General features: G+C 38.2%; 2 protein-coding genes across 4 annotated transcripts; one reads left to right on the plus strand and one right to left on the minus strand.

The window, feature by feature from the left end:
- Positions 1–11634: 11634 nt before the first annotated feature.
- On the plus strand, positions 11635–22720 carry GALNT3 (polypeptide N-acetylgalactosaminyltransferase 3). Of its 2 annotated transcripts, XM_049816435.1 has the most exons (10): positions 11635–12146; positions 13488–13660; positions 14899–15048; positions 15309–15543; positions 16317–16434; positions 16821–17021; positions 18125–18256; positions 19201–19302; positions 21925–22077; positions 22579–22720. In XM_049816435.1, the coding sequence occupies exons 1-10, from the start codon at positions 11635–11637 to the stop codon at positions 22699–22701; spliced, it is 1899 nt and encodes a 632-aa protein (XP_049672392.1). In that variant the 3' UTR covers positions 22702–22720. The 2 variants fall into 2 exon arrangements, with proteins under 2 accessions (XP_049672392.1, XP_049672401.1); XM_049816444.1 differs by lacking the exons at positions 21925–22077; positions 22579–22720 and adding an exon at positions 19674–19890.
- A 20387-nt stretch (positions 22721–43107) lies between these two features.
- CSRNP3 (cysteine and serine rich nuclear protein 3) lies at positions 43108–114741 on the minus strand. Of its 2 annotated transcripts, none has more exons than XM_049816411.1 (5): positions 114573–114741; positions 68977–69147; positions 53295–53554; positions 46117–46413; positions 43108–44593 (listed from the first exon to the last, which is right to left on the minus strand). In XM_049816411.1, the coding sequence occupies exons 1-5, from the start codon at positions 114718–114720 to the stop codon at positions 43550–43552; spliced, it is 1920 nt and encodes a 639-aa protein (XP_049672368.1). In that variant the 5' UTR covers positions 114721–114741; the 3' UTR covers positions 43108–43549. The 2 variants fall into 2 exon arrangements, with proteins under 2 accessions (XP_049672368.1, XP_049672378.1); XM_049816421.1 differs by lacking the exon at positions 114573–114741 and adding an exon at positions 101050–101130.
- Positions 114742–115842: the final 1101 nt, after the last annotated feature.

Below are 115842 nucleotides of genomic sequence, written 5' to 3' on the forward strand. Positions count from 1 at the left end.
GATAATTATTAGTATAATTAGCTAAAATAACTAAACTAGCAAGACTCTTATAGAAGAATAGAGCAGAAGTAATTTGCAGTTTCTTCCCATTTTTTACTAGGTTTGACTATAGCAAGTCATTTCTCAAATGTGGCTACAGCAATTTTTCGAAAGGCTCATAAATCAAGCAACTCTGGTTTAGTAACCTAAACCTTAATCTTGTTACCCATTAGATGGGTGAGTAGCTTTATAAACATAATAGTTTAAACAGAGTTTATAGTGTTAGAGGATTTGTTGAAATTTTTCTGAACAAATTATCTTTAAAAGTGGTCCAGGACACATTTCAGGGAAGTCTCGATAGTGGGGGTGGATTCCGGCGCTTCAGAAGTTGGTCATAAAGAAGTCATTAGTGTGTTCCCTATGCAATGCTGAACAGGAAGAAATAGGAAAAGAAATTAAGGAAAAATTTCACTAGCAAGTACTATTCCATCAGCTTGTAACTATGCCACTTTTAAAAATAAGATCACTATTTTGTCAGTTTGGGCTCCTTACAGCTGTGATTTTGATTTCTGGCTTCATTCACTCTGGTTTTATCTCTTGCTTCATCTTGCAATGAAATCAGAATTTATTTTTTTAAAAAAAATTGTCTGGCCTTGAAATGTTTAGAATTGGACCGTTACTGCAAAAATCACATGCTTTTATCTTTGCTAAAACTTGGTTTGGTAATTATGTGACATGGTGCTTGCTAAAAGAGCTAAGTGAATGGTCTAAATCTTGTTCTGAAGTATTTTTATTTTTTTTAAAGGAGCCAGTATGTCTGTTAATGCCGGTTTTATTCTGGAAAACAGCGGCTTTTTTAAGTGTTCACACTAGAATTTGGCTTTCTTGAATTTTGTGCTACAAAAAGTTGAATGTTGGCTACGCATATCGCATTGGATGTAGTACTTGTTCAGGCCTCAACTTTCAAAGGCATAAGGAAGGATTTTAACATGCTAGAAATACCAGAACATGCTAATTGTGATTAATTCTGGTCTAAATCTTCATTAAGTGTTCCTGGGGAAGACGAATTCAATTATGAAATACTAACGTTTTTGTCACTGCTGTACAATCAGTGTAACTGCTGCCAACTCGCCATGTATTTGCTGAGCACGTTTAGCTACCTGCAGTTCAGCGAGCTGAAAGAAATTGGCTTTGAAATGCTGAGACGGTAATTGTGCTACTTCTTATTTGAAAGTAGGAAGAAAGGGAGACTACGCTATGTTAAGGGAAGTCAGGAGTAAGCTGTGTGCGATTATTACTTTTTGTTGTTGTTCTCCTCCCCAAAAGTTTTTCTACAAAAGTGATTTTACATCTATCCCTCTGGGAAACTTCACCCTGTGAAGGAAGGGAGCTCAATGTGCGATCCTCTCCTTTCTCTCAAACTCCGATCTCACCTCTAAGGGATTTTGTGTTCTGTTTCCCAGCAACGCGAGCGGGGAGCGCTCGGTCAACCCCATCTTGCAGAACAGAACACTTAGGTGACTGAAGAAGAAAACCCCCAGCACCCTGCCGTGATGCTCAAAATGCACGCTGTAGTTTGGATGTTAAAGCACGCATCGATCGTCCTGCCCTGCTGCGGCGCGCGTTATGTAATTGTCTAAAAATTACGTTTTCCTTGGGCTACAGAAGTCGAAGAGGGGCGAGTGAAGTGTTCCAGCTCCCCACGCCCGCGTGCTCTTCAGGTCCCTCGGCAGCAGCCTGCAGCCGCTCCTGCGGCCCGGGGCCCGCGTCCCCTTGTCCGTCCGTCCGTCCGTCCCCGCCGAGGGTCTCTCCCCTCCCCCGGGCCAGGCCTCGTTCCCCAGCGCGGAGTCCCGGGGGGCGCGCGCGGCCCCCGCAGCCCGCCGGCGGCAGCTGCCTCGCGCACCTGGGCGCCAGGTGAGGGCGGGGCAGCGCGCAAGCGCAGGGCCGGCAGCCCGCCCGCCCGCCCGCGCGCACCTGGCGGCCGCTGAGCGGAAGCCGTAGCAGCCCGCCCGGCTTCAGGCTCCTGGCGCCGTGGGCGGCCTCCCGGCCGGGGCGGGGGCGGCGGAGGGCGCCGCGTTCTCCCTTTGCCCGCGGCCGCTCGCGCGGACAGCGCCTTCGTCGTCCTGCCGCCGGACGAGGTGAGTGGGGGAGCCGCGGTGGGGGGGGGTGGGGGGTAAGCCTGCTGGCTCCGGGAGCCACCCCGCGCGGCCCCGCTCCTCCGTGGCGAGGGGCCGTGGCCGGCGGCGGGGCAGCGCGCGGTGCCGCTTCTCCTCCCTTCCCCGCCAACCGCCCGGATGCGCCCGGCGCGGCGCGGGGGCACAACAGGCGGGAGGGTAGTCGCGACACGAGGGAGAGAGAGGTCCTGTGGCGGGCGCGGGGCCGGGGCCGGGGCGGAGGATCCCCCTCAGGCACCCCTGCACGCGCACTGCCCCCCCACCCCCCCAGCCGCGCGCGTCCTCGCGCGCACACGCCCCACGCGCAGCCCCCTCCAGTCCCGCCGCCGCCGCCAGCCCCAGCGGCCTTCCAGGGGGCCGGGGCCTGGGCCGGGCCGGGCCGGCCCTGCGTGCCCCGCGCTGGGCAAACGTGAGACGGGGCGAGGAGCTCAGGCTGCGAAGAAGGGCGCTGCTGCCTCGCAGCTGGGCAAACGGGTCTCCGGGAAGCGCCGTCCGCCAGCCGGACGCACTGTCCAAACCGGAGGTATTGACCGAAGGAGGTGTCTCTTGCCACGTACTGATCCCGCCCAAGTATTTGTCCGTAGTACCGCGCTGATTTAATAACGGCGGGGTGATGGTTTCATGGTGTGCGTTGCCAGCTTCCTCTGGTATATTTCATCCTGTGTGAAGTGCTTTTAAGTTACCGGATTGTTTGGTAGTCTTACTTCTGTGTGGCAGGTGACAGTACTCAAGAATACTTTCTTGGCTCTGGAGAATTGACAGGAAATGTGCATTGTAACATGGATAACCTTAGCGTCAGGCACGCAATATTTTTTAACTTCATGAAAATATGCCTGTACCAAGAAGTATCTATTAAGAAGGGGTTTTATTCATCAAGTAAAAAGTCTCTTACTGGAAATACACATTTTACATATGCACCTCAGTAGCGTTTTACCTGTTCGTCTTCTGTTACAAAGCAACATCTTTTGTTCAAAAAAATATAAATTATACTGCTCTATTCAGTCTTGACTAAAGCTGGTGTCGTGCTGCCGAGCTGAGCAACAAAGTTAAAGATGGAGACGGAGCAGCCAACTTATGGCTTTTGGTTTCTTTTTTTAGCTAGGTTTGCTCAGTGGCCTGGTCAGTTTGGCATCTGCTACTATCATCTCGAGGCTTCTCAAGAACATAGCAAAGTAAAAATTAAGTTAGTTACAGACAGCCCAAACTACTATTTTTGTTGCGCTGTGGGAAGGAACAGAAGACCAGTTTTCCTCCTCCTCATAACTGCTCTTGCCATTTAACTTTGCCCTTTTTGGGGGTGGGGCAATACCAGCGGCAGCCTGGATATCTTGACTTCTGCCAAAATAGGAACAAGATATAATTGACCTCTCTGTGACATTTCCCCAAAGTCTGTGGTTCTAGGTGACAAACTGCATTGCTTTGAGACATTCCTTTTTGCTTTGCATAAATCTGTTGCCTGGTCTCTCTGTTCTGAGAGCTGATTATCTAGTGCAGGGCTCCCCGTTTTTTTGGAATCAATGTAGAGAATCACATTCGTAATATGAATTGCTGATCAGGTACCTACAAGCACTGATGAGTTTTTCCTCCTAATTTGCTCACGTATGTGCTAATCTTCTAGAAGATTTGAAAGTGCCTCAAATTTGTAGACCATGAAGTGCTAGATTTTTGTCTGCTTGCGTAAAGCATGATTTTATTCACTTGCTGTCTGTCTTACCATTGTCTGATTTTTCCTAAGATTCACTGATACTGTGCCACAGGAAATAGCTCTGCTTACAAACAGAGAAATCATGTTGGAAAATTACCGACAGCAACTTGGTAATTAAATTCTATAGTCAAATGACTATTTGTTGTTAGGTAAGATTATTCAGCAGTGAAATGTAGCTGGAAAAGAACCAGTTGAGTGGGGAGAGGAGGAAAGCAAAGACACCTTTGGGAGACTCTGACAAAGATTAGTTTAGCAGTCGCCGACCCAATAAACCTCAGTAAATCTTGAAAAATCCATGAGGAGACTTACTTTGCTTTACACTTACCATTTAAACAACTTAAAAGTTTAAGGCCAATTAGAGTGTAAAACTGTGATTTCAAGCCCTGTACTTAATACTCAGATGCTTTTATTATCTTAGAAACATACTACTATCGGGAAAACAAACAAACAAAAAAATTCCCTTGGTTACGATTCAGAGATTATTTTCTGGTGCTTAAGTGAAAATTGGACCCTAATCCTTCTAAGTTAAAACAGCACTTTACAGCTGCTATGGTGCTCAGTTGTCATCATGGCATTTTTAGGGACAGTCTAAAATGATTTTAAGAGGCCCAAGCCAATCTGGTCAAGAAAAAAAGGAAGCTACAGAGTTGAGTGAAATTTAAATTTGAGTTCAGTGCATGTTTATAGTCCCAGGACTGTAGAAATAAGCTGTAAATATTTTTTTGTAATATATGATTACTGTATACTTTTAATATGCTATCTGTTGTCAGAGGGAACTATCTCTGCCTACCATGTCCAGTGCTTAGCTGTAGAAAAATAGTAGTAGTGCTCATTGTGAAAGAGTTTTTGAAAGCACTTCCATTAAAATACATAGAAGGAGGGGACTGGGTGGGGGTGGGGGTGGGGTGGGGTGGTGTTATTTTTTTAATCTCAAAGAAACTGCTGAAGAAGATAGTTTACAAAGTTGTATTCCAGCTAGGTGTTCTGGGCTGCTGCTGCTGCTCTGAATTTCTTTAGCCTATTGTGTTATCGTCCAGTTAGAGCTTCTGATTTTTCTGTAATAATCACTGGGGCAGATTATGTCCAGTCTTTGCTAGAATAATCTGTGCCCTTAATATTTCTAAAACTAAGACTCAGGAACTGAATACATTCAGCATTTCTCTTAAAACTTACTTTTTTTCAGGAGTAGAACCACATTTCTACTGGCTGAACTTCAAAGAATGTACCTGGAGGAACAGTATCTGGGTTTGTGAATCTATTTCTTTTAGGTATGTGTGCCTGATCCAGGACTGTTTTCAGTAGGAATTCTTAGTGGAGCAGAGAGGCAAGTATCTTTTGTGGCAAGTGTAGAGATAGAAACTGGCCAGCTGATTCTGTTTCTCCTTTTCATGTGAAGTCTTAATCTTTAACTTCAGTACACTTCATTTTATAATTTGTTCCTTTATTTAAGCCAAGGGCTTGTAAAATTCTTGTAAACAGTAGCATAGTTTGGTAAACTTCAATAATTGTGTTCATTTTCTCCAAATTCTGAAGTGCTTTTGAATGTTTTTGATTGTATGGAGAGCCTTTGTATTCTATATTCAGCTAAACCTGTATGAAAAGTTCACTCCAAATTGGATGTTTCCTAGTCTGTCACAAGAGGTGGTAGTGTAAGTGCATGTTCTGGGATGTACTCCTAGGAAGTGGAAACAGTTTTATTCAGTGATTTATTTATAATTTTTTTTGCTGGTAGAAAAAATGCTATTTCCATGGTGGTAGAAGATGAGAATATCACTTTACCAAACTGATTATTTCAGTAGCTAATGTTTTAGTAGCATCTACATTGGTATTCATGCAAAGAAAACAAAAAGCCCTGTCTAGAATTTTAGTTTCAGAAATACCAGTGGTGAAAGTAGCACTTCTTACAGGTAAAGTATCCCAATGTATGTAATCGTACATCTCTGGCAGCCTCTTGCTAATTTGGTAAGAACAATTAATCACGAGTGTCAGGTCTTTTTTTTCTAACGAATTTGTTCAGTGTTTCCACTCACACACCCACTTTCTGATTAAGGGGGCATTAAGGTCTTGATGAAAGGATTGTATACTTATATAATACGAAAAAATAGACAAGCTTTTTAATGAGACTGCTTCTGGAGTCACAGAAGAAATTAGATTAAGCGTGAAGCAAACTTGTGTAGTTAAGTAGTTGTGATTAGAATAATTCTGAAGGGGCTTTTTTCCTATTTTTCTCTTTTTTAAGTTATTTTTTTCTAAAGCATGTTTTTTTTAGTATTTTTTACTTAGTATTTTATGTTGTTAATTTTTTATGTTCCATAAGCAGCATTCTCAGGAAATATTAGAACACTATTTAACAGTCAGATAAAAGTAGATCTTAAAACAGTTTTATTAAAAAAAAATGGAGGTCAAGTATATTGTTGATACTAACCCCAATGAATTTCTCCTCACTGACCTGGTCTGAAAGAATTTCTGCTGATTTGGGTTATTCTGACATATTAATTTTTTTAAAAAAGATGATTGCCTACAGTGTTGTTCAGACCAAACTAACAAAAAGTCAGAGTTGTGTACATGTTGGCTACTGTAGTGAGGCTTGCTTGTAAGCCAGAGCTTTTGCAGACAGTCTGACATCAGAGTTAGTGGGTGGCATAATGTAACATAGGCTATGTATTGAATTCACACACTACCCACGTGATGTGGTTTGAAGTAGTGTAGCAGCTGCTTTTTGGCACTTTTAGAAGACTTTTGTAGTACATAATAGTTTTCTGCTTATTTTCGTCTTAAAAAAAAAAAAAGAAAAAAGAGAGAGGAAAAAAAACCCCTAAAATCCAACTTTTGATGTTTAGGGCTAATTATTTCAAAGTACTGTAAGAATCCAGACTACTATTAGTGAAAATAACACTAATGAATAGAAGATGAAACACTTTGCTGAACAGTCACCTCGGGGAGTTTAATCATGCCACGTATTTCTTCAGCATGTCCTGGAGGATGGAACAGTAGCTTGGTCTGTGCTCACTGACATTGCTATGCTATAAAAATGTGTGAGGCATTTGTGGGGAATAAAGATTGTATTTCTGACAATAAAATTATCCTGGTAAAAACCCTGAAGAAGATACAGCTTTCATGGCAGAAGTTCTTTGGACAATGTAGTCTGTGTTCTGGAAGCTGCTACTCTTCTGTGTGACAAAGAGCTCTTGTCTTATTGTAAGCAATAACCCTATCGGATATTTTGTCAATAAAACTATACTCAGCATTTGTCTATATCAAAGAGTTTGCTGTATGTTTGTGGTAAACAAGCCCATGTTTGTCCACCTCTGCTGCACATACTATCCCAAGGCTATCACTTGATCCTTTCTCTAAAAAAGAAACGCCACTTGCACTTGTTTCTTGCACAGCATGCTGCCATGTATGCTACTGTAGCATACTAATCCACATTGAAAGGGTTAACTTGTGTTGCTCAGTTGCAACAACTTAACTCAGGTGAGTTGTCTTTTAATTTCTAGGGACAGACACATTTCACCTGTGTGTTATGGTAGCCTGCTGTGGTTAGATAGACCTGAGCAGCCAAGACGGGTGTATCCAATACAAGGAAATATGTTGTCAAAGATAAGTCAGTGTATGCCGATAAAAGTGAATATAGTTACATAAGAAAACAAATGCTGAATAAATTACTCTATATTCTTGGTTGCTCATTAGGTCTGCTCATTATAGTCTTTAATGACTTATTTGTCTGAGACGTACACAAAACACAGGTAGTGCAAGAAATGTTCTGGATGCATTTAGATTTTGATTTACAGGTATCTTGAACATTGTGTTGTACTGATCTTGAGTATTCTAAGGATTTGTATATGCTCAATTTGTGTAGGAAATAATCCCAAATAAAAAATAACAGTAATTTAGTTTAAGTTTTTGCTAAAACGTACATATGTACTTTTGATGTTTTGTGAAGAATCAGTTAGTGTGTTAGCATCAAAGCAGCAGCAGCAAAAGTCTGAAGTATGTGCTAAAAATCTACGGAAGAAATCTTTGGTATTTTCTAGTCCATTTTTCCTTTTTGTTGCTGGAGGCAATGATGTCAAAGTTCCTGCAGTAAACATAAAACTAGGAGGAAAAAAAAAAAAATATGACATAAAGTAGCATAAGTAAATATTGCTGCATTAATTGCAATGCTGAAGATATACAATGGAAATCTGACAACTGAAACTTCAACTCTCTAAGGTAATTGTTAAATTAGTTAAAAGATTTCTCTGGTACAAAGGCAGATAACAGATATGTAGCCATACCATGTAATTTTTCTACCCTTTGAGTAGTCTCATGTCAGCTTGTTAAAACAAAAAGACAATAGTCATAAATATTTGACTGAAATACTGATTAAGTTCTCAGATTTAAGCATAATTTCAGTGTAAAATAGTGTTTCTATACAGAATTAACTTTAACCTCTCTTCTCTCGACATACCTTACACCATCACGTTCATTAAAGCTTAACCTTTCCCTCGTCACAGACAAGTTTTAGTCTCTTTACCACGAGGAAGAGGCCTAGAGGAAAGTGCAACATTGTTGCATGTTTAGTGTTATAAAAGAAATTTGAGGGCAACAATGTTTGGAAACAAACCAACCAGCCAACCGATGCTAATGCCTTGCTCCCAGGGTGTTTGCCTGATTGACTGTGCCTAATGACTGCTTGCGAGATAAAGAAGTTGCCAGGCCTCTCGTATAATATTAAGTACTTCAAATATAAAAATGTGTTTTCTTTTTTATATTTGAGGAAGATCTATTTATATTACTTATTGATTCCCAAGCTTTAAGATTTACTAATATCGTATGTGCTTGTGCATGGTGCACTGAGAAACAGTAATGTGATTTTCTTTTTTATGGTGTTATGTAAACATTCCTGGTTAACAGGTTGCAGAGGCTGTAGACTCAGGCAGAGCCATTGCAGATTTAGCAATGGTAGTTTTACAAGTTACAGTCTTCTTGCTCCGTGCTGATCTGTACTTATGCTTAGTGGCTTACATAGTGTATTGCATTTACATGGCAAGGTTGAGAGGTGGGGATGACTGCAGGGGTGGCTTCTGTGAGAAGAGACCAGGGGCTGCCCCAGTACTGGATACAGCTGGTTCCAGCCAGCTCTAAAATGGACGCACTGCTAGCCAAAGCTGAGCCACCCAGTGTAGCAGGTAGTGCCTCTGTAATAAGGTATTTCAGAAAGGCTAAAAAATGCTGCACAGCAGCTGTGAGAGAGAGGAGTGAGGAAAATGTGAGAGAAAAAACCCTGCAGATACCAAGGTCAGTGAAGAAGGAAGGGAGGAGGTGTTCCAGGCACCAGAGCAGATGTTCCCCTGCAGCCCATGGAGAAGTCGATGGTGAAGCAGGTTGTCCGGCTGCAGCCCATGGAGAAGACCGTGGTGAAGAAGATACTTCTCTGCTGCAGCCCATGAAGGACCATGCTAGAGCAGATATCCATACTGCAGCCCATGCAGAACCCCATGCTGTAGCAGGTAGATATGCCTTGAAGGAAGATGCAGCCCATGGAGAGCCCATGCAGGAGCAATATCCTGGCAGGAACTGCGACCTGTGGATGACCCATGCTGGAGCAGTTTTTGCTGAAGTACTGTACCCTGTGGAAAGAACCCTTGTCGAAACCGGGGTAAAGTGTGAAAAGGAAGGAGTGGCAGAGATGAAATGTTAAGAGCTGACCCCAACTCTCATTCTCCATCCCTTCTACACCACTTGGGAGAAAGGAGATAGAAGAGTTGGGAATGAAGGAATGAAGTTGAACCTGGGGAGGTAGATTTAATTTTGTCTTTGTTTCTCACTATCCTACTCAAATTTAATTTATTGCCAATTAAAAATAATCATCCTCAAGTCTCTTTTCCCTGTGACAGTAATGGGTAGGTGATCACACTGTCCTTATCTCAACCCATGTGCTTTTCCATCTTATTTTCTCCCCGCTGTCATGTTGAGGAGGGGGAGTGAAAGAGTGGCTGTGTGGGTGTGTAGCAGACAGCCAAGATCAACCCACCAGACATTGTGAGAAAACAAGGCATTTTTAATGGGGCACTTTGGTAAATTGGTTGCAATCCTTTAATCAGGAAAGAAAGTTTTTAGTCGTAGTCTTGCAGTGTATAGGTATCAGTGTTGTAGTACAAATTTTTCAGCACTAAATTAAAATGGGAAAATGATGTGTGAGACAGAAGTGGACTGGATGTTTTTAATGGGTTTTCTTGGAAATTTTGTGAGCCTTGTGAAGCACATTTTTGGTACCTTTTAGTATCTATGTGGCAATGCTGTAAGGAGCTTACCCTCTGCATTCTTATAACAACAGCTCTATGGTAATACTGTGGTTTGAATGTATGGGCTTATTAAAAAAGCTGACATAAGCTTTGAAATAAACTATAATGTGAACAAATCCAAATGCTTAACTTATCCTGCAAATTCTTCAAGGACACCGGATGAGGTTTTTTTCTGTTTTCTATATCTCTTCCTGAGTATATGTTAATGGCAATTAAGAAATGCAGAATCTATTTGTATTTCAATGGATGAAATAGAAGAGCAATTTTTTGCAATTCTGTGGTCAGTAGTTATTAAGTGGGGATTAACTGTGGCTTATATCTAGATGCTGCTTATTTCTTTTCTCAGTTCATATATATACAACTTACACAAAAATAAAGCTGTGTTTTGAATTCAGGCTGGTTTTTATTTTTCCCCTTCTTGTAAACTGCCAATTTTGCAGAGAGAATTTAATTCAAATCACTTGCATTCTGGTAGCCCTCAATTGTTTTTCATAGTTCCCCATCTTTGAAAGCTGCTGAATAATTACTTGTCTGTGAAAAAAACAGTGGCAGAGTTCCTGAAAGAGGAGAGCTCTTTGACATGCTCTCTTGATGAGTTGCAGCAGCACATGCCAGAAAATGCAGTACAAGTGAATGAAGAAATATACAGAATGATTACTTGTTCCTCAGGCTAAATTAACATACTCCAAATTACCTGTAGTAAGTCTGCATTGAACATGTATACTACATAACTAAATTAATATAAAAATTTCCCACTTGAAGTCTGATTACTTAAGTGTGATCTTGAAATGGATTTTATTTTTTTAACATTGGAAATTCCCAAATTGCTGAAATAAGTTGATTGAGAAGTCCTTCCTGTCTTTACAGTTCACTTTTTATGTGGCTATTTCTTACATGCAACTTGAACTTACTGTATTGATTCCATCTGTTTTTCTTCTATCCCATCATTGACCTAAAATTCCCTGCTTCTGGTAGACTTAAAACAACACTTTCCTCTTATTTTAAACAACTTAATTTTCAGGATTTGGGAGAAAATTAATGTGAAGTACTGGCATTGTGTAGAAATAGTGTTTTGTTCTTAGTGGTATGCCTGCATTCTGGTTCTTCTATTTGAAGTGTATTAAAAAAAAAAAAAACCAACAAAAAAAACAAACAAACAAACAAAAAAAAACCAAACAAAAAAACCCCCAAAACAAAAAAACCACACCACAACCACCCCCAAACCAAAACAGGGAAAGTGCTTTTTAGGTATCTTACAGATAGTTTTGATGTATCTTTAAGTGATGGACACAAAATGTTTGACAGTTGGGGTGGTGAAAAAATTCTGCCTATTAATTTCTTGTGGTTTTATATTGTTGAATATACTAGACGTCTAAATTAATACTTTTTGTTTTAATTTACAGGTGTTATAATTTCAAGAAATGCTGTGACCTATTTGAAGAACATAATCCACAAAACTTTTGTCTTGTGATAATTTTTTAAAACTAGAATGGCTTTGAAAAAAACACCTAAACTATTCAAGAAATTATTTTTTCACTGGAAACTTTGGAAGTTTAGCATTATTGTGTTTGTCTTTCTGGTATTTTTATTTTTATTACAAAAAGAAGTGGGTGTTCAAGATTTTAAAGATGAAGCAGGGATTGAGCCAGTTGTTGGGAAGAAAAGTCATGTATTAGGTCTCATGTTAAATGCTATGAACAATATCAAAGGTGCAAAGCCAAAAATGCAGATAAAAGCACCTGTTAGGCAAACTAAGATTACTGGAGAGAGACGCTGTTTGCCAGGTCACTATACTGCAGTGGAACTAAAACCCTTTCTAGATCGACCCCTTCAAGATCCTAATGCTCCTGGAGCTTCTGGTAAAGCATTTAAACCTATCAACTTAAGTTCAGAAGAACAGAAAGAAAAACAGCGTGGAGAAGAAAAACACTGTTTTAATGCATTTGCAAGTGATAGGATTTCTTTACACCGAGATCTTGGACCAGACACTCGACCTCCTGAGTATGTTGAAATGTGTATGTCCTGATAGTTGAAAAACTTGTCAGAAATGCACACGGCAAAGTGGTTTGAGTTCAGCATTAGGTGATAGTTTAAGAAAGTCTCCTAGCTATACATAATGGTTGGCTGTACAAAATGATCCACAGTGCCAAAGCCAAGAATGTTTAGAATGGCTCACTTCTTTCATGGTTTTGCATTCCAAATAAACATATTTAAATAAGGTTTTCTGCTATTGCCTTTAAGATACAATTTTTGAGTGACTTTCTGGAAGCCTGCTGAGTTTTACTTAGAAGAGAACTAAAAATGTAGTTTAAACTTTTTCCCAGTTTAAACACCATTTCCCTCTGCCTTTTTTTTTTTTTTAGTATTCAGTGTTAATAAAACCACCAGCATAATTAGGAATTGTAAACTGTTTAAGAAGGCAATAGAACATCTCAGCAGTCTTGTAGTATTGAAAAAAATTATTAATGAGGACTGTAGGACTTGGGTAGAGTGGGTTTTGATTATGAGCATTCTCTGTCAGTGTCAGATTTTACATTCTCAACTGTCTGTGTCAGAAGTGACTAGCCTTACTGAGCTGCTGCTGGTAGTATGAATATCACGTTACACGTGATGCAGCTCACAATAACTTTTGCTAGAGCATAACTGGTGAGTTTTTGCCTGTGTACTTTGTGAGGCAATGGCTGTGATAATTACCTCGAGGAGTCTTCCAGTCTCTAAAGTTGACAGGCAATAAACAGTAAGTGTGCAGCTTATGAATACAGAAGTGTTGTCTTGTCATCTTGACTTGCAATTGGATTTAAATTTATGTTCAGAATACATCAATCTTGAAAAACCGTGGGTTTAAAATTGTTTCTCTTGAATGGGATATGCTGCCCTATGAGTTATATGGTTTCTACAAAATTTTGAAGTTCTGAATTAGATCTGTTCTGGTTTTCCTTGCAAACTCTGCATTCTTCTAACAAATATTCTTCTTTGTATTTGGGGGTTTCAACAGTAATGCTGACTTGAAGTCTGATTTTGCAGCTCAATATGATAACATTTCTTTTTGAAGACCTGGATGCTATATGAAATATCCTCAAATGTTTGTGAGACAGAAGCAGAATTGAGTCAGTTGTTCAAGTGGCAATCTTATTCATCATATTTTTTTAAAATATTTTATACAGCTTCTCCAGTTGGAGCTCCTGCCTTTGTGCTCCAAAACTGGGATGGAAAGCTGTGAAGCTGAAATATTTAATGTCCATACATATAAAGCTTTGTACTAGAAAGAGAACGGTTTCTTTTAAGAGTTTGAGTGAAAACTCTTTGTCCATTTTGTAACATTTGACACTTTCTAATCTGTAGGTGTATTGAACAAAAGTTCAAGCGTTGCCCGCCATTGCCAACCACAAGTATTATAATAGTTTTCCATAATGAAGCATGGTCTACTCTACTCAGAACCGTTCACAGTGTGATGTACACATCTCCTGCCATACTACTAAAGGAGATTATTTTGGTGGATGATGCCAGTGTAGATGGTAAGAAGTCTTTCTATTTTCTCTTGATTTTTTTTTTTTTTAATTTAAGACATGTTAGGATTGCAGATAAATTGGTTAAAAGAAGATATCTCTTAACCACCATTAACATGTAAAATGGTATTCTAAGTGGTTTTGTTCCTTTCTTTTTCTATAAAATAGTTCTCCCCCATCTTTTTTTCATAAGGTAGTCAAATACGAAATTATTGTCCTCTAAAAGGTTTTAAAATCCCATTTCTGATTATTCCAATTCTAGTGCTGCTTAAACTGCATAACTAGTTGCATGACAAGTACCTTTGTAATTTGTGCTTCAAACCAATTATAATTTATAGAACAAAGTATCCAAGGATAAATCATCCAATGCTTGTAGCAATTTGCATTTTATCATAGTGATTGTCTTTATGCAAATTAATTACATTAATATGAAGGGCAATGTCTTTCCTAGAAAGTAAAATTATTTAGTGGAAGAATAATCTTCAACACTCAAGCTGACTGCCAAAAATAATTGAACGTATACTAAGTGTGATCACAAATGAAAGTTCAAAAAAATTTATGTGCTTAACTTCAGATTAACATGTCTATACATATATGCTTATATTAATGTATTTACACTTTTTGCAAGTCTGCATTTAGTATATTGACTGTCCTGGGTTCTGATACTGCCACACTCGGATGTGAAGTGTGTTCAGTAATACAGATTAATAATAAGGATGGACAGAGGAAGGAAGATGATGTGGAATGTTTAATGAGGGATGTGGGGTTGTTTCTCAAATTTTGCACATTTAAAGACCTTCTTATGTAGCTTCTGTTGGTGTTGTAAATATTGTAGCCTTTGAAAACTGTGTGTAAAATGTGCCATCATTAAAGAAAAAATTTGCATGTTCTGTAGATAACTCGAGTAAGTAGGTACATGATCCATTTGCTCTGAAAATGGATTTTGCATTGATACTTAAACTGTTAATACTGCAGAAGAGATGTACTAGCACATGTGCCTTCTCTTTTAGAATATTTTTTGTGTTCCACCTCCTGTTGTCTGCCAGTCACCTCTTCCTACGCCCCCACCCCCAACAAAATGCAGCCTCTAAAATAACATTCCATAGTCAGGAATTGTTTACTGCTTTGGTGTTGAGGTCATTCTTGGGATTAGTCTGAATTGTTTATCCTGTTAGTTTAATAATGTAAAATTTTAGGCAGTGGCACGTATATACACTCAATATCCTGAAACTGATTTGTCGTTCTAGAATACTTGCATGATAAACTAGATGAATATGTGAAACAATTTCAAATAGTTAAAGTAGTCCGTCAAAAGGAAAGAAAGGGTCTAATCACTGCACGGTTGTTGGGAGCTTCAGCAGCAACAGGAGAGACCCTCACCTTTCTGGATGCTCACTGTAAGTGTAACCTGTAACTGTGCCAGGTCTGTTTATAATGCTGTTCTCCTCTTTGATTTAATGATGCAGATTTTTTTATCAATTATGAACATTAGCAATGTATCATCTTTCCTATTGCTATTTTATACTATTGAAAATATGATTAGCAATGTTTTTTAAAAGCAGTGCATATTGGCTTGCTGTGGGCATGTTAAAATATTCCCTGTGTACTACTTTATAGTGAAGTAAAAATTCAGTTCTTGTTCCCATTTTCTCCATAGGTGAATGCTTTTATGGCTGGCTAGAGCCATTATTGGCAAGAATAGCTGAGAACCCTGTTGCTGTTGTAAGCCCTGATATTGCTTCTATAGATCTCAATACTTTTGAATTCAGTAAACCATCTCCTTATGGGCACAGCCACAACAGAGGAAATTTTGACTGGAGTTTGTCATTTGGATGGGAGTCTCTTCCTAAACATGAAAATAAAAGAAGAAAAGATGAAACCTATCCAATTCGGTAAACATAATTTGAATAATATTTTAAATCCTTTAGTTTTCATGTTTTTTTGTTATGAACAGCAGTTTGTAAATGAACACGTTCTTCTGATGATTCTGATCAGAAGTCTTAGCATCTTAAATGGTTTTTGTAATACTTTCTTTAAGAACCACATTGTAAATTTTAAAGCTTTCATGAAAATATAGCTTCTTTAAGACAGTAATTGCTCTGCTTTCCCTTTTTTCTACATACAGTAGGAACATAGTAAGCAATTTCTATATATTTTTTTCATCAGGAGGGAGAGGGAAGAGGAGGATTAAAAACAGTTCTTTTCAGAGACAGTACCACAGATTCTGGCTCCTCATTCATCAACCTTGAAGGGATAATAACAAACATTCAGAGCACCAAAATACCAGACAGTTACAGTGGTGCATTTGATGATAATTTTATGTGCTTTGGACACAGACAGGTTACTGGTTTGGAGGAGTAATAACCACCTGATATCCTCCACACAGAAAAAATGTGTTATTTTTCCTGATGCTGTCTTCTATACCAGCAGTCATTAGTCTAAACTGGTTGTTAATAAATGACAATTAAACTGTCAAATGAGACTTGATGTGGGCAGATTTAATTGCCTGAAGTATTATCTATGCCAGGAAAATATATCAATGTAGTGAAACACTGACAAATGCATGGAAACTTCCTAGAACAGTTATACCACGCTTTTACATCTATGTTCAAAAAAACCTACCTATTTGAATCCTGTCTTCCTCAGTAAATTTCTCTTTTTGCAGAACACCTACTTTTGCTGGAGGTCTCTTTTCAATATCAAAAGACTACTTTGAACACATTGGAAGCTATGATGAAGAAATGGAAATATGGGGAGGTGAAAATATAGAAATGTCTTTCAGAGTAAGTTTAGCTACTTAATTAACAGGGATCTCTATACTGACAGGATTTTTTAGGACAAATTAGTATTAGGTCTTGACTTGTCTGCTGACTCAGCCAACTAGGACACGGAAAATGAATTACTAATGACCTATGAAAGAAAATACAAACTGAACAGAATTTTATTTATTTATTTATTTATTTTTTTAAATGTGTTTAGGGTTGATAGCTGAAATGTACATATCCAGGGTTTACCTGATTAGGAAATTCACTTATGGTATGCCTGATATATGCACTATTTTTAGTGGTTTGGGTTTTTTTCTGGTGAACAATAACATTGTTGAATTTTTTTTTTTTCCACCCCCTTAATTTTAATTGCAGTGCACTTACACAAAAAATGTTATTATTAGGTATGGCAATGTGGTGGACAGTTGGAGATCATGCCTTGCTCTGTTGTTGGCCATGTCTTTCGCAGCAAGAGTCCCCATACTTTCCCAAAAGGTACTCAAGTGATCACACGTAATCAAGTCCGCCTTGCAGAAGTGTGGATGGATGAATATAAAGAAATTTTTTACCGAAGAAACACAGAGGCAGCAAAAATTGTGAAACAAGTAGGTGGTGGTGGTGGTGGTATTAGAAATCACACTTGCTGCGTTGAAAGTTTTGGTGAGCAAAAGTTATTTATTGACAAAGTACGTAAGGATTCTAGATATTTTAATGAAAAGACAGAGTTCAGTTTGCTTAATGGTATAGGCCCAACAAACATGAGAAAACTTAAGTGTTTGGGTGGCGATAGTGTCATTTTGTGTGGTGGGTTTTTTTGATTGGTAGGGTTTTTTTCATACATTCTCTAAAATCCTGAGTTTGCGTTGAGAAGCTACTGGAACTACCAGAAGAGCATGAGAAAAGCTACTGAGCATATAAAATGCAAACTAACTTATTTTTTGGAGTAAGAAACATAATTTCTCATTACACTCAAGTTGCTTAGTAATTTTACTTAAAAAGCAGGTTTTGTTGTTCTTTAGCTGCAGAATAAAGGTTATTCAATGATAGATATCGATCCTGTCTATCTGCTTAAAAACTTAAGTTAAATTCAGGAGGGTTGGCTGTTGTTTTCTTTATTTTTGTGAGTTTTCTGAGCTTTGGTCTTTCACCATCTGGAATCTAGAGTTTTCTTCAAGAAGCTATTTTTTTCTCCCTTCGTATGATAATCTTTGTGACTATTGTATCACTAGTAGCATTAGATTTCCTAAGCATGTTTAGCAGCTAGACAACTGAATTTTCTCTGGAACATTCTGCATTGTACTCACTACTATGCTAATTAATTAATCCAATTCATTATTTTGGCTCACTCCTTTTCATGAGATCAGTTAGCTTTATAGCTGTCATCAGAGTGGTCTTTTTTGTACTTTCCCAGTTCATGGCACTGTGTTAACTCTTGGGACTAAGGATGCTTCTCTTGTTTCCATGTTGTATTGTATTTTTCTTGCCCGTGCTTTGAAATGCTGCAGGCAGGATGTCAGTAGTGTTATGACACTGAAAAACAAACAGCAGTAACAGTAGTAGTATAGTATTTAAAAAAAAATTATCAACAAATGAAGCTTAAAATTTGTTTAATACTACAGTACAGAATATCATAGATTTATATGTACAAAATTGATACTAGTAACATTAGTATATTTCTCTTCCATCCTTACTTCCTTTCCTCTAACAGAAAACATTTGGAGACATTTCAAAAAGACTTGATTTAAGGCACCGTCTGCAGTGTAAAAATTTTACCTGGTATCTCAGTAATGTTTATCCAGAAGCATATGTGCCAGACCTGAATCCTTTGTTTTCTGGATATGTAAGTTTAATATTAATTATTCTCTACTGTCTTCCATAATCCAAGAAGTTTACTAATCTTTTGTGCTACCTTAGCCATAGTATTTACATTTTGGCTATCATTAACTGCCCTGGGGTTTTCTGTCACTACTCTGGACAAAGAATCTCTTCTGCTTACCTTGCTATTTGAGTATTTTATAGCTTTGTCAATGATGATATGAAATTTAAGCAAAGCTTCTTAATAACAAACAGTAGCCTTGCTTAATGTGATCTTACAACCTGCTAAGATAAGCAACATTCTGCCTATCACTAACAGTTTAAACAACACAAAAGTACTAAGCTGATGGTGGGAGATTTCCTGAATTATCAAGGTAAATTTAGCTTTATATAGTAAGAAGTCTGAGAAATTTTTTAGTTTGTGTTAATAAGGAAAACTGGACAGCTGTTTGCTTCTCAGAATTAGGTTTATGATGAAGAAAATGTGTGTTTATAGTTATATGTATGGGTTTTTTTAAAGACCATTGCATTTCCTCTGCCAAATAACTTCTTAGACATTGCATTGCTAAAACCAAAAAAATATTAAACAACTAATAATTCTTAGTTTGAGGTGAATGTGAAGGTTTAGCATGTGTTTACAAATAAAACTTTCCCTTCCTCCAATTTTGAATATTTTATGTGTATCTGTTCAAATCGTAATTTAAGTAACAGTAACCTTGTACACCAGTAGCCTAATAATTCACAGGGTGTGGCTGTAGACAGCCATAACATAGTTACTAGGCTTTGGGTTAGAAAAGCTTAACTGAGACAAGAATTTTTAGATTTGAGTATAGCAGAAAGTAAAAATGAACTAACAGCTGTAATTGTTGTTAAGCCAAAGGTTAGTTTTGTATACAAATGAGACAGTTTAATTTTCTGTTGTCCCCACTGAGCTTCTTTCTTTTTTTTCTGGTAACTGCCTTTCTTTAGTTAAAAAATACAGGTAACCGCATGTGTCTGGATGTTGGTGAAAATAACCATGGTGGCAAACCATTGATTATGTATTCTTGTCATGGACTTGGAGGAAATCAGGTAAGATATTTGATATCTGATTTTTATGATCTATTCAACTGTAACCTTACCATATTAAAGCTTTTAGTTTACTTTAGAGAAATGGACTAATTTTTAATATGCAATCTCTCACTTTTTTTTTTTTAAAGTGTTAATTCCTATATATATTGTTCAAGGAAAATTTCATACTGCTCTTCATGTTGTGTCCCAATTCTAACATTTTATGTTCAGCATACTGATTCAGATTTTTAACGCAATTGCACTGCTTCACTTGATCTCTCCTTTCTGTGCAAAATCTTTTCATCCTACCCTTACTACTTTCTTGTAAGTGTTGTCTTCTTAATTCTTCCTTTCCTTATGCTTCCTCCTATTGCTTCTTTCTCTGCCACCAGGACTCGCACTGTCAAGGAAGATGGTGGGAATCCGGCCAATGACAGACCAAGTGGTCAGGACTGAGCCACCTTCCCTATCATGCTTGCAGCCTCATAATGTGAGGTCAAAGTGGTCTATCCTGTACTGGCTAATGCAAGTGAATAATATGATTGAATTTGTCCAAGAGGAGCTCTCTTTGATGCATAGCTCTTGGAGGCTGCAACGGTGCTCTGTTTGTTCTACAGTATGACTTGCAATAGATGTCAGATATTGAATCCTTCAGGCACTGCTGTAATACTAATAAAAGTAACATCTCCTTCCCTGCCCAGAAATGAACACTTCTCTGTTGCCTTAAATAGTTATTTGGTGAATAAAATTTATCAACTGTAAACTAAAGGTCAACAAAGGTTTAAAACTTTTTTTTTTAGAATATAGTTGTAATTTTTCTTTTTTTTAAATAAAATCTTTAATCTTAAAAGCCATCCATTGATGGCACTGTGAAAACTCAGACACATGATCCTAGTTAGTTAATGCTTTCCTAATCAATTTTTGTGGGAGATGCAAAACTGTCTAGGTTAAAAACTACGCTGTTATGTTAGCTTCTTACAGTACTGAACTTTTTTTTTATTCTGTTGTGGATTAATACTATATTAGCCTTTTCACATTGTCGGAGTCATTAATGCAGGAACACTGTACCAAGACATTGTATTAAGAGATCTGCTGTATGCTTCTATTGTCATCTCTCTTTAAGTTATCTTGGACTGTACTAAAACTATGCTTTCAAGTGTTGTGGGTTTTGTTTTTCCTCCTGCCATAAAATAATAGTCTGAATCCCTTTAAATGCCAGCCTTCAGAGAATTTTAATATAGGTTTTGTTGGCAAAGCGCAAAAGGTGTGCATATTTGCTTACTTAACCCTTCCCATTACAATACCCTATTTTCAGTTTTATGTTCTTTACCAGACTTTACCAGTGTAGGCTGACATTTTCTGTGCTACCTGTTGTCTTCATCCATATATTTGAGGTAGGAGAATGGAGTGGAAGAGAGAACCTAGTTTTCAGACTTGTACATCAACTGTTTATCATTTTTTCTTTTTAGAATATTCTGGGGCTGGGAACATGTCCATCTCAATATCCAATATTAAACCTAGCTTTCAAGTCATATTTTCAGGGCTTGCAGAGATGTTGGAGTTCAAAAGACAAATCAGAACAGATTAAGTCAGAGTAACAGATTTAGAGTAAATTACTATGTCTGAGAGCTAAGTAACTAAGTAGGTCACTCCTATCAGTACCTGTTTCAGGGAGTTGGGCACAGAGACTTAAGAGTGAGATGCGTGTCTGTTCCTCAGTGCTATTCCCATTGATGCCAAGGCAGTGAGGAGGCAGAAGCTGACCAATTGGACAGACAGTTGAAAGCAACAGGGAGCTAACTGAGCCTAGTCTTAATAGTCAAAGGAAAGATATGGTGAAGAAGGCTGACATGTGGAGGCAAGAAACAGTGGTAGTGGGATGTAATGGTAGGAACTCTGCTATTTTATGAGGGAGAAAAGGAAGAGACCAGGATGGTAGGGTAGGACTAGAGTATAAAAGGACAGCTGTGTCTGAAACTGTTAGAATTAAATCCCTTTTAAGATTGGAATTATAGCCTAGAATTCCTGAGCCTTAAGAGTACTCTGCTGTCAGGAAAAACTGGTAAAATTCACTCACAAAATACATGCTTCCATTACTTTTTGAATGGTTAGCTCATAAGAGAACATAACAGCATCCTATTGTTAGCATTACGGTTTAGATCAAGCAGCAAAAGTTGATGTACAGCAATCAGTATTGTTCGATGTGACAAATGATTTTTTGTTGCTGCTCTAAGGAAAAACAAAATCCAGCAACAAAAATTGAAAAAAAAGATTTTTAAAGTTAAGAAATGCCAAATTTTAAGTTATCCATGCAACTGTCTCCACTCTTCAGTTTGTTTCCTTGAATTATATATGATTCCTGGGGGAGCAAGCAATGAGATCTTGCATCATAATACACAAGGTGTCATTTGCAATTTATACATCTAAGGACTTCTAAATATATTCCATTGCATTAGTATTAAAAAATGTCTTCAGTTTTGTAACCACTTTTAAAGCATACATGCTAAAGATCAGAGAAATTATTCTGTAGTCTCAAATTATTGAATAACAAATCTATTTGTGTTTTGGAATTTCAAAGGATAAATTTAGTTTAATACTCTTTTTGTGTTTCTTTACTGAACTTTTTAAAACTTATTTAAATAGTACTTTGAATATTCTGCACACCATGAAATTCGACATAACATTCAGAAGGAACTTTGTCTGCATGCTTCTAAAGGACCTGTGCATCTTCGTGAATGTAACTACAAAGGCCAGAAAACCTTTGCTGTTGGAGAAGAGCAATGGCTGCATCAAAAGGTATTTGGACTGTGCAGTGAATCAGCATTTTTATCAGTGATTTTTTATATGAGTTAATTTTTGATTTCCAACAAAACAGAAAACCCCAATGAAACAAAACTCAAAAGCCAAAAAGGAGTAAGTTTATTCCTGGGAGGAAAATGTAGATAATTTCAGCTTTTCAGTTACCAGCTCAAAACTTGATGATTTCACTAGTTTAAATATAAAGTGGAAATGTCACTTACAAAAACAGTTGGTCCTTTAGTGTGTGTCTGAGCATCCATCTGGAAGTCAATCCAAATGTTTTGTGGTTTGTTTTTTTTTTTTAATATTTTAAAAAAAATCCTAAAAAAATAAGTTGGCACTTGCATACTACTAATGTTTGTTTGCTGGCCCCCGTCTGCACTCTGTATGGCCTTATTCTTTAACAACAATGAACTTGGGGAAAAAAAGAGTGGGGGGAAATAGCATGCTCATTGTTTTTTCACTTTCTTCTTTTTCCCTCCTTTTTACTCACTCTAGGATCAAACTCTGTACAATGCAGCACTACATATGTGCCTTACAGGAAATGGAGAGCATCCGAGTTTGGCATCCTGTAATCCTTCAGACCCCTTCCAGAAGTGGATCTTTGGCCAGAACAATTAAGATTTGATATTTATAGGCCAGAAGCATTTTTATTAAAAGAAAAGATCCATTCTAAACTGTGATCATATATGTATACTGCATTTTTAAGTGATGCATACTTCAAATGCAAAATGTTTAAAGTTTCTTTTCCCTCTTATTTAAGTTGGATGTAAAATGTGTCATCCGAGATTTCCTAGGAGTCTGTTATACCAAAGATGATTGAGATCCAAATTAAGAAAAATGTTTACAATATTTCTATGATAAGACTTTATATATTGACCACTGATTCATGGATCCTGTAGTCCTCTTTCACCTTGGGGACCATATGTATATTGTTTTTCCACATACTGTAAGTACTTCTAAAGACTAGTTTTCTCTGTAGAATTACGAGAAATTATTGTATACTGTCTAAAACCCAAGACACTTTATATGTATATTTTTATGCTCAGTTGGTTGACTAATTTTTATTTTTTTTTAATCATTTACTCACTGCACCTTTCTCAGTATTTTTTAAGTTCATTGACTTGAAAAATTAAATATTTTACCTTCAGGTTAAAGCCAAATAGGCTACCACACTGTGCTCAGCTTCTAGCAAGTCAATTCTTTTGTAGAAGAAAAAAATCATTCTTACTGAAATTTGTATGTATGATTATTTTAATGGAAAATCTGCTTATTCTGACATTAATCTCTTTTTGTTTAGCCAAAACTTTTTGTATAGTTTTTTCATATTTCGTAAAATTTAAAATTTATTATGAAGTTATATAGGAATAGATTTCCGAGCTGCTTAACATTAACACATTTTTTCAGCATTTTGTTCATTATTGATTTTAAATTACATGTTATCTACTAAACCCACTTTTTTTGGTAGCTTTTAGTGATTTATGTAATGTTTAGCTAACAGGTTCCTAATCTTATCTGTATGTAATTTCTTGTGCGAACATTTGCATGTTCTTTATTTTTCTTGTTCTTGCTATTTCCCCCTTTTTTAAAAAAAGAATTGACCTCAGTTTTATCAGTCCAAGTGAGACCTTGGCCTTCCTAACTATTCTGCTAGCCCTTTTCATGAAATATTGTATTCTTGTAAGCATCCGCAAGTATACTTCAATAGGTCATGTAGCTATGACTTCATAAATAGTCTTCCTTTGATTAAGTATTTAAAAACATACATATATATTTATTTGCTTATTTTACTGGATGGATAGTTGTTAAACACCCTCCAGTTGGTTTTCCCTTGCAAACACCAACCATGCCCATTTTCTGACTGTGATTATCTTAGGCCTTCACACAGAAATGTGCTCTTTAGGAACAGAGATATACGCTTACTTGAAAATGTCTACTTCAGGGTATGAATGTGAGCTTAATGACCATCCAACCCTTAAAGCACCTAAGATCACATAAAATTGCACTTTAATAAGGCAAAGTCTATTTCATAATAAAATTTTATATTCTGATCTGGAGAAGAGTTAATTGGTTTATGCAAATTATGGAGGTTTAAAAATAACCTTAAATTTGCATGTGTTATGATAGGGGAGGAAAATGGCTATGAAATTAAAACAATAAACTTCTAGGAAGGGAAGGAAGCAGCAGAATAAAGACAAGGAAAAGACTTACTGTTGTCTAGAAGTGCCAGTGTTATTAATTAAGGATGGGAAACATCAAAGGTAGAAAGGTACTTAGACTGTTGAAAGAATTGTGTTGAACATCTAGATTATCTATTCAAATGGAAGAAAATAGGAGATATAATAGCAACCAGCTTAAGTAATGAACTCTTTAATCATCAGAATCTCAAGAAAGGTGCACATAACCGTGGAAAGTTGAGCAATAAGATCAGGTGTAGTTAGACGCTGCTAGTAACTGTATTTTAGGAAATGCTTAGTATTTCCTTTAAGTACTGTACTCATAAGAGGAGGGTGTTTAAGGAAAATTTCATGGCTGTCAAAAGAAAATAAAATTCAAATTTTTAAAGTGAAGACAAAGAAAAATATTTGGCTGCATGATCAAATATAAAGCTGAGAATAGATTTGAAGGGGTGGGTATTAAAGATTGAATAGGACAAAATGCACTAATATTAAATTTTTCCTTTTGTCCTGGTAAATAAACAATATCATTACATATAAATACTAATTTATCTGTAGAGTCTGGTGGATGGATGGATGATGATGTAGGGTTTCTTCATTTATAACAGGGGAGGGAACATATATCTGGTTAATCTAACAGTATCTGACTAATGAATTCAGCTTCTGAAGAAAAGCAAGAAGAAATCCTTTCAGTAGTTCTAAGTCATCTAAAAGACAACAAGTGAATAAGCAAGGACCAGCAAGAATGTGTCAGAGCATTAATTTAAGCTAATTTCTTTTTCTGGCTTGATAATCATGCCTTTGAGTCATGTCTTGGCTTCTGTAAGGCTTTTGTAGATACCTGTGAGAATATCCTGTGAAGTTAAAGCCGTATGAATTAAAATAACTTGCTAGAGTGTGGACATAAACTGTTAAAAAGACTGTACTGGGAAGGGTTACTAATGCCACATGAAACTGGAAGGCTGTGTCGAATGGCATTGCAGCAAGATCTGCCTGTGCCCTCTGATAAATATTTCCATAATTCAGTAATGGAATACAAAGTATTCTTATTACTTTCACAGATCAAACCAATATTGGAAGGGCAACAAATGTTCTTGACAAACTGGAGAAGGAGTTGAGGAAAAATAGGATGCAGGTCAATGAGAAAATTGTTCAACAAATATGAATAGAGGATGGGACATTACGTAAGACAGCAGCTGTGCTGTGTTGATCCCCAGGTATGAAATGGAAACTGAGTGTTCAAGGAACCTGTTCTAGAAGACAAGGTATTTAGCATAACTGTTTAAAAGGACCTGAGTTCTTAAAGTTCCTAGTTCATGTTATACAGCAAATGTATTATATTATTTTTAATACCACTAAAGAGTAATTTCTTCATGCAGCCTGTTTCTCTTACAAACTTGTTAGATTGGAATTTGCATATATGAAACATCATTTATCTACTCATTACCCACTTTTCTTTTTAGAGGTAACATTCCAAACCCGGATAGAATTTAAACTGCAAGGAAACAAGTGTTCTGTTGAACTTGGAGTTAGGAATCTTTTCATGAGCAGTGCTAGAGGAGCTCCACTTTGTCTTTTTTGTTTTTCTAGTTGGTAATGTAAGACCATATTATAGCAGATATAGCAATATATGTACTTGTCACTTTTTTCTATGAAGATTAGGTATAGTAGGTCACCTGATTATTATATTTCATGTTCAGTTCTAGCTGTGGAAGGGAAAAAACGTATTCTGTGATTTAAAATCCTCTTTAAGATTTTCCTTTCATTTTTCGAGACTTCTTTTCTGGCCTAGCATAGGTCAATAGTCAAAAATTCATAATACACTTTAATGTAGGTTTTTTAACCATTGCTACTATTGGAAACACTCTATTTTTTTATTTATTTTTATTTTTTTAATGCTTAATGTCTGTTCTTTAAACTATGAGTGACATTTTAGTCTGTATTTTTGCAGTACTTATTACAACAGCAATTGAGTTTACTTGGACTCCCTACTACCTACCAGAAAAGAGGGAAGTAGATCTATAAACAGAGGAAGACATTAAGTGACTTTTTTTGTTCTATTCTGTTTGAACATCTGAAATTAACTTCTTTGTCTACATTGAGTATTGCACTTCCAAATATGCATATATATGTGTGTGTATACATATAGATATCATACAATTTCAGAAGATCAATAGGAGGTCTGTAAATATGATTGGAGGTTTAGGAAAGATTTTTTTTAAAAGTTAATTAGGTTTTTCAAAAGTAATAACAAAGCAGCAGTAAGAAAAATTACAAGCAGTTCAAGTATTAGTTATTGTGCATTTTCTCAGTGCTTTTCTACCATCAGCCTTCAATCTTTCCTGAAAACTAAACTATTTTACAGGGTTTTTTAGAGGGCAGAAGCACATGTTCTCCTTGGCATAACTTATTCCTCCAACATGATTCTCTTGAGTAATTATAGTATGTTCTACAGTGCAGTACTAACTTTTCTGTACTTTATGTTTTGCTGTATATAGTTCTTTAAATACGTTGAATTACTGTAACTGAGAAGTACATGAAACTGAAAGAACTTGTGGAAACTACTTTCCTCTTAAAGAATAATCTCCCACATTTTTTTACTTAGCCTGATATAATCTCATGCATCTGATCAAGATTATAATATTAGATTGAGATGTTGGGGTCTTGATTTCAGTGGCTGTCAGAACTATAGCCAGTCCTTTGAACTTCTTGTGCACAGATCTCCTTTAAGGTTGTACTTTCTATCAAATGTTCCAAGGAAGGGACATCTAATCTTTTCTGTATTTTAATATGTCTCCTGAATTCTTCAAGTAGGGACTTAATCGCTAAAACATGCTATCCAAAACTGCGCTTGTGTCAATAGCACAATAATATTTCAAGTAGTATTTTAATATTATGATGTTAAAAAAAAACAAAAACAAACCATGGATTTTTATTAAAAAGCTTTGCTGCATTAACACTTCACTTTATGTTGCCCTCTTCAAAAGTTTTTGAAAAGTATATTTTTAAAGTTAAATCTACAATATCTGATTCTGTCCTTTATAATGCAAATGTTAGCTTGACTTTATATTTTATAATGGGTAGCAATAATAACTTTAGCATGTCTTGTTCAGTTTCTATGCTGTCTGAGGGAGAAATTCATACAAGAGTACCATTTTTAAAGGAAGAGAAAAACCTTTCAAAAGTAAAGCATTATCAAAGGGTTGGAAACCAGAAGAGGAAAAGAAAATCAGACTAGGAAGGAGCTAGATGGATGGGGAAAGAGCTGTATTGGAATTATCTGTCTAGACTGGGTGCCCTTTGTTTTTTGGGGGGAATGGATACAATGATTTAAAACTGTACAGCATTCCATACAGAGACTACAATTACACACTGAAGTTCCCAGGCTCAGCAAACAAAAGTAAAATCCCCCCAAAAGTGAATGTCGTATTTCTGCCCAACCCTCTTCCTCATGAAATAGTTTTACATGATGGAGGTTCTGGTTGATTGGTTTTATGATGGGAAATTGCATTTAAAAGTTGTTTAGAATCAGATCAACATTATATTCACACACTGAAAAGCTAGGAAATGACAATTCAGCTCCTTGTGCAAAATAAAAACGAGAAATGCTGTATTTTCTGATAGGTACTGTATCTGTTTACATCGGATAGAGGAGTTTCAGGAATAAAAAAGCTTGCCGGTAAGGAATAAGAATTGTTTAATGAATAATGTTTATGTTGCTAAAGTGGCATTTACTACTACAACCAGCAACCCTACAAAAATTAATCTCAGACATAGATGTTTTAAATAGTACCCTTGTTCACTTAATATTTTAATTTTTGTAGGGTTTTTTTTTTCCTGTTCCTAATTTAATTTCTTCTTTTCTCATTTTAATCTATGGCTTGCATGTCAAATCATTATTTTTCTTCTCTCTGGGTTACAGCTCAGTGCTGTACAGCTTCGAATTTTGAAGGGGTGTTAACTGGAATTAAAACTTCAAATTGATTTTATTATTATTATTATATGAAATAACTTTATTCTCATTTTGTTTTGTTTCTGTCTGCAACTGAACTAGAAGACGGCTAATGTGATACATCAACTTTTGTTACTTTCTTACTAAAACTATAAATCCTGGCTTCCCTTTTTAGATACATATTTGATCAACTTTTCACACACTTTATTTACTACTAATAATAATACTTTATTATATTATACTTGAACAATGCACACTAAAATGGCTAGTTGTTGTGGTTTATTTTTTTTAAATTCCTGTGCCTTATCCTTGGTGTATTTCTCATGCTGCATTGTGTTAGAGTGCACAAAGCGCAAGGAAACCTTTTTGTTAAGAGTGGAGAATTTCCTAGGGATAATGACCTCAAAACAAATATGCTACCCTATAATATTATGTTCCCAGATACTGTATGTGAAATTTTATTCTCAGTTGAATTGGACTGGCTTGTCCTAAGATAAGACTGACTAATTGTGGAAGGTATCAACTGATGGCTGAGGCACTATGTTACGGCCTACCTGATTGAGGCAGGTTAGGCATCATCTTGGGAATATGAAATCCATTGTAATTTGGTGGGTTTTAAAAAGGTCCTTTCAGTGTTTCAGGTAGAGCTAATTACCAGATCAAAGTAAGAGGGTGACTGGAGAGCTGTCTCCATTAAACAGCTGAATTTTGGACTGTAATAAGTTGATTCAGCACAACTCAAAAGCAGCAATAGAAACTGCTGCTAGTAGTATGTCATTACTGTTAGACTGCTCCAAAGTACATAGAGAAGGATGAGAATCAAGTAGTTCTTCTTTTGAATGAGACTATCCCACTAGCTTTTTCTTCCTTCCTCCTGACAGTCCCTTTAACCTCCCAACTTTTAAGTGGACATCACTGTGTCTGCCTTCTCTTTACCATGAGCAATCTGAATCATCCACCTATTCCAGGGCAAAAGAAAGCCACTGCTATAACCAGGATGGTTTTCATGCTTGCCTATGTCAGTTTAAATGCAAAGATAACCTGATTTCTACATTCTCAGTATCTGTTTTCTCCTTAACTCTGTTTAGGAAGTCAGCCAGAATGTTGGTGCCACTGGACATATGCAGTAACATAATTTCAAAGGCTTAAGTGCATTTTTTTTTTTTTTTTTTTTTTTTGGCAAAAATAGGAGCCTCTGGAAGGTAAGAGAGCCAGGCAGGGTTTGGGGGACTCAACAGCCATAGGTTAATACATACTGAGGTTTTTTTTGGCTTGTTAGAATTTACTTTCTCATGACATTGCTTTTCTGAATGTCTTTCATAAAATTTCTGCTGGAAATGCCCATTTTTATTTTTGAAACAATTTTTTTGCTTAACTGGAGTCAGTCAGGTATATGCTCTGTTTCTGGTTCACCAGGATTCCTTGACCTGATTTTTGCATTTCTAGGGTGTCTGGATCTTTCAAGACCACCCACTGAAGTAGTGACGGGTACCAAGGCCTGTATCCCTAGTTAGTGTAGTTAATGGGATTGCTCTGCAGACCTTAAAAATCTTGGCTGTCTAATAAAAATATATGGTGAATTAGCAAGAAACACTGTTTCTTTCTACTGATGTTTCACTGAATGTTCTCTGAAGCCAGTACAATTTCTGTAAAAATACTTTGGTTTTAACAAATCATTATTCTTCCTCTCTCATTGTTCTTGACCAACTGTAGCTATCGTGTCGAGATAAGGCTAAATATTTTCACAGCTTCTTAATCAATCATGGTGCTTGTAGTTTTTTTTCAAGCCTACAGAATAGAATACTTTACGTACTAAGTTATAATTTTGTACCTAGTATTTCTAGAGTCTAAAGACAGCTGAAAGTAAATCCTGTCTTGCCTGTAATATCTTAAATATTGTGGATAAAGTTAGAAGGTGTTTAACTTCCAGGATGAAATATTTGATGCTTGGGTTCATGAAGGAGAAATACATATGGTAGTGTCTGGTATAAGAAGGGAATACCTGCAGTAGTATGAAGGATTGGACGACTGAAAGGTTAACAGCAAAGAGAACAGAATTTGTTCAGGAAAGAGGCTTAGGGGGAGGGCAGAAGTTAAGTGGAAGAAAACTAGGGCTTTAAAGTGGGAGCTTGGGGGGCTGTCCTCCCCAGTCTTCTGTTATCACTAGTTTTGTTTCCCTTCTTTTCTTAGCTCTTTTTTTGCCTCAAAAGAAGCAGAAAGGTGGAAGTCTCTAGCAGTCTGAAATGGAGTATGAGACAGCCCAATGTGCAATAGACCAGTATCAGCCAATAGTATGGTTGGCAATGTCTTGGCAATGCAGTTGCAAAAATGATGATCTACTTAGGTGAATATGTGGTTTGTGAAACTTAGTAGTGCTACAGCTGTATGTAGTCAAATTTCCATACAGGTTCTGTCAGTATGACTGAGGCCTGAAACCACTGCAACTAGCAGTAAGTCCTGGGGAATGTGTAGGAGATGGAGAAACTTTTCAAACTAGTAAATGACCAAAGTGAAAATAATACAGTCTTTCATCATGGAATATAAACAGTCTATGCTGTGTGCAAATGGCTGGTGAGGACAGCTGCAGCAGAAATGTAGGTTACACCTAGCAGATGTTAACTTATACATAAGGAAGAGAAAAAGGAACCTCCTGCCCATCTGATGGAAGGAAAAACTGATGGAGCCTGAAGGACAGAAGCATAACATTGAAAAGCAGTGACAAAGGCAGAAAGCTGGGTGGCTAAGTCAAGGACAGAGTGGACTTGGAAAAGTGACTATGAGAAATGCTAGGGGAAAGCAGAGATGTGGGAGGAAAAGCAAGAAAAGTAGGGGACAGGTTCCTCTAGGAGTGAGTGTGGGACAGCAGTGCAAGTGAAGGGCAGTAAGAGTTTCAGGAGAAGCTGGAAAAGTGAAGTAGCGAGGAATCTGGAATCTGTGGTGGGAAGAATATTGTCAGAAATTGCATTCACACAGGAAAAATATGTAGGCACTTTAAGGAAGAGCTCCAAGGTTAGAATCCTAAAGTGCTGCTGAGTTTTCTTACTGATGACTTGCACCAAAGTTTACCAAATTAGTGATTCTTTTGGAGTGCCTCAGTGCCTCCCAGATTATATAGGTCTGAGAAGTCTAGATGCTTTCTTCTCCACTTGGCTAAACCTTTTGTACTTCAGACATGCTGTGCTGTCAGGAAAAGGTAAGTGGTTGACAGTGGGTGTGCTATCAGAAAAATCATCACATGCCTTGTGACTGATAACTGGTCAGCTGACAGGCTGCTAGCTACTGGGTCTGTTGCCAAGGAAGATCATTATGTATGTTTTTATCACTTCCTATTGGTTAATTGTACTTCTAAAGGCCGCTTAGCAAAATAACATTGGTCTACATAGATCACCTTGCATCTAATTAAAAATCTTTATTATTAACCCTTGCTTTGATATTAAATGATTTCTATGAGATAATAAGATCTGTAATTTAACAGGGGACACCAGTTCACAATGACACAGCACAATGACACTTACCTAAAATCTTGAACTCTGCTACTATAGGACCAGGAAATATTCACTGAATATACTTGCCTGACTGTTAATCCAAGAGCTCCCATGTGTATTTTCAAAAGGGACTGGACTGTGTAACAAGAGAGGAAAAAGGAATAAGTGAAATAAAGCTAGTGAGCTCAGGGCAAATCATGGCTACTACCTCCCTGTCTAGTTAACTGGAAATTAAGAGCTGAAGGCCACCTATTGACTCATTCAAGACCTGTGGTTAAAATGTAGACTTGCAATGTTTTTGCTGGCTGTGGAACAAAAATTGGTTTCTGTGGGTTGGCTGGGCCTGCCTAAAAGCTGGGCTTCTGCTTTAGCTCTGCCATGAGCAGAGCCTAATTTTTGGTGGCAACTTTGAGCAAGAAAGATGGAGTTTGGGGGAAAATGGAGACATGCAAAGGCCAAGTGAGATGAGGGGCAGCCTGTGCCTTTGATGTGAAAGGGAAGGAAGAGGCAGAGGTATGGCCAAAAAGGTAATGTGCGGCCCCAGTGTGCATTTCCAATACTTGCTTGGGACTGGAGCCAAAAGCCCAAGGGAAATGCTAGAAGAAACAGAACTAAAAATGCTTTTTGCATGGTAATAACTGGAAGGTGTCTTCTGCAAAGGCTGGTTTCCCATAATCCACACCTTCCAGTTAACGTGGAAATGAAAATGGTTTCTGCAGTCTGCCCACATAGTGCATTTCATTGTGTGCATATAAACTAAGCCACACAAACAAAAGCTTGTGCAAACTAAATCCCATTTTAGTATCAGAAACCAAGAAATGTTTGTTACGTAATCCAAAACACCCTAGACAAATACTCTAGGGTGCTATATCACTATACCTGAGCGAGCTTAAAAATCAGTTGAATTTTCCCTTGGGCTACACTCCACTTTGTACCATGTCACCCTCCTTCCAGAACTTCTTTCTCTCTTGTTAGCAGGAAATTTCTGCTGAAATGTCTATTTGAAATATTTAGCAAATATCTTCATTTGTCCAGCAGACATTGTGGTCATAGTACAAACTCAGACATGTAAATCATAAGCCTTTACTCTCCTCCAAGCTAATCAAATTGAAGAATGTTTTGGGTTTTTTTAAATGCTAGATGACATGTCTAAAAAACAACTAAAACATCTTCAATTGCTTCATATTATCTACAGCTCTTCTGGATGTTGTTCATGTTCACATAAGTGGCATGCTGAAAATCAAGAGTTTGTTGCAGGGGGTTCTCTGGCTCTTTTACTGTCTTTTTTTTTTTTTTTTTCTTTTTTTTAATTTGAAGCACTTTCAGCAATAGTATTATGGTCTTCCCTCATGGAGGGGAAAAAAGAAATGTTACATATACAGCATGTAAAAATCCATGCATCAATCAGATGGCTATGTAAACTAAAGATTACCAGAAAAGCTAGCATCAGTGTTAACCTCCATTCCACCATGTTCTCTTACACATCCAGGGAAGTAATCACAAGTGCTGAAGAAGGCTTGATTTCAGGCAAGGACAGCTCAGTCTTACTCCCAGCAGGACAAAGCAGGTCCTAGATGTTCTGGGACTTCAGGGCCTGTAGCTCTGGGCAGCTCCTGCCTGTGAACAAGAGGCCCCATTGGTTGCTCGTGGCTGTACCTGGTTATGACACCATTAACTGCAGTGGGACTTCGCCACCTCACCATACCTGAGGATTTTGTTTCATCACCCTCAGGAGTAATTGCTGCTTTATACTAGTGTGAGTATAGAATTACGTAAGTACTATTAATAGATCAACTTACAACTGAACCTTATTTTTAAGTCTTACTTCTGCATTGGGATCCTGATGTCTTGAATTAGAACACTAGTGCTGGAAGTTGTTCTACAAAATTTTTTGTAACAGTATGGCTTAGCAAGCCCTGAAGCAGCACTGTTAACTATAGTTCATGGCAATGCAAAAAGCTGTCTGATAGTGGATGTTAACCTATTCCATTCTGTGTAACTCCTAACAAATTAAAAACAAATACTACCGTAAATGCTATGAGAACTTTTTTTTATAGTCTAGAGAACATCTGACCTTTATCAGTTTTTGTAAATACAAATAATTTAGCCGTATGCAATTTGTCATTAATGCACACTTAAGGATAACTTACCTTTTACAAATGTATGGCTCAATTTTAAGAAATATCAGCATAAAAAGATGGCAGAGACCTGTGATTGTCGACTATTTTCATAATGAAGTAATGGTGATCAGTTTTCAAAATAATTAAGCAGTTGTTCTGAAATTTAACAGTATGCTTTAAGTGCCATTGTAGCCATTGAAATTATTTGTTGTATAAAATTGCTGCAAATTGTCCACCAGAGAGAGCTGTTGCCAATTTTTTTTCCAACAGATGTTGAAAACGATTCTTTCGTAACTTACAACCAAAATTATTAAATTCACCATGATAGGTACAGATGAATCAATGTAGTTTATTACATTGGCCAAAGGAAAGTGTAGGCAGTAGTATCGTTAAAGGGCAAATGGATATACCTAAAAAGGCATTTCTGTTCACTTCTTAAATATGTATATGCTGATTAAATTAGAAAAACACCACCAACAGCAAAAAGCAAACCAAACCTGTTTCTCCTCAAGCTATCAGACTATGAGGAATGGGAGAAACGCTTGAAATTTCCCAGAGCATCTTTAGAGGCTCTGCAGGAGGCGGTGCACTACTAATTCTGGCTTTTAGATGAGAGAGGAGTGTCTAGTGAATGCACAGTAGAAATAAGATGCACAATGCACTGGCAGCCATGATGTAACGTAGAAACCTGTTTTACTTCATTGCAAACAAATGGACAATATATATTGTACAATATATAATAAAAATACAGCCGATACAAGTGCCACTAATTAACAAAAAACCTAATGTTAAGACTTAAAAATGCTCATTTCTGTAATATATACACTGCAGTAATAAGCCACAATAAATACATCAAATTCCATATCATTCATAATAAATACCGAAAATATAAATACAGAAGAATACAGTTAATTTGAATAAATTATTACAACATAAGGTCTAGGTTAAGTTCTGTTGAATATTACTGTAGCTTATATTACCCTTTGGCATCTTTGATGTTACAACTTGTTTAAAAAAAGAAAGGAAATTAAAGAAATGTGTAGTTCATGAAGCCTAAAATTATTTCCATGTACAGATTTTAAGATGAACTTTATTTCCCCTCACTTCTTCAAATAGTTTAAAAGCAGCAGTCCAATTAAATATGTTGCTTTACTGTTGAGATCTCCATAACTTTAGTATGCAAGATCATCTGTAATGGAAAATGTTAAGTAAGTACTTCACATACTAATTTTTGAGAAAAATAATTAATGTACAAATTTTAAACAAATGGCTGCAATTACACCACAATTTTACTAGTCCCATTTGAATTGATTACACATCTGAAAGACCATCAACTTAAGTGCTTTTGAATCCATGCCGTGGTGTATTATTTACCACTTGCCAACAAAAATTTCAAAAGCAATTGTATATTCTTATGGGGAAATATATATTATATACAGAAAGAGATGAACCTCCTAAAAGACAGGGCTGGATTAGACAGTGTAAATGTTATGTAGCTTGTATTTGTTAAAACAATGAAAACACATTAAACATAAAAAATGTAGTGTTGGCTTTGTGTTTTTTACAAAATTGCTATCTATTAGCTGTAGATGGAGACAAATCAAAATAACCAATTGCCATGTTTTATGTTAACAGGTATTAACCAGTACATTTGTATTAGTAACTTTATTTGTAAAAGGTTATTACACCAGAATGCAATTTAACTTAAAAGACCGACTTTACTAAGACAATATTACAGGCTGAGGCTCTTAGGAATGGATTTTTCATCTACAGATTTTGACTATTTTTGCACTGTTAAATGTCTAGCGCTTATTTTACATCAAACACTTTTTAACATGTTTCACAAACTACACTTCAGACGTATTTCCATAGAAGTGCCTACAATCAGTCAATTAAAAGAAGGGCCCAGTTGTTAAGCATTGTTTACACGGGCATTGTTATGTGAGAACTGAAGTGGTGGGATTTGTGTGAAATGGTCTGAAAAACCAGCATGCTTGCTTCTGTTTTTAAGAGAACCAGCTGCACACAATGATGCAATCTTTTCAAGAAGCTGAAAACTCTGTGTATCAGAGGCTCACAAATGGATGGCTGGTTCCTTACAGTGATCCCCCAGTACCCCAGCAAGGTTGACCTTCACCCGTAATCCAACCCAAAATTTCATTAAGAACATCTTTAAAAAGATGGAGAAACCTAAAAGAATTAGCTGACATAATGTACTAAGTCTCATTTGAAAATCCCAAGCTAAAACACTAATAAAAAGGACACCTATTTCTTATTTGCTTCTAGTGTCTCTTGTTATCTGAGAAACAGGTTATATTAGAACAAGTGCCTGGGAGCAGAGTTAACTAAAATGATACTGAACATGACTTTGCAATTGACATAGGCAAAGAAAAGACATGGTAGCAATGCTTCTAGGGTGTTGCTTTGCTTTGAAGTTTTTACCCCATGCTTTTGGATAAGTCTTTTATTTATTGTCTGCCTGTATACAGCTGGCATGGAAAAATGACATTTCCCGTTTGTACTGAGTTCATGTTAGGTTTAAAATATATTAAACAACAGTTAATATCATGATCTAACATGGCCAAGCTTGTAGTGAACATGCACATGCTTTTCCATCCTTGCTCTGGGGATATCTTAATTTCCTTTTTTCCTTCTTTTTTTTTTCCCCCCATATATAATGTTTTCTTTTGCCCTTTAGAATGTCCTCATCAATCTACCTCTTGCATTCATCCTTTTCCTCTAAATTGCCCTTTCTATCCTCACTCACTCCAGGGTGTATCCACCCATGGTTCAAGACAAAGAATTATCTTGATCCTTCTGTTAGGACAGTGGTGTTCATTTGTATCTTCCACCAGTTTTCCTGTCCCTCAAGAAAAGCTAATCCAGTCTTCATGGCTTGTTGGAAAAGTGCACAATTAGAGAAGAACATACATGTGAGGCAAACTTCTTTTGACTTAGTTCTATTTGACATTCATTCATAAAATACCCAAGTAAAACAAACGTGTCATTGCTAAGATCCAAATTAAGGTGATTGAGTAAATAAATGAAGTCTGCCTTCTGACTTTTTTTTTTTTTTCCTTTGTCCCATCTCCCCCACACCCCCGCCCTGCCTTAGACGAAGGACTAGCATCTTCTCAATTGAGATGCGGCAACACAGAGCATCACGAATACTATTCTCCAGGCAGTGGGACCTTCTGTGTACCAGGTATCCTCCTAACTATAAAGACTATACAGCAGAAAAGCAATACAAATTTTAACTTTTTCCTTTTTAAGATCTAATTCACTTCTATGTTATAAAAGGTTTGTTTTGATTTATTATTCATTACTTATATGAGAAAAAAGAAAAAAAATCATAACAGTAGTTTGAAGGAAACTTTTTCCTCCCCTAAGTGATGGTTTTCTGCTTTCCCTAATCTTGAATTTTCATCCTGTACTGGGCTGTGCTGTATAAAGAATGACACTCCTCCCCTGGATCTACATGCCTCAGGAGACAACGAGGATCCTCTACCACACTTCTGGAGCTCTCTGCAGCCTGTGGGGTAGGTTTCCTTCCTGTTCATTTGTGCGTACGGAAAGGGAGTGTCTACAGACCCCCACTGGGATCACTCCCTCATGACTCATATTCAGAGCCAATGGGAGACTTTTTCACCACAGTTCTGATCTATCTACATGCTAATGTTAAGTGAAAAATGAAATGAACTCTTGGCAAAATAAAGGACAGCTAGCACAGAGGACACTAGAGTTGCCCTTGTGCTCAATTTCAATGAAAAGCCTTACTGTACAACAGACCTTTCCCAGACCCCAAGACGAAGGGAGGAAGGAATTAAAAAGAAAAGACTAAGGCTGCAAAACAGATGTTGCATGAATTGGATGTTCTTATAAAAAGTAAAATTCTTGGTATCAGCCATTACGGTAGCAGAAAGTTCTCAAGGCTGTTGTAACTTTCCTCCTTAAGTGAAAACAATACTCTGGCACATTTATTAGCAACAAAATTAAAAGCTGCCTCTGATTTAGGAGTGGGAAGAGACAGTGAACAGGAAGCACTTATGAAGAACTCAAGCCTGTGTTCACTCAGACATCTTTACAACTAAATGGTACTTGTTCATCACTTCACAATGTTCATGCTTTGGATTTCACACTTCTTGGAGAAAATGGACAATTAATAATTTGCACATGGACAGTGATTATAGAGCACAGCAAAATTAAGGAATATTTAAAAAAAATTTGGAAACATTGAAAAGGCAAATATTGAGATTTCTCATACCAAGGAACATGTTAATGAACTAGACTCTGTTTTGAAAATAACAGTAGCTTTCTACCATTTTAAAAAAATAGTAATTGGATTTAATATTTTAGAAATAAATTCTATAGAATATATTCTCTGAGTTAATTCTAGTTTTTCTAAGTATTTTACAACAAATGTTCTGCAACCATAACAAAGTAGATGACAGAATTACTCTTCAGCCCCAGTGGGAAAGCATCTTAAGGATTTCCTGTATCATCCTCTTCTATCCCTGTTCCTGACAGCTTCAGGAAATTAAACTGGCACAATGAACATGAGTTTATACAACTCATGAGCTGTTAACATGGGAGTTTATTTAGCAAATGCCTTTTAAAACGATATCATGGGTCTCTCTTGATTTAGCTCTGAGTAAGGGCACCTGCTTCACTACAGGAGCAGCCTAGACAAGGAGTTTCAACTGAGGGAATTCAGCTGGCAGAAGACGACAACATGCAGGGGAATAAGACTGCCTGTTGCTGCCAAGTATGGTGTTGCAGGCAAACTACAACCTTGCTGCTCAAATGTTAAGCACTCAAAAGGTAAATGTTATATGTTCAACACAGCTTTTATTCTAATTTTCACTGTGAAATTTATTGTTAAACTTTTGCTTATTAATCTGGTCCACGGAAAGGAGAGCTTGCTTTTGCTGTGTTTCGCGTTAGTGATAAAATTTCTATTCACTTCTGAGCTGGATTGGGCTTTATTGGGAAAGTGACTTAGTTTGCTGTACAAAAATTTAGTTATGATGCCAAAAAAGGGTATTTTGCCTGTTCTATGGAATTAATTTTTTTTATCACAATATCTCCAAGTACCTTACAAACCAGAGCATAGAGAATGGAAGTGACACAGCAGGACAAAGGCAAAGCCAACAGAACCCAGGTCTCCTCTGTCTGAGCCCAATACTCTCTATCCAGTATATCACATTTATATCAAAGAGTCCGGAACATCTGAAATATTAAAAAAACATAATACATGTTCTGTTTTGCATACAAATGTATGTATATGATCTTTAACAAACTAGCTGTGTTTCATGAAGATATCTGCCCGATTGTTAGGCACAGAGTGCTACATCATCAGTTTGTTAGCACGTTTACTGAAATACAACACCCAGGTAAGATTAGAAACTGGATCTGGATCAGTTAGCAATCCAGTGAATAACACCATGAATACTACAGGCAATTTCTGCAGAACTTGGACAAAAGGCAGGATCCCATTATTAACTGACTCAGTTAACAGATCAGTGAGCAGGCTGAACCATATTTATAGCAAGTGATGGTTACTATGATAGTGTAATCAATGGCCTTAAAATAAATAAATGTCAACTCAAAATTATGATTCACTAGCAGGAAATTATGTAAATGAAAAACAGTAGAACTTTTACAAATCTAGAGCCTCCTGATCTAAATGGCATACAGCTCATAAAAGAATTTTTTTTTTTAAAAAAAGGAAAGAAATATTAGAAACTTCTATTGACGAGTTTTTAATTTTTTAAAGGACGTTCCAGTGGACATGAGCTATAGCTCTTAGGAGACAATTGCAATTGCTGCAACTTTGCCAGAAAAGTTCTAATTTTATGTCTTATGTCAAAGCTTTATATATAAATTTTAACAATGCATTTTTTCCAAGAGAGGCAAAGTTCACATTATAGGCAAAAAGGCATCCAGTTTTAGGTGCTGTTCCAGTGATGAACTGTGTGAACATTCTGTTTTATTTTAACAGAGGGAAATGCTTTCATTATGACTCATTTTTCTTAACTACGTGATGTAAGCATAAACTATCTACCAATTTATTACCTGGCTTCTTAGGAGTGATTATCAGTAGCCAGGTAACTTGGGAAATAAAGCTGATACAACTATCAGTAAAGTAAACATTTCCACAAATGATATATACAGAAGCAAATACTGCTGTTTATCATTTAGTAACGTAACACTTTTTATCACGCAGAAGTAAGCTTACCCAAAATGAAAGGACTGGTTATCAACTTGAATACGAACCAACTGGAAAATGGGACATATCATATATTATTATAAACTAGCCCAGAAAATAACATTAAAACATATTCCAGCCCATGATTTATTTTTCCTTATATGAAGAGTACTTTTTTCTTCCAAACAATACATAAAAGTCTAATCAAGGGGTGGGAATCTTGACTCTCACCTGATTTCTACAGCCTACTCTAGATTTCATAGTTATATTACCCTATCTGTTTGGGTCAGGGCTGTGACTTTTTTTTTTTTTTTTTCTTCACTCTAGTCAACTTCTACATACTAGAGAAGGCCTTAGCTTTGTTATTTGCTGGTATGGAATTGTTTGGGAACAGGTTTAGCCTATGTCGAAAAAAGAGGTTTCTGGTTTTTTGTTCCCTCAGTATGAGTTTATCTCTCTTAGAAGGCTTGTTGATACTACTAGTATAGCTACCAGGAAATAAATATCCATGACTTATAAACAGACTTAACTTTGTAACTTTTTACAAGAACTAAAGAAGATTTGTTTACTTTGTATTCTAAGATCAAATCTTGATCACAAAACATCAGATCAGATCAAAAGAAAGGTTATTACTATCTAAATTATCACCAGGTAGTTAAGAATATTTTTTCAACTTAAATATTTCTTCTGCATGTTCTACTTTGTGACTCCCAGGAATTAGCTACTTTAAACAAGGGAAAATAGTGTAGCGCAAGTTCTTTAGTCACTGCCTTCTCTACCCTACCTATTACAAGCTACTGCTTGTCACCCTATGCTGCAAGCTTTAGAGAATTTAGCTGTATTCACCCCGATGCCCCAACAGCATGGACTATAACATATACATCTAAGTACTCAGAAGTTCATACAGATGCTAGTATTAAGGAGGCCTGGGGTCTGAAGCCTGTGCCAATGAAAATATTAAATAACCATCATCTCAGTATTTTAAAGCTAGCTGAGATGTATTTTATAAAGTTAATCACTTACTGTGCTTGCTAATATTATTAAAGAAATTTCTCATGTGAAAGCACAGGAGCCAAGAAAATAATTTCTTATTGCTCAGTAAGGGGTGAATAATGAAACAATATTTCATTTAACTTTCCCCTGAGAGAAACACCCTGGTAAAGTGTGCGTGATCCTCCAACACACTCTGAGGTTAAAAAGCTGCTACTGATTCACAGCTGCTGTCCCAGCTCAAGTAGAAGGGATTTGTGCTTTTGGTGCTGGTGTTGAGTGAGAGTACCAGATTTAAGCCTGCTGTTAATGCAAGATGCCTATATACACAGAGACTTGTTACATTTGCCCATATAGAATATCTTGAACAGAATAATATTATTCTTATATGCAGAACTTCATGAACTAACATGTTTCTCTTTAAAACTAAAGACTGGTATTTGCTGTATGAATTGGAGAGAATACACGCACTTACCTGGCTACTCAGCCTTTAGAGAAAGAGACTAGAGTGTTCTGTGGCTAAGAGGAACAGAGCCTAAGGAACTGCTGAGCTAGATAACCAACACGACTGCATTTTCCCAGGAGATGGAATATGTTGCAAGTGTGGAATCCGGTCCCTAGAGAACTAGGGCTTTTCAATGCAGTTCATATAAAACATGTAGGACTTCTTGTGGAAACAAGTAAATAAAAAACCTTTCCAGCTACTACATGGAGTAAAAGTATTTTGCTAATTTAGCATAAAAATGAGAAATCACTTTGCCCAGATTTCGTATAAAAACAATTAAGCCAGCTTATTTTTTTTAAAAAAAGCATATTTTAAATCTGGCAGTTTTTCTACTGGAGTACTGTACATGATGTTTTAAAGAGCTTCTAACCAGAAGAGTCACTGTTACAGAGCTAAAATTTACACTGTGTTTACATGCATACTGTTAACCATCTAGACTTGATAGATAAAAACTAAGATGCGATCCTTATTTTGACAAACAAGACTGGTTTACATTTCAACCCACTTGATGTATAGTAAATAAAATTTCAGTATTAGAAGAACAAAAATGTTAAAATAGATTCTGAAATCAAAATAAGGCAGTGCAGAATTATCAGTGTAGAGAAAAGCAAGTTCCTACACCTCCTTTTCTAGAAGAAAGGAAGGTTGGTTAATAAACTAAAGGTTGAGATACAGCAGGTATTTTAATTCCCATTTCATTTAAAAACAAATGCAGTGCAAGGTAACGGATATCCATATGATGCATGTGCTATTTTGCTTGCAAACTTTAGCAGATATAAAATTTCTGAAGCTGTGTTTCCTCACTGAATCTACTGGTTCCTAATTAGACCAAATACTTTGTAAATTTGAGATAGATACCATCAGAAGTCCATAAAAGCCAGGCTCATATTTCATAAAAACTGCTAAATATTTAGGAAATCTAGACCCTTCCACATTTTTTTTCACGCTTCATTTAAACTTAGATCAGCAGGACTCTGCTTTTATAAATTACCTACTGACATATTCATAAACTGGCTTGGGAAAAACATACAGGTTTTGTTACAATGAATTTTAAGATCTTACGTACACCTCGGAGTCTGGAGCTATGGCATTTCTCCAAAATAGTTCACAGTTCCCGCAGTTAATACAGTACTGCAAAATGGCACTAAAGTGCATAAGTATCTGAACGTTTGTTGGGCTAAAAGGTGCTGTGCAAGCTTAAGCTACTGCTTTGCCATTATATACAAGATCATTTTTCTTTGGGGAGGGGGTACTAGCTCTGGAATGCCACTGATTTTAATTTTAATGGAGGATTGTCTACCTTTCACCTTTCTAGAAGATGTAAATGCCCCCTTTCTGACTCTTCTGTTTGTCAAGAACAGTAAAAGAGAAAATAGTACGCTCTAAAAATGCGTTTCAAGATAATTTACCAGAAATGGTATTGAAAAAACAAAAGGAAGAATACAAGGTACTCCAGATGAAAAGTGGACATGCTCTTTGTAACTAGCTATGGATCTTCTGTTCAAATGAACATGCTGTTCATTTTTATCAAAACATGAGTACTAAACTACCATAAATAAAATACATACAGTACAGAACAATTAAAACTTTTTTTTTGTACAGTAGTTACTTTTACATTAAACTTACCATCTTTTCAGATATGTTGAAAATTAGGACTCTAAACATGATTATTTCAAAGTATCATTTTTAACAATCTTGCACAGGCCCGACAATCAAAAACACGAAGCTTTGATTCAGATAGCTTGGCAGGTCTCACATACTTTGATAGGTAGGCTACTTTGAAATATGTTGGGTGTGTTTTTTACTTATGCGTTTTACTTTTTATCAAAAGACAGTTTGATTATTTTTATTTAAATCTTTACATGAACTAGTTTTGTGCAATACCACTGCCAGTGTAGCATACGAAAACAAAATGTGTCTGGAACATTGACTATAGTCCAAGTGTTGTCTACCTCTTAAAAAAGTAAGATTCTAGGAAATCCAATGCGAGTGCATTTTAATACAGGAAGTCAGTCCTAGAATAATTTTAATATTAAACAGGTACCGTTTCTACCACTGGTGATTTGATGCACTCTTCATGCAGTCTGCTCTTTTCTGGGAGGTTTAGTGAATTCTCAGCAGGGTGCTCTTGTACATGACTGTCGCCATTCAAAGCTGAAACAAAGCCATCTTGAGAAGGACCTTTCAAGAATGAGTGAAATTCCACTTGAGGGTGACTTGGCCTATGCTCAGCATATAAACTGTTACATGGAGCACTGCTGTCACCTTCAGAAGATGAGCAGCAAACAATCACTGAGGGGTTTGCAGAAGGGAAATGAGAGCTGCTAAAAGTTTCCTCTGATTGCCGTGTGTAGTCAACAAACTGTTCTGAAGTCATGTTGTAAGGCACCAGAGAAAGACTACCGTTCTTGACAGCATCCCTTTCTGAGTAAGTCTCACCGATCTGGTTAGCAGTGCCAGCAACGTGGTTCTCTATTTGGTAATACAGATTTGAAGAGTTAGTATAGTATGAGGCATTTTTAGAGTGGTTTTCATGCACAGCAGTTCCATCAGAGTAGCAAAGGACAGAAGGAAGAGGCACCATATCAGCATGGGAGCCCATGCTTTCTACAAAATCATCTGCTTTTTCTTCCTCATCATCTTCCTCCTCATCTTCCTCTTCCTCTTCATCATCATCTGATTCACTAGGGGCTAAACTCTGTGTGCTAGAATCTGTAACTCCACTACAAAAGCTACTCCCATCTTCCTCTTCCTCCTCTTCCCCTGGGCAGTCCAAGTCCTCGGCTGACTGAGAATGCATAACTGCAGCCGGAGGTTCGGTTTCAATCTCAAAATTTTCTGCAATTGAATATTCAACTGGATGGGGTCCTGGACTCACAGAACTAGTGTGTGCACTTATCTCACTGTGGCAGCCATTTAGTGCCGGAACTTGCTGCTCTCTATTTTTCTCCAATTCAAGTTTCATTATTGTGTGCAAAAAGTGAGTCCGTACACGGATAGGGTTAAATTCAATTCTACCTGCTGTATTGCTACACCCTTCTTTAGTGCAACCGCATGGAAAAGACATACGATCCACCTTTTAAAAAAAAGAATACAGATTAACAATATGTAGCATAAGCCTGGCGATACAACAGAACCTAGCAGCCTAGAGAAATACAATAGCGAAGTGGGATTCATCCTGAGAAGTACTTGTAAGAACAGTCAAACCTACCAATGATTCAGAGAGTTAGCCCTGGAATTTAGCACTACTGATAGGAACAGTAAGGGACCCATACATGCAACAATGTTGCAGAATAGGAAAAATATGTTTCTGTTCCATAGGTGAAAGCATTACACAGTGGAACAAAAAATGGGTAATCTCTCTATATATATGGATCTGCTACAGCTTTACTTCATGTTGTGCTCAAATCCAGGCAAAAGCATTACCAGAAAGAGTCTTAATATTTTGTAAAAATCATGGGAACTAGAAACCTAGCGAAACAAAATGAATTACATATAAACCCCTTTATAAAGCTGCCAATGGGGAAACCTGACCACAGAAGTAGGAATAAAAACTCATTTACATTTTAAAAGATAATCCAGTCAATTATAGATGCAATATTGAAGGCTCAACAGACTGTGAGCAGAATTTATATATCTAATAATAGCCAGCTTAAATTTTTTAAAATGTGACTGAATCTCCACGTCAGACAGTTCGATTAGGTAGCTTAAGGTCTGTGAGTTTCATCTACACTATAATACCTAAACATCAAATATGATGCGGAGGAGAACCATATAACACAACCTAGTACATCTTCCCCACATGTGAAAATGAAAACAGGAACAGCAAAGAGAATATATTATTTAAAATAGAGAAAGTTTAGCTTGGATTTAAGAGATGATGAAAAAAGCATTCAGGAGGAAATCAACTCAGCTGCATAACAACAACTCAGGAGAATTAGTGGAAACATCTTTTAGGGAACATTTTAGGACATTTACAGTTGTACATAGGACACTATGTAAATGTACAATACAAAATACCTTTTCAGTCTGCTGAGGAAAAACTACCTGCTATATTAGGTGGTGTATTTTTATTGCCTACATGCAAAGTTATCATGCATGCATTTTAAGTATCATGCACGTTAAATAAAGGACAATACCACAGTGTGTCATTTATTGTTTCTCATTGAGTTTGGACTGTAATTCACATTCAGACAGTATGTGAATTGTCTCTAAAATAACATGTAATATCCCTTCTGAAATCTGGAGGCTACCTATTCTTCTGTTGTCTGCATCTGCATATTTAGATAAAGGCCAAAGAAGAATATGAGGAGCAGAATATTTGTTTAAGAACAACAACAAACCCTAAACAATGTATGTGCCTACACCAATCATAAAATAAAGATGTTTAAGGAGATTGTTTGTATTGCACACTGTATACTCTTAAATCTGGGCCTTAAAAAACTGGCTTGAGATCCGCAAGTGCTATTGTCTAATAATTAACTGAATTAATTTCCAGTAGTTATAACTTTAACAACAAAAAGTACATGCATGTGCATGCACACACACCCCTCCCCTTCCCCTTGATGGTTAAATAATGACAATCATATAGACATTTACCTGACATTTTATGCCTGCAAGACTGCAAGTGCAAGTTTCTGGATCGCAGAACACACGGCAGTCACAGCCACAATCCTCTCTGGACAGGCGGATGGCCCGCAGCTCATGTTTTTCTTCCACATCAATCTTCTTCACTCCAGAAGCTCGCAGCAACGCCCTTCGCTTTTTTGTCGGCAGGGGTTGTAGAAAGAAGTACTCATCTACTTCGGTGTTGTCTAGATCAATATCGTCATCAGAAATGTCATCCAGTGTCAGTGTATTAGCTTCTTCAGATTCCACTGTACCATTCTTTGTCATCTGTTGGACAGAACAATTAACAAAGTTCTTTCTTAAACTATATGTGTCATAGATGTAAGTATGTGTGATGCATTATGAATGTGGAAAGCCATATATAAAAATGCTGCATGACTGCCAGTAAGTACCAGAATACTACAGATGGGGTGAAAAGGCAGTGCCTTCCCATTTAACATGTGAATTAAATACACATTTTTAGTTTCACCTTTGTCATGAAGCTAATCTTTTTTCTAAGTTTCTAATCTCTTACCTGTTCTTTAAGTCCTTTATCATTTGTCACTGTCTGCCAGATGTCATGCCTTTCTAAAATTCTAGTCTTTTCTATATTGTTTCATAAGATAATTTTTGAGCCCTTAATTGGTTCTAGTTCCTGTCTCTGGGCTCTTTGAAATTCTTCACTATCCCTTTTGAGATAGTAATTATACTACCAACACTGTTGCAGATTACGGTGCATCACAGATTTGTAAACCTGTGTATTTTATATACTATTCACAATCGTGGTTCCTCTTCATCTTGACAAGTTGTTTGATGTTTGTACAGCTGAGGTCACAAAGCAGCGTTTCCACTTAATCGTTTAGGCAGATGTCTATATCTGCTTCTTGAGTTCACAATTTTAAGCCTGGAAGTCATTTAATTTTGCCCCTTTCCACCTACATTACTTCATGTTTATTTACAATGTATTTCATAGTGCTGATGCATATAGCTCTTCCGAAGTTCTTTCTAGTCGTCTTTGGTCCTGAAAATAACTCATTTAGGTTTGTGGTGTCGTGGATTCTAGTACCTCACTAACCAGTCCAAAATATTCTTAGGTAGTTAATCAATTAATAACTTAGAAAAAAGGAATTAAGTTGTTAACTTCTTGTGGAGAACCTTGAGAAAAGTTAATCAGAGGATTCGTGTTCCTTTCCTAGGGATATGAATTTTTGAGCCTCTGTAGATACAAGTATCCTGGCACTATATTATTACCTATGTATAGTCTAGCTCTCAAACCTTTCAAAAACTGTTTCAAAATTAAATGGCCACAAGCATCAGGCACAAACATCCAGTGCCACCTTCATAAGATAGCACACTTCTGTACCATACTCCTGTAACTCATCTCATATAGAAAGGAGTGTATATATTCAAGGAGAAAAGAAAAAAACATTTACTGCACTGAAGGAAGGTTAATTTTCCCATCCATGGTAGAGCTCACTGGTTATATCTGCCAGATAACACAACTACAGGGTTTATAAAAGTTCTACAGAGAAAACTGCTCGAGACCCAAAAGAGTATCAAATGTTAAAACAAAGTTCAGAGGGATGATGACGTTCACTACAAAAAATATATTTTCTCAATCTCAAATTACTCAGTTTGAGCATTGTACTACATAGCAAACATGAAGCAAGTGCAGTTATGGGATATATTTTGTCATATAATAAATCCTTTTTCTTTTATTATTGTTCTATGAAATAATTTTGCTTAAAATGGAAAAGCAAACACACAAACAAAACAGATTCCCAATGTTCAACCTGCTCTAGGTGATGCTGTCAGTTGATGGTTTGCTGATTTACACTAGCTAAGCACCTGGTCTCATACTTTTGTGAAAAAAACATGGTGCAACTACGTGATCATTACACACTGGTAAGATTTCATCATGGGCATCACCATGACCACAGAAAATGGGCCTCAGTGAATGTAGTTTTGATGTTTCTTATCTACAGAAAAACAGCCATTCAAGTTCTTTCTCTGTTTTGCCTTATCTACTTGCAGAAAATTTCAGCTTGGCCTAGTATCCCCCAGTAAATTTTTAGATACCAGTTTTAAATACAGAAAAATACTTAAGTCATAACCACCATTGACTGTTTCTTGTGCATTTCAGTGTTGAGACATTTAACAATTATCACTGTAAAGGTAACTCCCCATTTTTCTGCTACTAAATCCTGTCACCTCCATCTAGGTATGCATCTTATGTTTAAGAAAGCAGTCCCGAATCTTACACATTCCGCTATTTCTGCTCTTATTATACTCCCAACTGTTTCATTTTCCCGTTTATATTAACAGTTTGTCCTTTCCACATTCTTTTGGATTGTAACTGTCATTTACGGCATTATTGAATTACTCGACGGTGAACTCCTACTGACTGCTTACTCTTTTTTGCAATTGCAGTTTTGTGTTTGTAACAACTGTGTAGGACAATCATAGAAAAAAACCCCTCATTATTCCTGACTTGTAAAGTCAGGTTAAAAGCAATACTCTCCCCTCTGAAGAAGAGTCTTATTGTCATGACTGGTAGTCCTTACATAGAGTGTTCGTGTGCACGTTACACTGCACGAAGAAAAATTCTCCTGAGATCAGTAATCATCCCTTCTTAGCAATTCAGCACTGTATTTAGTTCATGCAGAGGTGTTCTGCCACTTCCACAACTCCACTTTATAGGCATTATTGTTTCCTTCTCTTCAATGTGTTCTCAATCGTTCTCCATAACTGCAGCCTTCAGAGTTTAGTGCCTTCATTTTATTTCATGTTTCAGTTTATTTACCATGTCTGTTATCCCTATAACATTCAAATCCCTTTCTGTTCATATACTTCTAGCTCTTTCTTCATCTTAAATGCAGGCATTTTCTAAATGTCCTCTCAAACCTCCTTCAGATTGTCTTCTTACTCTATTTTGTATTATTCATTTCACTTTACAGCGGATAGGAAAAGGGAGGGCAATAGCTCCCTAATCAGTTCTGCCTGGCCTTGGGACAATGGAGAGATTATTTACACCAGGTATTTCAACATATTCGTTCAGTAAGGTAGGAAAGACAACATTAGCAGTCATCCTTTTTCTGTATAATCTACAGTGAGAGACAGGTAAATCCACAGAGTAATTAAATGTATCTTGAATGAGCTGCCTGTAGCTAGTGGGAGGGAATAGTCCACTGTATATGCAACTCAGCCTGAATATTCAAATCCAGAATGGCATCCCTGATTTTTTTTATATTCTTCAATTTTTCTTAGCTAGGTACAACTAAGTACAGTGTATTTATGTTTCTTTGTTTTCTTTTTTTTTTAATATAATTGGAGAACGACCTACCTAAGAATTCTGATTTCTCTAGTTTTAAATACACAAGGCTCAAACCACTCCTTAAGCAGATCACTGTTGTTTAACTGCCTACCAGAATTTCAGTTTGAAACTGGGGAAGGGGAAGAATACTAACTCCTGCTTCTCTAATTATTTCAGTATTTTATTCAATTACTATTTAATAAAAATTAAGTTTCAGGCACTTACCCATGAGGTGAATGCTGTAACTGCTCAGCTTACAAAGGCACCTATAGAACCATACCAAACCCGTCATGTATTTCTTCTCTTCCTCCTGCAAATCTGAACTGCTTTCCTACACAGCGGTAGAGCACTAAGGAACGGACACCAGTCACGTGCTGAATACTGTATGCATCCAGCAGGCTGTAAAGTGAAACACCTGGGCATCAAGCAGGGTTAGACAGCAGTTTGCCATTTCAGAGCGCCTTAGCTCCTGACTCCTTTGCTGGATGACTTCCTTGTTGTCTCCTCTGACTTTTTTTCTCAATTTTGTCACACAAAGAACGAATGAGTTAATGAAATGAAAGACTTGAACATTTCTCAAGCAAGTAATTGGGTAACTACAAGAGGAGGAAGATTATGAAGAACCATTGAATACATTTTCCAATACAGAACTTCAGGGCAATATTAAGTTCTCTTGATTGTCATAATATTGCTCATGTGAATTAAACTTGATATGTAGATGGGAAGAATTTCTCACATAAAGCTAAAGGTTAATGTCAGAACAACAGAACAAGGCAAGGGCCAGTGCATATGTGAAGCCTTTGGGTGAAATTCACTTCTACCTCTGCAAAATGTGAAAAATATAGGTTAAGCCCTAGCTGGAAATTATTCCTTACAGTTTCCCACAAAAGAAACCAATTGTGTCCACAGACCTGGGAGCCTCAACATCACTAGGGTCATGCTAATCATTTTCATAGATCTTAATCTGAGCAGACATTATGAGTAAGCAATAAGGGCTATTCCAGCTAATTTACTGTGCTTACTCATAATGTTTTCTTAAATGACAATGTACTAAAGTAAAGCCTACCTTGTACCTTTCATCTTGACAAGATGGCTTTCATGTCCAGATTGCCATTAGAATTTTCACACTCTGCTGCTAACAAGTGTTTATGTCACTGTCAGCAGTGTTTACACCAAAGTGCTGGTGCTAAATGGCTGAAGTGACTTGAAAATGATTTTAAAGTCTTTATCTGCTTTTAATTAAGAGAAGTTTCTTATTTTCCTCTTCACTTTTAGCAAGTAAAATAACAAACAGTACCTAAAATTATGGAGACTAAATTTTAATATATTCCTGTATTTCTATTTTTTTAACAAATTCTACAGGAGAGAATGCTTTCTATCTACAGACTTGCATATTTTAATCCAATGCAAAAAGTTTTAAAAACCCAGGGAAACAAATTGAAAACCACATTGAAAACGTTACTTTCTGTTTGCATAATGGTTTTCAAACAGAAAACCCTTTTTGAGCAAACTTTGCCCTACTTCATTTTCTCATTTCCTTCATTTTTCTGTGCAGATGTACAGTAATTTTGATGCAAATCCTGATAAGTACATTTTCATTAAAGATCATAATTACTGACATCATCACCTTGAAACGCTGCAGCACTCTCTTTCTGTGTTCATTTAGAAACCATGTGAATGACCAAGCAGCTCTTCCATCTCTATAATGGGAACGGCCCAGCTGACTTCAGCAAATAAAACATGCCCAGTGCTTTACAGTGACTCCTCACTAATTCAGTGATTCCTGGGTTTGCTTTTGGGAGGGAAAGTGGGGTTTATTTTCTTTTTTTACTGCAAGTGTATAGTCAGGGATGCAACGAAGCTGAGTTTAATGGACTAGTTCAAGAAGGAAGTTTGCTGTTCCCTATGTTTTTATACATGCTCTAGAGTAAAGAGAAATATTTTACTCTAGGAAAAGATTTACACTAGTAAGATATTACCATTTTTAAGCCACTGTCAGGATTCAGTGAAGAAAGAATCCCACCACTGCTGCATTAGGTGTAGGGGAAAGGACTTTTCTATTTGGTAGAAGGAAACAATTAAGATTAGGACACAGGGAGGAACCCAAATCAGGCTCTCCTTATTCACTGAGTACTTACGAAGAGGAACTTAACAGTCACAGTAAAGATTATCATCCACTCAAACAAGTGACTGGGGAGATGGAAGAATGTGTTGTATTTGGAAGAGAAGCAGAAAGTAGAATCTATGTCCCAAAAAAAGAGTGGGCTGAAGTAAGCTAATGAAGAAAGGAGATCCATCCCAGTCAAGAGGAGAATTATGAAAGCACGAAGAGCCATGCTCTACTCCATACAGATTAAGGCTAAAAAGCCTCGTCCAATCTTTACAGGTAAACAGGATCTGTGATTTTTCTTGAGTTACTTTCTAGCTCTAAAAAGAAAAGGAAAAGTGAAATATTTGCATGCCTTACTATCCTTTACTCCACTGGGGATTCCTCTCCCTGAGCTGATTCCTGGAAGTCAGCCAAGGGATCTACACAGAGTCATCGGTTACAATGACACAGCTCAATTCACACTTGATGCTCTGAAGATCCTGTGATGCGAGATGTTTAGAGGTATAATCTCTATCTAGTGATAAGTCACTAACACTCTAGCCTTTGGTTTCCAACCCGTCCAAATATCTGTCTTTCATTTGCCTCTGTCCTGAGTGGTTTTATGTTTGTTTGTTTTCATTATGACAGTTCAAGTTTTATGAACTATTTAAGAATCTATTTAGCTGTTCAAATAAAAAACAACTAGGAGACTGAGGAAAGTAATAGTAAGGGTCTTAGACACCTCTTCAGGAGTTCAGACATAGAACTCATGAACATAGTTCACTATATGGGAAAAGGGCTGAAAGGCATTTCTTAAACTTGGAGGGTGCCAGTTTGCTCTGGACAACTGTAGTAGTATCTGAAACAGATATAATCTCACAAAAGAAGGGGCTATGGACCACAGCAGTTCAGTTACAACTCTAAATATTGTTCACTTTTAATTACAGGATTAATCTGAAAAAAGTGCCCTGGATATACATATAACACAAGCCATTACACAGGAAGTGTTTCATCCAGTACAAAAACATAACAAAATCAGAAGTTTTGCCATCAGTTTTAAAGGGGCAGAAGGGACACTTTCAAGAGCACAATCCTCTTCTCTATTCTCCTTTACTCAAATACACAGCTTCTTTCCTCTCCTGTGCTGTATTTAAACCGACAGCTTCAAAACTCTAGCCAAGATGTGTTCTGACTAGCTAAACTGATATAGCCAGTTAATTTGTCTGACACATTTCTTCTAACACAGACATCCTTTGGTGAAATATTAAAGACACACAAACATACAAATTGGTACACAGAAAAAAGAAAACATTTTTAGTATTATTGTTTCTTACTTTTTACCAAATTTGCTCAAGTTGGCCAAGTAAATAAGCTGTTTCACTTGCTGTACTTAGGATGTTACCCTTCCCTTGTCTAACTGTGCAAGGGCTTAGAAGACTCGTTCTCTTCCTGGCACTTCCAGACTTCTGCTGGACACCCTGTTCAAGGCTAACTTCCACCACTCTCTGCCTTTGTTTTCCTCTCTGTAGAAAACAGGGAGTAAACAACAGTCTCCCTGTAAAGCATCAATAAGAGCTACAACAGCACTTGGTAATATCAGTATGTCTTCAGTAAAACAAAGAAAAAAGAAAAGTGCCATTGTTTTGATTGAAATGGAGTTGATGGAAAGGAAATGGTTTTGTTTAACAAACACATTGGGCCCATATAGCCCTGACACTGGTCATTTACTTAAATAAGGCAGGGATCAAAGACTTGAATAATTTTTACCTTTAATTTTAGAGAATTGAGTTTTTCCTCCCTTAGATGTTCTCTTAACATCTCTCGGTGAAGCCTCTCCTGCTCCATTGCAAACTCTCCGAGCGTGTATTGGCGTACACTGTTGTGGCGAGTAGACATTCCCAGTGTGCTTCCCCCTTGGCTGGGAACACTGGTGAAGCCTTGCCTTCTCGTGAAGTAATACACAGTAACACAGTTAAAATGCACATTTTTTGTTCTCTTCCGCTTCTCTCTCTTCAGGATTGAAGAAGCTAGAACAGATGCAGATTACAGTATGAATGGTAACTCGGAGTCATACAGCAAACCCATCACTTGTGTAGTTCCATTTATCTTAACAATACCCGACGATGTACACACTGAAGTTCCAAGGTGTGTAGTCTAAATGAGGAGATAACCTTAGAAATATTTACCATATATGCAAACTTGGAAGCCACTAAAAACTGCTACAATCATGAGCACTATTGTCTGCTTTAGAACAGAAATTCTTGGCCAGGACAGTTGTGTTTTCCCATAGCGGTATAAAAACGTTTTGTCCTTTTACCAAGGAAGCCAAGAAATTCCAGCAAAAGGAACTTCTTTCACCGTGTCACCTCAAAGACAGCGACTTGCTCCTCTTCAAACCCCTGCAAACAAAACAACGTTGCATGTGACAGCAGTGAGGAGAACAGTGGACCCAGTCCCTCACAGGTCTATACAAACTGTTACTATTCTGTCAGCAAGGCTTAGCTGTAGAGATCTGTAACTACAGATTTAAAGCACTGGATCACATTGGCAGAAGAGATTCCTATCTCTTATAATCTAAAATGTGAGAAATTAGTGTTAGAAAAATGATAAAGGCAATGTTTTTAGTGTTTCAGACTGTCTCAGAAATTCATACCATCATCATCACCACAGAATAATATAGGAATAATGCTGATTAACAATCAGATCCACTTCCTTTTTGTTTACCTTCATCCTTCTTTCTGCTGCCTTCCACTGAATACACGTGTGTGTGTATATAGGCTAATGTGTCAAATTTTGACAAAAAATTAAATCTAGTTTTTCTAATTCTTTTCTGATCTCGTGCTCAGTTTTTCTTATAAACACATGCAGTATCATATGAAATGGATTTGTTTAAAAACAAATGCCAAATTTTAACTGTTAAATATAGTTCTTTTTTCTACAGACATTTAGTAACGCCTTCCAAAGATACTGATGTATTGTTTCTTACCGGTAAGAGTGGTGAGCCTTCACAGAAAAAACAAAAGAGACACAAACGTTAGAGAAAGATAAGAGACACTCCTTAGGTTTTAAGATGAGCAGCCTGATTTATTTGATTTATTGCAAAATGGCAAAAGAATGTTGAGAAGGTAGATAGTAAGTCACTGCTTTGCAGTTTACAGGCAACAATTGGGCAGGTGTGAATGAGAGACCTAACTGCCAGAATTCAGGCAGTAAAATGATTTAGAAGGTGCCTGACCACCCTTGAAAGACTTGGAACAATTCTATAAAAGCAATAACAGCAACATGATGTTCACCGCTAAAGTAAAATTGCACCACCTCTAGAGGTTGGAAGCACTTGGCCTTCAGCCTTGGTTTCGTAACAGGTCTGGTTTATTGTCACAGTTAAAACATAGTTCATTCTCTAATACTATTATGTAGTGAAATGTTAATCACCACAAATGTAAAAACCCCAAACTTTTACATGAAGTGATTCAGTCCAAAAAATAGCATAAGCTACCTAACTATATGGAAACCAAGAATATTAGAAAATATAGTCCTGTAACCAAATTACAGACAGTACGCCCTACTGACATAATCATAAAACTATTTGGGACTCAGTAAAACATTGAATTTTTTTTTTTTTTCCCTAAGTACTGAGATAAGCAGCTAAAAGCATGGTTTATTATACAAGTAACACGCACTTCTACATATATGCTGCAGGTATGTTAGATTATAAATACCAAATAGGTACATAAACTCAGGCCCTATATTCATTTACATGCTCTCAGTGAAAGGTGTTCCAAAAAAGGTGTACAATGTACACAGAGGAATCAAAAGACAAATTCTGTTAAATTAGGCATGTTTAAACTTACATCCAAGTTTAAGCAAATCTCCTATCAACAAAGCCTGTCAAAAATATTTATAGCAAGCTTTCAGTGGGGGAAGATGGTTATTTTGTTAGAAGAGACTAGTTGATAGGGGTGTGTCAATTTTTGCGAGATTAATTAAATTTTGTTTTAATGTACTATTCTTTTTCATATATGCCACAGTTTCAAAACAAAATTATAATAAAAGCAAATTTTTAGAGTTTGGAAGACAGGCTAATTTTGATATTGTGACATTCTCATTCAATTTAGCATGAAAGCAAATACTCAGTCAGAACCTTCACTGCCTATATGCTCTTACACACAGGGAAGTTCATATTAAAACAATCCTGCTTCTGCTGAAGGAGGTATCTAAAGCATTCTCAGATGTATCCAATTTCTGATATAACAGTATTGATGTTATTTGGATCTCAGCTGGATCTTGGCTCTATTTCGGAAGAAATATTGACAGCTACTGAAGGGCAAGCAGCTTTTTTACCACGTAAAAGAACCAGCCACAAATGGAATGAGAGATAAAGCTGTAGTAAAATATTAAAGGAAAGGAAAAATAGAAGGTTAATCTTATTAAAAAAACCCACAAAACTTCATGAGGAAATAGAAGATAATTGTTCCTGTAAATCACACAAACTAGCAAATGCCTTTGAATCTTTACCTGTAAACTTCAGTATCTACCACATAAGGTCTACATTTATAGTAATTTGGTGCAGACCTTAGCCATGGAACTCCTGACATGGCTGCTTACTGGCAGGAATACCAAATGCTGCAATAAAAGTGCTTCCATTTTTTTAAGACTGTCAGTCTCTTCACAGAAGACATACTACTTTCATACTACTTTCTATACATAATCAACCTTAAGTTTTATTCACACACTACCCACTAACATTAATAATGTAAGACTGTAGTTGTCATGAGCTGTCTTAAAGAACCTATTAATGCATTTCTTCTTCTGCGTAAGAACTTTTCTATAGTTCTTAACACTTTTAGTAATTAAATTGTCAATGCCACACCATCAAAGTTGTGTGTTTGGGTTTTTTTAATATACCACTGACAAAAACTGTAGTAAAATAGAATTAAGTTGAACTTCAAGAAAATGCTGGCATACTGTAACTGCACCAGCACTATAAACCCAGCACTACACAACTGTATTGAAGACAGCGTGAGAGCTGACATGCATTTGTTGTAAATGCCATTAAAGTTCATGGTTTTATTTATTAACGTTATAGTTCTGAGTCAGACAAATTATATGATAATCTATATAAGTAAACAAGCATGTAAACATTCAGAGCCCTCAGATGACACTGGACTACTTTTTTCTGAAACACATCTTGCCTTTTGGGTTTGCTTCTGTCTTACCCAAGAGCTCATTAAAGGGAAGAGCTAAGGCTCCGTGAATAACTCTATAGTCACCTCTTCTATGTTACTGCTAGGAAGTAGCCAGAATATATTCATATTTATGAGAACGTTGCTTACAAGAACAGATCAGGGAGGAACTGCAAAAGATTACAGGATTTTATTTGATTACCCAAAAGCATAGATGAGAAATGTCAGTGAGGGGACTGGAGAATTGCAACCACCTCAGTAACCAAGGACACGAAAGGAAGCACAGTCAGCACCACAAAGGCACTATGTTCTTGCTCTACTATACTTTCTAAAATCTCTGAGCACAGGGCTGCCTTAATGTGACCTCAGAAAAAATTATTATTAGATATTGAATGGAAATGTTAAACATTTTCCAACATCAGGGACAAAGTGCTCTACAACTCATTCAGTCCTTTTGCTTCGAGCCAAGCAGAACTCAAGATTCTCAGATCATCTTATCAAGAGTCAGAGGCATATGTTATTTTGCATGCACTGTGCCTTAAATAGTACGTTCAAATCAGTTGTAATCACTGCTAAGGACACTGCTTAACTCAAGACAGAGCAGAAGAACATACAACATACAAATTTATTGATATATCACAAAGTATGAACATATGCCCAGACAAAATTTACTGACATTAATCAATTAGTAAGCTCCTTTCAGAGTGAGGAACACAGATTGTGCAAGGCTTGCATGCCTCTCTGGAGTCAGTTTCAAAGGTTTTGCAGGGAAGCAAAAGCTCATAACCTAAAAATTTATCCACAGAAGAGTGTAAATACCACACTTTTCCAGAAGAGATCTAGTAACGGCTTCCTTGCTTGTCCAGTCTCAAAAAAGTATTTACATGCCATCTGCCCGTGTAACAAGTGATATCAGTGGATGCCACTATCATCTGTTGTGCGCAAAAAGGGTGATACTGACTCCAGGCAGTCTGCTAGGCAGAGATGTGTTTTTTTAGCAGCTGCTGGACACACACTGTCAACAGGAACTAGAAGGTGGTTTTTGAAAATGAACACCACCATCTTGGGTCTAGCAGTTCATGGCGAGCGAGGATGCCAGAGGGAATAAATTCATCATCACCTAAAACTGCCCTGTGGATCACACGTGATCTTTAACACATTTATATACTACAAGTCTGATATATTCCATGGAAGAAAAAAAATACTCCATTCTCACGTATTTGAAAAAATAATATAATATTTAGTTCCATGTTTCAAGACTATATGGAATTAAGTATTTTTGACAGATGCATAAGTACTGTAATGCATAAAATGTATCAATTATCAGAGGGAAGGATGATACTGTTAAGCACATAATTATCGCTACAGAACTATCTCTCAGAAAAGGTCACTATATCTGAACAAGGTCTTCAGACATAGATGTCTTCCAACAGGACTGTCAGAATTCCTCCTCTGAAATAAAATCAACTGCCAAATTTTGGGCTTTGGCGTTGGACGTTTGAGTAGCTCAGTTTCTGGGTTTAGCAGAACAGAGCCCAAATTAATAACCTGCTGGCAACTGGCCTGCCTCCTCAGGGACGCAAGTCAGGACCTGTAGCCTTAGCAGCTCCTTGCCATGCAAAAGCAGCTGCTGCAGATTCAGGGCTGTATCTGGATGCAGCACAGCCCCACTCGTGCAGCTCTCAACCCGAGCTAACATCCACAGCACAGGTCATCCGCGCCACAGACTGTTTATGGCAAAACCGGCAATTGTCTGTAAACAAAATTCCTAAAGGTGAGGCCAAAAGAATTAATGGGAAACTTTGAATAGCAAAAAATTGTTTAACCCAAGCACGGTTAACCCATCCTGGAAACACAACCTGCTCTTTGTGTTTACCCTTTTGCTATTTTTTATTCATGATGTGCCCACACACATGCACCGTAGGATGCATTTATTCTTTTCCTCAGTTATTAACTTCTGTCCCTCACAGCAAATTCTGTTTATCCACAGCAGTTATAATTTATTTCATGACCACATATGATATTTCTGCCATTTCTCTTTACACACAATTCCTGGCTTATGCACCTCTCTGGCTATTGAACACACACGGAATCTCTACGGTTTCCAAAATTTAACAACGTCCGCATGGCAAGCCAGAGACCTGCAGAATAGTGCAATGCCTAAATGCTACGTATCAAGTTTTTTTAATTATAGCCCTTCAGTTTTCAATATTTCAGTAAGGTCCCTTTTCAGTCATTGACTCGTACAGAATAGAGATGATTGTTTGGCAGTCATTCAAGAAATTAAGATTTCAGCAATTTATTCATAAGGCTGCGCACTGAGATGAAACAAACTTTGTCTAATTCAAGACAACCTTTTTCTACACAACCACCCCACCCCCCCACCCCCCAACCCCTCCAAATTACACAGATTAAGGTTTGACTCTAAGGCTGTCTTACCCAACCTGTGGTTTACAAGACATGGGAAGATCAACTGTCATAATATTAAAAATAGAATAAACACACGAACATCATCCTGGGCGTTCCCATAGGTAGTAAATTATACACATAGTTGAGGACCATCTCCTACACTGGGACACTAAGTCATAACTTTTATTACCATCATTTTTATTAAAATGGTTGCAATTTAAATTGGTAACATTTTACCTATCAAAACAAAAATTACAATTTTTATTGCCCAGTGGCTAACAGTAATGGCATACAAGATGTTTATAAGACAGACAAGTGTTCCTCAGATTGCTTTCTAAGCTTATAGGTACTTGTTCAAGGGCATTAAATGGATTTTTCCGGACACGGTGCGTCCTGTATGTCTGCATGAAACAGGAGGCCCCACTAATTCATTTCTCAAAGATACTCTAAAAATAACACTTTAAAGTCAGAACTGAAGAAAGTATCAATGTAAAAAAAAAAAAAGAAGATACAGCTATCATGGAAATAACAGTAGCCTTAAAAAATAAAACTGTTCTGTAAAATAGCTCCCATGGCTGCTGTTCTTTCTTGCGTAGGCTGCTGCATCGCACAGATCTCTGTCACAATGACAATTAATGGGAGAAGGGCAAATATTACAAATAGTGGCTTGACAATAAAACCTCCCTATCAGATTTATCCTGGCTAAATTATGTTGTACAAAGCATTGATCTGTGCTGGAATTCTGTCACCAAACAAACACAGCAAGTGAGGAAATACTTTCTGGGTCTGGAGAAAGACTCCTCAATGAAGAAGGTAAGAAAAATGAGAGCCATTCAAGTCACGCGAGGTTGGAAAACAAAGAAAGGCCTTTGTTCATCAACAGTTAATAAAAGGGAATAAAGCATTTGCTATGGCAGAAAAGTTTAAACGTATGTCTAGAGGAATGTGCAACTAGAGAAGGGTGAAGAAAGATGTAGCAATACAGCTTTGTAACAAATCAGTGTCAATATTTTTGTAATGTATTTTAATGTAACTAGAACACCATGGTTAGAGACTGTCTTCTTAGCGTTGTAGCTATATGGAATTATATGGAAGAAAAGCACCAAGTCCCGCTGCTAAGTTAGGTTCAAATAACGGTTGCCATCACCTTATTCCTACCAACAGGATCATAATGATAAGAATTTTTTTGCACTTACCTTCTGTATTGCAAATAAAAGTTTGTTCTTCATTTTATGTATTATTGGGAGACTACATTTTATTACTAGCTTGTTTTCCACAGCTTATTCAAAGCTATGTATCGGCAGCTCTCTAGCTTCTGAATTTGTGCGCCTTTCTTTCCTCTCCCTACCCCCCACCAGGGTATTTTCAAAGCATGGGAGTGGAAAGCTAGAAGCAGAGGAGATTCCTACTGACCTCTGCACGCAGGGGTGAGCTGTTTATCTGCTAGCCCTTCCCACCCACGGGAACCAACCAAGCTAGGAAGACCCCAGCCCAGAGGCGCGTCGGGGGAAGACGATGGCCGATGCCACCTGCACCCAACATCCCCAGCCACTGCCTCCTCCCACAGCTGGTAGAAAGTTCAGAAGCTACTTCTGGTGCCCCTTACATCTCCACCTCAAGCTGTGTTTTCTGCTCTCTCCCCTGAGAATAACCGTATTTATCTATTTGTGAATTTGTGAAACATGAAAGATGCAAACCCTGCAACTCTTTCCGCATTTGAAAAAGTCAGGTTTTATAGTAGTTATTCATAACATATTTCTTATGTCTTGGTAACAGATGTCATCATAGGCCCATCCAACTCCCAAATCCCAAGAAAAGTACTTTTCCAAAGGGGAAAAATCAACATTTACACTAGCAGTTCAGTGTCCCCTTATGAGAATCATCCAAGTCTCATTTGTATATGAATAAATTATAACTGATGAAATAGGTAAGCAACAGTAATGATGTGCTGGCAGACTGAAACAAGGTTTTCCTGAATTACTCTCGCATACATATAATGGACTATACAGCTGCACTTTTTGATCGCCTTTGAACATCCTCATTCTCCTCTCTGGGCAGTGGAGCTACAGCACTGTGAAACCTGTGAACGACAGAGCATTTCCTTCTGCGCATTTAGCAGCCAAATCAGAATCCAACCCCCCCCCCCCCCCCCCCCCCACCTGGGAAGAGATCCTGCTGCTGCTACATTCGTCTATGAAATGCAAAGCCTGCTTCCTAATTTTACAAAATCCTGATAGGAATGACATTTGAAGCCCATCATGTTTTTCAAACATTTTTTACTGAGAAAAGTGGTAGTTCTTTGATTACGAAACATAAATTATCTCAGTTCTGGCTGAACTCCAAGACATAAGCACTCTCTTCTGCTGTCTCAGCTATTCTCCTGATGTCAAAGACACATTAAAATAAATGTGAACCATATGGCTACCCGGCAGATTACTAGCACTCTTGCATCAATGAGGGAAAAGCAATTCATTGTCACCAGCGCAGAAATATCCTAGGCACATGAAAATTTCAAAAGGCTGGAAAAAACGTGTACGAAGCAGCCTTTTGGATTAAAGCTCTATCTTAGACCAGAGGAAATGCTGCTTTTCTTATACTCTACTACCCATTTGCCTGCTATTTACATACTCTTAGTGCCACAAGAACCACTATGGCAGGAAGGATTAACACCATTATCCACCTGCTCCGTGACTTTCCCACGCAGTGTTTCATCAAGTCTAACACCACAGAACAGCAAAGCCTAATCCATCACGGTAATCCAGGTCAGAACACCCCTTATAAAAGCCTGCTCGCTTTGCAATCGTCATAGAAAACAGGAACTTGGGAAAAGATTATATTCCAGAAACTGCTTCTACCTCTGCCTCCTACCTCACTTTCTACCCCACTGCCTCCCAAAAGATATTTTTCTAGGAGTCTCCATACACTAAATTTACAAACTTTAAACTTTAATGATGAAACACTTTTCCTACATGCTGGAAATCCACACCAAGAGGAAATGCTGTGACATACAATATACCCTCCCAAAGAAACGTGAGCTTTAGGGCAGGGGGGTATTTTCTAAAATTAATTTGAACCTGCAAGTCTTAAAGGGAACTGCATACTCAGAAAGGCGTAAATTGAGTAGTGCAAATTGGACAGGACAGGGACAAAGCTGTGGAACAGCAACACCTACCTTGGTAGCATTTCACTGCTTCGTCCTTCTGGTACCTTCCTCTTGGGTAAAGCCAAAGCTAAATTCACCTCACAGGAAGGGCTCGATGGGAATGCTTGCCTAATGCTTGCCTAATGCTAGATTTATTTATGTCACATGAAAAGGTTTTTGAAAAATACTAGCTCACAGACAAATTTGACATGAATAGGAGAGGTTTTTCATTTGTACTTTAGCTAAGCATTTTACCTCACTGCCAGAGTTTTGTCTGAAATCTCACAGAAATGTTAAATTCTTGGGATGCATGCTAAAAGCTGGATTTTTACTGCTAAAATTTCAGTGAAAGCTTTAAGTTTACTTTCTCAGCACCCTCTACCTCCAGAATGCTTTTCTGTGACACTCATCATACTAGTCCAGTTTCTCCATTCTGCAAATATCATCAGCCTGCGGGAAGAAGTGGAGACAGCTAACTGCTCTCTGCCTCACCATTTACTCTAAATGCCAGCTGCTGTTTTGTAGACGATTATTTCTGACCTTGGCCCCAGCTTTGACCAGTGTGATGAGGAAAGACGCTACCACGGATCCTTGCAGGAACACCCATGCATAACAATTGTATTTGCTGAACTCTCCTAAGACACTACAGGCAATCCTTTGTCCCATCTTATGGGTGACTTCTGTGAACAGCCATTTGATACAAATACAACTACTCATTCAGCTGTCTGTGACTTTGCATTTGCAAAAATATTCTGCATATCTGTCATGAACATCTTCAACCAAAAAAAATGTTTACATGTTATCTAAGCCAACAAAACCATCATGTAAGGAAAAACCTGTGCTCTGTTTGTATAGTATATGAAATGCATTAATTTATAGGAGAGAACTTTTCAAAAATATAGAATTAGTTGCACAAATCCTTCTAAAAACCAGAGGGAGCCTGCCTCCTAACCCTTCTTTACATTTTTTTTTAAAAACTCCCTCTACAATAGTTGCTATTCCAGATGAAAGACAGCAAGCAAGATCCTGTCATGGCAAACCCTGCTCTGTCATTCTGTATGAGTATTTGAGCAAAGACATTGCACTGCATTTCACTGAATTTCTTTGCATTTCTTGGGTTTTACTGCCCAGGTGAGCCGACTTACTTTGAAATCAAAACCAAGAATCTCTCAGTCTGTTTGCATTTTGTAATGTGAGTCAACAAATAAGGGTAAGAACCTATTCCTCATTAACAAGGAAATTCCAAGCAAGCCTGGTTGCAGGCAATATAAATAACTGCAAGATACCCTGAAAAAAGAATGCCTTCATTTAGCTACACCTTCTAAGTGTTTTCCCATAATAAGCCAGCATCACCACTTCTAACTCATTTAGATTTTATCATTAACCAACAATTAAAAACGCAGCTTAAGCTCAAAGCTCAGGTAATGCCTTGTGCTATTGACCTTACACCAAATAAAATTTTATCCTTCACATAAAGGTAATTTAAGAGAAGCCAGACCTTCCTAAAGATTTGATATCTTCTTCCAAGTCCTGCATGGCCACATAGATGAGGCAATCTCAATACGTTAGCACCTCTAGAATACTCAAAAAGTACTTTAAGGGCATACTGAAAGAAGTGCAATGGCAATGTATTTTTATTTTCAAATTCGTCATTATCTTTAACGGCAAAATGAAAAGACGGCAAGAGCATTTAGACACCAAAGGGTTTTCTCAGAACCCTAACTGACCCGCCACATTTGTAATGAACCTAAGGCATCCAATACTCTTAAAGATAGTACCCTAATTAGCAGAATGACAGGACCTATGATTACGGCTGGCTGCAGGATAACCTTGCTAATGACAGTGATAATGTTAATGGCAAGATACAGATAATTGATGGAGGCTATCAGCTAGACTCTGTGATGGTTCTATCTCCTTTTGGTGAAGATCACCTTATCAGATGAGCTGGTGCTGGATATTTCACCTGCCTCTGCAATAAAGGCATTACTCTGAAAATTTCAGCTACACTACACTGAAGCTGAAATGGCAGAGGAAAGCAGCAGCTCCTCTAAGTGTGTTTCTTAAGAGATGTATCTGTGATTAATGCGGTATGGGGATATTTTATCAGCACCAATCTGCAAAAGACAGGACTTGATGAGGTCTTCCCAGGTCTTTCAATTGCATGCAATTCTGCAACTTAAATTGGGATATTTTTCTTCATCAGAAAAATAGATCAAGCATTTAGGGGCAGGTACGTCCACAAGGCAGGAAGAATCCCCCACACCCGAGCTGGAGCGTGGAACCCAGCATCCCTCAGCACCCACAATCGCAGGAACTGTCAGGGCATTTTACTGACATCCTGAATAGCAATTCCAAAGACAATTTGCTGTGGAGCTGATGAAACACAGCAGCATGGTGCCCTAGCTCAACAGGGCAATTTAAAGGAGCTGAAATGGCATTGGGTGTGCTCCTGCCCTGCATTCCATGTGCCTCTAAAGGAAGTAGGGGAACAAATGCTCTTAGTCCTGACTAATAATGTCAAGGCATGCTTGGACTGCTACTTGAAGATGAACAGCCCTCTTTCTGATATGGAGGAAGGGCCGTGAAATGGGACAGGTACATGGACTGGTTGGTAATATGCTTTGGCATCCATTAAGGTAAATCTGTGGTGTGACTAATGGCCTGCTGAATCAAACTGGAATGACCTCAATAGACTGAAAAAAAGAAAGTAAAAAAGATGGTAGGGATTCTATCTGCCAGTGGTAATGAAGGCACTCCATCACCATTTGATAAGAGATTTAAAAATGTGCAGATATATATACACACATATACCTGACCAAGAAAATACTACATTTATTTATTTTTTGGTTATGGACCTGGTAACAGTTGTCTATGCTTTATGGAGTGTAATATCATTTCCTGACTCAGGAAAAGACGTCTGTAACTTAGGCTAGGGATTTTGTTGTTGTTGTTGCTGTCTTGATTTGTTTAAATGGCTATATTGTTAAAGAAACTCTGTACTTCTCCCTGTGCAGTAGTCACAATGGATAGCACTTAGGGACGTCTCAGTCATGTATTTTATGCCATCACACTACAGGGTTAATTGCTGAGATCAAAGCTATCTTCTGGTGGTTTTGCCCCACCTGAGTGATCCACAGCAGCTGTGTGCCTCATTTAGCTGGCAGGTTAAACTGACCTTTAAGGGTAATGGAGCAGGATAGCTGAAAGGTTCTTGTTTATCTGACCCAATACATGTTGTTTCAAGGGTTGTGTAAATACTGAGATGCATCAGCTACTCTAGATAGATTTATATGCAAACTGCCTGCTTGCTGAAGCACTGAAAGAGCTGTAGCTACAAGAGATTAAAAAATAATCTCTGTCAGGTCAATTAGAAAGAAAAAATAAGACTTAGAGGGCCACATGAGGCTTTTTTTGAAAGCTCAGTTAAAGAACTAACATACAGATCTTGGTGTTGACTACAGGTCACCCACAACCCCCATATTTCCAGTCAGTAAAAGAGAGTAAATCTGAACTTCAGATTTACTTACATGAAAACAGACTAGAAGAAAGACTGTACACTGGATCTGAAAGCGTCTCACAAAAGAGAAAAGAAAATGGCACAAAGTGTCATGAAATGGCTTAGAAAGATAACCTCCACCAAGGAGGTACTCAGGCACGTAACAGAGGCAAGGAATCTGGCCAGCCTTTCTTCTGCACAGGCTCTTTTCAGTCTGTTTACTGAAAAAGTCCCACAGAACTCTTCCTTTCCACATGTCCTTAAAAGTATGGATTCAAATATTCAACATAGGAAAGCTCTTATCTTTTATTCTGTGAGATGAATGTGTTTAAAAAGTGAACAAAACACATTTCAACATACACTGTTAACAGTTTCATTATTGTACAACATATCTGCATCACTTAGCTGCGTAAGATACCTGTACTCATGAGATAGGAACATGGGCAATTTCCACATATTCTGCTTTGACAAGACAGGGCCAAGTACTTCAGTAGGATCAGTTCAGTTTTTATCACTTCTTAGAACTCAGAATATGCTTTTTCAAATAATACTGTTTAAAAAAAATCTAGACGTTTAAAAAAAAAAAGTACATACAAAGAAAAGTGCTCCTGCCCTGAAGAGCATCCAGCATCACACACACAACTGATGTCAACCAATACAAACCAAAAGGAAAACAAATCCTGTGCATATAAGAACTTCACCAATTGTCCAATTAAAACATTCTTTCCAGAATCAAAGCACATGAAGACTCAAGAAAATGTGAGAAGAATAAAACAAAATAAAAATCCAATCTCAACAAAAAAACTTTTTTCTAGAGGTAGTCATTTATCAAGTTAAAAACATCTTTCAGCATTTGTCAACTATCTTTACTCCTTTTATTTTAAATATAAACATGATTAATTCTTATTGCAAACACATATTAACTTTTACTATCATACATCATCACTAAGACTCAGCTTTTTAGTGCAGAGTTGCTCTTATATATAGCAGATACGCCTGAGACTAGCTAAGTGATTTTTCTAACACTGCTCAATTGGTAGATGTTGATTGTGTAAACATATAACTGATATGCTTTAATATTAAGAAAGAAGAAGAAAGTGCAAAACCTCACTTGCAGCATTTTAACAGTAAATTAACAAAATCTGACTTCTCCATCAGGTTTAAGATGGAGCGTCCTTGGTAAAGTTACAAAATAATGATGCACACTAGAAGAGAGTCTGGATGCAAGATGCGAGTAATTAGGTAGGGATAAAACCACCTTTCCATTCTCTGCTTCATCTGAGCATCAATATCCTCTATTTTCTTGCCAATAAAAAATTATCACCTTTATCAAGCTCCTGAAAGTACGCTGCATTACAGTAAGAGCAAAGCAGAATGTGAGACACTGAAAGATGCCACGTTCCAGTAGCACAGAAACTAGTCACCAACAGTCTTTTCCTTGAGGACCTTGAGATTTGCCTATTCAAATGTTGCCCCAAGGCCACCTGTTCAATTCTTTTCTTCCCAAACCAGCCCTATATAATACTGGGATTATTCTGAATTGATTTCTTGGAATTTAGGTCGCTGCATTTGTATTAAAGACAATACTTATTAAAAAGTAGTATCAATTCACATACAAACAATTTACTCTATTTCCAGATCGCCAACTGACATATAGATGTATTTTTTAAAAAAACGTAGTATGTACAACTTCTATGTATGTGTGTGTGTGCGAGTATGTGCACAGATAAACATTTATTACTCTGGCCACAAATATCTCAGTTATATGGATCATTAATCATAACACTGAAATGCTGTAGTTTCCCTTACAGATTTTATTCAAAACTATATTGTTTATTGTGTCATCTACAACCAAAACGTATTGTTACATGCATGTATTACAGCTTCCAAGTTTCTCCCCTGAATTACGAGCCTTCTTTGTATTATCTGTGTATTCACAATAAAATTGCTGTCTTCTATGTGGGTGGCAATGACTGATGTAAAAGGACTGCTTTCAGTCTATGATGAATAATCATCTAAGTCCTTAAACAGATGTGAAAGTTAAAAGATCAGCATGCAGATAATATTGTCACTAAGCTATTTATTAATACTACCAAAGGGATTTACTGGGTCACTTACTCCTTTGTGGCATTTCAATAAAATTGGTCCTCTATACTAGTACTGCATCTTAAACATAAAATACCAACAAGATAGTTACATGTAAACACATTGGAAAAGTTGTGCCTGTGTAAGCCTTCGCACAGGAGTGTTCCATACTAGAGCAACGAAGAAAGATTCGGACCCTCACATCCAAACCCTAGCTCAATCTGCACAGCAGCATTTGGTAGATGAATTGGTTATAAGAACATTCATATCACATGGTACCAACATGATTTCTAGCCACAACCTAAACCACATAGTTATAAGGATCACATTTTGTACAGGCAGTGATGAGGAGCCTCACCTACTCCTTGGCCCACTGTCTTAAGAAAACAGCTTTACAGCCACTAACTCCAGCGGGAAGATCTGTATGCAACAGAGTTGAAGGAGGCAAACCCATGCTTTTAAAACATGCAGTTCACTGTTAAAACAGTATAACCACCTAAACCAAATATCATAACTACAAATATAAGCTGTAAATTTGTTCTTCCTAGATATATATGCTGCACATGTAGCTTTGCTAACTTAAAACCAAATTCTTACCTGTACACAAAACCATTGCCTAGTACAGAGACACCCTCCCCTACATGAAGAACAGAAACTACTGCAATAATGTTTCCCATACAAAATGTTGCTCAATTCCAAATAAAAGAAAGCTTATTATTTCCTTTGGAGGAGAACTCTCACCAATACAATACCGCATAAATCTGACAGCTGCACTACACTTAACTAAAGAAAACAAACTTACCTAAAGCACCTTCCCTACAGTACCTGTTGGAAAAAACCTTAAGCAGAGCTCCCACGGTTAACTACGAACAGCCACATAATTCCAACAGTAAATAGGTAGGGGCTTCGAAGTGACTTCAAATTTTTACAGTGACAAATAGTTTTATATAGTTAACAAGAAGGCTAAAGGATGCAAGCTTGCTAAGTCCTTTTGACCAAGTCACAAACTGAACACCACAGACAGTCCATTTTATCATCTGTTCCATTTAAAATCATCATGTTTGTCTAACCATAAAATTTATTTTATTTTGAGGAACAGGAAGAATTCTTTAGATACACAACTTTAGTACTTACGGGTAAAATGATTAGAAGTTGATGGATTGACACTATCACCACTGTCAGCACTTTCACTGCTAGAAATGTCATCATCTGATTCCCGCACAGAGGAACAAGGTGAGGAGCCATCAACTTCTTCAAACTTCCTCTTTAAAATTCCACTCATCGCTGCAATGCTGTCACATGCACCTGTAACAGGAACGGAGGCAATGAGGCACTGAAACATCCAACTGCAGAGTATGCAGTCATAACCTCCAAAGTAATTTTTACTTAGAAGTACCAATAAGTTGTCACTTCGAGTCTTGAATAACCATTTTATATGAAATTAGATACAATTAATCAGGAGACAGTGAAGCCATAGGAAAGAAAAAAAAAACACATCAGAAGTCATACTCGACATGTAAGGAGATGGTTATTTTGCTAGAACAATGTGTAAAAGATTGCTTTTAGGGAGTATTTTCCCCATTTTGATGTCAAAAGCATCCCTGGTTTCTAGGTTATGTTGTGAAATTTCAAACAAGGGAAAAATGGGAGTTTCTCTTCAAACACCCTCACCTGGTCTCCCCCTTGGCTGCCACAGGTAGAAGGAGTATTCACAGTCAGGGATGAAATGAACCAAGAAGAAATCGTCTGGAACACTACAGTTCCCATTGCCAAATATATGGGACCTAATCAGTGTTCACATCACCCCTATAAGAAATCCATCTGGGAAATTCCAACATTATGGACAGATAAAAGACAATGAAGTCACAAAGACCATATACCAATTTAGTGCTCAATAAATGCCTGGAATTTAGAAATTCCCCACTCCAGTCAGAGACACCAAGTGCCTCCCAAAGTCTCTCCTTCCCACATTAAGAAATGAGATGCCTAATACATTCCTGAGGTTGAGTAGAAGTTTATAAAGCAAAGTATTCAAGCAGAAATTTAGCAGCAGAGGTAGAAATATACCATGAATTGCACATAATTAAGGAGAAAGTGTACCCTTAACTAACTGAGGCGAGATCAACAACAACTGGAGCCTGCTGAGAGGACATGCAGCTGCCACCACGCCACCCACAGCACTGCAGAGGCAAGCCCTGCTGATACTTATCCAGGCAAAAAGTTTGCCTAGGATTGATGACATGCTAGACTTGCTGAGGAGGACATACAACCTAGCACTACGGGCTTACCACAGGGTTCTGCCAAATCCCACTGAAAGCAAGAAATAAAAAAATTAAAAAAAAGAAATTTACATTCCTCACTGAAACAGAACTTTTTAAATCCTCACAGCTACCTTTAGGACTCATTAATTCCGAGCCAGCTACACTCTGCTCCATCCAGGAAATTGGACCAGACAACCTCCAGATCCCACTTCCAACCAAGATTTCTTCAGTTATATGTTTAAAAAACCCAATAAATCTGTCAGGAAGCTAGCATATGCTGGGCTAAATGACTACTAGTAAAGAAGACAAGGTTAAGGCAGAGACTCCAGTACTGGCCATACTGTTTAACAATTAGCACATTTCAGAGTCTTGGCCCAGGCCATCTTGTGCTCTCCTGGATAATGCAGGATGAAGCAGGTGCCAGAACCATTCCCAGCAGGCAGGCTGGATGAGGGCACCCGGATTTTGGCAGAGGGCTGGCAGCTTACCCACTGTGGACAAGAACTACACCCTGCCACTTGGCAGCAGAAGCCAGAGAACATTTCCTTAGCCTGCATTTGTTTTTATCTTTTTAATGAATATGGAGATAGTCTCGGTGATGTAGCTGTTATGTTCTGACCCTGTAAGCACAGCACTTCAGTAGATCCTCTGGTATCTTCGCTCACACTTGGTCTAGTACCAAGTAGTTTCAATGTCTCCTATGCATCCTATCACTCCATTCAAGCCCCAACACCAGTTTCCTTCCTGGAAAAAACAAAGCGACAGCATGGAGAGGTTTGCAACCAACTTTTGTCCTGATATGAAGCTAGAGCAGGATAAGGGTGGGTATAAGAAGCCAAGAGCTACAAAAAAATAAAAAAAAAAAAAAATAAAAAAAAATTGATGGGCACACCAGGTTACAGAGTCTGTAGGACTAATTCAAAATCATAATTCAGCAAACACTAGAGTCTGTCTATAGGAAATCCAGGGTCTGAGGTGGCAAGAATATAATGGTTTCATCCCAGTGCAACAGTAAGTTAGTTCTAATTATTTGTTCTGCTTTGCTCACGAAGCATTTTACATTGTCTGCCAGCTCCTAAGTGCACCAGGAAGGAGTTATGGGCAGGTTTAAACTTGCCTGCGTAAGTCAAAGCTAGAAACTGTGGAGGCATTATACAACATTTTCATGGTACTATTTAATTACAAGGACCAGAACAGAAGTTTTATAATAAGGGAGTTCATTCCCCTATTATGAAGCAAAAGCTCCGAGAAGCACATACATGATTGCACCAAGTTTAATATCTTGTCTCCAGCAGTAGTCAGTATTTAACGCTTCAGCGGAAAGCAATGGGATGAGAAATCCAGCCACAACCACTGCAGATACAAGGCTCTGCTTCCTCATCCTTGCAGTCAATTTCCCCTAAGCATAAGGCTGAAATGTTGCTATACGACATATGCAGTCTCTTATAAATTCGACTCGCTCTCCTGAGACAAGAAGTTTCGTATTAGTTTATTGGGGGGAAAAACCCACAACAGAACACATCTCCTGAAACTGTAGCCACGGACCCTTCAAAATCACAGCAGTTTCAGTCTTTATGGTATTTTGGACAGTAAACAGCAGCAGAAACACGTCAGTGTCTAGCAGCATGCTGTACTAGATAGAACTCCACACATAAAGGTACTCCCCAAAAAGTGGAAATGGCTCAAGAGAGGTCACCGAGGTCGTCTTGCTGTTTTATAGTGATATTTCCATTTCACTCGCCAATAGCGATGATATTACAAGGGAAGTGCAGTGCATCTGCTGATCCTGTACAGAATTAGGAAACGCCTTTATACTTGGAGGGGGGTGAAGGGAGGGAATGGCAGTGGAGAGGCAAATGGAACTGCAGCATGGAGTTACTCATCCCAAAGCTGAGGAGTCTGGCCGACTGCTGCAGTTGCCGGAAAGCACCCGGTACGTTAGTGCCAATGCTCTCCATCTCACAGCTGTGCAGCCCTCAACAGCCTGCCTCTGGGGAACTCGCCAAGGCAGCACAGCCTCTTGCTGACACTATTCCATTTTTGATGTGGTAACCAAATTGTTCCTCAGCCAGAACAAGGAAGAGAAAGGGAGCAAAAATCTGTGCAGGTCTGAAAACACTTGTGCACTCAGTTACTATTCAAAGAGATTCTTCCCAGTTCTGAGCTAATGATTCCCCGAACAAGACATGGATTCCCATCAGAAGGTATCCAACTCTTGAGAGTAATATACAGGGCGCACTGGTCCCTGACACAGCAGTCTTGAGTCTGCTCTGGGAACTGCTGCCAGATTCCCTAGGGCCAGAAAACAAAAGCAGTGGGAGTGATGTGCAACCCCGCCAGGTACACCTTGCCACCTCCCAATTACACCTGCTCAGCCCACCCCCTGCAAAGGCACAGGGGCATACAAATGGTTGATTACTGCCTGTCCACTGAGAAATAGCTGCTTTCCATCGAGAAACCAGTAACTTTTAAATGGCTCCAATACCCTTGTCTTTGACCAGTCCTCAGATCAAAACCCCCTTCCTCTGCCCATCTGTCACCAAACTGTCTTCTTCAAAGGCATGTGAGCTTTTTCGGGGTCTCACTCTGATGCTCCCCTAACATAAAGGCTGCTTCTGTGCGTACCCAGAAGTTACACAGATTTGAGATGCCTGAAAAACTTCATGTCCAGGTCTCCCTGGGAGCCTGAAACTTGATGTTCTTCCAAGCAAGGTGCCTAGGAGCAAAAGGAAAACAGAGTATGAGTGCAGAACACGTCGAGAAGGAACAGGCACGGAAAGGTTGGGCCAGGCCCAAACCCATGAGTGACTGTTTATGTACCCAAAGGCCGGTAAATACAGTACAGCACTTGGCATGCTACTTGTGCACGCTCCCTTTGGACTATGAATCTTGGCATTATTTTCTATACAGTGAAATGGTCTCCACCTAAGCAAAGGACTAGGATGCTCTCCACTAAGCTAGAACTTAGAGGCAGCAATTACTGAAGAACAGATTCAGCTCTCCAGCGTCCTGGTGAGTTCCTTAGCTGCTGAACTACTGTGTAAATTACAGGACACCCGTTCAGCAGCAGATCTTTGCAAGAAAGATGTTTTAAGAGGAAGAGCGACCTATGCTCTGTTCTTGAAAGGGAAGGTTTTACGCACCCGCTTTCAGGAGCAGGCACTGGACTGTGACCGTGGAGCACAGGGAGCTTTGACAGCAAACAGCTGAGCTGTGGGTCCATGCTGAAGGGTAACCGCCCAGACATTGGGGATTAAAACATTTAACTCTCAGGCACCTAAACTCTAATTGCCTTGCTTCTTATTTCATTAAGGGGACATCACTTCGGGACTAATCCTGAAACCTTACTCAGAAGCAAAAGACCTGCAGTCCTCAATGACCACAGCCTATCCTTACCACAAGAAAAAAAAAATATTTCTGCTCAAAGAGAGTCATTGGAAGGACAGGGTATTTTACAGTCATCTCAACACTGCTAGGAAACATACGGTCCTCCCTACAGTATGTTACTGGACCTCTGCACCAGTAAACAAGCTCTGCTGGCACCATAATTTTGCCTTGTCTTTAAACACAATGGGATTCCGATCAATTCTAAAACACTTGAAAAGGAAATGTTTGAAAAACAAAGCAGATATATTAAATAATAGGATCTCTGGGGTAATGATAGATTGGCCTGTTCATTTTCAGAATTCTTTTTCTGAACATTAAGCCCTCTCCCCTTCAATAAAAGGCAACTGGATTACTTTAGTTTACCTTCTGGCCACCTTAAAATCAATTCAGCTCTCTTAACACCCTCCATTACATCTTTAAAACATTAAGTTTGCATATCACAACTAATGTGATCTCAAGATTACAATTTAAATACTTACTCAGAACTGCCCTATGAGAAAATATACCTTATACTACACAAGGCTTGCTTTAACTGAGAAAGCATTAACACTTGGAATTAGAGTGACACAGTATTTAGTTGTAGCCTACACGCTTTCTTTCAAAAATATTTCCAGTCATTATGCCTTCAAATGCGGAGGAAGTGAAGTGAAAGTGTCAACAATGAGACTGCCAAGGGGATGGCCAGAAGAAATGGCTACGACAATTTAAATGGCTAAATAAATATAGGCTAAAAGTCAAGTCAAGGGTAAAGATATAAATTCATACTGCCTCTGGCAGGAATCAATTACGCTGGCTATTCTGACCTCTAAATACGTTCTTCTGGAAAGGGGAACACAAAAAGCTTGCTCTTATTTTCCCACTTTTTGCCCATTTTCTCTCATCTCCTTTGCAAGTTTCATAGGTACCTTCATATATGTTTAAACATGGCAAAAATGTTTAAAAAGTGAAAAGAGATAAACTGGTTTACCTGTGGTAAAAAACAATGATTATTAAAAAAAATCTTGCAACTACAGTGGTTGAAAAGCACTCACACTCCCAAGAATTTTAAGGGAAAGACTTGAAATCTTTAGCGGAGACATCTCTCAAATGCCAAAGATGTGCCTAAACACATGAAAATTTGCCCAAATTAGTCAGGTTTTGAGAATGACAATATGGACTGAATAACAGCACAATGGAAGAGGTAAAACTGGACAGAGGAAAACAGATGAGAAGGGTTTGAAGTAGAAGGTTATAAAAAAATTAATTTCCTACAGAAGTTGGACTCTGAGCCAAAAATACCGAGTTTCAAGTTTCCTTCACTGTTTAAGAGAAATACAAATGAAACAGCAAAGCCATGCACTGTCACCATCACTGGAGGGCAGTTATAAAGGAGAAGGTAAACAAAACAGATACAAAAAAATATGGGTGTCCTCGAAGTTGAGTGTTACCATGCAGCAGGTACTCCTCTATGCTATGTATCTGAATATACAGCTAAGGATTTGCATTAGCTCAGCTTTTGAACAAGCCAGCACAATAAGCAGAAGTAGATCAGTTGTACTAATACACCCAGCTTCTCAGCAGAACTAATTTGTGAAGCAGAATGCTGCCCTAATACAGTTAGACCATTTGCAGTACTTTTGTGAAATATATTCTTAGCTTTAACAGGCATCTCTGAAGTGTAAATATACATTGCTTTAGTTATCAAAATAAACACACAGTAAAGGGTCATATGATGCCAAAAATTATGCTATTTGCCAATTATCCATTGCTTAGCTCTGCAAATTTTGTTGCTCTTTAACATCGGCTTTCTCCTGTCATACGCTGGTAAAATTTAATTATGTATAAACGTTTAATGTAGATGTTTAATATGCCTTAACAAATATTGTTAATAAGAATTCATCGCATAGGTAGCAAGAAAAATGGTCTTGGCCTATTACGCACCAAATCCTGAGATATTAAAGAACTGCCTGTGCACAGCCAGCAGCCATTTGCGTTTTAGTATTGCTGCAGCGTTATACAATAGGCATGCTCAGCACGTTCCCTGATGGAGGCTGTTTCAACTTCCCTCTCCTTAATTCAGCATTCAAATTCCAGCTTGGCAGATGATTTTGTCCAGCCCGATGCCTTTGTCTTGTCACATCCACCCAAGAAAAGGCACAGGTGCAGGAATACCTTCTCCTATCCCTACGCAAGCGCTGGCACAGATCTAAGGAGCTCCAGGAGCCTCTACGTTTTCCGTGAGGGAGAACACGGAAACTGGTGTGGAGCCCCTGATACTACAGTAGTCAGATCATGTTCTTCCAACTTCAGTAACAAGTCATTTAAATCTTATGATATGAGCTTGGTTCTTTGCAACTGACAATCAGAAGATTTGGGGCTGATGGGTTTTTTATGTTTTCCACTTTCTTTTCTCTTTTTTTAAACACCAAAAGCACAAAAATCTCCCATACCACCTTGTTTTTATCTTTGTAATAAGTTTTAAAATTAGAAACAACATCATTAACCCAAATCTCTAACACACTCACAGGACTGTGTGCATGTTTAAGACACCAAAAAAATATCTGGCACAGCTATCAGTAGCAACTTAGTGATAGACTAGCATGCTGGTAGCCCTAAATAGGTCTTGAAGAAGTTACTCTGTAGCTTTTTAGCAGAAATATTTGAGGGAAAGTGTATGAAACAGGCCCCTGTAAGCATAAACAATTTTGGCCAGCAGAAGCTAACATTCAATTGCCACCAATAAAATGAATATAGCTCCATGTCATGGGAGTAAAATCATGGCTTCATTCAAGGCTTGGCCTCAACTGAAGCCAAAATTAGTAAAAAGATGTTTAAGTGCATCCTCCTCCCTGGAGAATAGAGTCAATAAAACTACTGGTACTGGAAAATATAAATTATTAATATCTACTGGAAGGCTGTGATGTTTTGAAACTACTATCTCAAAAATAGCTTTATGGCTGTAATAATTCAAGCTTTCTATCTAAATCAAGGACAATGCACAACCAACATATAATGTTACAATCTGCAGGTTTAATGCACACCCAAGACAGTCCTAAGTAGGCATTCAGGCCAACAAAAAATGACACTTAAAACCAAAAGATGTAAAATTAATATTTGTTTCTATTATTTGCTTTTTAACTTTTCACCATACATGGTGTATTTATTCAACCAGGAAAACCAGTACGTTTATTTAAAAAACCCTGGAGATTTTTAGCAATAATATTATTTCAACACTAAACACTGATGGGGGAAATCCCGCCCCAACCCCCCCCCCCCCCCGTAACATGCACAACAAATTACTGAATGCAGGAAATAGTGAATTTATACAACAACTGATAAGATGCCACAGACACATATGTAGAGTGTTGACAATTCACCTTCTAAGAACAGCACAAGATAATAATAAGCTACTCAGTTACCAGCTAGAAAATACAAGCAGAATTTAGTTTCAAGTTTACAAAAAAAAACCCTAAAAAAAATTCTGAGAAACCAAGAGAACTTGATTCTTTATGGATTTGCCTCTTCAGTATAGATTACCTGAGGCACAGTAGGGGGTTTGGTCCACTGACCCTCTTCCCGAGGGTCATGGTGTTTAAGCATTCCTCTATGTAGTTACTTTCACAATCAGGGATTTAGTCATAGTGCAGGTTTTTTTCACTGGTGTGAACAGTCTCTTTTCTGTCTCACCACCCATTTGCACAATACTTGAAGATCTACTACTTCTCTTTCAAGCTCAGCTGAAATGAGGTAACAGGTTCAAAAAAACTAATAAGGAAAATACGACAGACATATTGAACAATATGATGGTCATAGGGAAAGCGTAACTGCATAAGCTTAATTTCCTTAAAAAAATCAGTCAAAAAGATCACCTACACTAAGATTTCAAATTCCCCAATTTAGTGACTACAGCATCACAGAATGAGACAAAACACGCGTAACCAACAAACTAAAACATTTCTCTGTAAGCCAGTAGTCTTCTCAGTAATTTCAGTAACTGACAATGTCAAAAAGGTAGGATTTTTAAAGCGCATATTCAATTACAGGCATTCTTTCCAGTAGTAACTTCATACTTTTGGCCAGCAAAAATTACACATAGATCCTTACTCACTTGTGCATGTGTAGCTTTGTATAGTCAACACAAAGCTTTGTATAGTCAACACAAAGGGTATATGGTGTTATCACAACATGAATGTGTAAAGCTACAGACCACAGTTAGACTGACCTAAAATTAAATCCCAATTGTGTTATAAAATTGAACGTTGATTCTCTTCACTTTTTTGTAACACTAAAGGAAGTCTGCAGTTTATGGCTGTAGTGACTTGGCATCATAATAAACATGTCAAAAAAATCCCTCTCAGTTCACTTTATAATTCAAAGCTGAAAACTCTTCCAGAAGGCTGACAGAGAAGAGCTGCAGGTCTAATAAGTATGTACCCATCCAACTCCCAAGGCACTCTTGTCACCGAGACAGTGATGAATAGAAACTAAGCAGCCAGCCCATTCCCATAGCATTGCCTGACTTGTAAGCACCTTATGACCATTCACCGACATCTCAGCCGGTGGACTCTGCTGGGACAAAATTAATTATCTGCCCTACGCTCTCCTGAAAAGCACTGCTGTGAAGGTATGTGGCTTACACTTTCAGCCCGAGGGGGGGGGTGGTGGTGGTGGTGGTGTTTTATATATTTTATGGTATTTTGCTTTATCAAATCTCTGATTATTCTGTCCTTTCCAGGGGAGCTGAGATGAGAAGGTTAATACTCTGTAATTTTCACTTTTCCATTTTATTTTTTAAAAGATGTTTGTTTAGAAGTAAGAGCGAGTGAGGAGGGCATAATGGTAAACAACTGACTGACTTAATTGAAAGCTACAAAGTTAAACCTTGAGCTCCTCTGAAAGTGAATGGTTCAATGAAGACTTTGGTACTACAAGAGAGCTAAACAATGGCAGCGCTGCAAGCACTCCAAGTCCCCCCAGAGTCATGGGGTTTCCCTCCCCCCCCAGTAAAATACTTGAAGACAAAAGCGTTTGCTTGAGCATAGTCGGGTCAGCTGTCACAGTTCACGCTGGAAGTAAGCGCCGCTATCATTTGTTCACCCTAAAAACAATGAATAAATACATTTTGTGGCTTTCGACATTTTTTTTGCTTAGCCTTTCACCCCCACGCAAATGGCATTTACTAGAGATGGCTGTCGCTTAGGAACGGCGACTGAAACCATCTGTAATACAGCTTACTTTTTTAACGTATTCCTGGTGCATTAAAAGGAGACTTTGTTCAATTACAATAAAGAACAGATTTTAAATCAGTGAGGAGTCCATTCTCAAATTCAGCTCCCTGTTCAAAAAACCCCACCCTCCTCCTGAACCACTGCCATGTCAGCCTACTTCATCCTCCCCAAGCACCAGCCAGCTGCTCCTCAGGTGGGAGATGCCCACAGGCACCGGCGGAGCCCTGGCCCCCGTCACGGGCAGCCCAGGGAGACGGGTGGGAAGCAGCAGCCCTCCTCCCCAGCCGAGACCCCAGCCAGGGCGACGCAAGCCCCAGAGCGGGTCTGTGAGCCCTTCCTTCCACAGCTCGCCTGGGCGCGCGGCGGCCGACAGCGGTTGCGGGAACACCCCAGCAGTTGCTGCTGCCTTTATCGCTCGGTGCCGCAGATCCCCGGGCCAGCTTCGGACCAGCTAGCTGAGGCACTCGCACCGCAATAGCTGCGGCAGCACAGAGCCCAACGCAGACCAGTTTATCCCGATTTGCGGCACAGATGAAAAACACGGCTTATTTATAGGCATGCACAGAAGTGATTTACCGGTATGAAATAAATAAATGTAACACGACCCCAAATTCCTCTCGCTACCCTCGGAGGGGCAGCATGCTAATGAAAGCTACAATTACCACGGAGGCTTACTTACTCTGCAGCCTCACCCTACGCAACAGTATCACTTGATTGCATTTCCTCATCAAAATCCAAGGACTACACAGGATGGTGAAGCTACAAACAGTAAATAACGTTCTGGTTCCTGCCCACATCCCTCAGAAAGACTGATGAGGGTCAGGCTCCATACCACGTAGCCCGTATTTCCTACTTCACACTAGACAATAAAATAAATATGCAAATCCCTATTGCTTAGGAAAGAGCAGGATCCTAACTAGCCCCAAACGGAATCAGCACATCAAGTTAAATATTTCATGAAATGATTTATGAAGTAGTAGCCAAAAGCCATCTATCTTTTCATGAGAAGGCCTAAATGCAGGTGGCCCAACCCATTTTGATGTTAAGTTTTAATCCCTGCTTACATTTTTGCATTTAAGCATACAAAAACCTGAAAAACTCAAGCAGCTCCTCTTCCTTTTACCCCTAGTTTTGCTTTTAGACAACTTACATATTAAGCGGATTTTCCACCAAATCTTTACAGTGACATACATTTACGTTCCTTTTCCCATTTTCCCTATTTCGTTGCGGGGAAAAAAGACACAAAGTAATGGAGAACTGAAGCAGAGGTCCTAAAAATGCAAAGATTTTTGGAGGGTGGGGGATAAGACTAGAGAAAAGGGAGAGAATTATATGTAAATCTGAAAGAGGAAAAAACCCGCTATTTTCCAGGTTATTTTTTTTTGCTAGCAATCATTCACAAGTCCCATTTATCACAGGTTTCATTAGAATACTGTATCCATATCTGCAGCGAGATGGAAAAATTAAAGCCAGGCTATTTATCCCAGAGCTGGTTTAACCTAGCAAATATTTCTGCCTTGTGTGCATTTGTAGATGAGTCATATCTGTCTTTTATCTACATTCAATCCCTTTTTCAGGGTCAAAAAACCCTACAAAAGAGCAATGAAGGAACTGTCATCAAAACTCACCAGTAGGACTTCAAACTGCATCAACACTTTACAGATGTATTGGTGTTTGGTGATGTTTTACTGAGGGAATAGCATGTTTATAATCCAGTTTTTCTCAGCATCATAGCCAGTTCAGAGCAAGGACAAAGACAGATATCGACAGACTACATGTCAATTTATCTTTCAGACAGCTTTACCAATCTTGCAATAGATGACAGCGTCTCGCTTCAGCCTGACCTTCCATCTGCTCGTTCGGGGGCAAAACCCCCTAAACTTCAAGGTTCAGTTACTAGAAGTACCTTTTAAAGAGCAAGTAAGACTTTTAGATGGCAGAATCATCTATTTCAGGGAAAATGTTTAAGCTTTGGAATGAATTTCCAAACGTTTGCCGTTATGCACCCTAAACCATGACTTAGGTGTCTTCAATGAATATTAAGCTTAATTATTCAACTATTGCATCTGGCCAAATCAACGTGTTTTTCAACAAAAGCAAACTCCTCTTTCCAATAAACAAATGAGAACAAAATAAACATTGTGCATGCTCAAATGAAAACATTACATGCCAAACTTGGGCTTCTCAGATTTAGAAGTAAATTAAGACTAGCAGAATTAACACTGAACTTCAGTAATATAGGCGATCAGAATCCCGTCTGTGTCTCCAAAATGTTTGATACACGCAAGAAGATTTGGTTCTATTTACGATGCTTAAGGGAGCTCAACATGCAGCATTCAAATTGCAGGACAAAATGTTTACATAAACCACAGTTTCAATAGAGTTTGGGGGGGAGGAGGGGGGCCGGCGAGGGGGGAAGTGTATTTCATAATTACCATAACTTGGCAGCAACACAGAACACCTGTTTGCTTCAGGAATTCTTTGCATCTTTTTCTTTAAAGTTCTTTAAATAACTTAATACTGGGAGCGCTTTAGATCATGAAGCGCCTGGTCCACAGGAAAAAAGTTTGGTTTTTTTTGTTTCCTGCATGCATACGTGGAAAAGGCAGGTGTATTTCCAAGTCGTGATTCCACTGTAACAGTGGGAACGCTGTTCCGTAGGAACGTTCCTATTGTTATTTTAGTGCGCCGTTATCTACGTACGTACTTACTGTAAGTACCTAACCGTCTCATAAATTGCAACTTAAAATCTGCGGCACTCGTTTTAGACAAATATGGTAATTATATGATAACTGCACGACTATATGCTGCTTTATTTTCTCCCCTTAAATTAGCGTATAGTGACACGTTTCGGTGTCTCTCATCCAATCCGATGGTAAACGCGGCAAGCGTTACTACGCTTTTACCGCTGTTCTCTGTTAAACAAATTGCTGGTTGCGTAGGAGAAGCACGATGAGAGCAAGGCTTGATTTCACACATCCTTTCCGATCTATTGTCTGGAACGCGGGCAAGCCCGCTTTCAGAGAGATGCCAAGCTGCCTCTGTCTGCTGACAGAGGCTCACTTTTCACAGAGGTGTTTCAACGCGGTCACCGCAAACAAAGCACCTTCGCCTAGGCTGTCGCAATATTTGCAACTGGAAGATTCCGCACTTAAAGACGCACCGAATTTCCGAATCGGCCAAGAGCGCGGGCCGAACGGCCCCCTCCCGAAGAAGAGCCACGCGCAGATATCGGCGAGGGCGATCCTCGTTTCCCACGGCGGCAGCCGCCGCGGCGCGGCTCCGCACCGCTCCCCGGAGGGCCCGCGAGGGAAGCGCAAGGGCCGAAGCGCGGCGCTCCGCTACCGCACACCTCCTCGGCCCAGGACTTCCGCCGGGGCGCGGCGCCGCGCCGCCGCCACCGCCGCCGCCGCGCCGGCCGCCGGCCGCCCCCGCCGCCGTACCTGGAGGCAGCGCCAGCCGCCCAACAACCCCCGCCGCGCCCGCCCCCTCATTTACATGGGCCCGCCCCCGCCGCGGGGCATGCCGGGCACGGCCCTCCGGGACGGCGGCCCGCAGGGGCGGTCGCGCCTCCTCCCCTCCCCTCCCCTCCCCTCCCTTCGCTTCTCCCCCCCAGCGGCGCGGCCGGGGCCGCGGGGCCGCGGGCCCCCACCGGGGGCAGGCGGCAGCGCCCGCCCGGCCGCCCGCCCCGCCGCCCCCCGCCCGAAAACGGGCGAGAGCCAGCCCGCCGCGGCGGTTTCCACGGAGACCCACACCACAGCCCGCCCCGGCTCTGCAGCCTGAGCCCGGGCTTCCTCCCCCTTTCTTTTTAATTACGGGGGGCAGGGGGAGTTCGGGGGGGAAAGCGCCGGCTCCGATTCATGCACAGCTTGTTTCAACTCACCCACGTGAATTAGCATGACGCGCAGACACAATAGGAAAGCGGTGGGAACGCAGGGCGCCCGCCCCCCGCCCGGGCCCGGCCGTGCCCCCCGGCGGCTGCCCCGCGCCCGCGGCCGTGCCGCCGGCCCCAGGCCCACAGCGGCAGGATAAGCGTCCCCAAGCGAGGCGAAGGCGTACTGAGGGAGAACGTTTCTCCAGCGAAATCGCAAGTTCGCAGGAAAATGACTGCCCGGTCTCTGCGTTTTCTTTTTTGTTTATTTCCCCGATCCCTTGCCCAGGGCTCCATCTCCCTGCTGCTGAAATACTCTCCAAAACCCAACAGATCTGTTTCTCTGAGGCATTGCCAGCGCATCTAGTGCACGACTGCCGAGTGCTGGAGAAGAGAGAAAAACACTGCTATAAAGAGGTTTATGGATAAAAACTTTTACACCCTTAATTCCGATGTGATGTGATGCAACAGAGAAATCAAATGTCTATCCTCTGCAAGACAAACACAGGCCACTGAAATCTTTGGGGCAGTTCTCAAAAAATAAAATACTGTGTACAATTCACTAAGAACTAATACGAGAAATAAATACGTGCTTGAAAAACAACAACATATTTTGCATTAACATTAGAGTGAAAGAAATGCAGAGGGTCATAAAGTATCGTTCTTGCCTGCGTACGACTGCATTTAAAAGAACAGAAAACACCACTTGCAAAATTATCCACGAAAAACGTGGAGGAAGAAAACAAATGTAAGTCCACTCTTAGCTAGGCTCCCATGTTACATTATTTTTAACCAAAAACACAGACACCACAAATGTCCTACTGAGAAAGAATTAGTCTTGAATACGTAGCAGAATAATAGATTGTTGTTACTAAATATTTTATGATATTGGTAAATGATCCATCTAGCATAAATTTAATTTTACTTGCTATCCAGCTTTTCATGCACAATTGAAGTTTGAATTGCATAGGAATAACAGTAAAAACATTTTTACAATGAATCTGATCACAGAACTTAGACTATTTATTTAGCTTGGTATCACATTGATGTGCATCCTTCCAATCCCACCGTACAAAACGCAAAAAAACACCTGGCTTTACTACTAATAAGGAAATAGCAAAAACCCCGCTTATATTTAAAATACTCAAGTGTGTGAAGAATCTGTAAAGCAACTGACCTGTTCAAATTGCTGTTTTTCCAATCCATGCACTGTTTTTATTAATTAGGAACCAAACCAGATTGATCATCATTTTATAACGTTTGACATATTCACTGTCTTCCTAGTTCCAGCAGAATCTTCTTAAATTTCCCAGCACTGTGTTTTATTGCTGGTACCATATGCTTTATTGTTCAGCCACAAGAGCTTCGCTCTGCACAAAGACTCATTACCTACTGCTTGCTGAGCAGCTTCAGGCTCACTGAGGCTGCCTGTGTGATCACATGGGAGTTTTGTCTGAGAAAGCCAGGCATGCCACTGATTTCACCGGCTGTGGATATTTTTATCAGCTGAGGGCTACTATGAGGAAGGAATAACAATTTCTAAGGCTTCTTTAGCTCATTAAGACAGCAACCGTTATGGAAATCCCCTCAACTTTTTTTTTTTTTTTTTTTTAATTATTATTATTACTCCCATTGTAACACAGGTTCAAGTAGAAATTCAAGAGACTTGTTAAAAGTAATTTTTTCTTGCGGGGAGTGGCAAAACCCGTGCATTGTCTGCATCGCTCCACACACAGTGCACACTGAAATTAATATTCTGAAGAGGTAATATTTTGCCAACGCTTAATCTGCCAGTGTTTATCCTTTACGTAGAGGATGAGCTTCCGAATGAAAAATTGTTCCTAAAAAGCAGCCCCTTGATTTAAATTTGTCTCATCAGTCAAGGGCATCATTCTGTAATCTTTGGTCATAAAATTAGTTTTGCTGGTTTCACTGAGACTACTCAGGTGAATAAGAACTGGCCATTTGAGCAACGATTAGTTTCAAATCCAAATGACAAATTATATAGTACAATGAAGTCTAATCTCTTCTTGATAATATTTGGTGATGCTTGAGGTGTTTTTGTGAGGGTGGGTTGGTTCGTTTGGGTTGGGTTTTGGTTTTGTTGAGTTTTTTAAACACAAATTTATAAATTTAAGTAATATTTCATATTGGTTAAAAACCTATATATTTACCTAAAATAAAAACCTAAATATTTACCTATTTATACTGGAGTAAGTTAATATCTACATTCAAAATTACAAAAGCACTTACATAAAAAGATAGATATTTAATGTTCTTTTTCACTGATACATTATCAGTATCAGGAATATTTGGAGATAGCTTAACTCCTACTGCAGAGCCAATTCCCAAAATATTCTAATTTAAAACTCTTAACATACAGCTAGTGATGATAAATGAACATCTCTCCTCCACGCTGAAAACTGGTACTGAACACATAATTAACCATAATATTAACATTGGAAAGATGCAACTATTCTATGAAATTGTCAATTATCTCTGGAATAATTCATAGCGTTTTGAAAATATAAGATGGCAAAAAGAAACGGTTTTCTCATTAACATTCCACAAATGAAATACCTACCGACTCCGAGATCTCCCTCATTAGAATAAATGACAGCTTGTTGCTCATCGTTGGCATTATTCTGGTCCTATGGAAGTCAGTGGAAGCTTGGCCACCGATTTGCATGGAAGAAGGGACAAGCGTGACGAACACAGATTCATGCGCTTTACTGTGTCGTCATGCAAATCAATGACAAAACTCCCTGTTTCTTTATTGTTCTCAGCATCTTGCTCATTGTCTATTATTAAAGGTTTTCTAAAAGTTGATACGCAGTCTCTATGATGACACTGAATTATAAAAGATGAGTAGTAAAGGATTCAGAATTACCCCCAACTAAATCCAGTGATGAATATCTTCTAGACTCTCACATTCATTTTGATTAATAAAAAATTCCATTATCAAGAATGAGTGTATTTTAAAGTGCCACCATTTTTATCTACCCAAAGACACTGACCGAGCAGATGGTTCGTGGCTGAGAACCTTCTACATCTTTTAAGAAGGAAACACTACAGCATATACATTAATGAGAAGAAGCAAAAGCAGACTAGATGGGTTGCTAACGAACAGCTGGTTTAGCTACAGCTATGCATATTTTTTTCCCCTGGCGCTATCGTTGATGATGTCACGATGCTAGTGTAGGAAGACATAAACAAAAGGCAGGCATTTTTGCTGCAGTAGCACTAGGGGGAAAAAAAGAAAAACCAAATGTTTCACAGATGGAAAGACAAAAACTGATCAGGAAAAGAGCACTATTGTCACATTTTCTGGGTGTCATTATATACACTATGGAGCACTTCTCAAATCCTGAAAAGAGGTTAGAGAAAAACATGTTCAAGGACATGATACAGTTAAACCAGTTAGCAGGAAAGTGTTGTTTCTGCAGGAGACAATAGCAGCAAGCAGTCTTCATGCTGTACGGAAGGCAGGCTCAGTTAATCAGTTCTTCAAGGTTGGGGGCAAGGGGGGCAGGGGGTGGGGAGCTTCAATCCTCCATAGTGGAATTTGGGATTTCCTAATTCTAACTTGACATTTTTAGGTAGCTAAATTATATTCCATCCCATACTCTTTTCTTCCAGGTTTACTAAATAGAAGGAATTCTCTGTCAGAGCCATTTTGTTAAATTTCTGCCCAAACAGACTACTAAAGTGCCTTTTCGCCACCAGCAAAGGAGTTAAAGATCACCCAAGAGTTTCACAGTACCCTGAACCCAGACCTCCCTTGTCACTCCCTAGTAAGAAGAGGTCCAAATGAGACAATATTTTCTGGTACCCACCCTGTAACAGACAGGACTTCTTCAAGAGAATCCAAATTCAAGTCTCTTTGAAACAACAGTGGGAGAATGATATGCAAATGCTTAGCAGTCTCTTCCACCCAAGATCTCCCATGGGAGTCAAGGTAAGCGAGGACTCTTTCCTCTCTAATAAAAGGTTCCTTGTGAATCCCCACAAAAACAGAATCAAGAACCTGCTGACAAATTGTAAATAAGGATAAACTGTCAGATCCCACATCTGCTTTGTAGGAAAAGCAATTCACAGGAATGTTCTTATGCTTTCCCATTCCACAGAAGCTACAGCAAAAGGGAACTGCTAAGGAAATTCAGACTCTGAATCATCTCCATCATTAGTAAGGAATAATTACATAAAGCCTAGTTTATTCTACCCTATATGCATTTAAACTTGAATATTTTTACGCAGGTTACATGCAGTGAAATACAGATCTTGCACAGCATTAAAGAACAAAACAAAGCACAACAAAAAAAACCCCAAACCACCATAACAGCAACAACCCCAAACCAGCCATATATCACAAAACAGACTAAGCCTATGATTTGAACTTCAAAACATTCCCACCTTATACAACTCAATTATTTTGTTAGGTATTGAGGTTAATCTGGTGTTCAGTATCCTCTATCACAGTCAGGTGAATCAGACATGAATCAAAACAATTATTGGGACAGCACCATTCAATTTCATGAAACAAAAAGAGGCAACTTGCACTCAATGCCTTGTTATTCTCAAGCGCTGAATCCTGTACCTTGCAACAAAATGCAAGAGCTCCTGTTTCTCCAAGTACACCAGAAATGCAGCAACTTCCATGCCAGCTGAGAAAAAGAGGGTTTTGCTGAAAAACTCTCTTGCAGTCTAGTGCCAAAAAAGATCTGAAGTCCAGGATTTATGCAACGTGTTCAGCGGACCATGTATGCTCCACTCCTGCTCTTTCAAACAGCATGGTTTGCACACCATGGTTTGCATTTTATGAGCTAAAGCAGCAGCAACTCCAAATGCCACAGTACTGGCTTTCAGGTTTGGAAGTAAATGGTTTGTGATCACTCTTTTGGTAAGATCTATAAACCTTGCCCATGCAAATTCCTCTATTATGAGCTCAGGATGAGGCACAGCTGCAAACTTCCCATGGAACTCTGCCATTACAGAAGCTGTTCTACAGAATTAAAAATGCACATCTATGAGAAAAAATGGTGTCATATTAATGAAAGCTCTCCATTTGGAGTTACTGTCAGTAACACTGAGGCAGGATAATCTTACATATGAATTCTACATATTCTTTCCAGACCAAATATCATTTAATCAAATAAATTTCCTCACCCAGGCCCCAAATGTCTTGCTTTCTCTGGATACATCACATTCACAGCTAAACTATCTTCACTTAGTGCCACATTGACCACTCGGTTCCAAATACTGGGACTTGATGGATTTCAGTAGCCTGCCAGAAAGAATAACATACTTTGGGTTCCTGAATTACACAAATATACCTAAATGACATTTTCGACAAGGAAGTACAACCATATTTTGAAATAAGAGTCTAGTTAGTGAAATGCAGAAAAACAGACAAAACCTATTTGAAAGGTCAGAAGACATCCTCAGCTCAACAGATGGATGGAGAAAGCAACTTCTAACTGAAGGACAGGCCTGTGAGAAGCTGTTCTGATTTCTGGCACCTTAGCAATCTCATTTCCAAACTTCATACAGTGAACCCTAGCGTGTCAATGTAAGGCTGCCAGTGCCACCCTTCACTCCTACTTCTGGCACATTTGCCCTGTCACGTCAATTTGAAGGACACCATGTATAGTTTCCTTTCTTTCTGAATCTTAAAAAGCATCTCCATGACCAGGAACAACTCCCTAAATCATGTAGTGCAAAGCAGGAACAGAGTAACAGTGAATTCTCTTTACACATACTACGAGGTATACAGCAGCGTACCACTTCCTAATGATTTTTAGCACAACAGCTCTTGAATACAACCTCTGTTTTAATGATATATTCTGGCTACATCTTACAATACATCCATTTTTCTAAGATAAAACAAACTCTCTCACCAGGGTGATAATCTCAGAGGAAAGCACACTTACTTTCAGATTCCTGAAAGTACCACTGAATGGTACCATGCATTAGAAGAGCTACTGTATGCAAACAAAAATACTCCTCTGTAGCAAACATACAGGGTTTCTTTCTCCTTTCACATCCTGTCTCAAAACTGCTGGTTAACTACCAAAATCAAAGAACATATTAACTTTGGCAGGCAAATCAATGTACTGAGAGGTGTATAGCCAAGCGGCAAAACAACCTCTTGACTGCTGCTGCATTAGATGATGTGAACAATCAAAACAATTAATTGTGTGTTGCTGTAATGCTTGATACAGCCATCGTCCAAAACACCAGCAGAGCATGGAGTTTCTCAAATAAAACAGTAAGTTCTGTTTTAAAGAGCAAACTGCTTGTTATCTTGTTAAAAAAAAAAAAGAAAAAAAAAAGAAAGACTTAGAAGAAGGCAGATGCTTTAAGAAGAGAGATTGCCGGTGCTGTCTCATATGTGCTTCATAAACCAGCTTTGCTCCAGCCAGTTTCCATGACAGCTCAGACATAGCAACATGATCCATGCCAGGGAGTAATTCAGAACTACACAGAGCTATGCTTGGTCCGGTTAGAAATTGCAAGACAAACAGGAGAAACAAAGGTGCTTTTTTGTTTTTAATTAATTGATATACTCCCTACTCCACCCCTTTTCTCTTGCTTGGTTACTAAGCTCACCTTTTGTCACAGTATCATTTTCCAACTTACAATTTCACTTGGCTGTTGACTAGCAAAAAGTTTAAAAATGAATAAAATCAAAAGACATTTGAAGCAAGCATGATAGCTAGTATTTTCTCTTTTTTCTTTTTCTCCAACTGTTCGGTTCTTCTAGTCCCCTTTATACCACAGTAAACCAAAAAAGAAGTTTACTGAGTCAACACAGTTGAAACAGGAGTAAAATCCACTCAGAAGGAAGCAGACCATCCTTCCTTACTGGGCTTGTCATCAACAGAACTTTCTAAAGCACCACTGTTGCTGAACAAACAACACTGCCTCATTCCTCGCTTTCACAATTTCCACAGTGGAGCAGACAAGCTCTTTAGTTTTTATCTTCCACTGGTAAATGAATCTTTCATTGTTACAATTTTTGAATTTTTTCCTGCCTACCATAAACACAAGTATTTTAATTTGACCAGAGACAGAAATACAAATATGAGACGCAGATAGATCTAAGCAGCAACATAAACAATTTTTTACATTTTATAGCAGTTAGTTTATGAAGCATCCCAACTTACAACAAGACATTTTCAACGCACTACTTTGAACAAAATACATAGTGGACTTTTAATCTTATAGACAAGAAGATACCTAAATTCTAAAATAAGGTGTCTGCCTTAAATTGCTAAACATCAGTTTAAGATCTCATTCCACAGGACATGAATCTGCCGCAACACTTCTTCCCACCTTTGTACATCCCACTTACCACCTTAGATCTGTCATTTAAAGCTTAAAAGGACACTGAATTCTAGGTTGTATGGTAACTTTTCACTGTTTCAAATAACCTTTAAAGCCTAGAAGCTGATTCTCCTTTAATAATTCTGTCCATTTCCATTTGGCCAGCATTGATTTCTTTCCCTTATGTGTATCCAGCAGAGCTTGAAAATAATTTTTATTTACTTCTTTGTCTGTGTACCAGCATCACTGATAACATCAGCACAGCACTGGGAATTTTATTGCTTATGTTGAGTCTTCTCTACCAGTAGAACACAACACATTTTTCCTCCATATGTTCCATGACAGCAGACTACATTAAGAAAGTAAAAGTATTTGCAGGAGATGCCCCTGCTCATGCCCTAAAAACACAGTAATGATTTCACTTCCCCCGACATCAGTGTTAAAGAAATTAAATGAAAAATCTCATCATATCTTTTAGCATCCAAAATAAACTTCATAGCATATATACAAAATTTTCATCACGCTAGAACCTGAACCACTATACTCTTACAGCAAACTTTTTACTATGTCATTCTAATGTTCTAAAGCTTCAGAAAGTAAGCCCCTCCAATTCAGAAATATGCTTTCTAAGGAATACTAACTGCCATTCTTTCATATAAGATTGATTTGCAGTATTTAAATAACCACATTCATACTAGTATATCAGTGCATCCTAGAACTGTCCACTGATTTAAATCCATGACTTCAATGACCAAAATGGACTGCTAATTTACAATTTGATTACACACTTTCAACTACTGTTCAAAGACACACTGTTTTCGGGCTAACTTTCTGAGAGTACAAAGGATAACGGCAGTAGTCACATGCCCTGAATCTGTGTAAGGATCAACATTTCTGCAACATGCTCGAGTTTGGAAATTCTTTTGTAGAAGCAGTTATCAAGTGACTGATCTGAGAGTTCTACCTAAAAGCCATCATGACTACATAAAGACTTTTACAGCATTTTTATAGCCCAAATGTTTTTCAAGATTTCAGCATTTCAGAAACCTTCATGAATTTATTTATTTTTTTAAACTGCTTGATACCTACCAGCTGCAGGACTTAAATTTCCAGTTAGATTTTTATTCACAGAATTCAGTAGATACACTTATCACCTAGAATGAAGTATGATAGCCATAGGTCGAGTATGTCAGGCTACAGTCCCTAAGGACTGCAGTTTTTTCAGCCTCTTTATGTTGTGTTGGTGCACTTTCAGTGGAGTAAAGTTTGTCTTGGGGGGGTTTTGGTGGTTTTTTTGGTTTTTTAATCATTATTCAACATTGTTTCCAGAGAACAGATTAAAAAATTAAGACTTCCAAGCAGGATTGTATTCAAATACTTTGAATAAGGCTCACCAATTTATGGCGCAGACAAAACTTGGACTGTAGGCGCCACGGATATCACCTGATAGGAAGCTGCATCATCTGACAGTTTCCTATGTTGCAGAAAAGAAGATATTACTACCTCAGTGTGATTTTTTGCATTCCTGCAATGCATGTGGTTTCTCAGCCAGATTTATCCCTTTGGCCCAGCATCTTCAAGCACTGAGGATAATATTGTCTCCATCACAATATTTTTCCTTTTAGGAACATGAGTACCCTGTTTATTTCTGCTATGATAAATGGAGACAATAGTAGTCTTGTCAGATATTTAGAAAGAGTGTAGTCAACGTGTCTGTTTTGACCTTCCAGGTTACAGCAAAGGGGCAAGCTGACAGCACCAGCTGTCATTTGCTGTTAACAGACTTTTACCAGATCAACAGCTCCAAGCTCATAGAAGAACTCACCAGTTTTGTGAATGAAGAGCATGAAGTCAAAGTCCTTGGCCGTCTCATTCCATCTCCTGGGGTGGGCAGATTTCAGTGACCCTACCACTGCTCCGGCTGCCTGCCTGGAACTGCTCTCCTTCTGCCCTAAGTCCACTGTCGGTAGCAGTTATGCAAGTCTCCAGGATACAGGATTGTAAATGCAGACTTCAGCCATTTAAGATTTCAAGAAGTATAAAGATTTGCCAGGGCCAACTGTTCTGCTTTTCCAGAGCAAAAGATGTTCTCACTGCCCTGGGTATTTTGGATTGAGAGACAGGAGTGGCCCCATTCACATGCAGAAAACGTATTTCACGTCTTTCAGAACAGCAAGGAGTTCATAACTGTGCATTCTGTATCCTGCAGTTTTCTTGTTATCTCCAGCACTGTGAGAAATCCTGAAAAGTCATCATATTTAGCTTGTGACATACTTAAAACAGCAAATCAGTTCATACTCTGTGCTGTTCATCTTATTCCTCTCCTGCAGTTGCAAACAACTCTTAAAAAAAATTAAACCTCATAATCATACTGGAACAGACGCAGATCAACAATTGCTAGACTTGTCATGACATTCAGTGTGTCAAGCAATGACATAGGCAGAGTTTGCAGAGAAAAGCAGTATCTCTGAGTAGACAAGCTGAGATGACTAGGAAAACTGCACCCTTTGAGGACATGAGAAAGGAGTCATACACACAAAAGGCTGCCTATTTTTCTAACTGCAGAAGTTAATCCAATTAAAAAATACTAATTTCCCCAGAAACCTTGCCAGCTGGTTATCCTTATATTATCTCACCACAATAATGACAGCATTAACAGCCTTAAAAGCTGTATATAACCTGATATATAGCCTTAAAAGGCTCTCTGATACGTAGCCTTAGAAGCTAAGTACCTTAAATGTCAAGCAGGAAACAAAGGTGGATTCAAAGACTGAAGATTGAAGAGAAAACAAAGAGATATTACTTGTCATCTTGTAACAGTTATTTTTACATGCCAACTGAAAATTTTATACACATAATGACAAAGGTGAGTTTTACAAAAGAATTTAAAAACCAATGAAATACATTTGCAGTAACTGCTCCAAAACATTAGAAACAGTTACCAATATTAATGAACTCTGACAGGAAAGCGGGAGACAAAAAGATCAAGAAGAACTTGCCTCTATTTCAAGAGACAGGGGCAAAGAATATACATTTATGACAGTAAAAAAATAAATGTGATGCTAAAGGGGATACAAAGATACGCATCAGCAGGTCAAAGTAACATCACTTTCGAAGCAGCGTTAGATATACATGAGAATACAGCAAGAATGTGTTCTTTTAAGGCCAGGATTTTGTGATACTTGAAATGGAAAATGCTAAAAAGTCTGCATAAGATTTTTTTGCTTCACAGCTGAGTTCAGTTAACTATCTTGGAGAAGAGACAAACTGCTTACTGGAAAATGATCTTACAGTGAAAGTCTGAGGGATACATCTACTGTTAGCATAGGCATCGTACATTTTTTTTTTTTTTTTTTTCAGATTAGCCAGAAAAAGTACAGATGGAAATGAAAAGGCTACTAAAAATATAACTGTATAGAAAGTTGTAGGATAGGGAAGGAAAAAACAAAGTGCCTTTTTGAAAATAAACTGAGTAGCAATTAGAAGAATACAAGAACCAAGAGTGGAAAAAAGCACAGGCAAGCCAACATTTCAGAAGATGAAACATGGTAAACTCTTGAAGACGGGTTGTGGAAGATGAGGCCAAAATGTTTATTTTGAGATCTAGGAAATACATTTATATCTAACGTATTAGGGCAGTAAATAAGGCACATGGGTCCTAAAGTAACTGAATGACAGAGTAAAGTAAATGAATGAGAATACCGGAAATGCCACACTGTGACACTGACCGCCAACTTATGCTAGGAACATAATTGTATCCATTAAAAAAAGAAAAAGTAATAAAAAGCAATTCCTTTGCATCCAAACCCTCCAACAAAATCAGAGACAAAATTCACAATGTGTAATGTGTTCTGAGCAAAAAGTGGAAGATATGAAAGGTATCACTGTGCTACACAGAATCAGAGTATTTGGTGAAAACATACCAGTGACCTCAGACTACTACAAATGGGGGTGGGGAAAGCCAAAACCCAAAATACTAGACCAGCTGACAGCTAAGTGAAATGTAGCCCAAACCAGAACTGGACTGAAAATTCCTGCCTATCCACCCATCCAGTGATGTGTTCAATCTAAGCACACAAACAAGGTGACTCTGCTAGTGGTAGACGTACTGGAACCCTCTATCCAACACCCAGTCATCAGCCAAAGCCAAATCTTCAGAAAGCAAAGCCAAAAATTCAGAGGCCCACATATACATTAAATGTCAAATACAATGTAGGACAATTTTTACTAGACAGCGGGTAACCAATAAGGATTCTCAAGCCATAGCCTGATTGTGTACGATTCAAAAGTAGGAATAAAAAGTAGCAACAAATAGCATACATTCTTAATAGAGAAATATTAGAAAGAAACTGCCAAGCACTTATTAATTGCTACACAACTGTTATTTTCACTATACAGGTGTTGTTAATACTTTAACTAATGGCTATCTTTAAAAACTTTTCTCTGGATTGGAAAATTAACCTATTTAACTGCTAGCATTAGACTGGCAGCATAGACCTGAAATCAGTTTCCATAAACAGTTAAAACCCTGAAAGCCATTTTTAACGAGTAATTTTGTGAGACCTCAAGCAGTGTAACTATTCCATGCCTAGCTTCCTTCTCCATATGAGGAAAAAAAGCCAAAACCAAACTATATCTTATTATTACTTACCCCACAATTGTGCTCTTAGTGATTAAAAGGTATACTTCAAGACCACCAGTTAGAAAGAATCTAAGTCAAAATAATAATAATAATTAAAAAAAAAAAAAAAAAAAAAAAAAATCAATCGGGAGTTATTTTGCATTTTGGCAATAACAAAATAAAAAAAAAGAGGAAAAAGAAAATTATAGCAGCAAGTCTGAAAATTTCAGCCTAATATGAATTTTACAATTCTATTTCTAAGTAATAGCAGTAAGTGGATGGGAAAGTAGTTCTTCTGATACAGGGTGATATCCTGTCAGTTGAGTGTTAAAAAAAAAATAAATTCTTCAGATAGGAAAAATTTAAACCATCTAGCATTATTTTAGTACATACAAAGTGGTTAAAAGCCATTTAGTTCTGTTCTTAAAGATAATCCCTACTAATTGCTCTAGTTGTGGAAATACATTTTGTGGGAAAGAATAATGAAGACTACTTGTCAGATTGGTCATGTCATTATTTTGCTGCACAATCCAAACACTATAGCCTGACCCATTCCCAGCATGCTGAATATCAGCCTACAGAAAATGACCCATGCATAAGCCATTCTGGCCTTTCTTGCTAGTTTCTTCTGACCTTTCTGACCTCATTAGAATGCTATAAAGAAAATAAAGGAGCTGTTGGGTACTCTTGATGGATTAGAAATAACAAGAATATGTCTAGGACTTACTTAAGTACTAAACTGGACCACTGAATTATAATGCTTTTCAAACAATCAAAATGATAATAGGGATGATGATGAAGAAACAGAGGTAGGGAGGAATAGATTGTTAAAATATTTAAGTGTGAATAATACGCTTTAATTGTTCATCACCATCCTTAACCATTTAGTCTGCTGTAATTTTAGACGGTTGGATTTTTAAGGCCCCATTTGAGTGATAACAGATATTAAAAAACAATGGTCCCAGCACAGTTATTCTCATTAAGCATGACTATAACTTAAGCACCTTGCTGAAAGAGGGTTTTAATCTCTCCTCACCAGATTTATTTAATGAATTCTTCAAATTCCCAATGGAAGGAAACTCTAGAGCCTAGAATACAAGTCTCTGAAGTCCCTAGGTCACATTTCAAACACTACATCATATTCTCAACTAATTCTGTATCTTCAAAGACAAAAGAGTAGAGATATTATGAAAATGCTTATTTTTTACATAATACATACCTTCTCCAGTGGAATTACTTAGGATTTTGAAACTGGCTGAAACTGACAACTCATGCATTTTTATAGCTTGCATAATAAGAAGTACAAAACGTATGAATTAATTTTGGTCTCAAAATACTGGTTTTTTCCATCCTCAGTAAATAATTTTTTTTTAGCTAATACTGGTATCTGAGCAAAACTCTCAGAAAGGAAACCACAGCCCCACAACCTACAATGCAAACCACTAGTACAAGAGAAATTTTGTAGTAGTTGTTCTCCAAGTTGGAACACAGGACACATCGCCTTTTATCTTTGTATTCTGTATTTCTAACTTCTAGGGAGAAAAGTGGTATAAGGGAATTTATAGTCACATAAATCTTCCAAGTTCCCATACATTGTGATTTCTGATTAAAAACTCTTGTATTGAACCAATAGAAAGTGTTTAAAGGAAGAGAAGAATTTTTCTTTACATTCTTAACTACTCCTAAAAGAAGACACTAGAAGATAGGCTGACCTCAGCCAAAGGGTTCAGGCTTTATTATGCTATGCATTAAAATGCAGGCACTGTCACATAAAATTAAATTATGCCCTTTTTTAAAAATAAGACTGTGCCATTTGTTCCTGAAATATCCTCTGCTCAGTTGTCCTTCAGTTTTACAGATCCTGACATGGGAAAACTGTTGCATTTGTGATAGTGGGGATCATCTCCTTCAGAAATTTACAGCTTTTGATAAATCTCTGCATGTCTCTCATCTCCCTGTGCTGAGTGAGTACACATGCTAGCACCAAGCCAGCATCACTGAAGGGGATGTACACACTGTACTTATGCAGTAGCTCTCATCAGGGTTTATCCCCACCACGTAAAATGTCTTAAAGCAGACACTGGATCCAGATACTGTGACAGAGCACATAAAGCCAAGTTAGATGACACAGTGGTTAAAAGCCAACTTAATTAGGTTTCTACTACAGGTTTCAGAGTTGCTGTATCTGGGCAGCTGTTCCAGCACAATTAGATTAGTGATTTATACTGTCTCTCTGCTTCCCTCCATTCAGATTCAGATTTGAGTACATACATTTTTTGTCCCCATCACCATTTGGACCTTGTAAATGCATGGTCACTTCAAGAGTTGTAGATGGGGTTTGGTTTGGTTTTTGTTTGGGGGTTGGTTTGTTGTGTTGTGTTTTTTCCCCTTTGTTGTTGGCCTGAGATGGGGGTGTAGAGATAAACAGTGGACAGGAACCTTATGTTTGAACATGGGGGGGGGGGGGGGGGGGGGGGGGCGCAGATCAAAAGCACAATTGTTACCAGCTAGCAATTCCTCCCTCTTATGTATGGTAGAGATAAAACGTGCTTCATCAAAACTGTATTTGTCATCTTACACATATGCAGAAATTTCTGTCATTTGTCTGCTCTGTAACTGAAACAGAAATTCAAATCCAGTAAGATACAGAGAGGGGAAACCACTCCAGAAATGGAAAAATGGCTTTGGTTGATGCATCAAAGTGTACACCTTAATACACTTGCTCTTTTGAGGCTGTGAAGACTGTTAACAATTCTGAGGAAGGCCGATCCACAGGCAGAAATTAAGCAGAGGCTGTTGTGACACTGTATGGGAAGCGACATGTAGAGGAAGTGTCCACAAAGCATGGAAAAGATAGGTAACTGCCTGAGGAAGAAGGCACAGAAGTGAGAAGACACTTGAACTGGCAGACTGTAGTCTGTCATGAAACAACTGCAGAATAAGCACTTCTAAAGCTACTTTAAACTTAACTGGTTAACACAAAAGCCTTTGCAAAAACTTTTCATTGTAATTCTGTGCAGACCCCACCTATCTGAGGTTGAAGTATTAATTTTCCCAGCTTGTCCTTGTTTTGGAATTTGCTTATTCCTGTGAATTAGCTACAGCAGTTAGCCTGCTGTTTAAAAAGCACATAGAACAAAATTTGTCTTCACAAAAGGACGGGCACAGAGAAAAAACATCAAAAAAAATAGATAACTTCTGTTATTTATGCTATTATCTCACACATTAGATAGGTTACTTACATTATTTACTAAATAAAGCCTGGAAAAGCAAAACCCATTCAACTTCTCTTCTGTAGTCCAGAAACCTAACTCCAAGCACCAGAGAGAGAAGTAGGGTGGGGGTGGGAACTCTTATCCTTCCTCCACATCTCAAATCAGAGCAATAGGACAAAAGCTTGGCTTCACACTGCAGGATTATGATAGCAGGTATAACCAGGAATTAGTAGTAGGCAGCAAATGTCTTCCAGTGACTGAGGGTGACCCAGAATTTTAGGTACAATCCTATCAACAAGGTTTGCAAGTTTGGTAACATTTAGGCATGTAAGAGATTAATTCCAGAAATCTGACGCATGTTTTCAGGCTTACTGAAATAAATGAAGCACTTTTGTTTATTAAAAGGCAATTTTTAAACAGGTCCAAGATTCTTATCAAATCACATGGTGAGTCAAGAATCACATGCTCTCCTCTTATATGCATTATTGTGAGAATTAGAAAAATAGGAGGGAAAAAGCTGTCTTCTTATCTAAATGTTTGTTCATGGCAATGAAGGAGAACACAAACTCCTATATCCAGTGGCTATGTGTTACTACCAGGCAGGAGGACTAGAGTCCAGACTGCTACAAGAATCAGGGCCTCCTCTAGTGGGGCTGCTTAAGGACCTTTTCTTTATCCACAGATTTGACAGCAAGTGAAATGTTCTCCTGGACATTACCCATACAAAAGCAGGTAACAGTCTTTCTTCTTCACGAATGTTTTGCAAGTGACTCCAAAAGTTCAATTCACTGAGCCTGCGACACAGATCTGCCACGTAAAGTGGTAGTATGGGGCCTACCTATCACATGCAACTATATTTCACAAACAATTCCACTCTTTGCATTTGGTCTAGGTTGCTTTGCAGGACTTTTTTTTTTTTCCCCCCCATTTTCAACAAAACTATAAATGTTAAAATACGATAAACAAGATCAGGGCAAGTATTATCCAGTAAACAGGTTATGTTAGACGCTGGTTCCTTTACAGTACCTTTGAGCTCTAAACTATTACTCTTACCAAGAAAAGATTGAACAATGTGACGCAGTGTTATTTCACAGAAATTTGATAAAAGTACACAACTGAATGACAAACCTTCAGACAAAGAATGAGGCTTAGATTCCTAAATCATGTGCTTTTAAGAAATCCTAATAATTTTTTTCCTTTCATGTAAATATTAAAGATTTGAATTAAAATGAATTTTAATATAAAATTGTTACAGTTTGTAGACAGAACAGAGCTTAGTGCATTGGTTTTGGTGCTCGCCAGTGTTATGCTCTGAAGGAACGACGCAAAGGATTCTATATGCTTGCACATCCATTAATTGCCAAACCTCTTCACAGATTTGTTATTGCTAGTAAGTCCTGACCGAGCCTCCTCTGATCTCTAAAACCCATTAAGAGTTAATGAAGTCAAAAAGGCGGGGGCATAAAATAAAGTTACATAGCATTGTCATGCAGATACTAAGCCTTATTTTCAAAAGTTTTTCTTCAGTAATGACTGTATGATTAAATCTTATGTTGTAAGATTTATTTATATACCATAATTCAAAACCAGTTGAAGTTATTATTACACTGCAACACAAACATAACACGCTTCTGAAGATCTTCCCAAAATTTTACATATATATCCTATCTGTTTAGGAGAAGGGCACAGATTAACAGTAAGCTATTCAGCTTGCCTCAATGTATGCTATTCAGCTTGCCTTAATGTATATTAGTTGGTACTTGAAAATTCCCCACAACACCCCTCTCTGATGCAGCCACTAAAGGAATATTGGTCTATTACCGTTCTAAATCACATTTTTAATTGCACCCAGCAGTGGAACAATGGTAACACCAAGGATCATTTGGAAAGTCTTCTTGCAGCATTTACCAATCTAACTTAATTGAGCACCTCTTAAGTCAGCAGTACTGTTTTCTGGGGGTTTTTTTCATTATAGTTCCACCTTAATGCATGCTAACCACACAAATGAAAGGAACACACTTTACATCACTTGAGTATAGCAAAAGAAAAATAATTCAGTATCAAAAGTGTTATTCTTTTTTAAATTAATATTATGTGAAAAGTCTAATGAATTTATCTTCACTTATGCACTAAAGATGAGGAAAGGTGGGCCAAGTGAGCCTTCATTAAGTGGCATGCGTCCGCCTCTTCATTGTAGAAGCTCATCAGACACAACATAATATATGGCTTAAGATACTGAAAGAGAATCAACTGCCAACTGCATTCAGTAATATGTGATAATGATAATCCAGATAAGGTAAAAAGAAATAATATAAAAAGTTCATTTGAGTCAGGCTATAAAAACGTTCAATAAGGTAAACAGTAAAAGATCAGTAGCTCTGTGGCCATGGACTATCGCCCTACATGTGCATGTCCACACGATGCTGTACACAAGCAGCATATTACTACATTTAGACCCACAGCCATTCATGAAAAGCCAGATTTAATGTCTGCATTCATATCATGGTTATCCCATAATCCAAACAGACCTTTCAGGGTAAGAGTTAGCTACAATCGTGCTTTCTGCTTTTTCCTTCATCAGTACATGTAGCATTTAAAAATAACATTCTAATAACAAACACCTAAAATATAACAATTATACATGTTTTCCAGTATCCAAGCAAAGCTTACAACAAATTATGAACACATCATCCAAGAGAAGATGCTACCATCATTTTCCTACTATTTATGAAGCGTTTTAAATTACTTTGTGACGTTATTAAAATATTACACTGATTACACACAGTTCTCTGAACACATTTACTACTTGAGATGTGCTGGCTAGCTCTTTGTGGCTGAATAAATCATATCCATTACTTCCAGTCTTTGGAAAAAAATAAATCACATCGTGATGTGACAAATTAAAACAAAAGCTTTGAAAGCTCTTCAGAAAACATTGCATTTCCTCTTCCAAAATATTAAACAGCCTATACTTTTGCAAGCAAGTGAAGAAAGATGGAAATTCACAGTAATTAATTCATTTACAAACACAGGCAACAAGTTAGGAATATTTTTCCTGTATAAATCTAATTACTTTAGACGCTGCAGATGTATACTAATTGAATAGCTTTTAGCATGAATTTTAAGCATTTTTAAACATAAAGTTGCAGCTGGAAACTGGAATTTTTTACTAATGTTGTTCCAAAATTGCTAATAAAGTCTCTGCAGAGATGTAAAATATAACATAATGTTTTGTACCATCAAATAGTACAAAATTGAAGTTGGGCCTGCATAATTATATAGATATATGCACGTGAATAACTGCTACTGTACTACTGACCTTGTGATCTCAAAGAACGCCAGTTTCTCTCAGGAGATTTTTAGACCTCTGAAATCATGTTTTCAGTCTGTAGACATTTCCTTAACCTGTCCTTAAAAAAATGAAATTCATGTCTCATTACTGTTAAAATGATACCAACAAACTTTTAGAATTTCTATCAAAGTATTAGTGATGCCTTATGGACACTCACAGAACAGAAAATTCAGTTTGTTTACAATTAAACCAATTAGCATATTAGGGGGAAAAAAGTCAGAACAGCATGTGAGTCACATGTATGAGTAAGTCACAGAAGTTATTTTACTAAAATATTTAATTATTGCAAACAATTATTGACTAATTTATGAAATATTTCATATTTCAGAAGAGCAGACCTGACTTTTTAGTATAAATGATCATACAACCTTTGAGAAAACAGCCAATATGCACATTTGGTTTCTGGTACACATGAGCTATTTCTGCTCTGACACAACAGGGAGTCTGAAAACCTCCCTGTATTTCACTGAACAGAACAAAATTCAGTAACTGCAAGGACAATTAAACATTAATCCTGCTTACCAAGGCAGGTGACAGACTTGCCATCTGTTGAAGTCCTTAAAGCAAGGTTGGATATCTTTCTAAAAGAGATTTTTGGATACAGTTTTTGAAAAAAAACCCAAACATTTGAACCATACTGCACACTTGTGGACATGTCTGTGGAAAAGGGAGAAGGGACTGGTGGCACAAGCCAGCAACAGCTCTGGCTTTGCCATTACAAATGCCTGTCAGTGTCACTTTCCATTCTGGCCCCTAACACTTGTGATCCTGCTTTAAAATAACGTCAGAATCTTATCTTGGTTCAGTATTTCAGCTCAACTTGCAGAGGATTCGAAAGGAATATTAATTTCAACATTTCTGGTTTCTATAGTTTGACTGATCATTTTTCACCTTTTTCTGTGCCACTGAAAATCGAGCACAGCTGGAGACAGGCTTATGGCCAGAAGCAGCAGAGACACACTTCAAACGTGCCCGGTATTTTATGCTCACAGCTAGCTCATAACAACATGATTACGAAGAAGCCAGTTAGACCTCTGGTGATTTTCATGTCTTCGTTCAGCACAGGCCATGACTCTCTGGGCATACAACTCCTACACACTGCCTTTGCTATGATCTTGAGCATCAGTGGTGCAACACATGCTATTGCGCCATCCTCTATTTAAGGCACGGTTAAGATTTTTTAGGATCAAACTAATTTGGGAAAACAAAGGTTTTGATCATGATACAAGAAGTTTAGGTGATAATTAAAGTCTGCATCATAAAGGCAAACTAGACCAGAAGCATTTAGTAGTGGCTGTTTTACACAGGTAATTAATATTTCTTTCCACTACTACTGCTGCTGTTTGCGTGTATCACAGTGTACACAGATGAACACAATGCATACAACTCAAGCTTTCTGGAGCAAGAAAGAAGGTAACAAACAAAAAATGTTTTTATTTTTTAAGGTATGCAAGCAAATGAGTTGGTAGCTAATCTAATCACACATGACTGAAGTGATGCAGCACAGCATGCTACACACTATAGATCAAACTCAGCAGGCTGTATGAACTTCAGAGCAATAAACAGGGCTATAGAAGATGTGTGGGCAAAGAGAAAGTGGGAAATCTAGGAGAAATCAGGAGGTGGTTCCATTATCAGCTGCAGGATGCATATGATCTTGTACATGTGAACAGTGAGGAAGGACTACAAAATATGAGCAGATATGGATCTGTATAATCCCACCTCAGCCTCTAGTAGTCCCACCAAATGTCATGGTAGACTCTGATGGCTATGGGAGAGGGTTTCAGTAATTAGCAGGTGGTCCATAAAGTAATGAGGGAAAATATATTTGGTCCCAAATAAGTCTGTATTTTAGTTTTTCTCTGTCCTTAATTTCTATGAAACTAAAGATTCCTACAAAGTACAATAAACAATTCAAGGTAGAACAGGGTTTTTATCCAAATATCAACAAAGCTACCCAAGTAAAAAATGTTAAAATGTAAATCCTTTCTCTGAGAATCTGTTTTAACAAAATTTTCTGAAAATCCAGGCCTGGCTCATCTGCAAGTCAAAGTTCTAGATAAATCATAACATTTAATGACTTCATTAGACAAGTGCTCTAGCCCAACACTTACCCTTCTATGTTAATCACATTGTAAGAAATGTATATTTAAAATGCTAACTCAAAGTTTATTTCAATTGTCACACATTGTCCTCTCTTCCGGCTGCTCTTTTCTCTAACAATGTCTGCAGTATATTCTCATTTTTTCAGAAAATTCTCACTTCCTTAAAGGCAATGACAAACTGAATTTACTAAAGCCAAAAGCATTTTTGATGCTTACTCAAAGTCCAATAGTAACTTGTAACTTTGAGTAACTTTATTCATACAGTAGCCTACGGACTTGTAATGTTAGTCAAATAGATAAATTCACAAGAATGAGCCTTTCCACTGCAAGCCATTATAGACCATACTCTGGTAGCTATATAAATAATACATTATTATAACACACACTGTAATTAATTAATTAAATTGTTACCTCCTTCCTAAGGACATACAATTAGACATGACAGCAAAAGTAACAATTTCTACTAATTTTAAATAGTAGCATAACAATGAAGTGGTATCTCTGCTCCAAGATTTTTGTGTCCGTTCCACACTATCACTCAAAACTAAGAATACTACTCAAGTAAAACAATGTGTAAAAGATAAAAAACGGTAGTAGAAATCAATAGATGTGCTTCATTTAAAAAAAATAAATAAAAACCACAGAAACTTTATCACTTTTTGGTTAAATGTAGGTCACCTACGGTTTCCATAGTAACCACTGCTGAACTATAGCTCTACAGATGACCACTGCCTATGGCTGCTTTCTTTGCTAGCAGGTGATGTACAGATACAGCCATGCTTCAGTTAAAATAAGAAAGAGCTAAAGAAGTGCCTGGAATTACCATTAGTTTACTTCCAAACAACTCCTGCTTTAACATTTTTCAAAGGAACCCTTTAATATCCTTGTGTAGATAAACTACTCGGCTAACAAGTTGGAAATATAAAAAAACGAATTCTCAGTACTAAAATCTACTCTTTGCATCTCAAGCCTGGAGTCTCCAAAATGGAGACAACTTAATAAGAAGTTGCAAGTAAGAAAAATATTTATACTGAGCAATCCACTAAATATCAGTAATACAGAAGTTCAGAAAGCATTCACATTAGATTAAGCTTTGACAAGCACACAGCGAGTTCTGCTATGGTGTATTCACTACATTCATTGCAAGTGGGAGTTAATGGGTTGGCATATTATTATTATTTTGCACAGAAGTGCACAGTGAAACCCAGTCACAACAAGGCTGGAGCCACGGATAGTAACAGCTAAAGCCTCATTTGGGAGGAAGTGGTATAGTGGGAGGAAGTCTGATGGTGAAAATAGCTTTCTCACCACTATTACTCTGGGGCACACATAGCTGATGATGAATTCATTAAAATACAAGAGACTCCATGTTACAAAAAGACCTTAGTTGGCTTTGATAGTGAACTGGGAAATAACAGGACAAGTCAATGCCCTTGACAACTGCTAACTGGTTTTCCCCTTTAGAACAGAGACATTTCACCATTATGTGAGTTCAGACTAGACCAGCTACCTACCTATTTTTTTTTAAAAAGTATTATGAAAACTCTGAAATATAAGCTTTGAAGTCTGGATGCTACCCATGCGCCTCAATGCTATTAGTGCTACAAATACAATGCAGTAGGGTAGCATCAGTATTCATGTACACAATCAAAACACAAAAATGCTACATATTTAGTGAACAGAAGAATGATAATAAATGGTGTTGAATAGCATCAATGAAGAATCACACCCCCTCACTTGCTTTAAACTCTTGCAAGCTCAAACCCACTGATAGATGAACACAAGACACCACAGCAAGATTGCTGGGAAGCCAAACAGACAAGCTGTCATGGAACGCAGAAAGTTTGAGAAAGCTGTCTGGTTTCCATCAGAGTTTTAGTGAAGTAAAAACAGTTTATGTGATTTTTGCTGAATTGACGAATTCCAAAGAAATAATAGTTTGTATATATTCTCCTAACTGGAGCTGCTGAAAACATCACTATGGTATTTTGAGGGGGGAGGACTGATACTCTGTTTCTTTATATTCCTGCAAAGATCAGGATCTTCAATACACTTCATACTTGGTGCACACCAGTGCACTGCCATGAGCACCAGGACATCTCAGCAAACAGCAAGACTGTTACACATGTGGGAGATGATGCTGGTCTACAGAGGAGGAAGAAAGCAAGAAGCCAATACAGCCTCCAGCAGGCAGAATACTTTGCTTTTCCCTAATGTTTCAAAGTTCTTTAATTTTTTTGCTCAGAGGTCAGTAATTTCCATGGATCCATTCCTCCCTACAGTTCCATGTTTACCCTATGTGCTTGCTGTCTTACAAGACTTTAAATTAACTGAGGAAGTCTGTATTTTCTATACGCAGATACAGGCCTTCATCTTAAGCAGGTCCAAGTCTAGGCCTAGTAGGGCCAAAAGCCCTAGTATGATACAAATGACATAATATAAATCAGAATATAAAACTCTTGATCACTGAAGGCGGATAATACTGAAAACGCAGATCAGAAGATACAGTTGCATCTTTCTTGTAAGCATTAGAACAGTTTCATCATGAAGCACCAAGAGAAGATAAAAATCCTAAGTTCATCTGCTTAATTCTGCTTTGCAAGCACAACTGCTAGTCGATTAAAAAAACCAACCAAACAAAAACAAACCCACAAAAACCTAAACAAAACAAAAAAAAAACAACGAACCAACCAAACCAAACAAAAAACACACAGAAGGCTGTTCCCAGTTCACTGCTAGAGACTTAAGATCTCTCACAAGCATGGTCAAACAACAGATTTGGAAGCTGTATCAACTGATAGGGGAAAAAACCTTTGGGCAGGAACAAGCCACTGGATGGAAGGAACCTCTAAAAGAAGATTCACTACCAGTAGAAACTGTGCCTTTATGTCGCTGTCCTTCTGGTATTAACTCCCCTCAGTTCTGCCTACTGCTAAATCAATTGCTTGTGTGAGCAAAGAACAGCAAAGTAGTGTTCAGCAAGGAGAAAACTACCCAATGGCTCAAATTTGTTATAAGGTTTACAGTAATGGACAATAAAACAATATAATTTGTTAAAATCACTAATTCTAACTTGGCTTTAAATTTCAAAACATCTTTAAAGCCATCTTTAAAGACTGGTAGTAAAAGCTGTAAACCAGTATAAAATGCAAAATACATACTAAACATAAGAAACAAAACATGGCACTAGATAAGAAGAGAGGATATTGTAATACTCTTTCTGAATCTTCATTTGCTTTAGAAGAGCACATAAAGCAAATTCAAAGAAAGCTGCTGAAAGGCCACTGGGACTCTCACTAGGAATAAAAGCTAGTGTTAGGACAGAACAGTCTTAAGAAAGCAAGCATGAGGAAAAAATTTCTGACAAAAATGAAGCTATTAGATGTTATAAACTGGTAACAGAAAAATCCATTTTTCCCTCCTTTGTGATTTGATTCATCAATGATTTCCCTACAGAAGCTAATGTTATCAGGCCGCCCACAGCTTTCACTGGTAGGCATATGTTGTCATAATGCTTCTTCATGTCTGAAGAGCAGGACAGCTACTTTTAGTACCCAAGGCATCTTAAGGTTTTCACCCTTAGAAACACATTTTAAAATTCTGTATTATTTGCCAAAGACCACAGAGCAAGTCTTCACTAAAATAAAGCCCATCTACATCCCAGTGTTATGGTTTCTCCAGAAAAGGTAATAATAATTCAAATCCGAGCTAGAAGTTAGCTGAAAAGGATTTTAACTTCCAAAAGGATTTTAAAGACTGTGGGCTTTGGTACATACCTCTTTGTCAAGAAAGCCATGGTCATCATGATTTTGTGTATCCAAAATTGCATGCACATGTCACAGATGAGAAAAGAAAAACTTCACATTATATCTATAGACTGTAAAGTTATTAAAATTATTTTGCATATTGTATGTATGCATATTGCATATTTTGCATAGAGATATCAACTGCTATAAAAGTCTAAAACTAGTGGCTAAAACTCAATCTGGTATACTACTCCAATTGTGAATCTAATTTTTATTCTGCATCACAAATCAAGGACAAAATCCAAAGATCATGTTTAATTTTTAGCAAATCTCACAGATAAGAACTGATCAGCAAATATCATTTAATTCATTGTGTTAGCATCATTCTGAACTAGGGATCCCTGATTTGCCTGTGAAAGATAGTTCCAGACCTGCTGACAGTACACACTGCTGAATATGGACCAGGATTTATACACACGTTCTTAGTGCAAGGTGGTTTTCTTTAACTAATAAACGCAGAACAGATCTGGAAGTGCTACAGAATCCCAATCAACATTTCCCAGTGATTTTCTAATGCGTTTTTGAAATATGTTCCACACACATCAATGTAGTGAAAGAGGATGAGTCACTTTCACTGACTAAGAATTTGCAAACTGCTGGAGCATTAAATTCCTTTGATCTTGATAAGCTGGCTCATTCTCATTCTGTTCATTAGCCCTCCCTCTTTTCCCAGTTATGAGCCAGCCAATCTGTAGCCCTTTCTACAAACTGACATATTTACCAAGTAAAATCTGTTACCACTGCTTTCTTGCTCTTACTGAAAAACACCCTGTTGCTTGTCAAGCTCCTCTCATCTCAGGGAACCCCCTTCTCTCTTTTCCTTCATACATAATAACATAGTAAACAAGCCATCTTCCCACCCTGATCAGCTCTTTATTAGCTCCTCTCTGTACTTCCCCAGTAACCACTAATTGTTCACCAGTGCATTCTGACCCCTCTCTCTGTTCTCTTATAATCCATCAAGTCATGTTCTTGTTCCTCTCTCTCTCCTTTTTTTGACTTTCACCTTATGAAATGCCATCATTAGTTCCCAAGTAACATTTTCCTGATGACTTTCAAAAATTGCCAAAGAATCTTAGAAAACAACCTGGTGTGTTGCTTTGAGCCGTGCCTTGATAAGTAGATTTCTTTAAGGGTTAAAATGGGAATGTAAATATCTACATGATTTGAAAAATAAGAATGTCTTCAATTGCAAGTATAAATTATCATTCATTTTCTAGAAAGTTATTTGGCAACTGTAATAGGGCTATTTTCTCATCTGTTCTATCTGAAAAATTAGCGTATGTGGAGTCTGCCACAAATACATATCCACATTTAGGCAGCAATTCAATTACAATACTGATTAGCGAAATGTATCTTGATGTTTTCACTCTACTCCTTTGATGGAAAAATACCGTACAGTCCAAAAAAAAAAAATCTTTTAGCACTTTATTCTTTACCAATCAAAAATCACGGTTGTCATAGAAACTGCAAAAACTGAAGTCAGTCATGACATAACAACAGGATAATGGAAAATCTCTGCTGCCTCAGGTTTTCATGCTGGAAATGCTTCAGTGAATTTAACTAGGGAGTCAAGCAGTTCCCCAAATCTAACAAAGAATCTTATAACAACAGGTATGATTATTGTTTTTAACAATCCAGTCAGAGTCTGGAAAGTAATAGTATTTATGACTCCTGCTCTACACATTGGCTACATTAACAGCAGACAGACTCTTCCCAGAACAATCAGTACAAGTCTCCACTTAGGGGACTGAATTTCTTTGATCACACGTCTGAGATACCCTGGAAGGAGTTTTGGTCAGTGTTCTTAGCATTCCCAAGATTCCATTTTTGGCATTTTAAACTGAGGCAATTCCCTTTAAAAATCCATATTGCCATTAGTTTCTGTGTCTTACATATGCTGTTCAGAAAAAGAAATAATCTGCAGGCTTCTGCCCCAACCCAAGGTGGTCCAGCTCCACACCAAACATTATTTCAGATTGTTTCCCTACAACATGAAACTCAGTAAAATAAAACTCTACTCTTGACTAACAAAGGCTACAAGAGCCTTTCACTCTCCATATCCCAGAGCCAACTCACAGACCAACACCACACCCAAGAGTTCTTCTTGCCTTTTACTGGAACCACTTGACACTTTGTAATTGCTAACTGACAGGACTGGCTTACTGCAACCATTTGCCCTTTAAGCAGAGACCATCCTGCTGAAAAGAAAATAATCATAATACACAGGAATATTGTCAGGCTGGCCTCACTGCGGGTGAGCAAACCTAGTAGCTTAACTGGGAATAATATGAAAAACAGCAATGTGAATGTGGTAGTACTCAGATCTTTAAAAAAAAAATCTCAGAAGCCCTGAATTGAGTTTTATTGAGAAATTTAAGGGACTTTTTTTTGTTTTCAGCTAGTTTCCTTCAGGCATATTTTCACTCTGTAGCTTTAGTTTATTCTTTCAAATAACTAGGTACACATATGTTGAATAGAGCGCAAACAGGTACTGGTGTTCCCTATGCTTTCCTAGAATTATCTTAAATTTAAAACTCATCTCAACCCTCGAGGTTCCAGTTTCTTTTTCTTTTCTCTCCTCCGTCTCCTCCCCATCCCACCGGAGGGGGGCGGAGGAGTGAGCGAGCGGCTGCGTGGTCCTTTGTTACCGGCTGGGCTGAAACCACGACACTGTTTTATCATGATTGCATCTAGCAGTTTCCAGACCTGTTAAACAACTTCACTGACATCCCCCCCCACCCTGCTGAAGAATTATATTTAATGGCAGGGGTGAGCATAGTTGGTCTGTAGTGTGCTTCAGCAATCCACAGAAGGTTAACTGACAAATTAGAGAAACTTTCCAGTTGCACCTGAGATAAAGTTTGGGCCAACACAAATTCACCTGTGAACTTCCCTAACCATGAGTTTAGAAAAAAGTTCTGATTTAAAACAAAGTGAAATCCTGATTCCAGTAAAATGACTAGCAAACAATCCATCAGTGAAATAATAAACTTCTTCAAGGAACAAAGAAACAACCACAAATCACGTCTCCTTAACAAGAACGGCATGAATTGGTTTCCTGCATATATTGTGCAGGCTTCTTGCTAGAAAAGAAGTACATGATTCACACAAATCCCTAAACCTTAGGGGGAGAGAGACAGATGTATTTCTTTAGTTACCATGACTGGTAACACTATGCATAAAACCCTGTAGCTTCTCATTCTTCAGTTCTGTGGCATTCTGTTACAAGCTTTACATTTAAAGTATCACTCAACACTTCTGTGTGCCATTACCACATGTACTGCATTTGTACACCTATATGTACACAAACACATATATATGCTTTTTCACACACACACACACATATATAGTTATGCTTTTTTCAAGCTATAAATATAGGCACACATGTGTACACATGCACACAGACCTGTATCTTTATTTATTGGAAAAGGCACATTCCTTTCCATGGATGCCATTGAGGAAATGAAAAGCAATATAATGCTACTGTAATCATTTAACTGATTTGGATATGCCCAACATTTATTTTTTAATAACACATACTATCACAGAAAAAGAAATATAAAGATTAATGTAAAATGTTGAGTATTAATTATTAACAACAATCTTAATCTACATGCAGCTTATAAAATACTGGTATAATATTACACTCCACTATCACAAAGAATTACTGTGTACTGACAGGGATTACTGGAGCTCATGGCATAATAGAAGATTTTTTTAGATTGCTGTTGTGTATCTCAGGAGTCCCTTGGAGAAGCAATGAATCTGCACATGTATTGAAAAAGAAGAGTGAGAAGAATTTATATGAATCTTTTTAGATTTTTGTGATCAGCAGAGCAGCTTTAGGCACACAGTAGGAGCCCAGACTTCAGGGAACACGTGTACAGAATAAACACATTACTGCATAAAGTGGGCTGAGGAGGAAAGAATTTTGCACTGATCTCAGATGAGGCTAGAGAAAACACATCTTACATATTCTAAAAGCCTGCTGTTAGGCATATAACATATGCTAGTGAGGATAGACTTGCCTGCAACAGCAAGGCATGTTTCCTTGTTTTGCCCCATATTCAAACATTAGCCAACCGAATCCCACAACTTTCTCACACAAATAATCTTTATTTGCAAATATTCTTACTGATTTCCATTTTACATTTAGAGATTTTGGACTGTTAATAAATTTGTCATTTGGGTTTTGCAGAAGCTGATGACTAATAGAAAACAACAACAACAGAGGACAGGAATCTGGAAACTGCTACTGCCAGAATCTGACTGAAAAGAAATTAGTTCTGATACAAAATGTAGTAGGTAGTAATCTGTTGCATTAATCACTCCAATAAACCCACTCTCCCCAGAAAAACATAAAAGTATACTTCCAAAAAACAATGGATGGTAGTAAAATTGGGAAAATAAAACTGCTATATAGGAATTGCTGAATTTTCCTTGAGGTAATAAACAGGAAAATAGCCAGAAGTTCCTCACCTAATTTACATTAAATACTACATTTTCTTGGGCTATAGGTCTGATTCTTCACCACCCTATGTAAACACTACTGTAAAAAGAAGTAGATTCTATTCTGATGCCATCAAATTGTACAAGATTCAGCTATGGACAACCAAGCTCCTTAAATTCAATCTTTCTTGTTTATTTCTGCTTGAACACTTGAACTAGTTCATTTACTTTGTGATTTATAAAGTCTGCTGTCACAGCAGTCAGGGATGTTTTAGGGTTTTTCTTTTTCCACAAAAAACTTACAAACTACTTACCTAGACAGCTGCATTAGAAAAGTACTGCCATTGCCTACAGAAACATAAGCAAATAGATTGTGGCTTTGTCAAGAATGAAACAATATTAAAAAAAAAACAAAACAAAAAACCCACAACCCACCCAACACACAAAAAATGGAAAACAAATGAAAGCTAAGCAAAATAAATGTATCTGCATCATGTCCTGAAGCCTATTCAGTAGACAAAAGCACTGGCAGACTGCCAAGTGGAAGAAATTCCAGGCTGAAAAACCCATCACTAAATCTGCAGAGTTCAAGTTCCAAGAACCAACAGCAAGAGCCTCAAGTAAAATCAAAGCAGGGTAATGATTTGGGGAGGGGGAGGGAGTGAGACATCTCACATCTAGCTGTGTCTCAAATCATCCCAGTCTTTGTTCTTCCCACTAGCACTCTAATTCAGCAAGAAGCCTAGAGAAAACCTAGGCTTTTCAAAACCACTCACTACCGGCTGCTGGCTGCACTCACAGAGGTGAGGCAGCAAAACTGGAAGTATCAAATAAGAGCATGGGATGCACACACGCATTTGGCAGTGTAAAGTGGCAAATAGATCTCGGAGCTAGCAGAGACTTGAGCAAGTAAATTGATGAAGCAAACACAGTTCCCTACAGACTTACCAGAACAGCCCAAAAGCAGTCTAGTCGAGGTTTCACAGTACTGTACAAACCGTGTCTAGACACATGCTTGCTGCTACCACTCTCTGCTTACCAGTGAACTTGGTTCTGGAATAAGAAGAAGCAGTACTACTTCAGCTCTCTCTGAATCTCTGATGCAGACAAGCCATAAAACCACAAAATAATTCAGGCTGGAAAGAACTTCAGCAGGTCTCTAGTCCAACCTCCTGCTCAAAGCAAGGTCAGCTAACATATCAGACCAGGCTGCTCACAGCTTTAGCCAGTCAGGGCTTGAGAACCTGCAAGGATAGAGACTATAGAGCCTCTCTGGGCAACCTGTTCCAGTGCCTAGCTGTCCTCATGGCGAAAAGTTTCTCCTTACATTCAGTTGGAAGATCTCTTGTTTCCATCTACATCCCTTGTCTCTCACCCTCCCAACACAGACCACTGGGAAAAGCCTGCTTATGTTCTGTGTAAGCTCCTCATAAGTACTGCATGGTTTCTGTTGGGTCCCCCCACAGCCTCCCCTTCTCCAGGCTGAGCGAGGTCAGGTCCCTCAGCCTCTCCTCACAGGGTCAGTGTTCCAGTCACCTCATGACTTTGGTGACTCTCTGCTGAACTTGCTCCACTTTATCAATGTCGGTCTTGCATTGGGGGGGGGCAAACGTGGACACAATAGTCCAGGTACAGTCTAATGAGTGCTGAGCTGAGGGGGACGGTCGCTTCCCTCGCACTGCTAGCTGTGCTGCTGTTCACGCAGCCCAGGAGGCTGTTGCCCTTCTTGGCTGCCAGGGCACACTGCTGGCTCACCCTCACCTTTCTGTCCGCCAAGACCGCCAGTGCCTTTTCCGCAGAGCTGCTCCCCAGCTGGTCAGCTCCCAGCCTGTACCACTGCAAGGGGCTCTTCCTTCCCATGTACACAACTCTGCATTTGTCTCTGCCGAATTTTATGTCTCTCCTGTCAGGCCATTCCTCCAGCCTGCCTAGGTCCCTCTGAATGGGACTTTTCCCTTAAGGGCATCAACTATTCCCCTCAATGTTCTCTGCAAAGTTGATGCAAGTCACTCCGTCACCTCCTTCAGATGATCAATAAAGAAGTAAGCAGGACAGGTTTCAGGACAGACTCCTGTGGTACACCCTCAAGGAGCACCTTCACCACCACCCTCAGCTGAACATCCAAGTCCTCAGTGTGCTTTTGAAAAGTCCACTCAAAGAAAAGGCAATACAGAAGTGTCCTTTACCCAGAGGAGCTTTTTTCCTTTTCAGGTAAGGAACTACACTAACCCTATTGCCAGCTGTAATTCAAAAATAGCTCTAGCCTAGATTTATTAGACAGATAATTAAAAAAAAAAAATGCAGACGCCCTTCTAGCTGCTACATATGCATTGTCAGATTAAGTCCAGATCACTTACTGCTACTCATATACACACATGGTTTACTCCAGATATGAGGCTTTATGTAGATTCCACAAATTCTGCAAGTTTAGTAATGAGTAACCTCAACCTGAGAGGTCAAAAAGAAAAATATGCCGTAAATTAACTATTCATGTTCAGCTGGTTGAATGGGAACAAGAAAAGGACTTCTGTTCTCCAAGTGTCTAACGGAGACATCAAATAGGAATGTAACATCTTCTCAGGGAGAATTATGCATTTCTTCCTCTGTGTACTCCTGTAAGGAGTGGAAGAAAAGGACTGAGGGCTGTGTGGTTGCATTGGCTCAGGTGGCAGAATGAATGATCAGAGGGATCAGCTATTCTGTCACAGATCATGCACGCTACTCTCAACTCTGAACAGACAGGGTCAAGCAGAAGCACTGGCCTTCAACCTTTGTTACTGCCAATCTTCCCTCTTCCCCCAAATCATCACCTCAAATGGAAGATGTTCTCCCATATACTTAAAACATTTCACACTATCCAGATGTAAATGATATAGTAAAAAAGTGGAGTTTCCTCTGAAACTCACTCTGACATACAAATTTTTTACATAAACAACAACTACCAGAGGAAATAGGTCTTTTTCCAAAAAGTACCTCCTCATGGTGTCAATATTTAAATGTAATAAAACAGAAAAATGCTTCAAAATAAAAGTAGATAGCCTACACTGTGTTTCCTCCAAGTAAGATGACCCTTTCTTAGCTTGTATAAAAAGGAGTATCAAGCCTTACACACCACTTTAGTACTTACGAGTAAAATGATTAGAAGTAGATGCATCGACATTACTTCCACTGTCAGCACTTTCACTGCTAGAAATGTCATCATCTGATTCCCACACACAGGAACAAGGTGAGGTGCTACCAACTTCTTCAAACTTCCTCTTTAAAATTCCACTCATCACTGCAATGCTGTCACAGGCACCTGTAACAGGAACAGAGACAACGAGGCACTGAAACACCTGCCTGCTGTCCAGGTCTTCAAATTCATTTATCATGGAGGAGTTCATTTATCAAATCAGGTACTACTACCTGTAGCTAAATGGCTCCTTACCAAGAGTTTTAAACAACTTTTCCAAGAAGAAGTCAAAAATACTTACCATCAGTATATTCATCATCTCACTGGCTTTCTTACAGGCAGTCTTTCCTTCTTAAGACAGTAGGTAAATGCTACCTATATTCTACCAGTGCAGGCAAAATTCTATAACCAATCTCATGCATAAAAAGATATAAGTATTTCAGTTATGCAGCAAATTTGGGCCAAGCAGAAAGTATATATAATCCAATATAATTCAGCAGAAATGCACCTTTATACAACACTTAAAAACTTGCTTGGCACCAAGAAACATTACATGACAAAAAACAGTGTTCACTAATAAATATATTTCAGAAAGAAAATGTTCTCTCTTTTGATTTATTTTAAAGGTCTGATTTATGTAATACTCAGTACTATCAGATACCCACATTCTCCATTAGATTTGAGAGCATGAGATACTTAGCATCTTTTCAGATCAGACCCTGCAAACACAGTTCTGGCTCATTTTGTCATTTCACTTTTGTGAAATTCAGGTATGAGTGCTGACACACACATAGACTATTTCCATTCACACAAGTAAAGTACCAAGGGACTGAATCTATCCTTAAGAACTTGGCTTCCTAATAACACTGCCCAACAAAGCCAGAGTCATGCTGCACATTCCTTATTGTTTCCCTTTCATATATAACAGCTGGTCATCTTATCTCCATTTATGGAATACCAAGCAGAAAAAGATCAAAATATTTTTAAAGCAATTCCTAGATCATTTCACTGCATCTGATAGGCTGAAACATTTTTTTCTCTATCTTCAATTAAAAGAAGATCTTAAAGTTTACTGTCACCATTGTTACTGATTACATCCTACTGAAGCCTGAAAATTAATTTTAAGATCTTAATTTAAAAGTTACAGATAATATCTACTCTCTGACTACACTAATCAATGGAATGTTGCTGTAAATAGCTGGGGAAAAAAGGCTGCTCTTTGATG

Source organism: Accipiter gentilis, chromosome 1 (assembly GCF_929443795.1).
Source record: "Accipiter gentilis chromosome 1, bAccGen1.1, whole genome shotgun sequence".
NCBI classification, from domain to species: Eukaryota; Metazoa; Chordata; class Aves; order Accipitriformes; family Accipitridae; genus Astur; species Astur gentilis.

Bases quoted from the DNA above. Each gene is read 5' to 3' on its own strand.
- GALNT3 (XM_049816435.1), top strand. From the start codon at position 11,635: ATGGCTTTGAAAAAAACACCTAAACTATTCAAGAAATTATTTTTTCAC. The intron at 13,661-14,898 runs GTAAGAAGTCTT...TTGTCGTTCTAG, and splicing joins GGATGATGCCAGTGTAGATG to AATACTTGCATGATAAACTA. The intron at 15,544-16,316 runs GTAAACATAATT...CTCTTTTTGCAG, and splicing joins GATGAAACCTATCCAATTCG to AACACCTACTTTTGCTGGAG.
- CSRNP3 (XM_049816411.1), bottom strand. From the start codon at position 114,720: ATGAGTGGAATTTTAAAGAGGAAGTTTGAAGAAGTTGGTAGCACCTCA. The intron at 69,148-114,572 runs GTAAGTACTAAA...TTCCTGTTACAG, and splicing joins TACTTCTAATCATTTTACTC to GTGCATGTGACAGCATTGCA. The intron at 53,555-68,976 runs GTAAGTACTAAA...CATCTGTTCTAG, and splicing joins AACTTCTAATCATTTTACCC to CTTCTTCAATCCTGAAGAGA.